This window comes from Syngnathus acus, chromosome 6 (assembly GCF_901709675.1).
Source record: "Syngnathus acus chromosome 6, fSynAcu1.2, whole genome shotgun sequence".
NCBI classification, from domain to species: Eukaryota; Metazoa; Chordata; class Actinopteri; order Syngnathiformes; family Syngnathidae; genus Syngnathus; species Syngnathus acus.
In genome coordinates, this window is record NC_051092.1 from 7,028,276 (window position 1) to 7,165,900 (window position 137,625).

A 137,625-nucleotide genomic window follows, 5' to 3' on the forward strand; every position below is an offset into this window, starting at 1 on the left:
ACCCCAACTTTGTTGAACATGTAATGCTAGAAAATTCTGTGTAGTGCATCTGAACTGAGAACAAAAGTGTTTGTTTTCCATGAGGAAACACCCCCCCCCCCCCCCCCCCCCCCCTGCCACCCAATCTGACTATAATGTGACAATATTTCTGATTCTCAGCCAGACAGGAGCAACTGTTCCCGGCAGCCATTTAGAATAACAAACATTTCAGCAGGCCTGCAGGCTCAAACTACACTTCCCGGAGCATGAAATACACTTGGCTTATGATCGGCTGCAGTGCTGTCAGAAGCACATATTGGTCCCATAATGTAAGGCTTCTGTGCAGGATGCCAAAGAGGATCCCTGGAGTACCCCAGACCTGGGTAAGAACCAATTAAATAAAAACAGCTCAAGCACACTCTCACTTCACAGTGACTTGAGCTCTAAAAGTTGTAGTATGTTATAACTCTTTTATAGGAAACTGTTGTGTCATCCTAGCAAATAATCAATAGTTGTTCACCTAAATCTCCTTGTTTAAACGAGGTATGCGTAAATGTTCTTTGCAAATTAGTCCAAGAAAGGGAAATGATTCACTCCAGCAATGCATTTAACGAACTTTTGTGTTCACTTTCTTAGTCATTAAATATGCTCATACTGTGTGGGTGGCACAGTGAAATAGTGATTAGCAATGCTGCCTAGCAATTCTAAGGTTCCGGGTTCAAATCTCAACTCTGGCCTTGCTGTGTTGAGTTGATATGTTCTCTTCGCACTTGTTTGGATTTTCTCGAGGTAGTCTGACTTTCTCCCACATTACCTGTTAGGATCAATCAATTTAAATCAGCCAAGTATGTGCGCCCTATGATCGACAAGTGTGCAGTCCATAGTGTAGCGCACCTCTCAACACAACCGGGATAGGCTACTGCTAGTTAGTCACAAGCCACATATAAACAACCTTTTGCACCCACATTCACTCAGTGAGAACTGAACCTTCCCTGCCTTCAACGAAGTCAGACCAATGTACCAGTACACCACCTATAAACCTCATAAAGACTTTTAAAATCATTTTTAAAGAGAATTTGTATTTACAGAAGAGAGTAAGCAACATAGTACATAGAGAACAAATTACCTCTAGCTTTAAATCAACACTTTTAGTCACAACAAGTTGATAGAGCATCATAACATCAGTTGACTGCATGTATTTTTGAGTGAGATCAAATGTGTGTGACCGCTTTAAATTCCAGGGGGATCTGATGCGATCAATCCAGTACTTTCATGCGATGGCTCATAAATGGGTCTGACTTATCAAGCATGGAGTCTCTGGAGAACAGTGACACTTTGTGGCTGTAGAGGAACACTCATCTCCACCTCGTCTGTATATGATAAGGGCTGTGTATGAAGGAAAAAACCTTGCAGTGTAATGAAGGTATATCATGCTTTTTGTACTTAATACTGAAACATGCACCTTGAAGTCAAGATAAGCTGTACACTCTACACGCAGTGAAAATGCTTGCAGTTAGTCTTGAAAAATGTTCATGTAAAAGCTTGCAATATAAAAGCAAAAGTCTTGACATCCACTGTTTTTGATTTACTTGAATAGGGCATTGGATACGGGTCGTTGCTCTGTCCTTTTGACAAACCTTATGAGACAAATGATTTTGAGTTTAAAGACTGTTGTAGTGGCTGCTTTTTTCTTTTTTCAACTCCACAATTGAAGCTCACAGTTGAATCTGTAAAAAATAGGATCGATGAAATTCAGCAAGAAAGCATGCATTCCTCTCTTTTGGTGTTTTGGAAAAGGCGGGCGGTGAGAAAAGTTGGAGGTGAAATTGTACAAAGTTCAGACTGTATTTACATGAGTCCCATTGTGTTGAGACGATTCTGTTCAAAACAGCAACAGCAGAGAAGACAGAAGTATGACAAGGTAGTTGGAGTCAGCCAAACGACTGACTCGTGCTCTTAGAGCATCTTGGTTGAGCTCTCCTTGGATGCGGGAGCCACGCGCGGACGCTGTTGTTAATGTGTGACTGTCGCGGTCCGAGCACATGTCGTAGAGGTTTCCTGAAAACTGCATCTTCTTGGATTCTTGGCGCAGGGACTCCCAGACAGTCGCTGCTTCCTCCGGACAGCCGGCCATTGCCAAGTTGGCGCAGGCATGAAACTCATCCCATGACCTGAGGACAAAAAGAACACAGCATCTTGTTCAGTACGTCTGCCATTATTGGCATTTATTGTTGATAGTTTTATATCAATTTTGGGTTGGATTTAGTTTTATTCCATGCTAGTCTTGTTAACTCTTTAGGTTGTCATTCCCACTCATTTCCTTCAGACCCTATATTGAACCAATCAGCTTCCTCCAGCTACTTGTTTCTTGTCCAGATGTTCCTCATGGTCTTGTAAGTTTGCTTGTTTTCAGTTCGATATTTTTTGTTCGTTTGTGGGATCAGTGTCGTCATCACCAGTCTTATTATTTGGATTTAAGGCACTTGTTCCTGGAGCTCCTGCTCATGCCTGCTTTCATCTTTTTCTCTAGTTCTTAGATTTAGTTTGAAGTGTATTGATAACACACTTTGGCAAGTTTGTCAAGGTGAAAATGAGTCACAGAACTATTTACAAAAAAACTCATCCAAAACCTTTCAAACTGCAGAATTGATTGATTTGATATCATCAAGATCGTTAATATCCATCCATTTTCTATTAAAAAAAAAACCAGCAATGGACATGCACAGTTACCCCTATGGGCATTATATTTTTTTCAGTTAACCTGATTTTGGGGGCGAATGTGCGTATGGAGTTCCATTTGTACCAAAAGTATGTTGTTGACTATGCATGATGACATGACGTTATGTCTATTGAATGTTGAACGTGCCGTCATGATGTGTCATTTCACAAAGTGCTGTTACTAAGCTTTAACATGGGAAGTTATAACACAGAAAAAAGACACTACAACATTCAAGGCGCTAAACTTGCTGCTCTGTGAGATACAGGCTCTAGCAACAGCAATTTATCAAATGACACGTCATAACGCCACGGTCAATGTTCAACAGAAATACCCAAATGTCATATGCGCAGACGAGATGACACGTCCAAAAAAAAAAGAGACTGTGTTCATACTCGTAGGAGTTTATTGAGAAATCCATCAAGGAATGTTTAGACCTGTTGTTTGTACAAGCTGCCAGGCTATAGGGTACTTCAAAAACTCCCTAGACTGATTTGAAACAGGGTCATTTTGAATGCATCATCTGGAGTATTTACCATTGTGGCATTACTTGACAAACACATGTAAAGTGATTACAAGATTTAATTTGTGCTGTTGTTTTGCTATGCAATCAACAATCTCACCGCAGCAAGGGATTAACTCATAGGTCCTCCAGGGTAAAGCAAAAAAATAGCTACAATTTAGACATGTAATGTGGTTTAAAAAAAGAAGAGACTGACAGAGATTAGAAAATGTATCCTATTGTCATCTTATTTTCGTAGTATTCCTTTTTATTCAAATAACCTTCCATCTGGATCTTGGGAGCGCAGCCTGCCTGACTACAAATGGCCACTAATGCGTCCTAACACAATGTTGGCTATCTTTTCCCAGTGGAAAGACTGGCAAAGTGATGACAGAAGAGAGAAAATGGGGGGAGTTGAGGAAAACTGAAGCAGATGGTTCTGATGAAAAAAAAAAATACTGACACAAAACACTCCAAACCTAAAGGCATTTAAGGACCCTCCGAAGAGATTAGCGCCAATGAAAAATCGCATTTTCAGATAATTAACATGACAGACTGATGTTCACTTGGTAAAACACAAGTAAGGCCCAAATTAAGCAGTCAAAAGCATCATTAATCATTTAGTGTACCTACTCTTTTCAAATATTATTTATCTAATGTGGAGATGGAGGTTGTGTGTGTATTAAATAAAAATGTATATAAGAAATTTTGTGGAATGCACACCACATCACAAGTGATAAAACACATTTGTCTGCTTGTTCCACGTAGGCGTGTGACGTGATGATTGGCTATCGGCGAAATAGACAAAGAGGCAAAATATTTGTTTCAATCATTTAAAATGTACCGCCTGGTGCACAACTGCACCTGACCACGGGAACTGCATTGACTATTTGGATTAGATTGACTCAGCACGTATTCCATCTAACTGCGGCGTTAGACAACACTCCGCACCGGGCATGACTATAGTCTACAAAACGAAGTGAATGAAATTATCTTAAAAAGTGCACCTATAGCCTACCGTATTTTCCGCACTATAAGGCGCACCTAAAAACCTCCAGTTTTCTCTAAAGCCGACTGTGCGCCTTATAATCCGGTGCGCCTTATATATGGACCAATATGGATTCGTGGATGAGGACTAATTTATTAAAGTAAGCTTTACGTGTTTATTTTGTGTGTTGTGTGATATTAACGTTTAAGCAACGTTGAGTTATTGATATATTGTTATTGTTTTCACTATTTTGAGTGTTACTATATTGTGATTACATTGATGTTTGAGCAACGTTGAGTTATTTATTTTATGCGCCTTATATATGAACAAAGTTTTAAAATGGGCCATTCTTTGAAGGTGCGCCTTATAATCCGATGCGACTTATAGTGCGGAAAATACGGTATATAACAATAAAAAGTGATGTTTGAAAACTCTTCAAATATCATATTTGCTTCTTGTCATCTTTACACACTACCTATGACTTCAAGATAACACACAACCCCACACACATTTGGAACACATCCAGGACGTAAACATTTCAGCAGCGTGCCGTTGGTTCAGGGAGAATGGTGTTCTTCTTCTTATGGTAGGCATAACAGATGTCTGCATTCAGTTGAAAGGTGTTGATTTTTGCATTGGCCCATTCTGTATGTTTCCTTGTGTGTGTATGTGTGTTGTCTCTAAGTCACAGGTGGTGTGCAAACAGCAGAAGCAGTGAGGACACTTAACAGACAAGCAGCTGCTTCCAACAAGTCTAAAATCTCAAGAGAGTTCTGCTCTACTGATGCTAACATCCTACTCCTGTCATTCTCAAACTTCCAAGGCCCTGTTCTGAGTTTTGTTCTTCCAGTTACTTTCTTCAATTGGAAGAAATACTGTCACTAGAAGGTTATTGTGGAGCTTAAATTAACAGCACTATTTGAGATATTAAGTGGCAAAAGTTGTATCGGTAGATTTGAGGAGTTTAAAATACTGTACTGTACTTCAGAACTATTTATTTGATTTTAATGGTAGTTACAGACGATGTATTATTTTACGTGCCTAACTCTTGTGCTGGTCATGCGGGTACTTTGTGATTAACTGGCAACCTTTCCAGGTGGTCATCCGACTTTTGCCAGCTGGAAAAAGCGCCAACTCACCTGCAGCCATGAACTGCATGAGCAGCATACAGAATAAATGGATGAGTGTGTTTCAATGTTCCACTTCAATTGGCGATTTTTCATTTTCTGAGGAGTATAATTTCCAATTGCAGTAACCGAGACTAGACAAGAAGACAATAAACAGCGAAATGCTGGAAAGAAGTAAGACGCAGCAAAAACAAAACACAAATGAACAGTGGATACCCTATTTTTTTCTTATTCTTATAGAAAAATAATGATTCAAAAAATTAAAAATATTCTGTCTAAAATCATTTGAGAACAGATTGTGCTCAGCCATAGAAACAATTGTGCCCAAGCCATTAAAATATTTGATTCAGCCACTCAAAGTGGGCGTGAATTATGAGGTCATTGTTTAATGGATCATAATTTAATTCTCTATTTTATTTTGTACATTTTACTACTACTACTACTTTTTACTACTACCATTCCAGTGGGCGAGTAACCTTTAAGCTATATAATTTTGCCTTGTTGAAACACAGCAACTATTTTTCATCAATGCCTCATCCGTTCTTTCTTAAGCACAGTAAAAGGTCACTGTTTAATTCTATTGCGCATCCTTAGCCCCAAATATTTTCCTTCACCTCTCCTGATGTGCAGCCACTGAGATTACAACGGCACAATGCCAATTGTGAAGAATAAAAGAAGGGTTGCATTCGTGAGATGCCTCTGGCAATACTGCAGCCTTGGCTTAGATGCAAAATAATTTTTCAGTGAATGTACAAATATTGTTGCTTTCCATTTGTGCTAAATAACATGTTATCAGAAGGAAGGATGGAACTGCGCGGTAAAGATGTAATAGGAAGAGAGAACAACTAAGTACACGAGAGTGAAGAGAGTGAGAGAGAATGAAAATTTATAGTAGGAACCTTAGGAGGACAGCTTGGGGCAAAGTGTGTATGTGGACAAGCGGGTTGTGTGAGTGTTTTAACACCTCTGTCATTACGTTAGGCCCACTCCCGCTAAGGTGGCTGGGTTTCAGGATAAGTGCTTTAATTGGTACCTCAAGGAATAGAAGCAAGTGAACAATAGTGAAGTGGTGCAATTTGGGTGGGCTGTACAGTCAGAGTATAACAAGTAAATACTCTGTAAAACCTGGGTTTTGAAAATATTTTTGCTTAGAAGGAAGCATTGTGAACCTTTCCCTTAATCATCCTTTCGTGACTTGACAGTTCACAATGAACAGCAGTAGAACTTCAGCTTGGTTTTAAACCCTTTTGTCCTTGTATTAGCTGCCTTAAGTAGGTCATGTTAAGTACTAAGAATAAAAATAGCAGGATATGTTTAGTTAACTAACAGCAAGTGAGATGCATTACTATCTTAACTTCTGAAGTCAAATGCCCCTTAATTCGTACAATTTGGAAGTCTGACAAAATGTATCTATCCGTCCGTCCGTCCATCCATCCATCCATCCATCCATCCATCCATCCATCCATCCATCCATCCAATGCATCATGCGCTCAAGTTCAAAACATGGCATTGCAACATTGCTCAATTTTATGCTGGAGGGTAACATGATATTGTGTTTTCACCTTATTGATTGCTACATGCTTTTAAATGATTGTTGAAATGATATTAGAAGTGAAGAATTCCAGGTTAGTTTCAACAGAAAATGCAAGCTCCAACAGTCTCGCCTGCTGCAAGTCAGTGAAAATAGACTTAAAACACTTTAGCAAAGGGTTAGGATTTATGCACATTGTTTGCTAATTGTGTATTTTCATGCAATTTATATACAATTTGGACTATTGGGCTCCTGGGAAATTCTAGACCTCAACAGGAAATTTAAAAATCAAAGATTTTAACCATCTGCTTATTTTTATCCATTACTCAAAACCATATCTTGCTTGCTATTTAGCTGTAGTCACATATGCTGAATTATATTAAGAAAATGATGTTGTTGTTGAGCAATGCGGTGGACGAACCGGGTTCGTCAAAAAAAAAAAAACATTGATCCCAGGTGCCGAAAAACCCAGTTCTGAACAACCAAATTAAGGATGAGAACACTTCATTGAAACACCCAACACCACGTGAAGGTGGTTCTCGTAGTCAGGCTGAACTGGCAGATGAAGTGTGCTTGGATGTAAAACCCTCCTTCATTATGTATTGTGGAAAGAGTGCAACTCCTCGTCCCTGCTGCTATCAGTCAGCTTTACAGTACAGGCAATTTTGACTGACATCTGCTGTGCTATCCACTGAGATGATTCCATTTGCTTCTTTTAGCTCTACAATTTTTTTTGACAGGAACACTGCACTTAAATCGGTGAGCTTTTCCTAAGACTCTCAGCCTGAAGATCTTTAACTTAGTCGGTAGCATATGTATTCACGAGAAAAAAAGGGGTACTGTATGTATAAATAGAACAGTGAATACAGATGACAGAGTGAGAGCGAGGAGTGATGGATAGGTACAGGATATGGAGGATGGTAGTGGTACATGAAAGGAGAATGGGAAAATAACGGACGAGAGATGTAAATCTTTAAACAGCGGCAACTAGCACAAATAAAGAGAGTTTAAAAGGGGAGTGAGAATATGTTGCGGAAAGAAATACGCTATTTCAATTTCCATTTGTGAAGCTATACGTATAGTATATAGAACTTCATAAATATGTTAAACTGAATCACCCGCACTGGGACGCTCAATTAATTCACAATCTGTGGTTTACTGACCTTTTGCCTGACTCAGAATTTTATGATGTAAAATTAAATTAAATCAGAAAGATACACTGTGTAGGGAGAAAAGCAATTACGATCCAAAACTCGTGTTTGATACAGTATGTTGATTGTTGTTAAGTGGTCAATGTCCACATTTTGTTTGAGACTTTTTGTCTGCAGACCTGCACAAAGAGATTGTTTATGATAGATAGATAGATAGATAGATAGATAGATAGATAGATAGATAGATAGATAGATAGATAGATAGATAGATAGATAGATAGATAGATAGATAGATAGATAGATAGATAGATAGATAGATAGGTCGGTCGATCGATCGATCGATCGATCGCGCCTGCGATTGAGCACAATCGATCGATCGTAGGTATTGATGAGTCATATGTGTAGTTCAGAACAGGATAAGCAGTATTAAAAATGGATGGATGGCACCAATCTTGCCATCCTGTGAGCCAAACCAAACTGCAATGGTAGGATGACAAAAGTGGTATGCACAGCAGGTTTGTTTTTCTCAGCAACTCAGCATGTGGGTGTTTCAACAGGACCTTCGTGTCACTTATCTACCGACAAGACAAGTAGTGTGCAGTTATTGTTGACACCCTGGGAAAAGAAACAACAATCACAACAGCTTGCAAGCCAGCAGATCTCTGCTTGGATTGTATCCAAAAACTCCAAGTGCAAACAATCAATTTCATCCGCTTCTGTTATCATCCTCCCTTTTGGATGGATTGATGGATGAATAGATTTGAACTTGTGCGCATGATACATTGATGTTGAAAAAAAGTTCAGATACAAATCAATATTCAGATTCTGAAAAATAAATACATTTGTAATGGATGGATGGATGGATGTCAAAGTCAAAGTCAAAGTCAGCTTTATTGTCAATCCCTTCATATGTCAAGACACACAAAGAAACCGAAATTCCGTTTCCTCCATCCCACGGTGACGAGACATACAAGTAGGCGACTCAAAACAAAAACAAGAAGGCACAAACCATAAATAATAAATAATAAATAAAATGAGCGATGAATAAATAACAGACCAATAACCCATTAAATATGAGGGGCAAAACCGAGCCAGTGTGCATACAGCAAGAACAGGACGCTACGCTGAAAGGGGGAGCGAGTTCAGGATCCTAACAGCCTGGAGTACGAAGCTGTTGGAAAGTCTGGTGGTGCGGGAGCGCAGGCTCCTGTACCGCCTCCCAGAGGGCAGAAGTTCAAACAAAGAGTGAGCGTATGGATGTATGGATCAATGGATCAATGGATGGATGGATCAATGGATCAATAAATGGACTAATGGATGCCCCAATTGATGGATGGATGTAATAATCATAATGTGCATTTGATGGAGTTGATGGAGTTGCCAGTAGATTTACCTAAAGTGCGGTACAGCTAAAGTAGTCTAGTACTAGCTGTAAAATTTGTTGACCTTGCTACAAGTCTGTGCTGATGTCCAGGGTCAGGATTGCAAAGATAAATATGTCCCGAGGTTTTTAAAATTATTTATGGAAAAACACCTTTTAGAACACATGACAACTGACCCTTTTACCTGTTCCATCAGAGCATGCACAAATACTGTATGTATGCAAGGAATTACATAGTGTCCAGCAAAAATGTATTACAGTACATGAATAATGGTTGACCTTTATTTTAAAATGAAGAGATAAAAGATAAAAAAACGATAAAAAGGATAATGAATACTACATGATGAATCTACCCAGGGCATGGTGACCCATGTCGTTTACAGATTTGCCTCAAAGAAACTGGTTCTGGTTTTGAATCTCAACATGGACGTTTCTGTGTGGCGTTTAATTGCATATACGACTCTTGCTTGCATTCTTTTTTTTTCCCCCCCAGGTGCTTCCTCCCAATACACAAAAACACCTTTACAAAAGGCCTGAGCGCACACTGAAAGTTACTATGGCAAAAACGCTCCTATTTCACACCACTAAGAACTGAATTCAGTTTAAGATTCAAATATTTTGTTAAGTTTTCGGTGAACAAAGTGAAGTGTAATCCAAAAAACAACATCCCAAATGTTTTCTCACCTGAAAATCAATGACTTATTTGCGCTCTCCCATCTGTTGACAGTAGTAAAACAGAATCATACTGTCTGTGTTGGGTGCTCATCAAATACACCCTACAATATAAAGTCTTAAAGGTGAAGGCAAAGTAAGTAAATGTCTTGAGATGAGCCTTCAGGAGAATAGACTGCACTTTTCATGGTGAGTTGGAACTTGTAGTGATAGGCAATAACAAGTACTATAATCGCATACTGAAGCACAATAGCTGAGCTATAAATGCAAAATAAGACAAAAACATCTAAGTAACCAGGCTGCAGAATTTCCATTACAGAGTTACGGGGGTTGTGGAAAGCTCTTGAAGCCCAATAACAAAATATTAGCAGCTCAATAAGAGTAACATTTATGACATTGATTGCAAATAAAGAAGATACACTGGCAAAGACACGTTTACGACGGCACAACTGAAAATTAGCCAAAGGTATTAAAGTCCATAATTAAATGAAAAATCCGTATGCGCTGACCATCAAAGAAGCTTAAATTGGTGATTAAGTATCTCATTTAAAGTGACAAATAACAACAAATAACACAGTCACAATGTAAACTTGAAATCTTTACGAGAGAGAGAGCGAGAGAGAGAGAGAGAGAGAGACAGAGAGAGAGAGGAGGGGGCACCAAAGCATGTAACATAACGCTGGAAATATATCTGCATAACACTAAACAGTGTGTTTTTAACTTTAACCAAAGGATTATCTTTGTGAATAAATTCTTTTTTAAGGTTTTGTGTTGGATTAACTCTTTTATGTACCGTAATTTTCGGACTATAAGTCGCACCGGAGTATAAGTCGCACCAGCCATAAAATGCCCAAAAAAGTGAAAAAACCCCATATATATGTATATAAATCGCTCCTGAGTATAAGTCGCCCCCCCACCCAAACTATGAAAAAAACCCGCGACTTATAGTCCGAAAATTACGGTAATTGGTCCCTTCTCATGTCAGTGACACCGGTGCTACCAAAAGAGATGACACTGACCTGCAGATTGAGTGTATCTCATGTGTGTCTTCATCCTTGCGTGCGGTGTCCGTCAGACTGTCACCCAGAGCCATAAGACACCGAGCAAAGCCCTTGTAAATGGAATGACACCTTCTTGTCGAAACTGTGGCAATAGAGCAAGGGCTCAGCACTGGAAGTACACACAAGGAATCAAAAGCACAATATTCAATTGGAATTGAAGGCAACGCATATAGTATACAAGATGATGTTCATTTTTGTTCAGCATATCTGAAAACATAAACTGGTTCTAATTATTTTCGTCGCATATTGAATTTGAAGTTGATGTGAGCGTAATGATAATAATCAAATAATCAAATGATACACAAATAATACAAATAAATAAATGATAAATTGAGCTTAATCTTGAGCTATGACAGAACTGAAATGTTGCAAAGGTCGTAACTCGAACATACTCTGCTTAGTCTGCTAAGGTTTTATCACTTGATGTGAACACCCCCGCACGACTAGAAAAACAAAAAAGGTTAGTATTATATTTTCTCTTGGGTATGATGATCCCCGTTAATACTTATCACTTGCTCAAAAGAGATTTGTTTTAGAAAAAGCTCCCTGCTCCCTTTGACCAGCTAATAATTCGCGTGTGGCTTTGAAGTTTCTGAATTCTTGCTGTAGAAACTTCATGAAGCAACCACACCAGTCTGCATGTTATCTGTCAGTGTGAATTGTCACGGCTGCTCGCGACCGTGGCGACTGTCAGCTTTAAAAGCATCTCTCCAAAACTCCTATAAAGTGCATTCAACGCTTACACACGAACACCCAGCACAAAGGAGTCTCACCCTTTTCGAAATGTGGGAGGAAGCCAGGATGCCTTGATGCAAACATGCAAACACCAAAGTGGAAGACTGAAGTCGAGAATCCAGCCCCCAACTTCAAAACTGTGAGGGAGATGTGCAAACTACCCACTGTGTTTTTAAACCGATGTAATTAATTTCTGTGTTCTGAGATTAGCAGTTCTCTACTGGGAGAAAAACAATGTTGTTTGATTAAGATGAAGAAGGCCTCTGAGGACTCTAGGCAACAATGGTCAAATGACTAAATAAAAAGATGTTATCATCACACAATTTTGTCATCCTTTCATTAAACTCATAATATATTCCTCATCCTCCCTTCAATGAAGAAACATATTTAGTCAAGTAGTTTCTCAAATGCGCATGATGTTGCTCAAGTCCGGAGCTTGGACAAAAAGAAAGCATATTGATGCATTGACAAAACACATTCAATTAACAGTGAAAATAAGATCATTCTTAAGCAATCACCGCATGTGCAAGACTGCTAAAGAGGTGCGGAAAAACTGTGTTTATTCGTGTCACAATTCATCTACAAATTCATTCATCTGACAGGCAGCACACAACAATGACTTGTTGAGTTGCAAGGTCTGAAGTGTGCCCATCAGAGTGGGATCAGGTGAAAGAATAAAGAATGATGACGATTAAGACCACATCGTTTTATGAATATCATGCAAATGATACATAATGGCCTAGCGCGCACAAAAGCCATTCAATTCATGAGATTGAATTGAATTAATGGAGCTGACGTGCTGCAAAAAGCATTTGGTAAGTGCTTAATTATGCAGCCTGCGACTGAAGGATTTCACATTCAGTTCTCCCAACAAACATGGGAAAGAGGGAAGGGGGTAGCAGCGGCTCGCTTCTACCAACCAACACATCCCACAATGCCCCTGGATAAGGTACCATCGACCAAGGCACCAAACTCCTTCAAATCAGAAGTGGTCTTTTGTGTCCATGCTAAAATTCGTCTGTGTAAATGTCAATTACTGTAAGGATATTGAGTCTTGCCTCTGGCGGATATAAGACAGCTCCTTAAATAACATAATTCTACCTTCTGGGGCTCATCAGTACTACGCAAATAAGAAACTACTGATTCCCTCATAGCTTTTTAGACTTTTTAGATTGTCTCATAGACCAGACTGTGTGGCAGATCCCCGCCGCAAAAAAAGATTTACACAAAAGCATACTGCCACCAACAGGACTAGATCTGCTGTGTACTAAGCGCCATTCTTGTTAAGGGTTATTTGTTTTTGTCAAGCTGTGAACTCTGTGAAGCCCTCTAGCATGCGCCCAATGGAGGCACACTTCACACAGGCTATTCCTGACCCCTCACTGGTTGTGGCATTTGAATTGCAGTGCAGCTTCATTAAGTCACTACCAAACAGTTGCAGGCAAGAATGTATGAAAACAGTCAACAACTCTAGTGAGTGAGATAAATCCATTGAAAGTTTGAATTGGCTTACAACTAAAGGGGTGAAATTTGGGGGGAAAGTCTAGATCTTCCTGAACGGCCAGTCTGTGTCTGGGCCAGTGTGTGTCTGGACCATTCAAGCCTCTGTATGACTCTGAATCTTTTCACTGAAAATATGTCATGAGCTTCCATGCATACAGTCTGTAAAATGCCATGAAACGAAAAAGAAATGCATGTCATAATGCCAAGAGTGTGTTCTTTCAATACACATTAAATATTTCCAGGTTACTATCAGTCCAGAGGTACGTCTTACGGGTTACAGGCTTGGAATCCCGGACAACAAAATGATTTTGGTAATGGTGCCTGAATGCCTGAAAAACACAGGTATGATGAAGTGAAGACAGGAGGGTGTAGTGAGTTCCAATACTTAACTTGGAAATTGGGTACAACAACACTTAAAACAATGGTTTCATTTATTTTTTTTTCATGACCAATGTTTATTAAAAATGAATTTGAATGATACTTTTTCACTCACATGTGGTAAATTAAATGATTCTTTGTTTGTGGCCTGCGATCATCCAGAGGGTTACTACTGTACATTGAATTTAAAACAACAATCCAGGTATGTTTCCATAGAAGATAGTATGGCACATAGAGAAGAACATTTAATTTGCATAAAACATGTTATTTAATAAGACAAGCAATTTAAAATAGCATAATATTTTTTAACCTAAAAGTACTTGATTTTGGTATTGGTATCAGAGATACCGGCGCCAGTATTTACTTGGTGTCAATCGATCTTAAAATCTCAGTTATTGCACAGCTCTATGACTGTATTTTGGTAAGACTGTTAGAGGCGAAGCATCATTAAGATGTTTTAGTATGGGACAGAGCATTTTTACATCATTGCAAACAAGCTGCTACTTCATCTGAATGATTCGATCAAAACCGAGCATTAGTGTAACTTTTATATTTATGGTGCACTGCGATTAGTCATATATAAAGTCAGCATTTATCAGCTCTTTCAATTATGGGTCTGCAATTTTCAGCCTGGATTAGAGTGCTTACGTTCATCACATGAGGAGTGGAATACTTCAAACAAGGCCAGTGAGATCAGATATCGAGGGAAAATTGTTCCTTCGAATTCAAATCACTTTTGTTCTGTACAGAGCCAAGCTGTTGATTATCTGCCATGATGGGTGGGATGACACGATGTGCAGTCCATTATACTGCGAGCTATATCAATCAATAGTCAGCTTCCATGATGGCCTCATTTATATTATTCCCTCCTTCCTCTGCATGAATTGTATGATTTGGTCCGACCACCCACAGTCAACCTGATTCAGCCACTTCAGTGTACAGTTTGGAAATCAAGGTAAGAACTGCTATGCCTGCTTAAAGATAAATAAGACTGTGTCCACCTTCTTTTAACGCAACCGACTTAATTAGTGTGTTGGAATTGATATGCCCCTGAGCTTTTGAGATTCATTACGTCTGAAGTGACAGGATGGTTAGACGGGATTGTAACTTGTTGCTTTTGACGCTTTTTTTTTGGGGGTTGTCCTTCTACTTCACTTGATGGTATAGACCACAGGGGTCAAACTCAAGGCCCGGGGGCCAGATACGGCCCGCCACATCATTTTCTGTGGCCCGCAAAGACAAATTGTGCATCAAATTCGTGTGTCATTACTAGAATTGCAAATTGTCTTCACTTTTAATAATATCTTCTTTTTTTAAAATATTTGACCAGTTCACTTATTTGTTGTTGTTGTTTTTCGTCCATTTCTTTTCTTGTTTTTATCCAACGTAACAAACGTGGAGGAATAGGTCAGAATAGAATGCAGTTATGTAATGTAAACAGATATATAAAAAATTACTTCCAACAAATGAGCATCCTGGCAGACCGATTGTAGGACTGCTGATCAATTGTTTGCTTGTCTGCTTGTATTAATATTTGATATCTAACACCCAGGTAGCAGGAAAGCAAGTAGAATCTTCACGGCTTAATTCAGCAAGCCATTGTTTTCACAAAGAGTGGATTAGGCGATTTAAAAAGAAGATGAAGATGTAGAGGAGTAATTGTAAATGATGACCAGCATGTCTAATTATTTTACGGAATTGTTTAAGTCTATTGATGTTAGCAAACATTGATCTCACTGCAGATTGCAGTGTGGTAAAAGGAAACCATCAATTCATTTTCAACACCGTTGAGCATCCACATCGTCACCGAGTAGGTACCACTCCCATGCTGCGAACCTTTTTGTTTGTTTGTTTGTTTGTTTGTTTGTTTGTTTGTTTGTTTGTTTGTTTGTTTGTTTGTTTGTTTGAAGAGCAGGGTTCATAGTAAGAACCGCCTCCAAAGACAAACTGCTCTCATAGTGCCAAGGAAATTTTTAATCATACACAAGGTGACTTATATGACTGTAGATTTCATAAAAAGAAAATGCATACAGTATTGTGTACATGTAAGAAATATAAACAAACAAAACACTGAAAATATTTCGTGCTGTAAACAAAATTTCACAACTACAGCAACACTTTCAGTGGTTGTTATCACCACCCTCCCCACCATCCTCATTCTCCTGACCATACACATGCTTCTGTCAGTTTGGCCATACATCTTCATCCACGTCACTTTCTTTTGCAATTCAGCAAGGGAAGATACACCGCAAATGTCTCAATGCTTCCTACAGTGATGTCATCAATTTTCCAAAATACTATGAATAAAATAGAATATGCTAACTTTATTCATTTTCTTGACAAAAAAATACATAAACTGGGCTCGTCGTGAAAAATCTTCACTTTTGTGTCCCTTTAAAATGCCATAATGTTTAAAATGCCATAATGTTGTCCATGATGTTGCGACAAGTTCTCGTCCTCTTCATACACCAGTTAGAGTAAGTGAGGTTTGATCTATAGCCAGTTTGCTCGACATTCAGATTGCTTTTGATTGATGCACTTCATAAGATAGAGACATAGCCACACCTGTAGGGGGAGGGAAATTCATCTCTCTCCTTGACTTTATTGTGTGAAATAAGGCTCAAATTCTGCAGTGTGGAGGGATACACCAACACTAATGGGGTAAAGAGCCCAATTTTATATCCGCTTCTAAACTTCAAAATTGACAAGGCAAAACCCAGAGGCACACTGCATAACGGTGCTGAATGCTGCATGGTGATCCTTTATAAAGCTATGCAGCAAGGTCAGTGGTACTATTTGAGGAGAGAAGAGAAATATGCTCCCAGTGCTCGTCTGAAATGTTCCATTTAACCTCCACAAAATGCCACATGGTTTGGTTAAAATAATTTCTGACATAAACTGAAAAGTGATTGGAGAAATGTTTTGTCATACAGTCAAACCTCTACATACGATTGCTTAAACATATGAATATGTGTCGTATGAATATGAGCGTGTGAGTGATCTTGCGAAACAACATGACTAGAACATGTCAACAATCAAGCGACAACGATGAGAGTGAGGGAAGCCCTCGAAGCGGTCAAGCAATCCAAGGGGATCACCATCATCTTTAAACGTTGCAGCACTACCCAGGAAGAGATGGAACACCTTTCTTTAAAAAAAATCTGCAAAGCGGTCTACTGATGGTGAGGAGGAAAGTAAATGAACTGAGTGGAAGTGAAGCGGGTGAAGATAAAAGTTAAAACAAAATAATATACCCATCCATCCATTTTCTATATTGCTTGTATAAAAAATAAAGAAGCTAAGTTAGTTTGAAGTTCACATACTGTAAGTTACAGTAAGTTACGGAACGTATATATCTCTATGTTTCTCTAAGGTACAGTGACAATAAAAGCTCCTTTTTATTGATTATTTCTTTGTAATTTATTTCTTTTTACACCTCTCTGATATAATGCATTTGTATTTTGCTAAAAAGCTCCATCCATTCTCAACACCGCTTATCCTGTTCAGGGTCACGGGAGGTGCTGGAGCCTATCCCAGCTGACATTAGGCGGAAGCCAGACTATTCCCTGTACGGGTCACCATCCAGTCGCAGGGCACAACCACCCACATGCACACTACCACTGAGCGGTAATCGATCAGCGACTTTGTTGCAAACATAAGCTATGCCAACTCTTGCTTGTAATTTGACCTGCATTTTTCATGGAGACATGAACATCCGCTACAGTTTAACTTACTCTACTAGTGGTTTCACTTTAAAATATGTAAAGGCGTCGCCAACATCACAGCTGTTATTTCCGTTTTTTGTACAGATGGCATCTTGATACATGCTTGCACACTAACACCCACGGTACTGATCTATTCATGAGTTCACTTGTGCAGAGGCTGGCAAGATCACTGCTGACTGGACTAAAATGCTGCTGATGCCTGCTGCTCTCCTCACCTGACGAACACATATACATCCAGAACAGATTCAAATTGATTAGACCTGCAGCTATTTTTCTTCCACTGTCAATCCATCCCTAAATGATACACATAGCTAGCTCCATGTTAACACCGCATCTCCGATATCCTGGGCACACATACAAAAAACACAAGCAATGTGAAAATATGGCAACCTTTGTTATGGCGACCTTAGTGTGTGACGTAGCTCCTCATGAAAACATATTTAGAAGTTAATGATGGTGCTCAGGGTGACTGAGCTCATTGCGTGAGAAACAGAATACCTTTGAGAGTACATGCTGTTTACATGGATGCATGTGTGTGTGTGTGTGTGCCTGCGTGAGTGTGTGTGTGTTGCCTTGGCAGCCTGTGCAATTGTGGCACGGAGGGTGAACAACATAATTAGTTTGGCCCATGTCAGATGACTCGCTTGAAAACTTGCCAAATCGTACTTTTTTCCATTAACACCTATGCATGACTTTTGCAAGACAGAAATGAATTATGTGTCCAATCAGCAGGTGCTTCACAGTTTTTAGAGTCTCCATGGGCTAATTCACTATATTTGGATTTCTTTATAAACTATTTTTTTAGGCATGTGAAGCCGGATTCAGAGGAAGTCCCTCCCACGCAGGACTACTTTCATCCCCCTCGGATGACAAGTCTTTAAATTGCTGCTCATGTTTTATCTACACAGGACCATTTCACAGTCATGGTTAAAGTGTAATTCATGTAATTTTTATGAGGTATGCTGATGCCAGACGACCAGGATGAAACAGTCTGCAGAGGAGCTGTATAAATTGGGAATTTTTATGCACTTTGCTTGTAAAGCAAGGCGTGTTCTTGTACGTTTAACATGGTACTTGAAAGTAACCAAATGGAAAGAAAAAAACATTTCGAGTGCTTTGATATTTATGTTATGTCTACTCATTGTAATCTATCTTCTCACATGTATTGAGTGGACTGTCTAAAAGTTGCAAATGTCGAAAAGCAACACACATTTTTGGAAGCAACACAATCATTTGTGACACCGCAGTGCATCCGGTTGTTTCGACAAAATTCACAGAGCTATCTGAAGCCAATCCAAAGCTCGATTTTTAATAAGCACGATGAGCTAAACATGCAAATACGTAGGTTTGTTCTGATAAGAAAAGGTTCTTCCAGTTTCTTGTATTGCTTCGACAAACATTTTAACCATTCAACCATGCTTAGTTTTCACATTTTCAAAATCTAAACTTTGACAAATAAGAACACATTATGTATGGTAGTCAGGTCCCACAATCGTCAGTGTTGTCTTGCATTTTCGGCCACAGGTAATAAGCACGAGAAGCTACGGGACCCAACCAAAGATTCAGCTCGGGACCTACAGTGATAATAAAGGTGCATTAAATTGTTGTCAGGAGAGAAACTCCAATACCAGCGCAGCAAAGCAGAGATGAAATGCATCTCAGAGTTTACTCAGGGCTTTTTAGTCCAAGCCTTGAGACAGATGATTAAATTGGTTTTAATAGCAGGGTGTGTGTTTTCTATGTTTAAAATGGTGGTATGATGCAAATTGCTCAAATTGGAGCAACGTACTTCTAGTCCCTCAATGCTTTGCTGGGCATATACTCAAAAAGAAAAAGGGACAAAAAGGGCAGATATGTACTGAAATGGCAACAATTTGGCCCCTGCTGACTAAAGCGTCTTGCAATGGATGAGTGTGAATATTCATCAGCACATCTCACATGAGGTCGCAGTTGGAGTCTACCCGAGAACACCCAGGCTACATTCACCCTGCGGTGAAGTATGGCGGTGTCCGCTCGTCTTCCTCGCGGGACACACAAATCCTTAGCACATGTTAATGAGCACAGAAACAATCTATTCTATCTACAGAAGTGCTGATTCAAGACCTCACTGCAGGCTGCATTAGGGTCAGACAGTATTTGTGTGATGACAATCAAAGTCACTCATGCAGAGTATGTCAACCAAAAAGTCCAAGAATCTATGAAGATCAAGACATGTCAAATACGTTTGCTGTGTTTGGAGTGTATATTGTGGGAATACAATGAAGGAACAATGTCAGCAGAACAGGCTCTTTCACTTTGTATTCTGTTTTCGTACCTTCATGCACCATACAAACAGCCTTTGACAAAATCAATTTCACTCTGCACAGGTTGTCTGTGTTTCACTCTAACCAGCTTGTTAAACTCATAACTACTGTACAAACACTCCCCTGAAATAAAAACTCTGCTAATTTGTATTTTTCACCACTTTGCTCAAAGATGTGCTCCCACTTGGCCCTAATAGCATTTAACTATCAAGAGGAGATACTTTGACAAGCTACAATATAGTGATGATATGTGGCAGCCCGTCACATTATGCAGTTACACAATGGTTGTTTGCTGCTGTATACTCTTCTGGGAAAATAAGGGCACTTAGCTCTTTTCTTTACTTTGAATCTTTGTTCAAGATGACAGGCCCTATTCACGTGACTGACATGGCAAATGTCAGGCAGTATCTTATTGAACACATGAATATAGTCATTACTAGTATTTATTATTATTATTATTGCTATTATTATTTTTACTGTTTTATTAGTAGTATTATTGCATAAAAATATGATTATAATTATAAATACTTCTTATTAACATATACTATAGTCAAATAAAGTACAATAACAATGTAATTCACAATGCAATATGCAGTACCTTCTGGTATAGAGTGGCCATTTTTTCACTTATGGTATATTTTTCTTGCTTTGTACAGAATATTATAATACACAATGTCCATCCATCCATCCATCCATCCATCCATCCATCCATCCATCCATCCATCCATCCATCCATCCATCCATCCATCCATCCATCCATCAATGCATCCTTTCACCCACCCAGAAATAAATGGTACAATGGTACAAACTACTGGATCTGGTGGGACATTGCCTTAATTAAAAACTATTGCTAGAGCTTTGTCATGATTGGCAAGCCAGTATTGTTCTGTTATTTTTGTCATTTTGCATGTGAAGTGTGATTTGCATTATCAGATTGTAATAGCTACTAGCAATAAATGTCTTGTGTTAACCAGCAAGTAAGATAAGTAAGCAAGATTTATAACTATTAAAGCTATGCAAAAATAAAAAGTGTAGGATTTTTAAGATTACAAGACGCAATACCACAGTTAGCACACCAGTCCATTAACATTGGTGTGGAGCCTGAGGATTCTTTCGAACAAACATTAAAGGCCAATTGAAATTCTGTTCTCCACCTACTAGATACCAGTGGACCATCACAAGTTTCATTTCAAATTTTTTTTCCCCAGTATCTCGCCACTAATCCTGTTTTTAACACTTAAAAACAACTCCGTCAGCAATGTAGGCTATGCGAGTGTTACATTTACGCTGTAGAAATTGTTGAAATCTTGCAAACCAAAATAGCGTCTTGAATGCAAGCAGGCTGGGGTTGGTTCTGATCCGCATGGTCTAAAATGTCCATTAGTGTGATTGTGAATATTGACAGTCCGAAGGACAGACACTAAAGAGAATATAAAAGTTGCTTCTTCAATCACAGCCAATGCCTTACGCCTGCTTGGCATGCTGTGTGATTAATAATTATTTGGTCACGAAAGAAACTATACAACAGCTTCATCTCAGTCCATTTCACACAAAAAGGCATTTACAAATACAGGTCTTGCAGCCATTAACTGGTTTCTTCAGTACAGTAGAACAGGGTTTAAGAGAAACATAGTGCTGTCAAGATGAGTGGACAGTCATTAGTCATCAAGTAACTGCATGTTGCTAATGGGTATACCGTGTCTCCACCAGGTGATACACTATACATCTGTAGCAGGCCGATCAATACGAGGACTGAACTGCAGAAACAAGAGCTTGTTGGAAAATCCTCCTACACTCTTTTCTGCACATCCAAACTCCTGTTAGAGTGTTCGCGTAAACCAAATTAAATCAAAGAGCTTCTGGTATAGTCAACAAGAGAATCTTATTCTGTGTGCCGCTAACTAACCCCACATGAAGTTAATTTCAGTGCAGGATTTACTGAAGAAAAACAGTGTAATAAGACTGTGTTGAAGTCAAGAAAGTTGTTGGTGCATAGCCAATTACGCTGACTGACTGCTAAGTCTATACTGGTCACCGACAAACAAACACGAAGAAGGCTATTAAAGTGTGACCAGTACAGTCAGATGGAATGTGAACATAATTAATAAAAGTGGACTTGTTTTCATTTTTATGAATCCATCCATCCAGCCATAATTCACCTACCATTGTGGTATTAATACATTCAATCCTTCGTATATAATGACAAATAAATGCATTCTAATCATTGGTAAGATGTGTGGTATTTGCAGACCTTCCTGTGGTTGTTGCAATTACCATGTGGTAAAAAAAAAACATAATAATAATGGTCAGTTGTTATCTATAGTGGTTAGTACATCGGCCTAACAGTTCGGAGTGCTGTTTTTATTTGGATAACAACTACTTCCACTTCTGGACAGTAAAAAAAAATAAACACATTTTCCATTTGTTGTTGTTACAAATGTTTTCATTTCCTCAATATTCCCGACACAATATATAGTATTTATAAATGGATAGAAATGTGGTGGAAAAAATGCTGATTTACACAAATGTATACTGTATATCCACACCCTATATGTTATGAGCCGTCTTTGGCAGGAATTACAATCCGAGTCTATTTGAGTAGCACAAACTCAGCACACCTTTTTATATGCCGTGTCTTTTATCCTTCTTTGTAGATTCTCCGAACTCTATCAGGTTCTGTAGGAAGCGTTGCTGCGCAGCCAATTTTAAAATCTCTCTGGGGATTTTCAGCCAGGTTCAAGTCTTGGCTCCTCGTTCCGCTGCCAGTGTGCTTAGGACCGATGTCCTGTTTGAAGTCTGAGGTTGACACGAGCAGGTTTGCATCAAAGATTTTTCTTTGTTTTGCTGCACTCATCTTTCCCTCGGTCTCAGAGAGTCTCAGAGAGCAATTCCTCCTATTGAAAAACATCCCCCAAGCTGCCACCACCATGCATGCTTCACTGGTCACTGATCAGGAAATTGTTGGTGAATGTTATTTCTCAAGGCCTTTTGAGATAAAACAGTATATTTGATAATATTTGAAGACGTGCTTGCCCAAAGCCACCCTTGTGTGAATGAAAATGTGTGTCGTCGTTAAAGAATAGACAAGTTGGATCTATGGACGAAAACCTAATCTGAATCTGTCTACAACGAAGAGAAAATGGGTAGTAATTCCTGAAGTGCAGGGGTCCTGGCCTCAATCAGAACCGTCTAAACACTGAGGAAATGCTTGCGTTGACAAAAAGTCATTTCAGCGCTTAAATATACCCAACTTTAACGAAGGACATAGAGTCGTGTCATATCAATCACATTCGCTTGGAATCATTGTCAAGATAATTGTGAGGATAATTGTGAATTCTTTATACTGTTTGATCTCCAATGGACCTTTAGAAGCATTTTGGAAAACTCCAAGCCATCATATGACGTCGACTGAAGAGCAGTTTCTGCCTGATTTGTCCTTCTGAAAGGCTCTTCTATCCAATCATTCCTGGAGTTCCGTTAGAAATATCGCTCAGTTCTTAGTCACCAAAGTTGTGTCATCTTGGGATCATATGCAGGTGTGTCGCATGTTGATGGATCATGTTCAATAAGTTGACTAACTATAACATACACTACCGTTCAAAAGTTTGGGGTCACAAAATTGTTTGGGTGACCCCAAACTTTTGAACGGTAGTGTATATATTTATTTAGATAATTATTTATAGATTATATATATAATCTTCTGTGTAAAAAGTCTTATAATATATATGTATACTTATATTCATAGATTATATATATAATCTTATACAAATATAAGATATAATTTATAATATTTAATTCATAATATTTTATTATAATAATATTTACACTACCGTTCAAAAGTTTGGGGTCACCCAAACAATTTTGTGACCCCAAACTTTTGAACGGTAGTGTAGATTTCCAGTCAAAGCCGAACAATTGCAACAGGATACACCTGAGCTCAGTTAGAGACAATTGTGAGTGCACAATTTTTCCTGTAGAAAAATTACCAAAAACAGTCATCCATTACATCTCTTGTGCTGTTTAGGATCATCCAGCAATGCCAATAAATGCCAGAGTTGTGTTCTGTGGTTTTGTTGATGCTGTTTTGATTGGATTTAGTTTTATTATGTTCTCTCTGTGTCTCATTAGGTTTTTTTGTCTACCTGTTCGTGTCTCCTGTTCTTCTCTCAGCCACTTGTGTGTTGTGCAGGTGTCGCCCGTGTCTCATCACTTTACCTATATTTAGTTCTCCGATTTATTTCCATCTTTGTTGGTTCATTGTGGTTTCTATCGCAGTCCTTGTCCAAGTCAAGTCAAGCCACACCACGTCAAGACATGTTGAATATTGTTCTAGTGTTTGTTAGTTACTTTGATTCTTCTTTTTGGATTTTCTCAGTTTAATTTTTGGATTCCTCGCTGTACCTTGAATGTGATTTTCTTATTTTGTAATTAAATAATTATTTTAAAAGCACCACTGCCTTAAATAATTATTTTTAAAAGCACCCCTGCCTTGCCTCCCTACTTTCTCAGTTTAGTTTTTGGATTTCTCACTGTACCTTGAATGTGATTTTCTTATTTTGTAATTAATTATTTTTAAAAGCACCACTGCCTTGCCTCCCTACTTCTCTGCAACTGTGTCCCAACCACGCAAAACCATAACAGACCTGAATAAACGATGTTGGAAAGGAGCAAATGAAATGTTTTATCAACACTTGTTTTAGTATATGTCCCTATATTGGACTGTTTCCAACATATGCGGTGGGCCATCAACCAACATAAATAACTGATGCACTTCAGAGAAAGAGAAGTGAAGATAGAAAAAAGTTAATAAGTCAGCGGCGAATGTGCGAGGGAATTTGGTTAGACTGTGAAGAGAAGAATTCCAGGAAGGTTGCTGTGTAGAAAAAGGAAAGACCAGCGGAGTCGTAATAACAAGGTGACCTTGGCAAGTACTTTGTAGAAAAGGGGAAGTCTATTACACACGGTAAAGCCAGTGTGTGATGGGAGTAAAGCAGCTTTGGTGTATTGTTTTAAACTAGTGTACTGAAAAACGTGTGGGAAAAAAAAGATGGGCGAAAAGTAATGAAGGAAAGAGCAGCGATGAAATGGATCCATAATTGCATATTCTGATGTGATGATCTGTCACTCATTTCCTTTACGACAAAGAAGCCATTGATGTGTGGCCGTGATTGTTCTTCATGATTTCCCCATTGGTGCATGAACACCCATACAACATACGCACATGTGCACACTCCGGTGAATTTGACTACACACACTGCAGTCAGTCCCATCATCACAACACTGAGTGATTAAAAAGACCTTTGAACAAATGGTGTTAGTTCACCAATGTCTATTTAACTTTCAAAGCGTATGTGTGTGTGTGGGTGTCCGCGTGTGTGTGTCCGTGTGAGCGCACACATGCACAAAGTGGTTGGGGATCCTCACTGGCATTGAAAAGTTGAATGCAACACACGCACCTCCCACACACACAAAGTCGTCAGTGAGTGGTGCACCTCAGGAGGTAGACGATCTAATCATTTTGGCAGAAAGCTTTTAAGGTCCATGCCAGTGTTTTATTCAACACACTGAGTTGCTCTCATCGTCCCAGAGCGTGTCACCAACAAATTAGAGGGAACTTTGTCACTAGTTCATTTTAGTGTTAAGGTGCTTAACTATCAAATACCTTATGTTCTTAAGTTTCAGGACTGGTGTCACAAAAGATATATTTCAAACTACTACGTTTTCACCATTAATGAGGGCTAGATGATCAACCAGCATGTATAAATAGATCCTGCAGCAGGACATGTTGCTGCTTCACTGTGGCAATGCACCTGCACCTTCCTGAGCATCTGACAGTTCCTGGCTAAAAAGAACATCACGCTACTGGAGCAACCTTCCTTCTCACCAACCAGGTTCCACGTGATTTTTCTTTGCACGTTCCTGAGGTCAAGGGCGAAAACTTGTCGTTTGTGGTTGGAAATTCAGATTTAGCTTTTGTGATGATAGTCGTAATTTTTTTCTGCCATATCTTGTGTGTTTCCATGTGCGTTCCAGTCCTGCAAAGTTCATTTGGTGCAATGTAATCCAAAGACATCTAAATTTGGGAATTGCGTTAACCTTGAAAGCACGTTATATAAAAGTCTTGTTTTTTTATGTTTTTGGGCAGCCGAAGGGGTCCTCTGTTACGTTAATTTACGTCAGGCATGTTGTTGTGCAGCCGAAGGGGTTCGTTTGCTGGCCAAAAAAATATGACCAAACCACGTTAGAATAGAAGTCGCGTGAATCAAAGCGTGTCAAATCAAAGCGTGTCAAATCAAGTGTACAACTTTTCTGCCTTGATTGAGGATTTTGTTGCCAAACCCTGAAAGAATTATCGTGCATATACTAATCCTCTTTCTTTTCTGATTCCTTATACAGCTTATGCAAATCTAGTCATGCTCTAAACTTAATGATCTCGCTTTCTGTCGTAATTATTCACAGTTAAAACATATGCTCCATTCATCAGCAGCCATGCAGCATTAGCAGTAGTGCCGTGCGGCAGGATGCACATTATATAAGAGCCAATCAGAGAGCACTGAGATGGCACAAATAAGGCTCCTGACTATTGCGAACACAGTGGAAGCCTCATCTGTCCTGACAGAAATTGTAGATTTAGTTAACACGCCAGCTGCTCCTAAAATGCAGTTTATCCATCTATCTCTAATCCATCCATCCATCCATCCATCCATCCATCCATCCATCTGCAGGCACCCGTCGATTGCATTCCGCAGTAAAGTCCAATTGAGTTTTTTTTTTTTTTTTTTTTATGTACACCCCAAAAAGAACTGCAATGTTTTCAACTTTGCCCAGCCATTGAAAATCAACATTTCACAAGGCAAAATCAACACTCAACAATCAATGTTGTTGGATGCTTAAATTCAGCCCAATGAGCTGCATGTTTGTACTCTGCTTAAACTTTGTTAGGAATTCCAATTAATTGTACTTTCTGTAACTATAGCTTGTCAAAAACATTTCCATGATGGACTCTACCTGCCTGTAGATGTGACCTTTCTATATCATCTCTGAGTAATTAAAGCCATCATCCACCTGTTTGACCTTTACCTATGACGCACAAGTTTATATGAATAATATTGACATATATTGGGACGTATATAGCCTGGTGAGTAGAATACCCTGGCAGAGTCCACTAATAATGAAAATGAAGTTTCATTAGTATTCAAACCTTTATTTCTCAGTTCCATTTCACGAGCAATTTTTTATCAGAGCATGTTATCACAGTGAGTGGACACTTATCTATAGGGAGTGAAAATGGAAGAACATATCTCTGCATTTGTAACAGCTTCCGCTGTTCTGGGGGGAAATAACTTTTTGAAGCCTGGATAAACACATTGCGCTCATTAAGATGCTAGTCAGTTTTTAAACTGTGATTTAAAAAAAAAGATGGTGGGGGGGAAAGCAGCAAGTGTTTGCTTACTGCTATAGATGTTGATGACCTCGAGAGGATCAATGCAGCACATCACACACGTAGCGATAACTTCCAGAGGAAATTGCAAATCTAATCGACCACATCAAAGGACTGTCATAGTACTGAGACTGACTTGTGAAAGGCAGTCAGTTTTTATTTGGGTGGACGACTTAGATTATACACTCAGCACAACCAGTTGTTACTCTAAGTGAGGTGACAACACTGTTGCTCTGTCAAACTCTGTGTTGATTACCCACAGACACACACACGAGATAAAAACTATCATATCATAAAAGTCAAGTTTTCAAGTCAAGTTCACTTGACTTGACTTGACTTGACTTGATATCATAAAAACTACTGAACATCGGTTGTCTTGACTCTTTTTCTCTGAAAATTGGAGAGGAAAATATCACTTTTAACACATCGCGCCCTGCAGAATAATGAGTCCTTATAATCTTTTTTAATAGAGAGCTGTGCTATGATTGGAATGCTGGAAATATAATCAAATTCAGACAGGGTGTGTGGAGTCTGCTTAAACTGAACAAATTAAGTATACCTAACATTTTGTGGGAATGTTTGTCCACTCATCCTGTAATAGTTCCAGGATTAAGTGTTCCGTCACATATTCACAATCTGCTACTCGTGAATGAATTCATTTATTTGCAGATTTTGTTCTTCTTTTTTTTCTTGGAGCCTATACTCTTTTATCACTTAGTATTTGCTGCTTTTGTTCTCAGGCCAGAGGCATGTCTAATATAAAAGCGCTGCTTTGGCATCTTGGCGCCAAGGAATTATGTGGACATTATGGAAAAAGTTTCATTCACACACGGCATAGTCTGACTTCCAATTTTAATAAGTAGTGCTTTGCCGCAATCTATAGACATTTACTATAAGCCTTTGAGGGAGGCATCAATTACTCGCTCAGTTTCAGTCGCAAACACTGTAATGGAGAATTGTCTTAGTAAGATAAAGAATTAATATTCAGGGGGGAACTAAAGGGTCTAGCTCAACCCCAGATTAATTAATTCATGAAGTGATAGAGAGTGATGTCCCAAGAGCTTTTTTCCATGCACTGCATATTTTTAATGAAGGGCAACCGCAGAACTGTCCATAGAGGACGCACATGTGTTGTGGGAATGCGTTTCACAAATTGGATACCTGCAACTTCTCTCCGCCTCCTGTGTTCTACCCACGTAACCTTCCAAAATCTACTGAAGGCCACATTCCTGTGGGAAGATGCTACGCTCTGCCATAAATCGGATCGATGATCAGCAAGGAGCTGCTGGCCACTATTTGGAACATTATGCAGCCTAAAAGCTTGTTGAGAGGAGTCGACAGTGTTGCCATAATGAAAGATTGATGTGTAAAAAAGAAAAAAAACCTGTCTGGTTGGGTAAAGCAATAACACACTAAACAAGGGGGTAACAGCTGAATTTGTAATCTCTTTGTGTTCACCCCTATAAGACAATTTTTTAGGCAAGAATATTCTCAGTACAGACACAAGTCTCAATTTAAAGTTGCGGAGCACAATTCAGTGGAGCACCATATTGTAGCACTACTGGAAAAAATTAAGCAAGAAGCAGAAGCAGAGAAAGCCTCCACTAAGCACTGAGGATATGTTGTAATTAAAATACATGTGGTTTGATTCAATGTTGTTGTTTTTTATTGTTTATCATTTAATTCTATTTTCTTTGACGAGTCTCTAACAGTTGACTTCAACTGGGAGTGACAAATAAAAAGCTGGAATCAAACATGCTTTTATCTTTTTGTAGAACTGTGAGCGAGGGAGTGGGAAACAGGCGAGAAGAAAGGATTTTAAAGTTTGTAAAGCTGAAAGGTGTTTCTTGGGGGCTCAATAAAGTACAGTTTCTACCTTGCTAGCCCAAGATACTGCAAAGCTGTACCAAAATTAAGGTAGAGGATAAGCTCAAGCCTGTCCCAGCTGACTTTGGGCGAGAGGCAGGGTACACCTCCGGACTGGTCGCCAGGTCAGCGACTATTCACGCTCACATTCTCGTGTACCATACGCTAGATATTAGTCTTTAATGAACGTCACATACTTATTTTTTAAATATGGAGGGAAATCAGAGTACCTGCAATAAAACCACATACACCAAGTATTAAAACACACCAAGCCGGATTCAAACAGGATTCGAATCCAGAAACTCACAACTGCGAGGCAGATGTACCAAACACTATCATAAGTAGTTGCAGCATTCCAATGTATTAGAATTATTTATTTGGACCCTGTGCACATGAAAACATTTTGGAGCGTATCTAACCTGAACTGCAACTACAATAAATGTCTGGCTACGTTTCAGTGTTTTTGTGTGGACACCATAGCTCATATTTACACCCAAAATCCACATTTCACTGTTTACTATTTAAGCCAGTCACTAATCAACTCGAACAGGTTACTAATTGTACTTTTGCAGCTCATCATAGTCTAAAAAAATGAAAAATCCAATTTGGCCATGATGGTAAATGCAGTGCACTTACTGTGTATAGGACTTTATCTACACCATATGTTAACCAAAACATTTTACCCAAGCCTCATATTCACGATTACACCGATACGCTAAGGTTTTCCGTTTTTTTTGTTAAATAGATTACTTACATCTCCAAGATCCCTTTGCAGGTCAATGGCAGAACCCAAATTTTTTTTCCCCTCCACTTTTGGTAGTTTTATATCCATATATACCAGTTAGCTCGCGCTAGGAAGGGTACGTTCCTCAAGTTGCTGTTATCCAAGTTCGCAAACTACATTCGTGCAAGGACGGCTTCAGAGGCCACTGGAGGCCGAAAGCGAAGTACAGGCATTGATAATGAATAATTGCTGAACAGTTGAATTTAATGTGCATTCGCTCAACATTCCCATACACGCACAAACACTTGGGTGTTGCACTTAAACCGTGCACTTCAAATGACAGTGCACCCTGCCCTACACACACACACAGACACACACACACACGCACACATGTACAGCGTGGATACATTACATACGATTCCATTCAAATATTACTGTGACACGAGTACATGAAAGCATATGCTACGATTTGTGCTCACTTGAATCCATTTTCTGAACCGCTTTATTCTCACGAGGGTCGCGGGCGTGCTCGTGGTACACCCTGAAATGGTAGCCAGCAATCTGAAAATGCTTCTCGACATTCATAATGGCTAATTTGCACGGCCAATTTATGACAACCCCTCGGCTCACCCAAAAGTGTCACAACATAAGGTTTATTGCAGAGAGAATATGTTCATTGTGTCATTCTGTATTAAAATGAATGGAGGGTAAAAGGTCCCTGAAGGCGGGGAAATGAGCAATAATTTGAAAAGATTGGTATTAGTGTAAAGTATTATAACAACCTTTGTCGCATTGACTGCTTTCATTTATCATATTCTTGTTCCAGTTTTTTTTTATTTGTTCCTTTCTCTTCCCCACACTCCCCCCCCATCAGAAGAAATGAACCATGCTCCCATTGATCCAGCGACTCACACATGAATGCATACGCAGGGGAAAGTGCAGCCGCACTCATGTGCACCTTACCTCCCTGCAAGAAAGACAAAGTGGGACGTGGATCTTGTTGGACGGAGCCACCGACCCGCTTGTTGAGTTAATGAGCTTTTATTGACTTCAGCACCTGAAGTGGCTGCTGTAACTTATCACAGTTAGCACCTGGCTCCCCAGACACACATGCACACACAGATGTACTGTTTGTGTGCAAATCTCCATGGACACACACACGCACACACATTTCAATTCAGAGAAGTTACAAACAACTGATTTGTCCTTATATTGTCATTTTTGTTCTTGGTAAGGGAACACTTTGGAGGAGCCCCATTTTAACCCTGAAGTGTAAAAAGCAAGGTACATAAAGGCATAGTTGGATGTGTTTGGTGACATAACCTACTGCATGAATCCTAACCTAACATTTGTGAATTATGTCACAAATGTTCTTTTGGGTAATGAATTCCAATAGAAACACTCGATCAACAACAACGAGGTTTGGATCCAGGTACAGGCAGGCAGAATCTGAGCCCCGCGCACGTGCATGGTGGATGTCATTGCATTTCATTCATAAATATGACAACATTGATACCTCTGGATAATTGTAGAAATTAACTCATTTCATTCATTATTATCATCATCATCTAACGTACAGTATATTTTAAAAGCACCCCCCCCCATGCCATGTTTGCAGTGCAACTATGGCTAAGGGCTGGCGTTGACACACACAGACACATTATCAGGGATAGAGCTAGGAAGGTCTCCAGGTGCCACTTTACAGTGGTTGTCTTTACATCATCTGCAAGCGGAGATGTTCTTGCATTTCCTTTGAAATATACTTTGTACACGTCAACCTCTTTTTGTTTTTGCAAAGTCCATAATCCCTTATTTAAATATTATATGTTAGGAAAGTGGTGCGAAAGGAAGGACACCGCAATGGACGTTGCGGAGCCAGCATTGAACATGCAAATTGAGACTAACATCATTTAAATCACTTGCAGGTTTCCTTACTTTTTTATCCAATTTGTGCAAACAACAGCTTATTTTCTCCAAGTTATGGGCCACAAGCAAAACTTCATGAATTTATGGCATCCCCATCACAAGTGCACTGAATATTGAGTGCAAGGACACCACTCATTGTTATGCCTACTGGCACTTTAACCTTCCAAAATGTTGTCTTCACTTCAAGGTATAGGCAATAAAAACTAGAGTTGTTCAAATGAGGGCTCCCTGTAGCACACACAGTTGCATCAGGATTTTTTATTAAAGATACTTTAAAAGACAACATAACTAATGAATAAAACAATGATCATACTGTAATATAGAACATATTGCATCTCTCTGGAATCATTAACAAGTACTGACAAACTTGTTCGAGGCAAAGCAACCCTGGAAGCTGAATGCTATTTTTTGATAAGGAAATCCGAAACCTATTGATAGACATGTTACACTGAAAGTATTAAATGACACTAGGTGAGAGTCGTAGGACAGAAAAACTGAAAACACTTCACTGGGATTTACTCTTCCTGTTTTTCACATGAACAACAAATGTTGGGCACATGCCAGAATAACTTCCTGATGTCTCCAATTTCTCATTTCCATTCAATTATTATACATAATGCATATTTCAATCTGAGAGCGGGGATAAAATATAGAGACTCTTAAAGAGTTCAAAAGTGAGTAAGACATTTTTTTTTTAAATTCCATCTTTAAAATGTCGGCCTGTCAAGACTTTGCACCACAATAGGTCGTTGTCTTTTTGGGGTTTATTGTGATATTGCTCGTAGCCACAAAGCTAGACTTTGTCCAGGTCAAATTTCTTTCCATCGCAGAGAGGCACACAAGCGATGAGGCATGCAAACACAGCATATGTGTACATGCACTGGGACAGGCGCATCTTTTTTTTATGGTAACGTCACTTCAAATTGTTGCAACTAGTGCAGTGTCTTTAAACTACATCCTCTCTCACTCTCTCATCTGTGGTGGGATTCAGAGAAAGAGCGAAACAAAACAACTCTTAACAACTCTGATTATAAATTATCTTAAAATGAGTTAAACTGAGTCAATATCTCATCTGGCACATGCACAGCTTGAGTGATGCTCAAGCATTTGCCCTGGTTGAGAAAATTGTCCTTTCTACTGGAGCTCAATTTGTTTTGTCATTCACCAAAATTATAAGTCAAAAAAAAAAAAAAAAGCTTTTGATATCTGACATGCATTTATTTGAGTTCTTGTGAGGATCGTGCTTTGTGCCTTGCCCCTCCATCCACCTCCCATGCTATGTTGAGTGCCAGCTGCCAGGGCAAAAAGAACTCTGATCTGAAGTTTATTGTTTTCTAGAACCCCATTAACTTTTGTTGCATGATTAGAGAAAATAGCCATACATTCTGTGTCAAACACATTCATTGCATTTTCCCTTCTGCATTATTCTAGGCATTTTCTCATTCCACACACAATTTGGATTGTGTTTGTGTAATCCCAGCTGTTGTTTGATGCAAATGTAACTACAATACTTAACATAACAACATTACAGTGCTGGTGAGGTATATCTTCCTATACACAGAGTTCGAGAGTGCAAATAGTGAGTGAACTTACAATTTAAAGTTAGAGTCTGATGAGTAAACTGATTGGCATATAGACTTCCTGGCGCCTTGCAAGGAGAGAAGACAAAGAATTGCATGTCATCACCCAGTCTGTAGTTCCTTGAAGGTGTTATCGGTTCCTGGGTGGAGATGAAGGTAGTAATTGGCCCCTATGGTGACCATTCGCCTCAAGGGGAACAGAGCCCACAGAGGCCTTTGCAAGTAGTTAATTTGCATAGCTAGGCCGGACCCAAAAGGAGAGGGTGTCATGGATCGGATGGAGCAGGGCAACCAAATGGCGCTTGGACCAGGGTTTATTGGAGAAAACAAACTAACAGACTCGGCAAACTGACAAGACTTTAACAAAACACCAAGAGGACTGACCGACAGGGACGTGACGACATTACGACAACAATGATCCGACCGGAAGTGAGGGCCAGACAGGACTTAAATACACGACAGGTAACAAGAGGCAGGTGAGAATGATCACATGATTATGGGCACACAGGAGGGGAAGGGCGAGCACACAGGAGGGGAGGGGCGAGCACACAGGCACACGGACAGAAACTATGACAATACGCACATAACAAAACAACCGGGGACGAGACGTGACAGAGGGTCGCGGGAGCAGAGAAAAGAGAGACACGAGGAAAGACGCTCACGCGGACAGAGGCGCGCGGACGTAAGGTATCCAAGACATGAGCAAGAATAAACTCATTTTCCAATGAGGACCTAATCTTTATCAGAAGGCTTTCCCCCCAGTACAGCCCCCCTGTGTGTGCAGTTGTGTGCACATGTGTTTGTGTGTGTAGTGCTTAGACTTTGTACTAGTTCTGTATACAAAGACCATTAACAAAAGATCAGCAGAGCATGACTCCCGTCTCCTTTTCCCTTAATAATACTGAGCATGAATATTCATTCACACGCAAGTTACTTGGTACAAATGCTGTATTTCTCTTTCTCGCTCTCTCTCTCACACACACACACACACGCTAGCATGCACATGCACACACACTCGAGTGTGAGAAATTAATGCAATTAGAGTGATTATGAAAGTGGACAGCTATTCCACTTTGTGTCCTTGCTGCAATTCTAAAATACTGTGACGCATAGGCACATTGTACAGCCACATTATTTGCCACATTGACCTATAGGGCGGCTTGGCTCAGCAGTAGAGTGAAAGCCTCCCAACACAGAGGTTGGGGCTTCGCTCCTCAACCATTGTCCTTGTGTCCTTGAACAAGTCACTTGCTCCTGATGGTATGTCGTCAGTGGGTGAATAAGGAAGCCGTGTGAAGCTCTTTGAATACCGAAGGTAAAAAGCGTGATAGTACATCCCTTTTACTGTTCAGCATATGCTAAATCTTAGACGATATAATATGTCTTGACCAAAGTGTACTCAAACTTTCATCCAAAGTTTGCTGGGATACACGACCCTGATGACAGGCATTAGAAAATGGACGGTTGAATATAATCGAATAATCTAGTGTCCATTACTACAGTGAATGCAGCTTTCATTCCGGATCTCATTGTAGTGCACTGGTTTCTTTCGTGAGTCACAATGACGCACCCACCATGTTTAAAAAGATTACATGTAAGGCTATTAATGGTAAAAACAGTGGTCGGTCAAGGTCAATGCTGTCATTATTTATGTGCCGTGCACACAAAGATTGAAAAGGTGTACCATTTTGTCCTGGAGGCCCTGAACACAAGTGGTGTAATGTGGCAGAGACTGAGCCAAAGGACAGGTGAAGAAAGCAGACATAAGAGAAAATGCATTGGACGATAGGATGCAGCCGCAAAGATCATAACCTGAATTTATGAAGCCGGTCCGTAAAAAGCCAGGACATCATGGGTCACTCATTTGTCACATCCACAGTAATGTGATTTGAAGCTAAAGAAGAAGTTGCAGTAAAGCTCTTAATCGTTGAGAATGAAATGAACAGAAGAAGCGGTGAAAGAGAAAGGCTGTTATGGAGGGAGAGGGTGCATAGAAAATCTGCAATTCTCTGAAGGTCGAATGAAAAAGAGCTATACCTACAACAGTTTCGAGGAAAGAATTTTCACAAGAGTTGTGAACAAAAAACGAGCCAAGAAGGCTTTCAAACACTTCAGTAGGTAGAAAAATGTTAAAAAGTAGCAAAATATTGCACTTAGTCTTCAGCAAATTCAAAACCTGCACAGTGCTGTACTGAGAAAGCTATTATATATTATTACAACACATGTAGTGTTTTTATATTTAATTCAATGTCGTTTGATGGTGGCACGTCTGCCTCACAGCTCGGAGGGTGCAGGTTTGATTCCACCTCCGGCCCTCCCTGTGTGGAGTTTGCGTGTTCTCCCATGCCTGCGTGGGTTTTCTCCGGGCACTTCGGTTTCCTCCCACATCCCAAAAAATATGCTTGGTAGGCTGATCGAGCACTCCAAATTGCCCGTAGGTGCGAGTGCGGATGGTTGTTCGTCTCTGTGCGCCCTGCGATTAGCTGGAAACCGGCTCAGGGTGTCCCCCGCCTACTGCCCGATGACGGCTGGGATAGGCTCCAGCCTGCAGGCGACCCCCGTGGGGACAAGTGGTACGGATGGATGGATGGATGGATGGATGGATGGATGGATGGATGGATGGATGGATGGATGGATGGATGGATGGATAAATGTAAATTGTCTCAAAGGTACAGCGTGTAAAATTCAAATGCAATCTCGCGGTTAACTAATAGAATGGAACAACTTAAATTTTGAAGTACGTGCACTACTGTGCATTAGAGTGACCACAATTAGCAAGCCAACCACCATTCTTCAGCAGAGATGCAAGCAAAATCTCATCATAATGACCTCTAGTATCCGTGAAGTGGTGAACTAAGTGCATTGAATTTGTTACCACTGTTGGCAATAATATCGTTTAAACTGTCAGGTCTTTAGTTTTTTTTTCTTAGTAATTGACCTAATTAATTTTCCTGCAGTTAATCACCGCAATGCATTACAATTAATTTATTGGTTTGACTACTACATACCCCCAACGCACACTGGCTCCACAAACATTAATTGTGATCAGTAGGTTGTTCTCACACCGCCAGGAGCCTCCCAATTGTCTTTAACGCATATTGAGGTTGCAAGGAGTCACGGGCTAACATAATAACAAACCAAATAAAATGATTAATTAATATTTAGGAGCTGAAGTTCATTGTTTTAAAGCACTGCATATTGTTTAACTGTTTATGTTTGAAATCCAAGTTGCTGTGTGGAGTTTACATGTTCTCTCCGTGCCTGTGTGGGATTCCTCCGGGTGCTCGTGTTTCCTACCACATTCCAAAACATGCACAGTCGGCCAATTGTACGCTCCAAAAGGTCCATAGGTGTGAGTGTGAATGGTTCTTTGTCTGTGTGCCCTTCGATTGGCTGGTGACCAGTTCAGGGTGTACCCCAACTACCGCCCAAAGACTACTGGGATGGGCTCCAGCACGCCCGTGACCCTCGTAAGGATAAGCACTTCAGAAAATGGATGGATGTATGGGTGGATAATTTTATTATGGCTAGAGTGTACATGATATTGTAGTTTATCACTTTTATTAAACCATAAAAGAAAGAAGGAAGAGGAAAAAGGCCAGAAGAGTGTGGAAAGTCAAGCCTTGTCAGATGGGAAATCTTGCACTTCCATTCACTTCTATGAGCCTGCAGTATGTATTTTGCTCATATAGGTTTTGGCAACGGAGACTGAAACCTTTACTATTTTATCAACATCAGGTATATGAATTTATAAAAACAGTTAAGTATTGTTGTAGAACACAATATATATGGATACATATCAGCTAGGTCTCATTAGCTTGAAACGCAAAAATATATTTTTGTCAGCGGTCCTCCAAACTCTAAGGGAGGGACCCCAAATGTAATGAGACAAAAATCAGAGGTCTAACAGTTTCGAACGTGCAGTGTGTGCTGGGCAGCCTAACGGCAAGAGCAACACGTCACACTTGAATCGATTTTATTCATGAATATTCCCACGTTGGACGGGAAATCTTGCAAAATTGCACAAGATTAAATGTGACTTTGTGTTGCGCAATGACTGTTTAGGACTTGGATTTGCCACCCTGCTTCTTCGCTACCCACCTCACTTCGCTTTCCGTTGGCTGCACGTCACGATCAACCGGCTGAATGCACCTTTGCCCTTGTCAGACCAAAAAGTCCAAAATATTAATATCCCTGATCTGAGGTCGGAGTGGCCCGAGTGGTCAAGATCAGACATGAGCCCACCACACACGGCAAGAATATCTAATAAAATTATCTTTGGAGCCTTCACGAGAGGGAAGATTCAGGGCTACGTTTGGTCCGATTATCCTGCTATGTGAACCGGGATTAAATCGGAGAAAAAACAGCTGCTGAGCGATTGGCCACTCATGAAATGTATCTGCCAAACCCCAGCAATGCGCAAGAGTTCAGTCGCTTGGTGTACAGCAGACCCAACTTTCAAATACCCTGAAAACTGTGTGCTGATCATTGAGTTGGGAGGAGGTGATAAAAGGGTTGAAAACAGTAAGGGGAAAAATCACAGGGACAGCAAGGTAAACACCGGGGAAAATGTGGGAGGAAGCAAAATACTATAAGTGTTCTCGAGGGAGAACAATTAAAATACAATACCCTGCTCACCAGTGGACAGCTATTAATGTGATTTTGGGGTCTCTGATGATAGGGAAGACTGCAAGGAGCACACTCTCGCTCCCTCTCTCTCTCTCTCTCTCTCTCCCTCTCACTCCCGCTCTCTCTAATAAAATCTGTACCATCAGATCAGGTCGCACTATACAGTATTTTTAATATGACTGCTTTCTGCACAAGTTAATGGAGCACAAGTTACAAAGTCTTGAGCAGTGTTCCCCAACACCCGGTCTGCGGACCGGTCTGCGGACCAGTCTGCGACCGGTCCATGGATCATTTGGTACCGGGCCGCACAAGAAAGAATAAATAACTTGAATTTTTTCTGTTTTATTTATATATGGGTCTGAACAATCTTTTATTTCGTAAAATGGACCGGATTCTCTACTACACCTTGGTGATGTGTTACGAGGGCGCTGCGAGTAAAGTTGCATAGGAGAACACAGTGGATCCATGGTTATTATTATATCATACTGTGGTGTTCGCATTCAGAATTCCCACATGGAAATAAAGGTTGAAGGATGTGTTGCAAACATGGTGTATATGTGGTAACGCACTTCCGTTGTTGTTCTTTCTATTTCTTGTTTTACAAGTAAGTCTTTTGCGACACACCTCCTGCATCTACTTTCCTTCAGCACCACAATACCATTGTTTTTATGCCGGTCGTATCATTTTATTTTGTTGTATTTATCAGCCACACCTTAAAAGCCGGTCTGTGAAAATACTGTCTGAAGATGATCCGGTCTGTGGTGTTAAAAAGATTGGGGACCACTGGTCTAGGTTACATTTTAAGCGACAAAAGTCTCACTAATGTATTTTGTATCACTGCTAATAGTTTCCAGTGGTAAATAATTTCTTGTTCTGTTTGTATTTGACCAGTGATGGGTGATATATTGCTCTCTCACTTTATTTTTATTTGATGTTAACACGTTTTTCAGAATAACTTAGTTCCCCCCACTCATTCTATTTTCAATACTCAGTTTCAGTATTTGCCAGTGAATTGATCCAAGAAGTCTACCACATTTTCTGAAAGGATCCCAGCTGTAGCATAGCGCCTGGGTGCTTATAGCAATTCAAACACACCTTGAATAGAAATGTATTTTGCTGCTGCTGCTGCTTGATTTAGTTTACAGTGTGCTTTGTTTCACCTTCTTCTTCATGGTTGCTCGTGAACTACAACTTAGCTGAGCTAAACACCAACATATTCACATATACAGTATTAGCCAGTGATCCAATGTGTCGGGGCACATTTGATAGTCATAAAAGATCATCAGGTGTGCCATGGAAAATTATCCAATGTCAGTTATTTTGGCAAAAACAAATCTATGGTATGTACGTGTTGTATTGTACAGTAATAGGCAAAAACAATGAAATGGCCAGCTCTTTCACTAATTGACTAAAGGTAACCTGTACACCCACTTTCTGTGTATCACTTTGCTAAGTGGTGTGCTAAGATTTTTTTTCCCCCATATGGAATATGTGAGAAACACGGGTATAGAAAATGTTGCGTCTTTAATAACCTACATGCGTTTGGAACGTGGGGGAAACCGACACAAGCAAAGGGCGATCATGCAAACTCCACACAAAAAGGCCAAAGTCGATATTTGAGGCTACAATGCTGCCTGTCATTTAATCAAAAGCCAGGCTACAATGAATTTGTGACTTAAGCCAACTGAGAGAGAAAGATAACTCAAACATGAATTTTCTTCCATACAGCAATGCGTTAGTGCTGCTTTATCACTGACGCACTCGTGTCTCAATAGAACATCTTATTATTACATTGTATCCTTCACCATGCATAAACTCCCTCATTCCTTCTCTTATGGGTTGAAGTATGCACACACTGTATTTCTGAATGAAGCATGAATCACCCTTGCTTTTATCCGCCTTCTCTTTTAGAGACCTTACAATTTTGTATTTCTACAAAAGTCAACATAATCAAAGAACACTGAGCAAGAAATTCCATACATCCATTTTCAAAAACACGTCCTTATCCAAGCTGACTTTAGGTAAGAGGCTGGGTATAACCTGGAGTGGTCGCCAAGTAATTAGGGCAAATAGAAACAATTAGACCCATGGAAAATCCACTCAAGGGAAGGGACAACATGCAAAGTCCACACAGGAAAGCCAATGCAAGGTTCAAACCCTAAAGCTCATAACCACGGTGGTGTGTCATAAATACAAAATTAAAACGGATTAAATAAGTTCAATATGCAAACCTCTGTCTCTCTCGCAAAGTCTGCGTGACAAGGATTGAGTGACATTAATTAATGTCTTAAGTTAACTGTCAGAGGCTGTTTTGCATGGAAAGAGCTGAAAAATGTCTCATGGGACTGAGGGAGAGGGATGAAGCGGAGGAGTGGGACAGATGCTATTCATTTATCTCCATCGTGGAACTTGAATGTGTTGTTTGTTCCCTCTCACTCTGACGGTGTCTGGCTCCCGTGGGACGCTTTTAGCCCACCTTCATTCCACCGACAGCAGCATGACAAGATGATAACGATGGCAACGACAACGAGAGCAGCTGATGAGAATTTAATGCACATGATCCGACTTGGACAATGGAATACATTTTGTGATACCGTTAGTTTGACTCAAGTTTAGCGGTGAAAGACGCATGCGGAAACTTGCGTGCGGTTGATGGAGCAAGTGTGACAATCCGGAGAAAAATGATCTAAAATTCCACCTAAGTTATGAGTCAGCATCAATATATGCAGAGAGACGCAGACAAGTGTATCCATCAAGATCCAAGCATGCACACGTAATCTTTAATTTCTTTAAAAATACAGTAGATTGAGCAGAGAGACCCGAGTGATCATTTTGCCAGCAGCAGAGTGCTGGTGAGGGTGAACGCAAGGGCAGCTCGTACCCAAACTAAGGAAGTTATCAAACTTATAAAAGGTTATTTGGAGGACAGTACTTACGCAGAAGGAAAGCAACAGGCACGAAGAAACACGAAGAGTTCATGATGTTGAAACGTGTCCCGCAAGCACGCAGAAGAGTCCCGACGCTTTATTAAAGATCAAATAAAACCAGTTGCTGGTGTAAAACGGCTTCTCTCCTATGTTTAGTGCAGTGTTACTGTCCGGAGTGAGCGAGAGGATGCACCGTGCGCTCCTCTGATGGGGAGGGCGAGTCCGTACACTGGAGTGGGAGGAGAGGAGCCGAAAGGAAGGACCAAGCGCCACCACATCTGCCCCAAACGGACGACGTTATCTGACGGAGGCGTTCCGATTCTTGAACCAGTTTCAGTGCAGCCACAAAAAGAGAACTGCAGAAGCGATCGTTTACTGAGATTTCGCTTAAGATGCTTATCAGCGCAAGAAGCTCAAATCAAACTTAGAATTGCGCTTGTAAATAATTCAGTAAATGAAATTAGTCTGCAAATCTATAATCAAGAATGGGCGAAGAGTGAATGTTTTGACTATCCTGCTCAAAAATCATTTTTCTACCTGGTTTGCCCTAATCGTGGTCATGCAGTGACATACACCTTGACCTTGCACTCCAAACAAAATAAGGTCAAAAAGGGACGTCACATTAAATGCTAGTGTATTAAAATTCACCTTTAGTAGCTCTCTCTGAGCTTTGTGTGAAATGCTCCACTAAGTATTCCCGACTTCAAAGGGAGCTTCAAGAGAAGTTGAACCAACGTAACACACCACAATATATCAATTCAACAGTTTGTTTTTTTTAAATTCCAAACGTTTAAAATAAAATAAACTGTAAAATATCCAAACAGCAAAGGGAACAATTGAAAGAATACAACACAAAATCTTCACTTGTGTTCCCACCCAGGGAGAAGGAGTTAATCTATTTTCTCTTGACATGTGTAACTGAAGAGATCAAGATGATAGTACTTCTTTCTTCCAAGCATCCAAAATAAGTGACAACATGGATTTTAAATGTTGAAAGTACAGGTTCATTTCTGATGTGCTGTTTGAGTCGGACTTTATACGCCACCACAAACTGCCTGGCTAATGACATAACTGCTGAGACAAGACTTAAGGGGGCAATGCTTCATCTCTAGAGCTTCCTGAAGGCCTAAACAGGATTAAAGAACCATGTAAAACAAGATAAAATACAGTAAGGCACTTTTTAGGCAACTCCCAATTTAAATTCTGAGCAGAAATGTCAAAAAAACAGGACTTTGACAGTCAGCAAAACAGTGGCCAGCCAGCAATTTTGTTTGTGCAGAAAAACGGTCAGAGGAACACGAGCTAACAGTGCTTGTAGTTCCAAAACAGACTCAATGGGCAACGAATTGGGAATGCGCTTCAATTAGGTGCTGCCTCCCAAAGCCCACAAGAAGTAACTACACATCCAGTTTTCAAACAGATATACTCTGATAAAAGGTGAATGTCAGTAACGTATGTCAAAACACTTGTTTCATACTTTTGGAAATGTGTACACTATTGAATACAGAAACAAAACAAATGGGACTGTAGAGTGAGACCACTTTGTAGTTTCTCTGGACGGGAGCCAGCATTAAAGCTGCACACATTTCAGATTGTGAAGGATGATCTTTAAGCATTCTGTTCAAATGTGGGGGGGGTTCTTTCTTCCTATAGGAAGCCTTAGTGGAATGGTTTGTTGGAAAAGGCCAGTTTTAATAAAGCATTTTATCTTTTTCAATATTGTTACAAAAGATGAAAGTAAAATCTTCAAGGAAACAACCTGGCTCAGTTGAGTCTACACCGGGAAAAAAGTCAAATTGTTTGACATGAGCTTAGTAAAAAAAAAAAATAATAATAATAATAAACACTAAAGATGTCAACTCCTGAACTATTCCAGACTGTTTGGCTTGAGGAACCTAAAAGTGAAAAAAACTCAACGGTTTGGCGACATCAGGCCACAGAGATGAACATTCTTTAGGTCTTATGCACGCTTGCATGAAGGAGTTACAAAACACTCTGTCTTCAATGGCAACCTGGGAGAAGATCTGGAAAACTAAAAAAATAAATCTTTTTAGAAAGTGATCCTTCACAATCATTCAAACGAGCCTATTGATTTGCACTGGATGGGGGGGGATTTGTTCCCACATTTGATACATGGCTTCGACGAGGGTTGAAAGAATGGGAAGACAAATAGTGGTAGTAACCTTCCTAAACTCAAAAGTCATCAGTCCCAGCGACTAGTAGTACCTCTGTGTTACTTCTACGCTCCACCGTTGTCAGCCTCTATCTCCCAGGCGCAGCGGTAACACTATCAACTGCCTTCTCACCAAGAAAATAAAAAGTTAGTGGACTGAAGTTGTCCTTGAATATTACAAAGAATCAAGTTCTCTATACTCATCCAAAAACTGACTCGACATCATTTGTTTAAAAAAAAAAAAAAATCTTCAAAATGAGATTTGAAATAAACTAGTGGTTGACAAGTCCTTGGAGCATCATCATGAGGCGTCGCGCTCTCTTGGTAAGAGGGTTGTGGGGGTCCTGCTGGATGAATGCGAAGAGCTTTGGTCTGACTTGGGTCAGCACGGAGGCCATGTGATCTCGTGTTCGAGGATCACCGTGGTCCAGGTTCATCAATGCGTCCTCCAAATAGCTGCACACGGGACGGGACCCAGAGGAAGATTTGAATTAGAATGACAGTCACTGACAAAAGATATATTCTGGCACAGAAAGACATTTACAAGTAAAACACAAGAGAGGGACAAGGTTTTTCTTATTGGTCGAGTCACTTAAGCTTCAAAGTCAAGCACTGTCCTCTATGGCCTTGCTGGCTACCAGCTCACTTGCGTTAGTGTATTTGGTATGGGATGGACTCATCATCTCCAGCTGCACCCTCTCCTCCTGCCACACTGCATCTCTCTTTGCAATTCATTGTTTCAGTCAGACATCTGGTGACCTGAGTGTCCACCAGCTTTACTGTCTCAGCAGTTTAAGTGAGCATTCATCTATATAGGCGCACCCTACGCTTTCCCGATCTATAGTGCCAGCTGGCCCCATATTCAGGCCAACGCAGAAGGTCACCACCGTCCACAACAACTGTAGGTACCCAACCCCCATTTTACAGACTCACCTCCTTTCTGGGTATTTAATCAAATTGGAAGGTTATTGCAAATTTTAAGCGACTACAGGATATGGATGTCCACTATTCAATTTCTCTGGAGACTTTCAGCAATGATCTAGTTGCTAAGCTCAACAGGACAAATTTGTACTTGACTGAGCCAATAAAAGTTCATAATGAACCACACCCTCTTTCTCTACGGGGCCATAGCCCAGCTGCAAACTCTACTGTCTCAACTCTACACCAGACTGTAAAAAGACCTTGCTTTGCTAAGGGAATCATTTGACTGCTAGAACACGAGAAAGGATGCACACACAGAGAGCAGAAGGGGACATAAAGACACTCTCTGAAGAGACATTAAGTATCTGAAGGAGGGGGGAGTACATTCAGCCAACCTGTACAAGACAACCAAGGAAAAGATTCAAGAGCAATACTGATCAGCCCAATCCAAAGTTAAAACAGCAAAATATTTGTTCTTCATTAAATTATTTCTATATTCCAGATTGTCACAGAGCGAAACATAAAAAGCTGGCAAGGTGCAGCGTTTTAACACCTCAGTTGGGGTCAGCAGTTTTAAATTCTGCTGTATCACATTGCGTAGTTGATCCCAATCTTTTCCAAGCTGGGGTAGGATGCATTTGTGTTCTCAATAACACCTCATTTGAAGATTACAGACGTGGATTTGTATTGAATTGAACAAATCAAATATACACTTAAACTACATTTGAAATCTGACACCGTCCCACACCAGGACTTACAGTATGTGTGACTTGGCAACATGATGGGATTCTGTGACAGGAGCAGGCATGTTGCAAGAGCGCTGGCAATTCTAAATGGGTGCGAATGGAGAAATTACTTTTGATATCCAGCAGATAATGATGTGGTGACGCAGGGCTTATTGACAAAAATTGTTTCCTTACCAATCGCCGCAAGCTTAGTGTGCTCTATTTAGCTCAGTTTGATTTGGGATGTCAATGACATTTGTATTTTTCCCTTTTTCTCCCACTTTGAATTGAACGAGTGTCCAATTAGTGAATTTTGGTAAAGAATGGCTCTGTGTCATACCTGATTTTGAGCTCTGAGCGAGTGTTGAGGTTGGATGAGAGCTGCTGTATGAGTGACAGCAGCACAGGCTGGCTAAGAGGGCACGGCTGTTGTCCAAACACCTGCTGGGAGTCGATGGTCTCGCACACGTACAAGACCAAGTTCAGATCTGTTGCTGACAGAGCCTAAACAGGGAGTAAGAATGATATAGTGTTCAGATGAAAACAATTTCAGAAAATCTTTCATCCCAGTCCTGTTCATGTTCATGCAATACACAAATGGCCCCGGAAAAGGGAATGCATAAGAATGACATTTCTGCATAAATTGGTCATAAGATTTGATTCTATCATTTAAGTTACAGCAAGGGATGAACATTTTTTAAGCTTATAGCACAAAAAACAAATGAATTTCCACATTTTTATTGGCCAATATGTAAACCTCACAGTGGCAGCAAATAACCTCAACTGCAATTGGCACATCATACCTACACAATGATCTGAAAGAATTTCTAAAACAAAAACATGAAAATAATGTTTGGGTGTTACTACTTGAAGAAAATGTATTCTAGTCCCTCAAAAGATTACCTCCTGTTATTTTATGCAGAAATTAGTTCACATACTTTTTCCTTCAACTGTAAATACTGTACAGGTTGCTTTTAATGTTGCAATTTTCCCGCAGGAAAGCAAAAATTGCATTACGTTAATTGTCCTGTTGTTCACTGAAATAAAAAAGGATAAAAGCTCACAAATGACAACACAAACTTGTTCCTTGTGTATAAGAGTTAAGAAAATCACAATGTTGACATTTTGCTGCTGTGGATGTCAATATGTCGTGCGTTACCTGCTGGAAAGCCTGGTTGAGTTGTCCCTGCTGAAGAAGCTGTAGGATGTTAGCTTGCTGCGTCTGGTAGTCTAGATGTGCAGTAGGGACGGGGGTCCCTGCTGCAGACCTCATTGCTTGCACTATGCTGGAGGTGACCACTGCCTGCTGCTCCTTCATTGCCAGGCTCACCTCTCCTTTGATAATGCGCTGTACATGACTAAGAATTGACTCCTGCAAACTGAACAAGAAAAGAAGAGTTGAGGGGTGGGGTGCATAATGCAGCATACACTTTGTAGCTGGACATCAGATAATTGGGTTTATTTGGAAACTGAATGCTACAAATCTCATTCCCTAGAGTCTAAGTACTTTGTTTTATTAGTGGTTTATTGTGTCTGGGTTGGAATAAAACAGACATTAAATGTCTTGAACAAAATACTAAAATTAACACAGAAATCAATGTAAGAAACAGACAACTGTGTTCTAACTGTAATTATGACATGAATGTCAAAGAAACAGATGGCACAGATGATGCATAACGTCGAGCAGATTGACGGTTTGCATGGGCAACTCAATTATAAGATCAACATGTTCAATAAGTGAGATTTATAAAGATGAGGGTATTGAGCCAGCACTTTTCAAGATGTAGTATCTCAGCTTTCCAAACAAAGAAACTCACACATACTGGTGATGGATGACTTGGACACTTACTTTCCCACCATCATCTGGATCTGATGTTGGATCTCAGCCCGGATGTTAGCTGTCACGCTATTGGCCAGTTGATCGGTGGAACTTTGGAAGGTGTCTATCATATGTTGCAGTTGGTCAATCGTGGGGTCTCGTGTTTCCTGCTCTCTCTGCTTTTTGTTCTTTGCATGGACCTCGAGCTGCTGTATGTCTACAGAGAAAAACGAACAACTCCAATCTCATCCTCACACAAGCAAATAAGACAAGAGCAGAATACAATGTCTAACTGATCCAAGCATTATACAAGACAGACTGCAATGCCTGGTAGACTGAGACAAGTCCCGATTGCTCGTAATAGTACTTGGGCTATCTTCACAAATAGTCTTGTAGATTGAAGCCTTTAAGCACATCAGAGGCAAAACTTGAAGACAACTTGACATCTCATATTAATTCATACTTGGTCGAATAAACTCAATGGTCTTCGATCTGCAGAAACTCAAACACAGCTTTTCTTTACCTATATGATCTTTTGCAGGTTTTCACTACAACACTCACTTGTTTCATGCCTTCACTGGTTGAAAGTCTGGTTCTTGTGGGTTGAATACAATAGAGAAGTTCTTTTTGAACTGGCTAAGTTTGCAAAAGTAGGTTTCTAGTCGGAAGGCAATTTTGAACACATCTTGCAACAAGAAAAAATGGCGGCCATCAAAACTGCAGCCGGACATCTTTGCAACCTTAATCAAATCCTGATGAAAAATCAATATCTGCTACCTTTGTATTTTCTATATCAAAACATTGTGGCAGTGGTTGGTGTGCCTGAGTTCGGCTTACACCTGCTCATGTGACCAAAAATCAGGATTAGTTGTTACAAGGACCAAAGAGTTACTAGCACTGCCAAGGCCCTCTGCCTGCTAACACATCACCTCCCCAAAATGGTGAGCATGCCTTCTCATATGCACAGCACTGTTTCTGCGCTTTGTGCGAGTCTGAACCACGGATGACATGCGTAAAACGGCATTTCACCTGAAGGGACAAATAAAGATGTTTCTTAATTGAACAGGAACATAAATAACCACCCAATAAATAAAAAATAAAATCCATGCCAACAAAACAGTCCTTGGCTCAAATAGAGTAGCAATGATGTTACAGCTGCGCACACAGTTATTGTCAAGTTTACGGGCTAGATTGTAAAACCTCAATTTTGTTAAGGGTTATCTATTAAATTTTAAAACTCCCTATTTATGGCCAAGGAGCTGAACCTGTCCCTCTGCAGAGAGAATTGCAACTTAGCTGAAGTTTTAATGAAGTTGCTGGTGTGAAAAGCACAACCTCAGAACTACTGGACACCATCTCAAAACTGCAGTGAGCTGGTAAAATGATCAGGAAAAACTGTCTGAGCCTGTTCCAAATAATTATTTTTGATAGCTATCAGCATCCGACATGAAGCCTTTTTGAACGGTGGCCCGGTCAAAATTGCTTTGGGCCATGAAGATTTGAAACATGATTATTTAATATTTTGCATCTTTATACTGTACAATTGGAATTCATGGCAATTATTTTTTATTTAATGTATGCGAAAGAAAAATAGGTTCTATCACATGAACATACATATTTACAAAGACATATATACACATGCATATATACATACATATATATATAAATACACACACACGCGCACACACACATACGTAGGTCTAGTAATCACTAATTATATTTCAATGGGCGCGCCTCACCTTCCAAGAGGCTAATATGTTTCATCATCATCTTTCTGCTACGGATACCCAAAGTAGTATGTACTCATTGTAGAATGAGATTTCCAGACAATCACAATGGACTTACATTCATGTGTTCCTTGCTTGAAACTTTCATTAATTTGCTGAAACATGGTCTGGCAGCCTCTCTCAAAAACAGGCAGCACAATGCCCTGGAAGGCATCTTTGTAGGCAGCCTGGATAGGACCCTGCATTGCCTCTGCTGCGGCTCGGCCAATTGCATCTGTTGTGTTCTAGCGACAAAGAAATAGCTATTGTGAGCAAAGACCTAAGTACGAAGAGAGTTTACATGGCAATAAAGATCGTAGACCATACAGATGCAAACAAGTCATTTTAGAAGTGGTAGTGAAGGTCAGACACCTACCTTGGATTTGACCATCTTGATAACATTGTCCTTCAGGGTAACCTCTACCGAGGTCAGTTTCGAAGAAATGGTGTTGCTTAGATGAGATGTCACTGGCTCCAGACTCTTTGAAATTGCTAAACAGATCAGAAAAACATTGGCCTTCAATAACCTTATTGTGTTGGCAAGGTTTCCCTACCAAGCACAACTTGAATAGTGGTTATGCTAAACTTGCATTGAGTTAGGGTTATGATTTGAATGTGGCTTGTGGAGTTAAATTTGGGAGAGAAAAAAAAATAAGGACCAATATCAATAAGCGATAATTGTCCGTGCTAGAAGAAAATACTTGAAATGAGATTCAGACAGAAAAAAAAAAAAGAAGAACCAACTTCTAAGAACTGTCATGTTTACAGACAAGCTCATTTGTCAAGTGCACATTGGTGATCATCAACTTTTTGTGTTTTTCTTTACTTGGAGGAACAGTTTTCTTCATCTCCTCTCGAAGCACTTTGTCCATTCTGGTTGTTAGGGAATTGCAAAGGGTGTGGCTCAGCTGCTGGCTGAGTTGTTCCTGATGGTGTTGCTGAGTCCGAGTCTCTGCTAGAACCCGCTCTAGTCTGCACTCTGAAGTAATTGAAAGTTAAAGTTCACAAGAAAATGATGTTGTATACAGTAGTGATTTTTCGCACGGGCAACATAGGCGGGCTGCATTTTTTTTATTGGGGGGGGGGGGGGGGGGGCGCCACAGTGCAAACTGCATTTGTTGTGTCAAACCAGTGACTGGTTCAAACGTGGGGTTACTCCTCAGAATTATTACATGACAAGAACTGACAACTGGCTCCAATCTCACTAGATCTGAAGGATACGTTCTTGTTCCTGATGGCTGGTCAGCGCACGTTCTACTCGGGCTATGATGGAGCTCTGCATGGCTTCAATTTGTCCACGTAGTTCAGTTAACTCTCTTTGTTGTCCTCGGAGAAACATTACTAACTCTTGCTGCACATCTGTATTCATCTGCGGAGGGCATGAACAAAACGAATGAGATGGGGAAACATACTACTTAAAGACTAAATTGTGATGAAGAATGTTTAAAGAGGATACCAAGGTATTTTGCTCTGACTCTGTTAAACTAAATAAAAAACAGGGCACATAGTCAACATGATCTATTCCAATCTGGTGTTTAATTATTCCACCAAATTTATTCAAAACATCCGTTTGACAGATGTGTGATGAGCGCAAATCTATAGCCCCTTTACCATTGCACCGGTTCGACCAGGAAATAGCCTGGTTTTGCGTAGTGGTTTTTCGTTACACTTTTTCAGGGCTGTGCAGTGACAATGGAATTGTCTCTCAGAAACCCTTGCAACGTGGTTCCAGAGCATGGGCTAAGGAGGTGCGTGATATCATTGCTATCTGATTAATCAACAGATGTAGCAGTTTCTTAGTAAAATAAAGCTTGAAATCTGCTTCATGAACCATTTGTTGTCATTTCTGACTCTGGATGACTTTTCTTGAACACTTTTGCTTTTTGTGAGTACTTTACCTGACTAGAGTCCAACTGTCTCAACTGAGGTGAGTCACTATTGGAATAAAAGAAAAACAAAATTAAAAGAAAGAACACAGGTTCATGAAGTGTGCCAATTCAATGACCATTCCTCGAGTTCTACATTGACATGAAACATCGACACACACCTCTCATCTTTTTTGGTCTTTTTCTTCAGCTTTGGTGAGCTTCTGGGTGAGGTTTTCCAGTCTTTAACAGGTATTCTGTGAGAGGAACGTGTGGCACAATTTGCAGAAGATGATGCTGAACCAGCAACTTCATCCTCATGGTCACTAAAGCCAAACAGTGAGACAGTGTGTGTTAAAAAAAAAGCCAAATGCCCTTGCGTACCGGAATTAACATAACACGTGTGTTACCTCTGCTCAGCACCAGGATCCTGACTGTCGTTCTGTGAGAGGCAATAGGACCGACATGCATAGGGTGAACTCAGGAGTCTGTCGTTTGAATCATCCCTTGAGCTGTGACAGAGGTGTAAATCCACAGAAGTATTGAGACCACTAAACAAAGGTACAAAGTACTAACAGGCATCTTAGTCATGCTGTTTCATGCCATATATTATTTGGATTTGATATGGGAAATCCAATGCAACTTGTCACAAAAAGGCTTTAAGTACCAAACCCAATTTCCACATATTCCTATACTGTTATCACAGTGCAATAAAGCATGAAGTCTATCAATGGTGGAAGTTATGAGGATTCAAATCATTTAAATATCCAAAACAAAATGTATTTACAGTACAGTGCACAGTTCAACAACAAGGCTGAACTATGAATAAACGTGAAAACATCTTGTATTTGGATTTTTATATTTGTTAGTAATCATCTTAATATACCAAATGTAAATAAAATGGATTATGTTCAATGGGGAAAGAAATGCAGTCCGAATTTAATACTGGCCCATGCCTACAGATGAATGGTATTTTAAAGATTATTACCAGTCTCCAAGACTATTTTCTCTATTCCTTGTTTCCCTGGTGATGTCTGGAGCAGCTGGCCAAGAGGTGTGGCTAATGCTGTTCTCTGTAGACCCTCCTGCTAACCCAGGATTATCCTGAGATAAAGCGTTCTCCAGGAGAGATGGTGTTTGGCTAAGTCTGGGCTCCAACTCTAGAGACCCTCCAACAGGCCCATCGACACATCCAAGCTCAAGGGGCAATAGGCTGGGAAAAAATAAAGAGAAGAATATGCATGTCTCAGTCACGTAAAAGGATCATGAACGCAATTAGCCAACGAGAACTAGAGTGGGACAACAATTTCTCGCAATTATTTAGTTTAATTAATGGCTGCATACGTCAAATCTATCCTTCATGAACAATGGTAATATTCAATTATATTACCATGCAGATGCTCTGGCACACAACCTACAGTACTAGCGTACGCACTTTCTGAGTCATCTTTTAGTCCCTAAACCTCACTTTCTGGGACATTTTTGCAGGAGACCCTGGCTGAATGGGTCGCAATTATCCTGGACCAGGGAGTTAACTCAGTTGTTGCACTGATAATTCAGGAAAAGATTGCAATAATGGACTAGATACGTATAAATGTGGAAACTAAACCCTTTAGACCAGTGCTCATCTGAAAAATATGCATTCTTTTTAAGAACTTCAGACATTTGACTTCATTGTGGTACCTGTTGTTGGCTGATCGTGGTGAAGTGAGCAAGTGAAGGGCAGAAGCAGCAGAGGCCATACTATCAGTTTGAAGAGCAGACAGAGGTAAAGAATCCAAAGTGGACACAAGACCACGCTGGAGCTGCAGGGTCTGGGATGCAATCTCTGGAATGTCCTGGGACATGACTGTAGACGCTGAGGAGATAACATCAGGGGAGCGGGCCCTTGTTGGGGAGGCAAGGGGTGCCATGAGTGGAGAATCAAGAAGCTGAGGGCTGTCAAGCGCAATTGGAGCACTAGGGGATGCCAGTGTCTGCAAAGAGACATGGAGAGAAAAAGTGAGAAAGAACATTGGTAATATTTGACAAAGTCTTAAGCTGGCAGATGTGTCAGGTCATACCTGAATGCCTTCCAGTCCTCGCAGGACAGTTGAAGCAGTAGAAGCAGGTCTTGGACTGCTACTAGAAACCGGAAGTGACAAACTGTTATCTGCACGGTTGGGGCTCTGACTAATGTCATCAGAAGTTCTGTCAAAATAAAAACATACCATTTTTTTCTCATGTGTTATATTGTATTCATACATATTACATTGGAAGGATGTTGAAAATGCTTTGACACGACAAACACAAGTTGGGGAAAGAACTTGCTGATTTTGGGAAGATGGCGAAAGTTTGACTAATGATGCTGGTATTATGGTCCAATGATAGGCCACCTTTGTCTTGTTACATTTCAACTCAACAATATATCGACATTTCATCAAGTGGTTAATTATTCTGGAACACAATAACTATATTTAATGACTCTCCAACCTCTCTAAAGATTATGTGATTGCTTGCTTCAGCCAATGGCAAATGCCTTACAGACAGACCCATATTAAATCCCATCAGCATTTATCATCCATCCATTATGCACAAAAAAACATACCTATTGGTTGAGTCGCTGATTGCTGTCACAATTGTCAGACTGCTGGCACTACTGCCAGGAGATGTAGGCACCTGAAGAGTATAATAATATAAAACATGATCGTCCATGTTTGTGCAATAGGTACAATCAGAGCATTTTTAAGTCCGTAAACATTGACCATTATCAGAACAATGTTGTGCTTTCATAAATAATATAGTGAAAAGAACTGGAAATTTCAGTTTGCAAGAGAACACAGTAGTGCTCTGATTGATCAGCCACCGATCGTGATCGTCACTGATTGTGCTCAGCTGATTTTCATGGAAAAGTGCATATGTTGTTCAATACCTCACATTGTATTTGCCAATTTTATGCTACAAATGCATGAAGCGTTTCAGATTTTAAAATTTCATACCGAAGTGTTTAGTGTCATGAAGGCATCAGGAGTCATCAATTTTGGCATTTGCTCATTGCCATTGGTTGTGTTTGACAGGAAGTCAGTAGGTGCAGGAAGTGATGAGATGTTCCTTAGGTCTGTCTGGGATCCACTCCCTGAGTCCTTGTCAGAATTCTGGTCTGTGAGATGGGCTGAAAACCCTATTGGGAACATGAAATAATTCATCAGAAAAAAACAAAAATCACCTTCATTCACATGGTCGGCCACTTAACATAATTGCCTTAGTGATATTTGAATATTTTTGGAAAACAAAAAAACGTTTTGTTATAACACCCACCCGGTATTTTTATTGGGTCTTTTTCCTTCCGTTCCGTTTTTCTTGTATTCCAAAAAATATTGAAATGACTTAGGCAATTATACTATGTGGCCAATATATATCATTTTTATATTGAAAACTTGCTCTGATATTTCAGGGTCAACATGAAAGGAAGCGGTAACCATTTTGAGAGACCTGTTGTAATTGTGCAAACAAATAGAATAACATGTAACCCACCGAAACCATCTGGAGGATTCGAAAGGGGCAGACTAGTAGCGTTGGAATCCACATTAGGTTGGAACCAGATCTGGACATCCTGTAAACTCCTAAAACCACAAGGTATCCAAGTAAATGATAAATGAAAACAGACATGCAGTTTTAGCTTATCTACTTAAGTGTAACATTTAGCTTTTAATATTTAACCGTACAACAGGAAAACAAAGTATTTCCGATCAAATCTAATGGCGTAGAAGGAATGAAGCCCCCAAAAAAACCTTTACAGACCAAACCACCATCCAAGGAGCACCCTATGTATGTCCCCTGTGCCCACATATGAACCCTTGAGTAAGGCACTGACTAACACTTTATAAAAACTTGCGCTATTGAATGCTGAATACAAACTTTAAACTGGTACTTTGTTGAACAAAATACTGATTTGATCAGTGTACAAGAACTCACTTGGTATGAACACAGAACAGTTTAATCTGGATGCCAGATTTGGACTCTGTGGGCCCTTGAGTGCCCTCTGAAAGAAATCACATACAGAGGGAAAAATATCAATCAATCATGTCCACTGCGTTGTGTAAAAATGATTATTAAATTGCTCCAGATGAAAATGGGACCTCCAGTTTGCCCCCAACCCACCACCACCATAAAAGCCTTCATGGACTCACCTGTTGTTGTGCTCTCACTCTCCTCCTCTGCAGGAAGAACTTCAGTGTGTCGCAAACGGCTTTGGGCAACATCTTGAACTCCAAAGCTAAGCACAGGATGGGTCAGCAGAAACTCAGACACGGCAGTGAAAGATGCCTTGCCTCTTCCCAGATCTTGTCTCAGTTCCATCACATAAAGAACCTGCCAAGGAGCCACAGCAAGTTTATATTTAAAGAGTAGAAGTAGGCAATAATGTTGGTGGTCAAATAAAGAGCTCATTTTTTTTACCCCCGATGAAAACAAGCACACTCCAAGTCAAGTCAAGTGTGTTTTTGCTCCTTAATCGGACATTGTACGTATTTGTTTACCCACCAGCAACCACAGCAAAATTACCCACAGTGCAATGAATAAATCCACAACTTAAATATATCTTTTGACAATGACAAATGACAGTGATCCTTGCATCTGAATTATTAGGAATTGAAACATGCTAGAGTGCACGTCTCAATCTCTCAAGAGGAGTAGAAGTGCAGACAATCCACAATGACAAAATCTGATTGGCAATTTTAATAAGTGACACATACAGAATGAAAGACTATCTTTCAAAAAATATTGGCTTGCTTCAGAAATTGCCTATGGTAATATTGCTTTCATGTCTCCTATTTACTCTGCCAGCATGTCACTAGTTAGAAACCCATCTTGTCCTAAACACAGTCATGACTACTATGATGATTGTTTGCATCTTATTGTGCTAACAGTTTACAAGTTAGCACATCTAACACATCTTGCAATCATTCACGTCAGGACTTTTGCATTCCAGAATATAAATCAGAGCCAAGTATTTATCAATGTCTTAACACCTGAATTGGAATAATAATTATAAGAAAGTTATGTAAATGGGGGAATTTGTTGTCTTTAAATCACACCAAACAATACAGTACATGAATTAAAGTTGCATCAATAATCGTTTTATAATCGGACACAAGCCCCTGAATCATAATTGGATCGTGAGGGGCCCAAAGATTTCCATACAAAGTGAGCATTATATAAACATACTGACAATATTGCACTAACCTTCCTCTGTACGTCAGAAAGGACAAGATACTCAGCAGACAGGTCCAAACTTGCCTTAAGACTAGGCAGAATTGTCATGTTCAGTGGATCTGGAGAGAATCTACAAAAGAGGACTAATGAATAAAGGCTCCAACAAAGTTGGGGTGCTCTTACAACAAAAGGGCAAACATTTAATTAATGATTTTAGTGAATGTGTTTGTTTTGTTTTTCCCCAGATTGTATAAGAGCAGGGATTCAGACACTGGCAGAGCTAGAGGGGGCTTTGTAGGGGCACTGGCCGCACATGAAATGCAATTGGACCCCCCATGTGCCAGAGGGGTAGTTACTGAGATAACACCTAGAGTGCAACTGAAAGGCTGAAGTAAAAACCTGATAGTCTGCAAACACGTCCATGAAACAGTGCACCACATCTTTAATTCTTGGTTCTGATCTGCTCCAGTTATAAGAAACCTCCAGAATGGAACACTATATAGAGAAACAGAGGAGTGACTCTGTAAATTAAACAGCGATAGATTCATATGTGTGGCTATCATGCTATTTGCTCATCGCAATCTGGACTTCTCTACTTACTCAGGGTCCTGCCTTTTGTGGTTGTCACAGAAGAGTAAACAGGAAAGGGGATGTCCACCATGAGGACGCAATTCATGTAGACATCTAATTAGGAAAAGAATTGAAAATAAAAAAAGACAAAGAGGACATTCTCCGACTCTGGTAGAAAAGTACCAGGGAGGACTTCAACTTTCGAAATTAAAGGTTCATTGTTCTGGCATACCTTGGCTTGTCCTGGCCCCCTTCTATATATATCTGCCAGAACTTTATGTATCCATCATGACTGGCTGTGGCTAACACTGTTCCATCTGGAGATAGGGCGCCTTCACTGACACGCTGGTAGGACAGTAAAATAACCACAATATTCGATTATATTAAATTAAATTACAATTATATTAAATCTACAACCTAGCAAAATGAGTAAAATACACAGACGTGTTTGGAAAGTTTCTTTGCAATGGTGGAAAGGCCCAGTGAGGATTTAACACAAGAAAAAACAAGAAAGGTACATTTCACAGAATATGGATTTGCGGTGACAGGTGATTCCCACGGGGCGAATGAAGCTTCTCTGCACAATATGCAGCTAGTGGGTTCCCAATAAGTCAATGATGCCTTGAAAACTGATTTGTCAACATAGCTTATTTCGACTCGTGGGGGCATGTAGAAGATTACTATGAAGAAAGGTTTTTGACTTGACTCCCCCTTTAAAAGTTGTTTTTCTATATAGTCAAGTATATATCAAGTCCTACCTGGTTATATCCATCCACTGTGATGAGGCCTTCTTTCAAATCTGTGATATTAACAGGCCAACTTGCATTATTGGCCCTCAAGATTTCAAGGTCCCACACTTCAGCCTAGAAGAGCAAATAATACAAGATATGTTAAATGCACACACTCTATCGCCTGCTAAACAGCTCAGTCAAAGGCGAGGGCTTTAAGTTTATGATTAATACGCTAGACCCGAGGTAAGTTATACCCTCGCGCAGCTTTTTCAGCGATAAAGCAGTTTCAAAACGTTCCGACAAATAAAAAAAATAATAAGTGGGAGATGCTCTGGGGAAAAAAGCCACTCGAAGCACCTATGTGTGACCTCAAGCTTTACCGAGTCTATTGTGACATTTACAGCACACTTCATTATTATTCATGACTGCCATATGAAGTCGTGGGTTTTGCAACAAAAATTTCTGAATCGAAAATTGTTTCTGAATCAAAAATTGTTTCTGAATCAAAAATCGTTTCTCTACATTTAGAGATTCGCACCCTTAGCCACTCAGCTAAACATGCCGAGTAGTATGCAAAGTAGCACAGAAATGTTCATCTTCTGAAGAACTGTTTAGGGTTCTGACCTACTTTTACTAAAGATTTAGAAGAGTGGATTAGTTGTGCTTGAATACTTTTTTGACAAATACTTTATGAAACCCAGACACACCCAGACTATCTCCCACAAAAGCTAACTCTGAGACCCCTGCCTTACGCTGACTCCATTGTGCCTAGTTTTAGTGCAAGATGCAATACGAACAGAAGACTGGTATTTGCTTCAGGTCACGTTACATTTTTTAACATTAGACAGATACCCTATCTTCATGCAGAAGAGCCAAAGTCTGGCTGGTGTCATCTTGGTTGTCATCATTTTCATCTGGAATGAAAGGACACCAGATGAGACGCCGATGCAAGTTCAGTGGAGTGTCCTGTGGCCTTTGGATGTGAACAACTATTTGATCTCTTAGGGCCATGGATTAAGGAAAGCAAGATGAAGCAAACGTTATTTGTGCATGTCTGCATATTACAGGGTACAATTACAGCTCAAAAGTATTTGGATGACAAGACTGATTCTACAAAAAATAATGGGAAGTAGGTATGTAAATTGGATGTAACAAAAATGGTAGAGCATTTCTTAAGCTGAACTTCGAGTCAGGATACAGTATTGTACTGCTGGTGCAGGTGAGTTCCCAAACCATCAGGTTGCCAGCTTCATCGACACAACCCAAGAGAGGCGAGTCAAGGTGGGCGAAAGCCAGATCGGTGACGGCACCAGTGAAGCCTTTCAGTAAGCATCGCTCTGCAGAGCCCACACTCAAAACGCGTATCATAGCCTGGTTGTTGGCTCCTGAGGGAAGGTATGATAGAAAAGACATTGAGCGCAGAAAACACAAGAAATGCAAAACACACAAATGCGGAAATGCATGTTCATTCAGTTTCATTATGTATAGACAAAGCATATTACTGACGTGACGAAAAGCGTAAATCATTTCAAACGGCAACTTCTCTGGCTTTGAGAAACAAGAAATTCAAGAAAAAAACATGGCTGTCAGTTGCTTTAACAGAGGGGGGGGGTATGGAATCACTCAATTCTGAGGAAAACAATATTGAAAAATACAAATAACAAAAAACAAACGTTGTATATAGCGAACGTTGTCTCATTGTCTTGGGGAATTATAAGTGGCTAAGAATGCATACCGATTGCTTATTTTGGCACATTAAAATATTTAATTCTTTCATTTGATAAAATGTTATTTCTTTGGGTACATGTTAAATATTGCAATATCATTATCACTATATTCAACAATATCAGGTTTTTCCAATATCTACAACCCTCACGACAATAAAGAGTAAAGTGTGGATATTTTGAAAGGTGGGGCTGATTCCCAATCATTGAATGGACCTGGTAGGGTGGGCACCGCTCATTCATATGTTTTTACAAGCGTCACTTTTTCCATCCACAGCTACATGAAATTATAAAAATATGGTGACCGGTTAGTATTTTTGCAAAACAAATTGACTGCATACACTGCATTTCCATTACTTGACAGCAGGTGGCTATCTTGCTTGCTTAAAAATCAGAATTGTTTTGCTTTACTCTATGAAAGCTTCTGTGCATTTTGATTGGCTGTGATTTGCGATGTCATCACAATCGCTGCAAAACCAGTGGCCAAGACCGGCCATTAGTGAAATCTTGTGGCAGAACTTTGCACACTCCCCAACAGGGCAGTGGAGTTCCAAGTTATCACTTAGTGCGCAGCAGCCCTGAGATAAAACTAACACAATACCCATGTTTGTCTTCACTGGTTAATATATAGTATTTCATATTTAGTTTAATCCCAGACTCTTACCTCTAATTGCATATGCCATGAAGGAATTTGACACAGCAATAAGTCTGCCATAATGATACTTGTGCTCCCAGTCGTACTTGGCAACAGGCTGAATCTTCACCTAACAGAAAAAGAAATTCACCATTTGAAATTATCTACAATACAGAGCGGTCTTATTAGTATGTGATCTGTGGGTAGGCACTTGGATTATTTGGGTGGGCAAAACCAAAATGTTGCTTTTCCTAAGTAGGTTACATAAACAAGATGTGGTTTAATTTTGAGAACGGAGTGGGAGCGAACACAATCACAGCATCCAATTTCTGTAGGGGGATCTGGAGTCGTTACCTCATGAAAAATAAATAAAATACTAATCATGTTAGCCTTCGGTAAAATTATTTTATACCCAACAAGCCAACTCCAGTGACTCGCAACAAATCTGCTAGAATTAGCCTGAAGCTGGCTAACTGCCAACGTTAAATGACCCAGTGAGCTGGTAATTTAAAAGAAACACGCAGCCTTCAAAATGTAAAAACTTAAGTTGTTGTGGTTTGCTGATGTACAGGAGCATCACTAAGAACGCCAATACGTCAAAATGGCCAATTAGTGTGTTTTTTCATGTCTAATGACAGAAAGCTATGAACACTCCCCCCCAAAAAATTTATACAACTGTTTTTTCGACAGTTTTCACTGCATGGGGAAATGATTCTTCTGGGTGGACACGGCTTATGTCGGGGTGGGCAATGTCCACCCCAGCCCACCCGAAGACACGCCCCAATTACGAATTACAAGACTGGATTTGTAAAGGTCAGATCAACTGAAAACGAGGTCTGCCAGAACTAAGGCCAATTCTTTGCCAACTCAATCGCGGACAGAAAAATGTTATGAAGGGAAAAGCTTCTGTACAGTTTTGAGAGTTTTTCTTTGCCCTACTGGGAGATAAGATCAGGGGATGTAGAGAATAATTATCAACTGTGGCCATGTGAAGCCCTTTGAGACATGTTTGTGATTGTGGGCTATATAAATAAGATTGACTTGACTTACAGATTGAAGAATATAGAGCTGCGGAATGTTCGTGTGGTGCAGGGATTTCTACATTCACTAATTTCATTTTATGTTCGCTGTTACTAGAGTAAAAAAAAAAAAAGGAATATCCAGAATCTTACCATGTTACTACCTCGAGCCTTGCTGTTAATGCTCGATTCCTGACTCGCCACAATCTCCACACTGTCCGAGATGATGGGGATGCAGGTAGACTGATCATCTCCAGAAAGGCGACTGAAATTGGAGCAGCCATTGAAATAAAATTACCTCATCTGAAACTCAAGACAACAAAAACTTTGACATTTTTAGTGGTAAAAATTTCAGAATGAAAGCAAATGAAAATGTTCAAGTGACAAAAGAAACAATTGATAAACAGACATTATCTGGATATCCTGAGCAATGCTGTTGACTGCGGAAATAGGTCTGGTCGAGTCCGATGTCATATCACCACCTCCGAGAAGACCTGCTGTTCCCAATAGCCCGTTGAGTTCTCCATTAAAGGACAACCGTCTTTGACCATCACTTGCTTCTGTATCTAAGGAATGAAATACATTTCTCTCAGGCGCTTTCATTATAACAAAAATGGTCAACATATATCTACTACCACAAAATGACAATTATTCCAACTCAAAAATTTATGGTTGACCACATTGCATCATAACGGTGTACCAAAAGTTACTATATAGTCTCCAATCCAAACGTTTCAGGAAAAGTTCTGAGGGTTCAGATAACCTTAAATATAATGGATATTAAATGTTTAACTCATTTTACTGAATCTGTTCTTATGTTTGTTTTTATTTGCTGGTTTGAGTAACTTTTTGTTTTTTATCAATTCATTTGAGCTATTTTGTCATTATTTAAGCTTTCTTTTGGGGGGGGGCAATTGTAAATCGATTGTATATGTGGATTGATCTGTCTGTGCCACAAATTGTCCCATTGCACAATAAAGAACTCTTGCAACTTGAATATTTAATACCCCCCCACACACACACACACAATTTAAAACGCACTTAGGCAAACAAATATTTCATGCACTTCAACAATCTTTATGTTTGATTTATGTCAACCTTAAACTACACATTTGTAGTATCTTGCTAATTGCTAAGTTTCGTTTAAGTTGAAAAATAGCCACATACGCTCCAATCTAGCTTTTAACACGAGTGCAGCAGCACACACAAAACATTCACTCCGTCGACATATTCGAATATATATTATCCAAAGTTAAAAAGTCACATTTCCTTGCAAAGCAATTTGAGAAAAGAAAAGCAGGACCGACGCCTTTCGATTTATCTTACGCCAGAAACACAAACGCTTACAGCGCAGTTAGTCGAGTATTGTGAAGTACATTCAGTCATGAAATTGACCCCAAATCAAAAATTGACAACCATGAGGAATTGTGTCAATCTGAAATGTTGTTAATTCGACAATTAAGTTGTTATTGGTAGATACTAAGCGACCGTGGCCATAGTAAAATCTGCATCAATGCGTGTGGCTAGGGTTGCATTAGCTTCTGCGGCCTAGACGAGCGCCCCCACTTTGCATTGACGGTCAAACTCACCAGTATTGTTACCAGGACGGTCGAGCTTCAGGATATCCCGGAGATGCTGTGTGGCACCTTCAACGTCGATACTAGCGCTGAACGCCATGGCTGAGGGACTGGGGGGAACTAACGGGGGTGAGGAATAATTTTGGTCTGAAGTGACGCCGTCAATATTCACTTCGTTCACCAGGAGCAACGGCTTAAACTTCCGGTCCGCTGGATAAATGGCTCCGGATGGTATCTGTGCATGGCTGGTTAGGGTTAGTTCCTACCTATACGTACTACTCGTACGTACTAATAATAATAAGTGGCCCTCAAAGACTGGAGTTACAGGAAGTCACAACAATCAACATTTTTTAAACACCACAATTGTTTCCATATATTTATGGAACACATGTAAACAGTCTCAAGTGGGTAAAGAATGTGAATTTCTGATTGAATGAACAGTTAAATCAAACATTTCCTGTGTAGTTGCACAACAGACAAGATAAATTTTGCACCATTCCACTTACCAAAACCTTGTGTTCAGCAATATTCTAAGGATATCTGGGGTGAACTGCGCTCCTGAGGCCATGCCACAGAATCTCAACTGACTTTAGGTCGGAAGTTAGACAACGCAACTTTAGAAGGCGTATTTTCTTTCGTTGTAGCGTTTTAGTTGGTTTATTTCTGTCCTGTATCGCTGTTGTGGAATGTGGCCCACTTTCTGATGCGCTTCAATAGGAAGACAGGTGGTTTTCAATTTAATTCACTTGCAAAACATCTTGGTAAATTTGACAATACCAATGTGTCTACGCCCAGAGCTAAGGCTGTCCCAAACTAAGATGCTGCTCTGTCATGCTTCACAGTTGGGTTGAGGTTTTGATGAGAGTGGTGTGCTTAGCATTGCACGCTCCTTTGAAAGAACTCAACTTTGGTTTAATCTGTCCATACGAGCTTTCCAATATTGGTGAGGAACATCCAGCTTGAGCAATCCTTGCACTCCTCTGCAAACTACAAACGTGCAGCAATGGTTTTAGCCGCTCGTAGAGAAAAGTACCAACAGTGCTGAACTCTCTCCATTCATATTCAATCTACAAACCATATGCATTCAAAACTTTGCTTGTATTTGAAAGAGTTGTTGTTAAGCCTTGAGGCTGATATGCAAAGACAAGTCACACCATTATGAAAAAAAATGTCTGGGTTTATTGTGAATTTTGGCTTCTGTCCATGTAAATTGCCAAACATTTCTGTGTAATAAAACAAGACGGATGGAGGGGGGAAATGTAGAATAACACAGCAAACTCGGACATTGTCTTAAATGAGTCTTTGGTGGCATGACAATGAGAACCTGGCAGAGAGCATTGTATGAATTGTAAAAACGTAACCCATCCTAAAGAATAGAGTGACTCCAGTAGCATCTAAACCTGACATGACGCTGAACTGATCTGAGCCAAGTTTGATCTAAAACTAGATGAAAGAAGTCAAACGGAAACTGAGGACAATGAATTAGAGGTGAGGAGCAGAGTTTCTTGGATGGTGTTTGGTCTGATGGGCTGGCCGATGTCAGCAGAGGAGGAAAAAAAAGAGTTTCATTTGTACTGTCTGGGATGGATTGGGGTCAGTGATCGAGAATTTAGATTCCGGTGTTCACATGCTTGTCAAACAAACAAAAGCAGACGGCAGAAGGGAAGCATGAGCTTTGTCCCATCTCTCCATGGCCAACCCTCCCCTCCACCACTTCGACTTGCCCGTGCCCACCAGAGTCGAAGAATCGTTCAGGCAAAGTTGTGAAGAGCCAGCCGGAACATCTCGTTGGTGCACACCCAAGCACTATTGATTTCCTTCAAGAGGAAAATCTGATGAAAACCCATGATTTGATCGTTGTCAGCCTGCAAACAAAAATAGCTACTGTTGAGATAGCCACCAGCATGTCCGTTGCAGCAAACATGATTTCACTCATAGTTGCAAACAAAATCAGAATAAAAATGTCCACAGTCAATTTGTTTTGTGCCAAACCTATTTTCGTCACAAGTACATTTTTAATTTGGCATTTGTAGCTCTACTTACTTTGAGCTGTCCTACAACCATACTCAGGACGCAGCTGTCTGTAGTTGGCTGGTGGTCATGTGCTGTAATAGTATGCCCTATTTTTTTGATGCCCAGATTCTGTCTCACATACACACACACACACACACACACACACACACACACACACACACACACACACACACACACACACACACACAAACACACACACACACACACAAACGTGAGGAAAGTTCAAACATAATATAGTTGAGATTTAAGGTAAGGTACCTTTGCTTTGATAGTCTGATCGACATGGGAATTTTTGCAGACTCATGAGCTGATGGCAAATGGCTCATTATTAATTTAGTTATGTCCACAATTTGCAATGAGGAGTTGTCGGTATTGAAATTAATAATGGCCGATCTCAATCTGTTCAACTGTAGATGTAGGTAAGTTTAGGAAATGATTAGGGCAAAAAATAGTGTGTCAAAAACCAAGGCTATTATTTTAGCAATGCTGCTATAGCTTGGGTCGGTGTGAGCAATCATAACGTCAGCAGCCATGCAAGCGACATCGTCAATGTAAACATTTCGAGAAGAAAAACTTACAAGGAGTTTCTTGGTAATTGCATCCTTGCCGCAGATTTTTTCCCCTTCCCAGGTTAGTAACGACTCTGCAATCTGTGTGACAGACAGATAGATGCATTGATGTGAGAGTTTATGAACTAAAATCACATACATTGATAATTTGTGAGTTGGTTTGAATATTGGTTTGAATGTTTTTAAATTGAAAAAATAGATCACTGACCAATTCAACTGAATGAATTGAATTTCTTCCAACTTTTGATTTTATCGCAGTACTAGTTTTTGAGTCTTGAGTCTTCCTTACACATCTTTGAAAAATGTTCAAGTCAATCCAAAAAAAAAAAAAAAAAATCATTATGGCTCAACGTTATACGTTGAAAGTTCTAGATCATAGGTGTCAAACTCAAGGCCCGGGGGCCAGATATGGCCCGCCACATCATGTTATGCGGCCCACGAAGGCAAATTTTGCATAGACTTTGTATCATCATCATAGTCTCTGATTTCAAAACTCGTTATTCATCAGTTTGTTTTGTAGCCTGCACCGTATATAGAAGACGTTGACAATCATAACAGCCCTCCAAGGGAAACTATGATTATGATGCGGCCCGCGACAAAAAAATGAGATTGACACCCCTGTGAGCCAAAGTTGCACTTACATACAGATCAGCCAGTTTTCCTCTGTCACTTTGAAACAACTGGTAGTAGTGTCGCACAAAGCCAGTGCCTATCTGCTCCCACAAAGGCGGGTCCTGCATCCTGAATAACGCTGCAAGGGATACAAACAAAAAGGATCACAAAGACGTCATGTGAAATGGCCAAGGGCCTGCACAAAGAGCTGTGTTCAACCTCAGCTGCGGTAAGATTTCAACTGACACCTTTCATTCAGCCATCCTTTGTACACTAGTCAGAAAAATTCCCTGGCCTGTACCACAGAGATTTGAATACATGACCAATAACTTATGTTATAAGGGTTAGACACGTGACTGTCGCCCGATGGCCAGCATACGCTTGACTAAAATGGGTATGCATTTGGGGTGAGCTTCATGTCGCAAGTCTGTTCGCCACGAGCCTTAATAGTTCCATACCAGCGGCTACGGGACCATATAATGGAGGTGAGGCAGCAATGCAAAGTGACATTTCATCACCAGATTAGTATGTCCAATAATGTATAGACGACAATTAACAACTGTGTGCAGACAAAATCTGTCTGCTAATGGGATTTTTTTTTTTTATTGTGCTTATTTTTATTCATAATGAAAAATGTAGAGCAACACGCACCAACACCTTGTGGCAATGTCTCGTCCCTATAAGAACAACTATTGGAAGTTGAAGTGTAGCTAATGGTGAGTAATCATTTCTTTTCATTTGTCAATCATTCCAAATATTTGTTAACATAAAAGTGTGTTAGTGCATTGCTGGGCGTGTTAAGTAAATGTTTTTACAAAAATGTAATTGATTTATTGTTTGAGGCACTGATTAGTGGTCTCTGCAAATTTGTAATAGTTTGATTTTACTGAGATTAGTACACAGTCATAACTATTGTACAGTGTCAAGATACTGAATATGAAATAACCACAAAAATCTAACAACAAACACTTGCATTAAGCGTATCTTATATGACTGATGCAATTAAATTAATGATTGAATGAGGTAGCTTGTAATACGTATATGTATTCATTTGGGTCAAAGCTACATTAAAAAAATACGTATCTACTTAGCTACAGAAAACAAAACGTACGGTACTATATCTAGCATGGAGAAGATGAGTACTAACGATCTGCTGTGTTCTTCTGCAAAATAAAACAAGCGCATAAACTGTTTATTAACAAAGGTTACCTGGATTAAAGCTGTTTTAGTTGACTCTGTAAGAGCTATAATCATATATTGCGTTTGTTTGTTTTTCTTTCTTTCTTTATTCCGGCGTGTAAATTGTGAGACAGACGGGCTTAAACATGTTTTACAACGCCCAAGTGTGTATGAGCAGGATAAACGAGTGTGTGACACAGCAGGGCGTTTCGTTAGCACGCGGGACATCCAGCCATCGAGTTGTGTACTTCCACTTCGCCTCTTTCGACCACAGCATATTGTTATGGAATACGTTTGATGACATCATAGTTGAACAGGGGACTCAATAAAACGCACTTTCGCGAGGTCTTCTCCCGTCGCTTAATATGCAAGTGAGGGTGAAGAATGGCTAGGTTATTTTTAACGTTCATAGCAGACATGCCTGCATACGGACAAGTTAGCTATAGCTTCCTCGGATTTAGCCGATGAGCCACCTAGCCAATGGCGGTACGCGCTATTAAAGCAATAACATAGTGAGTTTCATCTCTTCCGACGCCTGTAGACGCCTGGCATGGTGGTGTCTTCGTGTGATATTTAACTGTGTAGGTTTACTGATCCATAGAAATACTCTGTCCCAAAGTGTAGATGTCTTCACCGTTAAGAGCATACAGCACTGGCTAGCTAACGGACATAGGGAAGCCCAACTCGACTAGGAAACTATCACAATTCAGCAATATCAAACAAAGGCTCCTATAAATATATATATATTTGAACAAGATTAAGTTCGAATGTTTACAAAAGTTTTTGGTTTAAATAAACAATCCTCACCTCGTAAACCCGGGCCGGGTAGAGATGACACAGTGCGACTTTTACGTACGCGGTACGCACCAGAAGGAATCCGTCTTTTGGCCCGGTGTATTGTGGGCGTTGTAGTATTTAAAACGAAAACCGTTTTCTACGTAGTTCCAGGCTAGTTGTCATTGTAAAACGCCGGCAAAACAACACATAATATCTAATGTTATGTCAGTCCGGGGCCACATAACATCACTTATGTCCCTTGGCTTTTCATTCTTTATTTTGGACAGACGGGTGGGCAATTTAAATTCCATTGAACCTGTTAGAGTAAATGATCACCTACATACAGCCTGCAGGTATGTGCAATTCCTGAACAAAGTCATTGTACAGCACCGCGGGCATTTGCACCCTCGTTTGAGTCCTTCTCTAGCGAAATCGTCAAAGTCTTCTATGTGGGCTCGTCCAGCGGGGATGCAGCTCGCAAACTCTTTAAGATTTGTCAAGGGAACCGCGCCTTGGCTCTGGACTTCCGGACCATTGCCCGACAAAGCTTGTGGGACACCCAGGTTGTAATAGACACATTCTATCACAGCTTGGAGGACTGTTAGAAGGATGAAATGAACTCCCGACCACCCTCGGCGAGGCTATTGACCTGCGCAAATTGACTGTCGAATCCAGGTGCAGAGAAAGGAACTGAGCAGGTCAGCGCCCCCCCCTTTGTGAGCCCAAAACTGTGGATGGACCACCCGATCCGCGGCCTTGTCGCATGGCGGTTGGGCATGACCCCAGAGGAATGCCAGCACCGCCTTCACTCGAACCTTTGCCTGTACTGTGGGGGGCCATGGGCAATAAGCGGCTACATAGCCGGTCAAAGGACTAAGTTCACACGGCGTCAGCGAGTCTGCGTGAGCTCAGGTATCGTATCCCCTCCCACCTGCCAAAAGACCTTGCTTCCGGCCTGCCTGTTGCTCACTAATGACGCTCACGCCGACTGTCCTCGTTGATTCCGGAGCAGAGGTGAACATTATGGATGAGGAATTGGTCTGAAGAATGAAAGTGGGCAGCCTTCGTCTGCCTGATCCCGTACCCATACGCGCCATGGATGGGCGCTCCCTGGGCATGGTCACATGTCACAACCCCTATAACCATACTGCTATCTGGAAATCAACAAGTGCTCATACAGTTCCATCTTTTGTGTCCCAGGCCAATCCCTAATTCTGGGCCATCCATGGCTATGTCAACACAACTCCAATATAGACTTTGAGACTGATGTAATGCGGGAGTGAGCGACAATTGCCACCAGAATTGCTTTAATAGAATTGCTGTTGTCCCTGTCCACCGTCATTCAGCCAGCCTGCCTCCCGACGTCTCATGTGTCCTCCTCCTACTACGAGCTTCAGGAGTTATTCCGCAAGGCCAAGGCCACCTAGTTACTACCCAATCGTCCTTACGACTGTGACTACTCAGCCTGAGAGCTCCTCCACGGGGCCATCATCTTCACAAAGTTGGACATGAGTGACACAACACAAGCATATATGACTGACGTCATAGCACAGTAATTTCATGTATCGGATATTGTTCTTAAGAGCAGAAAAAAGCACCTCGGTTTTAATCAGAACATTTTGTATTAAAAACACAATGGCACTTTAAGTCCATATTCCAGTCAATTGCATTGGCTTTTCAGTTGGTATCAGATGTGGAAGATTTATATATTTGCGTGATGTCATATCAAATTTAAAAAAAATTAGAGATTTAATGGCGATTTTTGAAGTTCTTGATCATTCCCAGTGATCCGGATTGTTCTGCAGTGTGCACGATGGCCACTGGTTGCCAAAGCAACAACAAAAAGACCCATATATAATAGGCCACAGCACGCCTGATCATTTTTCCAGTCGCTCGTTTTGTCTCGCTCACAGAACACCGCACAAAACAACACAAACTTAAAAATGTCCTCAAGAAAATCAAGTGACTATTATACAACAATAACCCCCATTAAAGATTTCATACAACGCCATTATTTGTGTAAATTTAAAACCTAACAACACACGAGTCAACTAATTCACTTGCTACCCGATCACTTTAAAACCATGGCATGTTTTCAATGGGATCTACTCGCCATATTTGCCTTTTACTTACTCTTATCCGTTATTATATCAACACATGAGCCCATTTCATTAGGAAAACTACATTTTCCAGCTGCCTTGGTTCGTAAAGGACCCCTGAGGGGTGCGGTAGCAAAGCAGTGTAGTCTTTTCTGGAAGCGTTAGCATGAAAGAGCGTAATTAAAAACTACAATACCCACAAAGCACTGGTCCAGCCTAGAGTGACTCCTGCTGCTTATCCGGGGATGTCACACCGCTGCTATTTTCTCCTCACAGTCCCCTCTCACTTTCAGCGTACAGTTCCAGTGAAGTGACACGGGATAGCTATAGAAAGGCGAACATTAAGAAACGAGACAAAAATGGCAGAGCTTGGTGCGGGCAGCTTGTCGTTGGGGGATCCTGTATTTAATTACCAAGAACATGAGCTGAATGAGCGACTCAAGCGGCTTTACCCGGCCGTGAACGAGGAAGAGACCCCTTTACCTCGATCTTGGAGTCCCAAGGATAAATACAGCTACATTGGACTGTCACAGAACAACCTGAGGGTCCATTACAAAGGTTAGAGATTTGTCTCAGTAACGTTAGCCATATGGACGGTACGTTAGTTCTTATTTGTTACGATGGTTATCTTACACTCTATAATCATGTTGACGGTGTGAGTGGTGAATCCAGTAATAGCTGCCTTTTTGGCCCTAGCCTTGCTTTGTTTCTCAGACGAGCAAATCTAACTGCCCAAACGGTGAACTCACTGGACTCGACAAGTCATCCAATAACAATACTGAAAATTCACCCTTCATCAACAGTTTCCTTTCCTCATTTGTCACTAATGGCGTTGTTGTTTTGTAGTGACATGACATTGTGTTTGACGCACTCTATAGTTCAAATTTCTGGGTCGAAAAGACCATTTGTGATTAGTGGCTCTGATGGTATTTAGGAGCTAGCTAACAGCTATGCAAGCACGGTATTTAGCCGGATGGCTAGTCAACGTTTCCGAATCTAGTTTTGACTTGTGACTAGAATGCTAGTGGGGAGCGAGGATGACAGGATAAACAGGCCACAACTTGGATACGAAACATACAGTACGTGTTAACCTTTAACACGACAGCACTGGATAGAACTGATGGGGGGAGGGGGCACGAAATAACACCCAAAATAAAGTATCTCGTACTTTACAGCGATCGGGTTCTAAAAAAAAATACGCATGTTAGCTTAACGGTGTGCCTCATGAGACAAACGGCCCAGTTTAGTTGAATCCGAATTTGTCTCGAGCTCAGTCTGATGCCTCTTAACAGGCAACCAGCTCGTTTTCACCAGCTGCTGGAGGCCTCTGCGCATACATAAGGCCAAATGCACCGATCCTGTTGTCAATCTTATCGTCGACATTTGCCTAATCCACAAAGTATTTGTCCTGCAATAGAATCAGTCGCCCATCCTGATGACAAGAATATCTATTGTTTTCATTTCATGCAGATAACAAGTGTCATCTCTATCAAACCATTGTTTTTTTTGTTACTTTTGATAAGGTCAAATTGTCAAGAAAGCAAGCTTCTATATAGCTCACATAGTCATTGAAATCGGTTTAAATCACTTAAAACATGATGCACATAAGATGCCGCACTGCATGTTATTACTCAGTTTTAGAATTTGCATACCTGCTCAGTTTCCTTCTGTGCAGAAATGCTAAAGGCCTTATTTTGATGAAATCTAGGATGACATGCAGAGATGGATATAATCCACTGATTATATTTTGCAGTATTTATCTGTTTCCTTTGACAGAAGCGTGGTCTGGTTTGATGTAGCTCACTATTTTTTTATTTTTTTATATGTTGATGTGCTGTTAATGCTCTTGTTATAAATATTTTCCATTTATTCTAGTGTTTACTTAACTCTACTCTGTGGGATTTTGTCCCAAAATATCTTTACAATAGCCTTTTCATTTGACCATTTATGACTCACACGTCTTATAAATAGCAGATTAATACTTTAGCTGTTCACAATGGGTATTCTTCCAAGCTTCTGAAACATAATTTTCAGACTGGAATTGATTTTACCTGATGTCAAGCGCACCGTTTGCTCATTCTCTCATGGTCGCAACCGGAAGCTATTGTTTTGCTGAAATAGATTCTACATCCGGCGGCATGGTGGAGCACTGGTTAGCGCATCCATCTCACAATTCAAAGATGTGGGGTTCAATTCCGGCTTCGGCCTTTTTGTGTGGAGTTTGCTTGTTCTCCCCGCCTACCTGCGTGAGTTTCCTCCAGGTCTTCTGGTTTCCTCCCACATAGCAAAAACATGCATGGTAGGCCATTTGACCACTCCAAAATGTCAGTAGGTGTGTGTGTGAATGGTTGTTTGTCTACGTGCCCTGCGATTGGGTGGTGACCACTTCAGGGTGTCCCCCGCCTACCCCCCTAAGACTGCTGGGATAGGCTTCAGTGTGCCCGCAGCCCTCGTGAGAATAAGGACACTCAGATAATGGCTGGATGGATGGATTCTACATCTGCTTCGAAGAGACCTCCCCAGACACCAACAGTTTCTCTGAGGAAGATTATAAAAAAGGAAAACCATGCATTAAAAGAAAGAGGTTCAGTTTCATTTTTCTAATGCCAAAGCAGCTGCGATGGGCTCCAGCTCTGTCGTGACCCTTATGAGGCCCTTAACTCATGCAAACATACTTGTGACCAAATACTTCAGTATTCGTCTCACCTGACCATAAAACATTTGTCTAGAAGGCATTTGGCTTGTCCATATGGGCCGGTGCAAATTTCAGTCAAGCTTGAATGTGTTGATTTTGGAGCAGGGGCTTCTTTCTTGGTCGGCACCCACACAGTCAATAGCGCTTCACTGTAGACAATGACACTGTTATTTCAGCATTTTCCAGTTCTGGGCTGGCTTAAATATTGGTGGTTCCTGGGATGTTACTGAATGTCTTTAAAAAAAACTGAAAATTCTTCAAATTTACCTCAAATCAACACTTAAACACCTGAAACTGGATGTTCCACCTGGACAATGATCCCAAACACACATCAGAATTATGGGGGTGTTTTACTGTTTAGATATGTAATATTAATACCTCAAAGACCAAACACATAACATGGGCACCATTTTAAAATAAATTCAGGACCCCAAACATTTTAGACTTAATGGACATTTTCATGTGAGGACATTTTCAAGGACCAAAAAAAACAAAACATGAATCTGACTCTCAATAATAAACAAGCAGATGCCCTAACTTAGAAAATGTGTGAATGTACTCCAGATCATATAAATCCTGAAATAAATTGATGTGACCTTTTTCCTCATGGGCATAATTGTTTTTCACTTGCAGGACATGGCAAAAATCACAAGGATGCCGCATCTGTACGAGCCACACATCCAATCCCAGCAGCTTGTGGTATCTACTATTTTGAAGTCAAAATTGTCAGTAAAGGTCGAGATGGGTAAGTACACTCTTAAATATGAGCTTTTTTGCATTTCCCTACTTGTCATTTATATAGACCAGCGTTCTCAAAGTTGCAGCACTGCGGCCATTTGTGGCCCGCAGGATGGTATTTTGCGGCCTTCTATTTGACATCACATTAATGGTAGTGTGGCCCCAGCCTTTTTTTTTTTTAATATACATTTCTGAGGCGGGACAAACCTGAGCAAACAGACAGAAGGTACAATAAAGTTGTGTATCCATCCACCTGTTGCTATTCATACAAAAGAAAAAGTCATGGCTTTCTGCAAGTATAATTGCTTTTTGTTTGATTATATTGGCCCAGATTTCATACCGAGTTACTCAGTAAATTTACTTGGTAAATTGAGACTGGATCATCATTATTCAAGCTAGCTTGTTTGGTGATCTGTCATAACAATTTTATTATGTAAAATGGGTGTCTCTATTCAAAGGTTGGGTAACTCTTCAACAGACTGCACACCTGCTTTGCGTGGTGTGTTTGACATTCTAAATTTCCCATATTTGTAGTAAGATCTTAAATACTGACACCCAAACTGCGTGTTTACTCACTCTAGCAAATTCCACTTGAATCCAAGTTTCGTTACAAATACAGCACATGCAAAAAAAAAACAATTTGAAAGAAGCTTAGTCTGACGATAATTACATTTATGCAAAAGAAAACAGATGAATGCCAAGCAACATGTTCTCCTTTTATATTTTATGCATCCAGCTACATGGGAATCGGCTTGTCTGCACAAGGGGTCAACATGAATCGACTGCCTGGTGAGTAGCAAGTGACTGATATTGCATTATAAGACCGGGTGGACGTATAATAAAAAGGTTTGAAATTTGTGAGTATTTTTCAGTTTCACACCGATTCAGTTTATGCCTTAGCACAGCCTGAATATTGCCTTTTTAAATAATGCTCCATTTGTAAGGAGTGTAGGAAGGAAGAGGAGCTGCAATGATGTGTCAGTGCTTTCAAAATGTGCCCCTGTCTTCGCTGTCTATGCCTAAAAAGCTTCTTCTGCTTTCACCATTGACTCTTTTTGGGTGGTCTTTAAGGGACTGGGTCATAACTGAAGCATTTCAAAGAAATTAAATGTAGAATTTATTTCGAATATTATTTTACTTTGCACTGAAGGAGGATAGACCTATACAGGGTATTTATTTGCATCTGTATGTCTATTTTGGGAATCTCAGCTACATTTGACATAAATCGGATGGGTAAATGATGAACAAAATTAGCTGGAAAATAAATCAAGCCTAAATAATTAATTTGATTTAAAAAAAAAAAAATAATAATAAAAAAAAATAAATACAATTATTTTCCATTTCCAATTTCGTGGACCATCAGCAATATCACCATGGACCACTAGAGGGCCGCGGACGACAAGTTGACAATCCCTGCTTTAACCTCAGTCATACAATGCCTCTTGTATGGCATTCCACTTGTCAAGCAGGACTTTTCGAAAGTCGACTGATAACAGATATTTCCTGGAAAATAAATAAAAATGCCCTAAATAGTAACCGCAGAACACTTTTTTTTTTTAAATGGCTTACCTTAAGTAGAATCTTTGAAACGGTAGAATCTCAATCTGGTTATTGCACATGTTGCTGTTGCAAAATAGTGATTAAATATAGTCCTCGCATCAAACGCAGGATGGGTGCGCTTGCATGCTTCTTGGGCGCTAGCTGTCGAGACTATGGATATTCAACTGCTAGTGTTTGCGTTTGATTCCGTTCATTATAACTCATTGATTTCTTCAACGATTTTGACACAGATTGAGTTGTTACCGACATTAAACATGCAGCTATATTACAGTACACGCCAAGTGTCATTTTATAATCAGAGCTTTAACAAAAATACCATCGCAGAACATCCATCTTAACGTCAACATTGCACTAAAAGCGAGATCAATGTATTGATATCTATGCCAGCGGCCGGCTGCCTGAATCGTACATCTTAGTTTTAGGTTGAAATAACATACTTTAATCTCTGTGATCCCTTGCATGAACTGGTTAATGTTTTGGTCTAGGTCTATTTGAAACCGTTTGACCTGCTTATTGAGCACTCAAATTATAGTTTGTTAGTTGGGGTTTGTCAAATGCAGTGGACACAAGGGCAGTGAGTTTATCTGACTTTAGATGCACTCACCATCAAAGATCATTCTTCTTGATTCCAATGTGTCATAGGGTGGAACAGGGTAGAAAACGGTTTCATGGACGACCGTGTTTACTAATTCTGTCCAAACATTCGTCATGAAAATATTGTTGGTTGCTAGGATTCCGATGGACAGTAGCCCTGCTAGACAGATTCTTGTTGATTGCGTTAAGTTTGAATTAATACTGTTCACTTGGTTGTGCTTATTTGTGAATCTGTCTGGACCCGTTGGCTGTTTGTGAGGAAACTTTGCTACTGTTTTTTATCACTGGATTTACTTGTTGATTAGCTGTTTACACACATTTAGTTATGTACCCATGCAAGAAAGGTAAGTCATGCATCTTTGCGTTTGCATGTGTGTCCCTTAATAGTACAATGTTCTCTACTGCTGACCTCTATGTCTGATCCCGCTGTGGAGGCCTGCCCATTTCATTAGCATGTTGGAGTAGTGAGCCTGGCTTTAGAGGCAATATCCCTGTCAGCTGATTAATCTAATACTGCACCATACAGAGACCACACAAACACAAAACACACAAATATACAAATTATACAAAAAGTATAGATAGCACTGTGCACATTTAACGACACACATTTAATGAAACAGTACAGTAGATCCTTGCCATATCACAGTTCATCTTTTATGCCCCGGCTATATTGTAGAATGTTTTAAAACTGGTTATAACAGTTTTTCAGGCAAGTTTGAATTTAGATTTCTATGCCATAAGTGTTGCAATGTGCCACAGCACTGAGCTCTCTGGAATATATGGAGATGCAGCGTGTTTATCATGCTCCTCAGTCTGTGTTAAAGTAGCAGTTGTTTGCAAATTTATAATTACTGTAACATCTACTGTAGCTATGCTAAAATCACTGGAGTGGCAATGGTATTTCTCACTATGGTAGCATTAATCTAGTAGACATTTGTTATTTTATGGCTTCGGTGTACATTTTGATGTTTAAATCTGCATTGTTTGATTTTCTTAAAAGTAAACTCAAATTGGGAGTGGCAAACAACTTGAAGTAATTATGCTTATTTGGAGACCTCTTTTTCCTTCCCTCAAAGAAATGTTGAATATCTTCACAGTACTTAAATAAGTGCGTTTATTAAGTATGTTTAACGCATGTGGAAAGGGCATCATTATACTTTATGGTCTCTCTCTCTATTAGGGCTGCAACTCATGATTATTTTTATAATTTACAGTGACTTTCTGACTGTAGAATCAAGGTCAGCTATCGCACACGTTGGGGTTGCAAAATAGTGCTAAATAGTTCACAGTCCACACAGCAAAAGCTGGGATGTCTTTGCTTGCGTCTCATTTTTATATCATAATAGGACAAAAATTAAGATAGTATTCCCCCCCATGAATCTAATTACACTATTTTCTGCACTATAAGGCGCACTGGATTATAAGGCGCACCTTCATTGAATTTTTTATTTTAGAAATGTTTTCATATATAGGGCGCACCGGATTAAAAGGCGCATAGAATAAAAGCTACTGCATCAAACTGGGGTTGACTACGGTTGCATTATGCATCCGCTAGATGGAGCTGTGCTAAAGGGAATGTCAACCCAGTCAATGAGGTACAAAAAGTCCAACTCCCATTCCGTATGAAAGTGATACGGTTTGGCTTATTACTTGGTTCAGCAACCCCACTCATTTTTGATGGTCATAAACTTTCTTTAGTTTAAAAGAAAAAAGTGAGTGCGTGCGTTGATGTGTAATGCGTTGATTAGCTTGTTAGCTTGGGCACCGGGTTTTTTTTGGAGTAAATTATAAGCCTTTAAGTGCGCCCTATAGTGCGGAAAATACGGTAGTCAATTTTCCCCCAAAAAAGAATTGACAGATTAATGAATTAAAATAATAAAATTAATAACAAATGAAATTAAAATAATAATGAAATAACTGTCAGTTAGCTGCTCTAAAATAAATAATGTGCATTTTATCCAGATGATTGGAATAGATATAGACCAGTCTCCTTCATGATCTGTATAGAAATCGGCAACATAACACCCTGATTAGAACAACCCCAATTGCCATATTTCACATAAATTATTGAACTTTAAAAACATTGCTTCTCTGTGGTGTTGTGTTCGGTCAAGTGGGAACAGTATGACACTAGAAATTACATTTGCTTTGTTAACTGCAACATGTGACACGTATCTCTCTGGGGAACCAAAATAGATCGCTCATTCAGTGACAAACACCTTTCGGTAAAAATGTAATTAGCAAGTGGAATGCAGGGAGTAAAATTTCATTTGACTGTCTCCCTTTAGTTCAGAATGCTGCCGCAAGGCTTTTGTCTCAATCCCATAGGTTCAGCCACATCAATTCCTTTCTGTCGTCCTTGCAGTGGCTCCCTGTAATTTTAGAATTCAGTACAAAATGTTAACAGCCACTTAAAGATCCCACAATGCTCAGGCGCCTACATACAGTACATACTTGGTAGATCTGGTGACATTTTATTTTCCTGTTATGTCACTATGGTCTGATGACTGCCTTTTACGCACTGTCTCTCATACAAGATTCAAAACTAAAAAGCTATGCGGTCAGTTGCCCCCAATTTGTGAAATGCGATTCCATTTGAGCTAAGAACCGCCTCTTCTGATGACTTTTTTAAAAACGCAAACAATACATGTTTAGGTAGGGATTTCAATCGGACTTGATTGCCCGCTAGTATTAACGTTTAGCCATAAGTGTATGTTGGTGCTTCTGTACTTTCACTTTTTCATCCTCTCAATGAAAAGTGCTTTAAGCCCCTATTTTACTAAACAGCAAACATTAGCTACAACCTTGCACGAACCGTGACATGAACCTGCATTTGCTACCTTCAGATGTCCGTAGCATTAAGGGGAACAACACCGCCACATAGATGGTTGGTGTTTTGCATTGCAAAAACTCTATTGGTATGCTAATTAGTAAAATTTTCAAAAGTCTAAATGTCTACATTTTCGTTTCTTAAACTGCACTCTTTTCAATGGAAATATGTATGTAATGGCTAAAGTTACACAATTCATGTCTTGGTTTTTGGATACAGCTAATTAGCTGGCGATCACTTTCGGGTGACAATAAGCGATATAGAGTATAGGTCGATGGGTCTACGTGGCTAAATTCTGGTTTAGATATGATTTAACATTGTGGATGAACAAACCAGTTGCTTAGAGAAAAAGGAGCAAAAATGGTCACGGTTAAAAACCCAAACTCATGACCGGTTGGTTTGGGTTCTGTGTGCTGCTTTACCTGCTGACTGTCTCACCAGTTTCTTCTCTCAAGAGAGCCCCCAGCTGGCCATCTATTTCACTTCGCCGTTAACACAAAAAGTGCATGCCTCAGAAAGCCCATCAATGCAAATGCTTGCTGGAAAATTGGTAATGAATCTGACATAAATAAGTGGCTTAGCAAATGAACATGATTCACTAATTTAGTTGAAAATGATATTTCACATTCTCAATTTCCCTGTGACAGACATTTTTTCACAAGGGTTCAAAGTATAAAGTAAAAACTAATCCTAATCCTCGCCCTATTTCAGGATGGGACAAGCACTCATATGGTTACCATGGAGATGATGGCCACTCCTTCTGCTCCTCTGGAACTGGCCAACCATACGGTCCAACTTTCACGACGGGTGATGTGATTGGCTGCTGTGTTAACCTCATCAACAACACTTGCTTTTACACCAAAAATGGCATCAGTTTAGGTAAGTGGAATTAGGTCTGTGTACCTCGATTTCTCGAGAATAACACACACTCCCGCATTTTACGTATATATGCGTGCGTATAGAAATATATATGTGTGTGTGCGTGCGCTTACATGTGATATAGTAGCTCCAACCATACAGGAGCTTTTTTTCTTTGTAAACAAAGGTAAATGACTTATCTCCCATGATCCTTAGAAGACCTAATATGCTTTGTGACTCACAGTGAGTAGCAAAAATTGTCACTATATATACATGAGTAACATTAGAATATCATATTGGAGTGAAACTTTTTCACAAGCCCTAGGAACCGGTAAGCATCCACATAAAATGCCAGATATTTTTTTGTACTTGTGTATTATGCCCCACCCCGATTTGTAATTGTGGTACATTTGCAGTCAATATAAATTAATTAAAACAATGTTATTCATTGGTCATATTAATTGGCTGGAATCATATATTACAAAGGCAATTTTCTTTTACCTTACAGGTGTGGCTTTCACGGATCTTCCTGTAAGTACCTTGTAACATTTACCTTCAAGATGTCACCTACTCAACTTTGAGGCTAAATTGAGCTTTCCCTGCTCTTTGATTGACTTACAGTGGATAGAAAAAGTCTTAAAACATTTGTACAAATTCAGGTTTTTGTGATTTCAAGAAATGAGACCAAGATAAAGCATCTGCTGCCGTTTGAAGTGCCAAAGATTAACCCCAAATAAAGTTCGTTGACCGTAGGGAACAGTTTCTAATTTCTAAAACAGCCACATCAAGTTATGAAAGTATAGCACAATAATGACATTACCACCTTCCCAGCAAAGTTGATGGACTAAAGTACAAGAAAACTGGTCAGCTTCATATGTCTGGCCTATAGGCTTGGGTGTCAAGACTGATGGAAGTCTTGCGAATATAAATATCCAAGCCGACTGCATTTTGCAAAAACCCACTGTCCCACATACCCCGAGATACACTGATTGTCCTATGGGTAGGATAAAGCACAGCGTTTATCCACTTTTGCATAGTTGAAAACCACATTTTACAAAATAGTAGAAGCTCAGTGTCCGGCTGTGTCAACGCGCAGAGGCGCTGCAGGCGATGAGAAGTCCTGTCAGTTATCTGTTGTAAGTAGCTGATTCTGAAGAAAAGATGAATTTATTCTAGCACGTGTTTTTTTCAGTAAAGTGCATAGAGAGCAGTACATACTCACCACTTTTTTCCCCCCTGGAGGCAGCGGGGCTTTTAGAGGACACTGAGCTTCCCTTGCAGTCTCTGAGCAATCACCACTGCTGCATGTGTAGAGAAGGTGTTACGGTCCGATGAGAGCTAGCTTTAACTTTGTGGTTAACATTCCAGATGCACACTGCTCAAAACAAAAATAATGTGAAATGATCTAAAGCAGTATGTGCACCGGAAATAACCTACAACACAATCTGACTGATTTGGAGAGGTCACGGATTTTGCACGTTTTGCAACATCAATAATGTTTCACATAGATTTTTTATTTATTTTTTTACATCACAAAATCCTGGCATTTGATCAGTGCTATGAAGGCTTTTTATATCCACTGCACTTGTCCTCAACATCCCTCCTTTCTGTTAATTCACTGCTGTTCCACTTACCAGAATGTGTTTTCACAGGGCAGTTTTGTCCAGTAAGAGGACAGTATGTAATGTTCTTTGATTTCCAATGTTGGCAATTGAAATGTTTCCTTAGTTTGATTGGATTTCACAAAACGGATCACATTTGATCCGTTTAATGTTTTGTTGGGACTAACGAGAAAGGTTTACTGTTACTGAACACAACAGTGCTGCAAGAGTGACATGACACATCGTAGGTATGTACTAGGTATAATCTTGTTTCCAACATTTCTACCCTCCTATTAACCCAGCCTAACCTGTACCCCACTGTGGGACTTCAAACCCCGGGCGAGATTGTCGATGCAAACTTTGGACAGCAGCCATTTGTCTTTGACATTGAGGACTACATGAGCGAATGGAGGGCTAAGATCCACGGAATGATCGCTCGATTCCCAATAGGAGAAAGGCTGGGTGACTGGCAAGCTGTCCTGCAGAAGTAAGTTATTCTGTTTACGTCTTTCAGTCACTCAATGTATCTTTTTATCCTTTAAATGCAATAGGTGTGTTGAACTTAAGTAACGACAAGATGACCGCTATATGTGCTCAATCAAGTTTCAATTTTGTTCTTTGTTTTTAAAAGGCATTTCCCGTCGTCCAAGTCTTTACATGCTAAAACAACCCCAACAATGCCTTCAGAACTGAGAAACCAGCAATACATAACTCACTTAGCACACATAATAAAGAGGATTCACACAAAACAATAACAAAAGCAAACCGTGCATTATTTATCTCATTAGTCACATTTACTCTAAAGAAATAAAGCTCCACAAATTTTTTCAACAGAAAAAGATGTCTTGTCGTCTGGGCCGAACTCCCGCCTTGTTCTCAAAGTGCAGCACCTCTTCTGGCTAATACAAACCCAATTGCAGTGAAGTTGGGACATTGTGTTCAATTAATAAAAATAAAATTATTTGCAAATTATGTTCAGCCTATATTTAATTGTATACTCCACAAAGGCAGGATGCATGTAATGCTCAAGCTGATCAGATTGGTTTTAGCTCATAATTATTAACTTTGAATTTTATTGGTGGAGCAAAAAAGCAACAACAAAAAAAGTGTCATGCTAACCACTGTGTTAGAAGAAATGTTCGGAACCTGAGGACACTAATTGTTGAAGCTTTGTAGGTGGAATTCTTTCTCATTCTTACTAGCTGTGCTGCTTCAGCTCTTCAAAAGTCAGCGATCTCCATTGTCGTATTTTATGCTTTATTATGTGCCACATATTTTCAATGGGAGACGGGTCTGTTCTGCATGCAGGCCATTGTAATGCCCGCAACACTCTTTTACTACAAAGTCACACTGTTGTAACGTGTGCAGAATGTGGCTTGGTATTATTGTCCAGCTGAAATAAACTGGGGCATCCATGAAAAAGATGTTACTTGGATGGCAGCATACGTTTCTCCAGTACTTTTGAGCATTAATGCTGCCTTCCAGATGTGTAAGTCACCCATTCCTTTGGCACAAATTAACTTTGTACTCACAATAACCTGGATGTTCCTTTTCCTCTTTGGCTCGCAGAACACAAAGTATTATTTTCAAAAACAATTTGGAGCGTGGACTTGTCAGACCACAGAACACTTTCCCAGTCTACATCAGTCCATCTTAGATGAGCTCAGACTCAGAGAAGTCGGCTGTCCGTGTGTCTGGGTGTTGTTGATGAATGGCTTTTGCTTTACATGATAGCGTTTGAGCATTCAACGTTGATTTTTGGCCTTGGAATGTGTTGCAGCCACAAAATTCAAAGTTAATAAAACAATAAAATCAATTAAACAACAATAAAGTTGATCAATTAACATTAAATATGTTTTCATTGTAGAATTTTCCATTAAATATAGGTTGAACATGATTTGAAAATCATTGTATTGTGGTTTTAGTTAACACAAAGTCCCATTCATTGGAATCGGATTTGTAAGTATCAATTAACCGTGTTACTGAACAACTGTGTATATTTGGCGAACAAAATATGAGTGTTTTAAACCAAAATAAATTACTTGAAAATTCTAACTTAACATTTTAACAAGAAATAATGTCTTATTATAATTTGGAATCAAATTAAAACTATGAAATAAATGACGCAAATCAACGAGATGCCTTTGACAGCATCTACAAGAGGTACAAATTGTATTTGATGTTTTAAATAAATGTCCTTACTCCCCAGTATGGTATCTAGCTACCTGGTCCACCATGGATACTATGCCACTGCCACTGCATTTGCCAGAGTCACAGAGACCATGATACAAGAGGACCAAACATCTATAAAGAACAGACAGAGTAAGTAAATAACCCGCACATACAAATTAATTTCTTTGTCTTAACTAGCAACTACACTGTCAATCTGCGGGTGTTAATATAACACCAAGGGCAGTGATCAGCAACTGACGGCCCGCGGGTTCATTTTTTTTTTTTTTTTTTAACAGTGTACCTTAGATACACATGACTCATTTGTTCAGTCATGACCTCAGGAACCCCCAAATGACCTTTTTAAGAGTACTGCTGTGTTGATTTTTGACAAGACCACCCAATGTTTTTTATATGACTCTTGACCTGTGGACCAGAAAAGGTTGCATAGTGTAAACTAGATCCAATTTGCTGAACAGGAATACAGAAGCTGGTGCTGGAGGGACGTGTGGGTGAAGCCATCGAAGCCACACAGCAACTTTATCCAGGCCTGTTAGAACACAATCCAAACCTTCTGTTTATGTTGAAGTAAGTTAGCAAGCTTGGGATTTATCGTCAAATTCAGCAACACTAATACGCATGTTTTGTAGGTGTCGTCAATTTGTGGAAATGGTGAACGGTACAGACAGCGAGGTTCGCTGCTTGACAATTCGCTCCCCCAAGTCCCAGGGAAGTTACCCTGGTTCTCCCAACCTTAGCCCTCGCCAGGGGACTGGAAATTCACACGTGCACGCTGGAGGTGTGTTTTTGCTTTTCAAACCTTTTTCAGAATCCTCACAGCTAGTCAATAAATTGTGCTCCTTCCTCCAGGTGTAGACAGCCCAACATGCAGTAATGGGGTGACCCCCTCCAAAAAATCAAAGAGCCACAGCAGCGTTGTTAGCAGCAACATAAAATACCCCAGCACGTCCTCCTCAGCCTCCTCATCCACTTCCTCTTCACCTTCATCCATCAACTATTCTGAGTCTAATTCTTCTGACTCCACCAAGAGCCAGCCACACAGCAACAACAGCAATCAAGAAACCAGGTAGAAAGAGCATGGCTTCATCTGCTTTTCAAATAAGTCTTGGTCTTGAAACATAATCTCATATATCTTTGAGACCCTTCTAAATTCAATCACTGTAGTTAAGTAGGAGCTTGACTCTTGAGTGGCACCTGCATCTTACCAAGATATTTTTTTTTAATAACAATTATTTGCTTTTAATTTTGTGTGTTGTGGCGTGGCGACATAGAAAACAGGCTGGACAGTAGCCCCTGAGGACCGTAGCTGGACACCCCTAACCTAGCATAAGATGGGTTCCTCTACCTCTTCAAGGGTTTAGTACACACTTTACTGGAATACAGCCTTTACAACGTACACTGAAAAAAATACTGAGTGTATATGATTAAAATGTGGTAGACTCCTATGTTATCGTAACACATTTTTATCATGTGCAACCAATGTACATGTTCAAATTTAGTAAATGCAAAGGACTTTTTTCCCGGGACACGCGCGCACACACACACAAACCGCATGCACACACACACACACACACACACACACACACACACACACCATATGTGGGCCATGGAAGAGCTCAAAGCAATCAAGAGGCGGAAGTGACATTCTATTCGCACAGACTGAAAGTACTGAATGTCACAACACATAATGTTACATCAAAAAAATAAAAAAAATCGATCCCACGCTTTGGCCTCATGTTCCAGTTCATTATTCTATGTCGTGATATTTGCATCTTGAGTCGTAATGAATTGTTATGCCTCAATTGAATGTTATACCCTTCCTTGAATGGTGGTACACGGTGCCGGTGATCTACCCACCTGACGTGTTTGTTTATGTGTGCATAGTGACAGTGAGATGGAGATTGAAGCAGAACACTACACCAATGGGGTTGTTGAGGGGTCATCCGCTCGGATCATGAATGGCACATATAAACACGAAGAGATACTTCAGCCAGATGACAACAGTATTGGTAATGGTGTCACAGGTATGCACACACTAATGTAGAGCGTAATGAAATTTTGCCAAGTTACTTTCACTCTTTTCCCCTGTTGTTTTTTTCTTTCTTGTAACGATTTAGCTTCATGTGTAGTGTTACTTTTAAATTTCTAATTATTGTGCCTGTTTGTCTGTTGCTAGGAGAAGAGAGTTATAGAAATGGCAGGCAACTTTGCGGAGGGAATCAAGCCGCCACAGAGAGGATGATACAATTTGGACGGGAACTTCAGTCACTGAATGAAAAGCTGTGCCGCGAGTATGGCAAGAACACAACACACAAGAAGATGTTACAGGTATATATACGCATGAGCATGCATAGACACGCACGCACGCACGCACGCACACACACGCACGCACACACACACACGCTCACCTGCACACCCTCACATGCCAGTTTTTTGTAAAGCTCAAAAAATGGTGACATGTTCACATTTTTTGTTTCTGCTGCCCCCAAGTGGTCAAAATATGAATGATTCAGGCTGTGAATGTTTACCTTTGGCAATATGAAATGTGTGATATTTCCAATGTTGTTGAGGATACATTTGTGTGTGCAGGATGCATTCAGCCTGTTAGCGTACTCCGATCCGTGGAACTGCCCCGTGGGCCAGCAGTTAGACCCCACACAGAGAGAATCGCTTTGCTCCGCACTCAACAGCGCCATACTGGGTAGAAAAGAAAGCACACTCTTGCATGTATTGTACGCTATTACAGCATTGAGCCCAACTTGGTCGTTTGTATTTTAAAATGGGATACCTTAGCAGAACAAAGTAAAGTGGTGGCCAAGTTACCAAATCATTGATGTGAAACATTTTTGCTGAATTTATACTTATTAGTGATACATTTTACTCTGTTTTGTGTTTCTCATATATAGAGTCCCAAAATCTGCCTAAGCAGCCTCCTTTGGTGTTAGCACTGGGTCAGGCCACAGAGTGTGTACAGCTTATGGCCCGGGTCAGATCTGGTTCCTGCTCTTTCGCCAGAGTCGACAACTTTTTGCTCTAGCCCGTGTGTGGGTATGTACTAGACAGAGAACAAATACGTGAATATGGTTATTCTCTTAGCAAGTACGTGTATATAAAAAAAAAAATATATACGTATATATACGTATATATATATATATCCACCTTATTCCTACGTGTCATGATCCTTGCCGCAATATATGGGCGCAACTTCCGTTACAGTGAAACTGGTGTTTTAAGTGAGTCCACTTTCTATGAGAGTCAATATGGGAACACCAGTTGATGCAGTTATTATAATCACGCTTCCTGCTAATGTAGCCTGGTAGGAAGATGACAAAAATAGACCAGAGTCAAGGTACGGTCACATTTCTTTCCAAACTCTATTGCTTCAGGCATTGAGCAATCTGAAAAAACACACCAAGCCCGAACAGACCCCAGCATCCCTGTTAGTTCCTACAGTGTATGACGATGATGAAGAATTATTATTGCAAGCAAACTGACATGACAGATTTGTCTTACATGTCACAGTTTCTAAAACAGGGATCACTACACCACCGGTTTTGTACATGGGTAATGAGAAAGAAATAACTGCTTTTTAAGGTTGATTGGGGGGGGGGGGGTCGTTTTATGCATGGAGGTGTATTATACACAGATGTGCATTATACACAGGATTTTATGGTACTCGTTTCTCCATGACAGTGCTCAGGAATAAGGTGGATATGGACTGACATACAAGTGACCAAAACAATAATCTTGTAAATACTTCAAATTGTTGCTATCACAATCACATTTAGTGTCATGCCGAGAGAGCATTTAATAGAGATAATACACAGAATACCAATTTGTTGTACTTAGACTACTGTCTGTCTCCCTACAGGGTTTATGTTAAGTTGCACTGAGAGAGAGGGCATGTCCAGCAGGTGGTTGTCATGGCTACAGAAAAGGAAGCATGTGTGTGATTGGTGTGTTTGGCTGACTATCAACGCCGGAGCCTGCGGCTCAGACAGAAAAAGCAGAGAGAAGATTTGAGAGAAAAGCTTCCTTTTTAATTTAGTATTATCAAACAAACGTGTGACTCTATTTAAATATTAATTATATTTCTGTTGATCTATACAATTTTTTTGTCAGATTGTAGTGCTCATCACCGACAGGCATTCTCCTCTTTTGCTTTTCATTAGTGGACTTTGACTCCCTATAATAGGTTTTATACAGATTTCACATTTGATCTTCACCATATCTTGTGCCACACTGTCCATAACTCTTTACCACGGTGACACGTGCATTTCATTACATTATTACAATAGTTAGAATAAGTTACCAATCCCCCTGTAACACACACAAACAAATATTCTTTAAGCAATGCATTGCAAAGCAGAGCACTGTTACTTTGTCAGAAGAGCAAAACAAAAAGCATTTACAAGTTATTTGAGCACCCAGTGTTTTCGATGTGCAAAAGACCTAGCTGAGGTACATTATTCCGGGATGGGAAAACAAAGAGTCAAACACAAAGTGTAAGATTATCTCAAATCCTAGCAACAATTTTATGAGGACCAGTGTTATTTGAAACAATTTCATCGCAGTTACGCCATTTTCTCCTCTCCCATTTAAACTAATTAAAAGCCCCAATTTAAAAAATATAAGCATAAATTGATTTAATGTTAGACTGACAGAATTTAGGACATTCTATTAATCATAACCATCCTTGGTCCAAAACAAAAATGGGTGACAAAAATTACATCAATATTCTGTATGCTGTCAGAATGTAGCATAAAATTGATGAAACCACACCTAATAATAACTCTTTTTGTTTGCCATTTCCTTGCTCCCTAAATTGTAACTAACAGCTGATTTAATATTTTACATGCTTTGTTGCAGATATGGTATTCAATTGGAGCATGACAAATTTTCACACATTTCGTTACACTTGACAAATCAAGTAGAGTTTGGGAGGCAGTTGAAATAATGAGATTCTATATTTACTATAGCATAAATAAGATGTTTTATTCCCTTGCACCCCGTGTTTTTTCTTGTCTTGAAATTAATCATCCATAATAATCAAATAAACTTCTGTCCTGTGGGACATATCTTACAAGTGCATTCCAACAAGGTGTTTTTTTTGTTCTGTTTTTCAAAATAAACAGAATTGGGGGAAGGGGTTTCTTTCCAATAGCAGTGGATATTTTGTTTAGAAAATGGGAATGGAACTAAATTTCATGCTTGTAATAGGACTGCCAATCAACAACAAAAATCATCTTCCTGGGTCATTGTATCCAAGCATGATGTTTTTACACTGGCAAGTGACAGGAAATCACTCAACAAAGATTCAAGATCCATAGAGACCCCACAATACAATTAAACAGTATGTGACCAAATTTGTTTTTTTTAAGGAGAAAAAAAAAGGGTTAAACATGTCCTTGACCAACTTGTATCAAATAATAGCAACCACAAGAGCATCTGATTTTCTGCTTTAAACGACGCTTGTTACACCGACAGAACTTCCTGTTATCATCCCAAAAGGGAGCACTCTTAGCTGGTTACACCGACCGAACTTCCTGTTATCATCATCCCTAAAGGGAGCATTCTTGGCTGATGTTTTAACCCAAGTCTCCCTCGATCCCTGCATAGACATGACCAACTGGTCTGATCAGTGACTCATAGGACGGTCCAAGACCTATTTCACAGAGAACATCTTGAGCCTTTGCAGACGAGCAGTGTACAACTGACTCCTATTGTGATTTTAATTTCTTTTATGTTTTAGCACAACAGTAATAATGGATTTCTTTTCTTTTTTTTTTGTTGTTTTTAAGTTTAAAGAATTACCGTCTCCTTAGCATGACTTTGAAAATCTACAAAAGGTAAAAAAATATATATAATTGGAAAAAATATGTACTGGATATGTGTTAAAATAAAGAAATATTGTATTCTGTTTTAACAGAATTATTTTTATTAAAATATATCCATGAGCATATGACTGATCTTGTGTGTTTTATTTTCGTATGAATCGGGTCTCATGTTAATGGAGGACTGTGCAGTGTAATACCAAAGAAAATAAATGGTCACTCATGCGTCAGTACTCCCATTCACATAGGTCGTTAAATTGACCTCAACTGGACTGTTGACGTGTTTTTAAGAGAACGACGTGTTAGTGTTTGCTGACGAGGCCTAAAATTTCATAAGAGGCACAGATAATCTAGCGAATCCTCAAACAAAACAAAATCCTAAATCTTGGGGAAAAAAAGTATTTCAAACAGTCTGTATACTGCATATATATATATATATATATAAACTGTTCATGACAGCAAACCAACATATTGAAAGGTTTCAATGTTGGACACAAGAGGGCATCGCCGAGTTTATTAAGACGTTACAGTACTCATGCCAATTGGGATTTGCCATGACGTTTAACCCTATAATGCCTTAACCCAGAAAAAATGGACAAAAAATTCACATTTTTTGAAACTGAAACCTTGATTTGGGTCTTGAACAAAAAAAATTAAACAAAAAATATATATCTTCCTATACTTTTATATATATTTATATACATTTATATATTATATATCATATATATATATATATATGTATACATGTTTTCCCATTTGTATCAGAAATGATACTTCAAACATTACATGTTACATTCAAATCATATAACATCAACATTTTCAGTTTTGCAAACTGCTACCTTTAACAGTAACTTTTTCATCATGAAATGTCGTAAGCATGAAAGAAGTTTGTGTCACCTCTCCGCTCCCCGGTCGCGCGATCGACCCACGTATGTTCATTTTTGCCCCTCAGTCCCACCTGCTAGCCTCGTGTGCGTCGTATTCAGTGTTTTGTTGTCAGGGTATCCATTCGTGTCTCTGTCCCACGTTTAAGCTCTTTCCCCTCCCTGCCTGTGTGTCCTCCGTGTTGTGCAATCAGCCCAATCACTGTCACCTATTTGTCTTGTTAGCACCGTGTATTTAAACCCTGCCCGCTTGTCGTTCCCAGCTGGTACATGCTGTTCTGTTCAGTCACGCTCCCGATTGTTCCCCTCGTTTGTCTTCCTGATCCTTCCGTGTTTCCTGACCTTCCCACTCGTGCTACCTTCACTTGTTCATCCCATCTGGTAAGCTGGAAAGCAGTTCCTGTCCTTGTTTTGGCAGAGACAGACATTGTATTTTCCACTGTGCAAATGGAAATGTTCTTTTTTTTCCCAGGATGGGAAGTGGTGCATTATATCTTTTCTGACCTATGGAGGCAGAAGTGGTCGATCGCTCACCTTTCCTGCGCTAACCAGGGAAGAGCAAACTGAGGCCTCCTCAGGGGTGTACTGTTTTTCTCGAAGTCCAATGCTTACAGGTCTTGTCGATGCGGGGACCAAGAATTGATGAGTGCAACTATGCCACCAAACATACAAGTACCATCTTCTGGTTTTGAAGCTGTAGTTGTACAGGGAGGACAACATATCCAGAAGATCCACGCCACCCATGTATCTGTTGTATGTTTCCACAATGGCCGGGCTGGAAACCATGATGTGTTTTTGTCTTCCGATCCCAGCGTCTCACATGGTCTAGGGCAGTAATTCCAACAAAAGAGGACACCAAGTTGATAACTTTGTCACACCACCGTACAATGATTACATTGTTTTGGTTGAATCCAAGGACCTTCTTCCCAGTTTCAGTTCTTTTTCATCCGTTATGCTACCCTGTTCATCCTGAAGATGCCAAGGAAGTATATCCCCCCCCCCCCCCCCCTCTAGCAGGTGGAACAGTGGAAGTGATGTAAAATAGTTCTCCGCGAACACTTTATGATTCTTTCCTACAGGAAGGGTCGCAACCTCAGATCTTTCCTTGTCTGGATCAGCTTCCCCTTGACAAACATCAAAGTCATTCAGGAAATCACTTTGTCCTGCATGTCCCCACATTCTGAAACCCCATTTATGAGGTTTTGCTGGCATGAAGACTTTCAGATGAGATTTTTGAGCCATGATTTCATCTACTGCATAATGTTCTTCAGGAGGTACACAAAGAGCCTCGCTTTCCATAATTTATCCTTCTTTGTATTTTCAGACACACTGAGGTTATCTTGAAAATGCAGCAATGTCAATCGATTTTTTTTTTTTTTTTATATTACATCATCAACATTTGGGATACACTTGGTTTCCATTTCCAAATAGGCTCTAACATTTGGTTTAAATCTCACATTTTAATCATTAATTGGTGGTCTAATGTATACTGCACTATGAAAAAAGTGATATTTGAAATTGGGCATTTATCACCAAATTCAGCTGTTTACAGCATTCAAGTGTTCAACGTCATATTTGTGACAGCGGCCACTTGTTTGGATACGTACCGTTGAGCTTCACTTGTATGCGGCGTCTCCCCACAGACCGAGAAGCGTTTCCTCCTCTATCCAGGGACTGCTGTTGTCATGTTTTTGTATGTTCTCCATTCTTTACCGCTCCGCTCTTTGATTAAAAGCTTGGGTCACATGGAGGGGCAAAACTGATGTGTGTTTGAAGCAATTCAGACTGAGACGCATCGAAATTGGATATCAAACTACCTGCTTTCAGTCCATCTGCTAAAAATCGGATTTTGTGTGCTGTGCTTTGTGATTGTTGAGACTACACAAGAGCCTTTGAATTTTCATCGGGATGGGCGAAAAATTGGATCTTGGCTGGCTGTTGGAATGGAAGGCCAACTTCACAATATCCCAATATATATTCTTGGATGTTTTTAGCTATGTGTTTTGGGGTCCCCAATAGGTTTTCTGACACTGGGCATCACGTATCTCACTAGAATACTTTTGAGATAGGGGGCGCATTCAGAATTTAATTTTGCTCCCTTGCATCGCTCTGAGCGTGGGTGTGTTTGAAGATGTAGCGTGCTCCGCTCCCATTCATTCCCTGTGCCAGATGGAGCATAGCAGCTGAAGAACATAGTAACAGAGCCTCTTCCATGTTTCACAGTAATGTGTTCTCTTTGTGGTATGCTTATTTTTGTATCTGTGATCGTAGAGCTGATGTTCCTTGCCAGAAGTTCCAGTTTGTCTCATCTGTCCCGGAGGCTTTTTGGATTGGCGACATGCAGTTAGTGAAATTCCAGTCTCGCTTTTTTTCATGATTAAGTTTCTGCAATAGTATTCTCCTTGGTTGTTTGCCTTTAAGTTCATTTTGGCTCAAATGTCAACCAATGTTGTCATGTCACCCTGACCTTGGAGTTCTGAAATCTATTATTTCCATTGATATTAACCATCTTATCAATTTGTCAAGGATTTTCCTCCTGTGGCCACGTTGAGGGAGGTTGGCATGGATTTTAAATCACCAGTTTTCTGAAGCTGAGTCGGATCACTAGTGTGGTACAGTACATAATGGAAACGTCTAAGCAATATATTCAAAATATGTGTCCCATAATGGTCTGTGTGTCATTTATTTTTGGTAATTGACAAAAGCGACCACACCAATCGGCCACTTCAATAATAAAAATGTGGGACATGGTCCACTTGGATTCAATGTTCCCCGCTAACAAAAACACGTAATTTATAAATAAATGATTCATCGGGCCTGAGGACAATGTGCTATTTCACTCCCACACACAGCGGTGGTTAAATCCTTTTCAAGACTCCCTGAAATTTGCTGGCTGGCCAAAGGTTAGTGGCTCGGACTCAGGCTAGAAATTTCACTTTGAGTGTTGTTGAACTTATTTTCTTGTGCAGTCAAAGAGCCGAGCCTGTAATTATTCTCAAGGTGAGCGCAGCGGGCTTCGAACGACTTTCAAACGTGTGTTATAGCCTTTAAAGCTGTCGACATCCTCAGTGCACCACAAGACCTCCGGCCTTCAGAATTGGGAAGAACATTTAGCGTGGTTGCTATGGGACACAGAAATCACCATGACAACAAGCCACTTCGTTCTCAAAGGGGGGGAGGGATGGGGTTGTGAAATACACAACGTCCACTTTTCCAATCATTTCAATGCATGTTCATAGTCACGCACAAGTCATTGGAGACATGTTTTCGAACTTCAGTCGCACTTTTCTCCATCTCGCCATACAGCTATGTATCCTTCTTTTGGCCTGGCTGAATAATAATTACAGTGAGGCCAGTTGAAGGATGCCCCCCCCCCCCCCCCCCCACTCTCAGCTAGATTGTAATGGGCTCATGAGCGCTGTTGATTGAATTGATTGCCGCAGTTGGAGTCTGTACAGTGTACGATTCAGGGATATGTTGGAACATTAATCAACTCACACCAAAAGACTTCTGCGTGTCACTTTATTTCAAGTACAGTAGATCGTGTATATACAGAAGGCACCAGCACAATACAGGTTTTGTTTATTTTTACGTGCACAAATTTACCTCTCGGATGAAGGTAGAACAAACATTGTTTAGTACTTACCTTTATTTGCAGTTTTAAATCCAAGGCCTTTCGAAACTCAAATTAGGTCAATTAAAGACAAACAAATTAAGACTTTGGAAGGACAATACACAATTATTTGGGGGATGATGAATGGTTGGACGGACAGACTGACGGACGGATGGATGGATGTCCGACTGGAGTCGTCATCAGCCTTCCGCCCAGAGGCGGAACGATTTGCATTTGCTAGCAAAGAACCAATCAGAGTGATTCACATTTTCCATACTAATGAATTTCAATACAGCAGTTTTTTTTCTTTTCCTGCAAGCAGTAGCGTCATAACTTGTAGGGCATTAGAAAGAATTTAAAATGCAGTCTTTCTGGATGTCGCACATTTGAATGAATGGATGGACGAATGAGGCTCCCTGAGGTAGACAGTGACTTGTTGTCAAGTCAGCAAAGGAACAACAACAAAATCACTAGTCTTCCAAAGTGTGCCACACATGATCACAGATTTCAGTGCCTATGTTCATGTTTTGTTTGGCAGTTGAACATGACCACTCGTCTCTGGTTCACAATGTGATGTCCTCATTATAGGTCAACAAAAAAGCTGTGCAAAAAAACAGAGAAAGAGAAAAGTATTATTTGCTCTACAGTATATTGTCAAAAGAAAAAAATCCCTGTTTAAGAGATTAAATAGGTGGAATTTGCAAACCACAAAACGATAGTCTTATTTGTTTGCATATTCTTAATGTACCCGCGACCCTGACCAGGATAAGCAGTGTTGAAAAGGAATTAATGGGTTCTAACTTTTAAAATGGAGGCACACATTTGTGTATATTTACATCCAAACAAGATGCAATGCATAAATCAAATATCATGAGAGGTAATCATTAAACAACTGCTAATAGGACCGGGATAAGTGCAGTTTTAGTGGATAGTTTAAAAAGTATACACACCCCTTTTCAATAGCCTGAATTAAAAATGAGACCAAGAGAAATAATGTCAAACCTCATTCCACCACTCGTGACCAATAACCTTTAAGAAGAAGTAAGGAGAAGTACAAATGAACATATGACAAAATATTGTTGCACAAATGTGCACACATTTTTTAAACTGGAGATGCGATTGTGTTCAGTTTTTTTCACATAGAATTGTACTGGTCACTTTAATGGTGGAAAAGGTTGAATGATTTATCTAAGACCCCAGATTTGCCTATTGTGTGCGTGTGTGTGTCGACTTTTTCTATCCACTGCGTATGCAAGCACCACACACTGCACAAACCTTAGTCTTACCTTGAATCAAATTCAAATCCAACAAGATGGGCTACAGCATGGTGAGAGGTCCGTACACAAAAACACACTTTAGTATATTATACACTACCGTTCAAAAGTTTGGGGTCACCGAGAGATTTTCCATGAGAATTCACATAATTGGAGGGGTGGGATGGTTGCTGGAAATGAGCCTTTATACACCTATGTAGATGTATTGCTTTCAAAAAACTGACGTTTGCCACTAGAATAGTCATTAACCACATTGACAATGTATAGAGTATTTTCCTGATGAGTTGAATGTTATCCTCGTTGAAAAATTTGCAATTTAATTCTGAGAGAAGCTAGGAAAACTAAGCATGATGAAATGAAGACTTGATAGAATCCAAACTGAATGAATCAAAGCATATGAAGCATGGAGGAAAAGCAAGTAAAAGGCAAAGTAGGAATGATGGGAATCCTGCAGTGAGGTAACTGCTTTCCTGTTGTTTGCCATTCAGGACAACCATCACCCCAATTTTGCAGTTGAGGCTGTGTTGTGAATGCCAAATCTCCTGTCAATGAATGCTAATAGCTAGTTATGGATGAACATGTCAGCTCCTTCCTATTTCCTGTTAATAACGCCGGCTTCCGCCTGGCTGGCTGACCTCTCGGCCGGTTTTCTATTTCTCTTCATCGTAAATAGCGCCGATAACTGCCTCGCACCAAACATTTGGCCCAACTACCTTATTACTTTTCATGCGGGGGGGGGCGACACTTTTTTCCGTGAAATGAATTGGAGCAGTGGGCATTTTCAATCATGTTTGTTATGTCTAATGTCTGTGACTTTTTTTGCATTCTTGTCACAGCCAGTGTTTGCCGTCAGACACTCCACACACACTTTGTAAATCTGAGACATGCCACCCCATGCTGTTCAAGGTTTCTTCCTTTTTTCCTGGCCTCCATCGCCAAAGTGCTTGCTCGTGCGGGGATCCGTTGCCTTTTAGTGCAGTCCTGAACCTGCTCCATATTGAAAGTGCCTTGAAGAAGCACAAAGTAAATACAACTTAGCTGAACTAGAGGAAGGAAATCATTACAATTCATATTTGAGGAATTTGTAGTCATTTATGTTCGTCTGTCTGTCGCTCGCTTAAAATCTCCCTTAAAATCTCTGAGAATTATTCGTGGTCTGAAATCAGAGTATTTTCTTACCCGGCTTTGAAAACACAACATAACCTCTTCATTCTAAATGATGCTCATGGGTTACAAAGTAAACTACATTTTTTTCCTCACACATTTTGCTGAAAATACTCAGTGTATTTTGTTTAGAATGTAACTGCACATCTTTCCACTTCCTACCACTCGAAAAATATTGTTCTCAACCCATAAAAAAAGGAATATTAGCTTTTTGTGTGATTTACACAATTCGAAAAATTATTGGTGTATGAGAAATAGAACTCTGGCCCCAATTTCTTTCATTAAAAAAATCACAAATAAGATTTGATACTAAAAATTGCTGTTGTTAATGTTACTAATGTCTCATAAAGAGAGCGAGCGATGAAAAGGTCACATTGTTGACACTTTTTGAGTCAAACAATATAATCAGACATCATCAGAAATAGAATTCCAACTGAAAATGAAAAGACTATTCTCCGTGTTTCTTCAAAGTCAAACAGACCGCATATCAATCTGCCATTCTGCGAGTCAGAACGTGTAAAATATTCTCGTAGCACCCGCAGCTTTACAACCAAATTTTCACCACAGTGGTAAACACGAGCAGCCTACGCATTGCGCCATGTCGCGTTCCGAGTCTGTCTCTGTACAATGCCCTCATCAGAGGTGCTGTCAGAGCCAACAATACTCGGAGTGACAGCTTGTGCCGGCACCAAGTTTAAGTTACTGCAGCCATTGATGCTCTACGGGGCGCTGGCTGCCTGAGTTAGCTCGCACAATGCCGGGCCGACAATGTGCTCACATTGTCCACGGAGGAGGAGAGTGACAGCCCGCGGCTCGCCATAGTTCATTAGACCAATGCTCAGCTCCTATTCTTTTTTTCCTTGTTGCCTTGTGCGCTACTTAAACTCTCCTCTTGTTCCCGCTCTCCTTCTGCCTGCTGAGGTGCTCCCTGCTTTTCATTATTATGAGCCAGTGACTTAAGTTGAAGGTCCTTTCTGGTTAAAGCCACACACACGCTCGCAAAAATGTCACATTGAAATTGAGCTCCAAATCCAGTCTGCTTCTAATTTTCACATTTAAAAATAAAAAAGAGGGGTGTTGTGGTCACCCCGATGGTTGAAATAACTAACTGAGTCTTGGTTTGCCAGAGAGGACTTGGATCACTGCATGTACTCTGAAATGAGTATGAAGAAAAGCTTGAAGGGTGAGAGTTTCTGACTATTATTTTTCCAGCCTGGGTCGAACAATTATTTGTCTGCCTGCTGAATAGTTGTGTGTCATTAGAGCTGACTAAATGATGCTCTTCACTTTTTGAGGAAGGCCCTTTCACTCCAAAGAGCCAAATAACTGGGAGAAGGCAGGATTCTATTCACAATGAAGCTTACAGAGTGTTCAAGGACACTGGCCTTCCATTTCTCTTCTGGTAATGTTCCATATTTGACTAATGTTCAATTAGCTTGGCAAGGCTAGTTAGTGAAATGTAATTCTTATATGGAGAGCTTGAGGAGGCGGGGGAGGGGGCTCCTTTATCACAGTCCATCTTGTGCTTTGTAAGTCATTCTCCTTATGTGTCTCATGCAAATCATCTCATTAGCTATTTGTTCATGATCAGGAATTCTAATAGCTTATACAGGGAAAATGGGATATTCGGAACGACAGAACATCTCTCTCTCTCTCTCTCTCTCTCTCGCTCTCTCTCTCTCGCTCTGTTTGTCTGTCCGTCCGTCTGTCCATCTATCTGGCTAGGTTTTTAGCTGGAAGCCTGTCTTTTATGTAAAAAGGGAGCAATGATAGTTAGCTTTCTAAAGCAAAAAAAATCCAATTTGGAGAAGGGAATATATAGTTCTTTTAATTAAACTACAAGTCAGGTTATTCCATTTTGCGGGGATCTCTTAATATTGGTTTACTAAACCTAATAAAACAACGGCCTCAAAGTTGACCCTCCAAATACGTTTTCCTATTACCAGTTCAAGATTGACTCTGGCATTCAAAGAGAACATCAAGTGACTGCGGGTCGAAGTGTTTATCAGGAGGGCTGACCACCGGCTTACGGGACTCGTAAACAGAAATGCCAGAAGGTCAGACGTGGCAGCAGCCTGGAATAGTGAGGATGGAGCGAGCGCGTTACACTTGTGTGGCTGTTTAAACAACACTGTAAATGGATAGAATCACTGTTGCGTTAAATGATTTATTTAGCAAGCCTATATGTACATTGAAAATGGTAGCCCTTGAAAAACGTGCATTAAGACTACAGCCTGACAAAACAAATTCTACTGCAAATTCCACATTATAATCTAATGTGCAATTTCGTAATTGCTCAGTCTGAATATTACTTGGTCATATTGTCATGCTAAGTCCCACACTGACAAGAAACATAAAGTCCATCCCTGCCGTGCATCTTTTTATACACACCTGCTCCTGCAATTTTTGGCAACAAAAAAGGTAAAGCCCTTTTATCCACAGCATCCCCCTTTTTTCCTTTAACTACTTAGTATTTTTTGCTTTCGCTCATTTGTCTCTCCTCCCCCCTTCAATTTTCACACCCTGCTCTCCCCCTAAGGAGCCTTCATCCCCCCTTTGTTCACCTCTCACCTCACCCACAGTTCCGGCGCCGCAACCTCCTGCTCCGATGCATTCTCCAGTGTTGAATTAGGAGCAGCGGGAGGTATAATGACCACTGAGCGGAAGTGAGCAGAGTTGTACCAAAGTACTTCCTGCGCAGCGTGCTGGTCACTTCATCACCTGGGTCGTTAGTGTAACATCATTGGCCCCGCATCCTTTCTTCCCTTCCCGGCTTAGTCTCCTCATGTCCTGCCTCCCCCCACCCCCTTTTTTTTTCTCCTCATTATACATCGTCTGGCTCATCTTCGCTTAAGATTCAGGTGCTCTCTAAATACCACTGTGCACAGCGGACAGAAAGATGACGCTGTAGGCTGATCATTAGCAGCGCCCTGTGGTTGACTTCAATTAACCTGCAGAGACATTGTGCCGCACTGAGAACATCAAGTCAGCACGGCTCTGCACCTTTCACATGTACAGTTACATTCAGAGGATAGCTTTGGAAAATACCGTTCCCTACGGATTAGCAATTCATCTTTAGACGGTGAGATGCAATAGAAAGAAACTATGATCTATGACTCGAGTAAATCAATATTTTAAAGCGTGTTTGAATACACTTGTCAGGCAAATGTGTGGGTGAGTATGTGATGTGCCCTCACTGAAGAGAAAAACGGTGGTAACAGTCATAAGCAGTTTATTCTTGCAATTTAATTTTTTCAACTGGTCTAATATTCCTTTATTGTTGTGACGTCACATCAGCACAATGATTTTCAATGTTTAGTTACTGATGTGATCTTAAAAGATGTCATGACATTATTGGTTTTCTCTCCATCACAAGAAAAAGTCCAACTAGTATGTATGCATTTAAAATGTGAAAATACCTCATGTACTTCATATGTTGAGAAGTGGAAATGCAATTCCACGTTGCAATTAAGTGTTTCTGAACTAGTGATTCCACATGAACAAAAAGACAGTTACAGCTCCAAAATTACAGGTGCATCCATGTATAAAAAAAATAAATAAAAAAAAGTACACCAAGCGAAATAAAGCTTGAATGATGATTATGATAAAAAATAAAGTGGTTCTATGCATTCAGTGTGTGTGGGTGTGCGTGTGTGGGTGTGTGTGTGCGGGTGTGTGTGTGTGTGTCAAGAGCAGGACAATTATGTATGTCTCCTCTTGTGTGGCTACACTCTCCTCTCTCTCGACCCCCCTACGGCAGCCTGATGGGAAACAGCCTTTCATTTGCTCATTGTGGTAATTGGTGCGTGTGAGGGAGAGGTACATGTGTTCTGCTCCCCCTCTGCGTCTGTCAGAGAATTAGAAAATGAAATTCTCTGAAGAGCGTCTGCCTTCCTCATCCAATCTGACACGTTTTTATTATTCACTTGGCGACAGAACACATTTCTCTTTCTTCCATTCCTTCCATACCACCATTAAAATCAATTCGGTAATGATTCATTCAAACAATTCAATTTAAACAATTCAATGTTCAATTCAAGTTCTGCAACTAAATATTTTTGTATATATCTGTGTTTTAAACTGGCTGGCAAATAAATTATCTTCATAATTAAGTACAAAGAAACCACCCCCTGTAGAATGATTAATTAGCCGTAGCCTATTATATCAAATCCCATTTTAAACTCTTTTATTATAGTGTCTGCCAGTTGGTGGTTAAACTCTACATCTTGCATTATTAGGGATGCCAAACATGCGGTGGGCCAATAATTAAGATTGTGAGCAACAGTGTTATCTACGACCTTGATTTTTATTTTTATTGAAGTCCAGTCTCATTCAGATTCTAATTTGGTTGCGGCATACAACAAAACATAACAAAAACAAAACAGGCAGTAAGGGGGTGGGGGGGTCAAACCTAGCCCCCTAGCACCCCCCCCCCCCCCACACACACACACACACTTTGAAAATTAAGTGCCAGAAATGTTATGAAAATATAACTAGGGAGTATTTCACTAGCGTAATTCTATATTGCGCACTTCACTTATTGGCAAGGCGGTCTGGAGTGTAAGCGGCGCTATGGAGGTGGAATTATTTTCATACTTTTTCTTTTTAAACAAATAGATCAATCAGCGCATACTGAACCACAAATGTGCTAGGGTCCACTGTAACATGGTCACACAAATCAATGTAGTATCAATCCTTACATTCTCATAAAACCAACCAATGAGGTGTGACACAGCACACAGGATATCTTGTCACATTCTCTTGAGAAATTAGGACACAAAATTAATAATAAAAAAAAATGGCAAAGTGGACCCTCACTATTCAACAAGGACCAGCCCTAACCATGAATAGCAAAAATCAACAAATAATTGTAGTGCAATAATTGCTCATTGTAATTGCCATGTCGAAAAAAAGCAATTAAGTGGACGATCGATAATTAGTGAATAAGCAGCGGGAATATGAATCTGTGAATGCCGAAGCGTGAATATGTGGCAGTTTGCTGTATCTACCATTATACCTTCACTTTGTGCCACATGCAGTGTTTAGCGTCAAAGACAACAGGCTCCTACTCTGATATTTTTCATCGAAAAGACAATATTGTCCGAAACAGGGGTCTCTACGTTCCGTAAAATGTATTACCTTTCAAATTATGTATAGTGCACTGGTTTTTGATGTGCATCATTTTTCTGAGAGTTGAAACAAGAAAATACACTTCTATCTTTAACCCTATCTTTTCAAAAGGTGAAAGAAAAGCTCTGTGATCTCTGCTCATCTTGGCTAATCAGTGAGTGGAAGAAGAGAGAAAACAAGTGGACCTTCCACCTTTCGCGATAGGAGCATCGTGTGCACGGCAGCGTGAGGTGAGGGCTCGCCACGGGGGAAGGAGGGATGGGAGTTGAGCATAGTCAAACACAGCGGCGAGAGTGCAGAATGGCCTCGCATTGCTTGAGGCGAACAAAGATGAGACGGGGCGACGGGCAGAGCTCCCGAGAGGCCACGTTAAGAACGGGACCGAAAATAAAAATAATGCCGGGAGGCGAAGAGAAGCAAGAGAGGAGGCTTTCTTTTCAAGGGTGGTGGAATTAGCGAGACATGCGAGAAATGGGGGAGTGTTGGTGAGAGAAAAGAAAGGTGCTACATGAGGACTGCAGCTGAGACATCTGGAGATGGTGAAAGCATGGCAGAGAGGAAAAGGAATTGGGAAAGGACGCCAAGCAAGAATGACAGAACAGTCTCACAGGCTCCTCTGGGATGTGCTCAGGGTTGCACTCGATAAGACACCAACTGGCTCTTGTCAATATGCATTTACGAGGCTACTTGTACACTGAACACCTGACTGAACACGATGAGGGGCCTTGTGTCAATATTCATTTTCTTGTAAATACTGCAAGGGGAAATAAGACGAGAAAGGCGTTTTATTTTCACGTGCTTGACTGAATTCACCGCACTTGTGTGCCATCCAGCCTCAGAGATTTTGTGCACTGCATCTCTCAAATGAGCTAATCCTCAAAGTTACAGAATTTGAATATTGTAAATGTCAAACTTTGTATGTTGTTACTGTGACAGCACTGTTTTACGTCAGCTCTTTTGGCCATTTGCAAAGTAAATGTACAGAGAAAATGCATGGCCCAATCACATACATTGAAACTCACTTTGCTACTGGAATTATGCTTTGAAAAAGGAAAGTGGGGAAGAAACAGCTGTTAAAACTGTTTACTTTTTAATATAGTCAGCCTCTTAAAAAAAATATATGAATGTATTTATTTATTTTTGAGGTTTTTGGATTTTTTTTTCAAATAATGGGAATAATTATTTTAAGGGTGATGAAATTACAAAATATTTTTTAAAATAACGCAGAACACTTTCTCTGTCTTTTTTCATTCATTTATTGTTTTATTTTTCCACTTTCTGCAACTTTCAAATGCACTGCTAAAATACATTTAGCTTTATTTCATTTATTTGAGACTTTTTTTCCCCTCAAAAACGAAATTAAGATGTTTAAATCTACTATTGATAGTTTTACCTAATGCTCCGGTTGGTTAGTGAAAACTTATTTAAAAAAGTGCTTGCTCATCTGTCATGTGTAATTGACAAAATTATACATAAATAGCCCCACCAAAAAACCCTAAAGGTTTGCTTATAAAGCAAATGTGCATTAATAAATAGAGGTAATTTTGCATACAGTACATTTTTTACCTTCAGGTGAATAAGAAGCATCCTGCATTTTGGATGAGAATTATTTTGCTCATAGAATACATACATTTCCGACAAAACAAATAGAAAAATGTGGCATTAGCGAAAAACAAGTTGCCTGCATCCCTGAGTGCAAACTATGAAGGAGATCAAGACAATAATTTTTGCATGCCTGCTGCCTTTCACCAATGATTTGCCACAAAGGTTCCTAGCAACGGTTGTTGAGGAAAGACATCATGGAGATGAACACCTGTTTGATCTGGTGTGACCCTCTATGATAAGCGACACCAGTAACCATGCCGACCACAATATGGGACAGATGCATAGGGCGCTATTGACAAGGACTGGAGTATCAAACACACACTGACATACTGACTACACACACACCAACACTCACGTACACACAATCCGGGATCACAAAACAAATGCAAGACACGTTTCAAACCTGCAGGCGCATGAATAAGATTGCACACAAAAAAAAGTCTCACATTGATCGAAAATAAAACTGCATTGCATTCACAATGGCAAACTCCAATCGAGTTGGAGAAAGAACGCAACGCCGTGTGGAGGAGAATGAGGCACCAGATGGCGAACATGCTGAGAGTTACTCACAGCGAGAAGGTGGACAAGGAAGTCGCAATGGAAGTCAGCCTTGACCTGTGAGTGCCAAAGTAAGAGTTGTGGTTACTCATAAATCAAACTTGTCTCAAGAAATTGCTATTTCTGTCTGTAGCTACTACATAATTAGGGTAAAAATTATTTTCAATTCAGAGCAATCTTTGCACAACAATCTTTGTACGACATTCATACACCATGTTATCTATTAATTATTTAATTTTTTTATAGGTGTGAAGGTACGTAGTAAAAATCTTTTTTAGAAATTGCAAGCGATCAAAAAAATAGAAACTGCTCTTGGTATGATGCGATGCAGTTTTACACTACAGTAATAAACATTGTTGTTGAGACGGAAATGTTGATATGGACAGATTTTCTAGATACTGGATTGAATTGAATGAGACATTACTCACACATCAAGAATTAAGAATAAAGTCGTCAGAACAGGATTGCTGAAGAGACTGTGATTTTTTTTTCATCGAGATTAAACAGACAGAGCTTGACATGTAATTCCCATAAGGATGCTTGTTGCTACCCACCCCCTTCTTCTTCAATTCCTCCTTTCTTCTCTCTCCATCCAAGGGTCCCTACCAACCCTCCCGAGCCTTCCCATCTACTTTCAATAAGGCCTCATCAAACATTGGGTTAAGGTTGCACTTCGGGCAAGCAAGGGAAAGGGAAGCGACGTGAAAAACGAGCAAGAATAAAGTGAGGGGAACAAAGGTGAAGGTGCGGCGGATGGGTGGGTGGCGAAAAAGAGGGGAGGTCACGAGGAACGGGAAGTCAATGCCGGGGGGGATGCCAAGAAATATTACATATATTCCTCAGAGTCATACAGCAAAGGTTAAGTTGCATTACATTAAAATGTGCACATTGGTCTCTGGAGACTTTGCATTGGGGCAGACGCCAGTGTCAATACTTTTAATATCGTATACAGCAGTGACGGCAATATTATTACGTTAATAAACTTGGATCAGTGTGGAGAGTCTCAGTCAGGGAAATGCATGAATTCAGTCAGTATAAGGTGTCAATAACATTTCAAAAATTCTCACTCGCACTTTATTCTGCCTGCTTCCTTGCTTTGTATAACACTATACTATATACGTAGCTAGAGGAGCCTGAGAAATCGGCTTTATCCTTGACAATCATGTCATGTTGTTTCCATCAATAAAACAATAGAGCGATTTGAATAGCTTTAAGAATGGTACAATTACAGCCTTATACACTACTCTGCCTATCAGAGCAAAAAAATGTGGCAAAGAAAAAATAATCCAGTCTAGATTCATTTATCTGCAAGTCAGTGGCTCAACATTTTTCCGATGATTTATACCCCTTGTGATTTTTTTTGGGGGGGGGGGGGGGCAGTACCACTAAACTAGTCCAAAAAGGATGAAAAAAAAGACAAGATAAAATATAACCAAAAAAAGAAACAAATTATTAATTAATTATGAAGAAATATTTGTGCACAGATATACATATGTGTATGTATATGTATAGGGTCTGTCATCCTTGGTGGAAATATATTGAAATATTTAGAATATATTTATATTTCGAATCTCACGTACGTACGGGTAGGATATTTTTTCTGATACTATTTTGCTTCTATTAATAAATAGAATAAATACAAATTTGCTTCTATCTATTAATATATTTGTATGTAGCCTAGGTTGTTGATGCCCAAATATGTTTTTATACCTAAGCTCTTTGTACTTGGACAAATACATGTGGAAAGCTTAGATTGAAAACCCATATTTGACAAAATGTATGATTACACTGGTCAAAAGCACAGAGATGAAATTATCTGTCCCTCTATTTATGATGATGATTATTATTATTATTATTATTATTGTATCGAAAAAAACAGGGGCAGTTGGGAATCTGCGCAAACAAAAATCACCTTGAAAAGTTAACTCTCATCCCTGATTTAAAAAAATTGTTGGAATGTTGACCAATGTTATTTTGTGCTACTTTTTCCTCTTAATTGTTGTCTGAATACTTGTTTTGTACACAGTGCCAAGCTTATCTGAGAGAAACGGCCGCACAAGAACAAAAGAGCAAAGAGGGACGCAAATAACTTTGCTGGGATGGTGAAGTAGAAGAGTTTCCATCCTGTTCCTGCCTTAGCTGCGGTGAACGTTAGTAGCTGAAGGAGCAATGGCGGTGGCAACACCAGGTTAGAGAGGAAGACGATAGAAGTGGTGCAGGGAGTGTATGTGTGTGTGTGTGTGTGGGAGGGGGGGTAGTGGCGGTGATGGCATCATCCCCCACCAGCACTGTCACAACCACACGCTCGGCTTCTTCTTCTGCGGCTGATTGTGATTGTTGTTCAAACAAGGCCGACAGCTGCCACAAACATTTCGTCCTCGGCATGGCACAAATCTCGCATGCTCACTTCTTGTGCGCGTGCGTACACACAAACGCAAGCGACGAAGCTGACGTGTCACTCTCCCCTGTCACACTTTATGGCACCCTGTTATCTTTTTGTTCTGCTTCTCGGTCCCTGATAAGACGGCCGCCGCGATGATTGCCCTCCGCTCTCCAGTAAGTGTGACAGCTCAATCATTCGTCAAATCAACATGTTCCCTCATCACGATTGAATAAGAAAATGTCTATGTGTTTTCTACACTGGTCAAACCGCTTCCACCATCAACAGACGAACTGGCCTCAAACGCACGATGGTTTCTCATTTTTAAACATGCATGCACTTTTACCCGACTGCAACCACAATAGTAAACATTTTGCTCAATTACTTGATTCCAATTAATTGACAACACCTATAATGGCTTTCAATTGTCAAATCAGGAATTTTACTTGTGTGTGCGGAGAAAAAAAAAAGGGTTAAATGTGGATTTCATTAAAGTAAAATTAAAATCATGTCACCGTAAGCCAAATACATTCGAGCCCGATTGTGATGTATGTGTTTTTTCTCGACGCCTCACCGAGCAATCAATTAATCAGGAAAATAATCTGCAGATTAATCTGTAATAACCATCACCTGCAGCGTTAATCGCTTTTTCATTCTAGCGTTCACATTTGCTCTCTCCACTGTGCTGTCTTTAAAGGCTGCACCCTTTCTAATCAGTATGCCATGCATCTGCAAGCACAAAAACAACCATTTAACTAGAATGCACCAATTGCTCCAGCGTTCCCATGGAGGGGGTTTGATAAAAAAACACCTTTTTTTTTCCGGGAAAGAAAAGAAAATCCATTACTGTTGAACTTTAAAAAAGAAAAGTACCTTCAACCCGCTCCTCCAAAGCTGATAATGTCTCAGGACAAGAAGTGGAGCAGGTATGAAATTTAGCTTGAACTGGCATGATTTTTTTTCTTTGAGCTTGTCAAAAATGAAGACTTTTGCTACCTCTCTTTTGCTCTCGCTCTCCTGCTGTTTTTTTCTCTACTATTCCTGTCCATCAAAGCAGTTGCACATTTTGGAATGGTAACCAGGTAATTGCAATAATTGGGAGAATGTACGACATGGCCTGTTTGAACACCTGTTGGCACAGAATGTCTCTCAGGGAGGCACATTGTAGGTGCTGCATGTGTGTTTGTGTGTGCCGTATATAAGCAGGATGCGTGTTTTGGATGTGGCCTACTTAAGCCTCACAATGTGCTCATGCACATGTTGAGGAGGTTTGGGGGTTATTATTATGTAAATAGGAACAAGTGTCACAGCACAAGCTTCCATTCTAACACCTCTGACCCTTCCAGAAGGTGACAGCCGGTCACTGATAAGTCCCCAGTTGCTATTCACGCCCACTGATTTGGGTCTTTGACAAAATAAATAATATGCATGGTACATCTTCACACCTCTCAAGCTGTCATCACTAGCCTGCAATCACTTCAAGTCTTTCTTTCTACCCAATGAACATGTATGAATGAGTTGTTTTGGCATTATAAGCTGTCTATGTGTTGAAAATCAAGTGTATTTTGTTTACATTCACTCTTATTGCTGTGAGACATCTGGCCAGCTGTGAGGAGCTGTCCCACCTCCGTGGTTCTGAAATGTCAATTCACACTCTCCTGTCTACTGGGTAAACATGCGCCGCCGCCGCCGCGTCTGACTTTCAGAAAAGCTGTAATTTCATCAGGACTAAAATAGACATTCATTTCAGTATTTGCAGCAGGGGTCAATCACAGCCATTGCACCCTTATGTGAGATTCTCTGCAGTTATCTTCACGCAGCATGTTCCTCCTCTCGCAGGAGTAGATCTGAACCATTTATTTGAAAGCAGGGCTGCAATGTTATTATTTCAAAAAGAGTGGTGGTGGTGAGGGGTAATAATATATCGAGCGGGTGTCATTTGACCCCAGGGTGCCCAAAGAGGCTGCTGCTAATCCATTACAGGTCACCAGCAGGTTGCACTCTGCTTGGGTCTGCAGGAGAGCTTTTCTCAATTTAATCACTATGTTGCCATTATTGCTAATTGAGGTGCCCACCGTTAGTAAGATCAATACAGCCTGTAAGTACCATTGCCACCTAAGTGTCACGCGCATGCATGTGTTTGCAGTGCGCCATCTATTTTGAGTTGCTCCAAATACCTGTTGATATCTTGTTAGGTGGAGCGCCTCCTCGTCTTCATCACGTCTAAAGCGAGGGAGACAAAAAGAAACTGCAGTCAAGGAAAGACAAATTATTACAACGTATATTATCCATAGCTGTACATGTCATGTTTTATTTCTGTTCCAACTAGCGCCCCTTTGGATTAAACCTCTTTTCTATTTCTACGCGTTCATTTCCCGAGGCGCTTGCATGTCAAATCCGCATTAAGTCTCACCTCATGATTGACAGTCCGAAAGCCGCCGCAAAGCGAGGAGAGCCGTCAGAAGTAGAACCTGCGAAACATGCCCGCTCCTTTAAAAAGCTTCCCCCGACCCAATGGGAGGTCTGTCAGCTTTAGCGGGACATGACGTCACTGCCAATGTCACGTCCAGCCCCCACATCCCACCACCAACACGCACCTTACTTGGTTTGAAATATCAAAGAAATTATCATGGCATTATTAGCTCAACAAAAAGGGCGACGAGGGAGTGAAAGAGCGCAGCAAAACAAAAAAAAAATCTGTTAGGCAGGGTGAGCTTTAAAGGACTTATTTTCTTCCCCTTTTTGAGATGCACTAACAAAAATGAAATAATTTGGGGACTAAAACAACACAATTTGTTTTTTCACATCACATTCACCACCTTTTCATCGAAATCAGTTTTCATCCAAGCTTTATTGGAATTACATTAGAAAAACTTCACCTCACATCATGAAACGAAATAAAGACAATAATGATTTCATAATCAGATTGTCTCAATTTCAAATTCATTTGAAATTTTGCCACCATAACTGAATGCAAAGCTATAATTTAGTTGTGTGAATGGCAATAGGTGGATATTTTGCACAGGTAATTTCTACCTTCTGCCATCGAGTGGAAGAACATTCAATTATTCTTCTCTGCCCTCCATAATTGCCACCCTTTAAGATGTGTTTTTTAGCTTCTAACGAATTCATTTATCCTCAAATATTATAGGACCAAATTTAACAAAAAAAAAAGAAAAATCCCACCTTGAATATAGTATGTGCATAAAGAATCCATTCATTATCCGAACGACTTCTCCTTACGAGGGTCGCGGGTGCGCTGGAGCCTGTCCCAGTTGTCTTTGAGCGCGAGGCGAGGGACACCCTGAACCGGTTACCAGCCAATCGCAGGGCACACATAGACAAGCAAACATTCATACTCACAGTCACACCTAAGGATAATTCAGAGTGCCCAATTCACCTTAGCTTGTTTTAGAAGGAAACCCACGCAGGCACGGTGAGAACTTGCAACAGGGAGAGTCGAACCCCATACCTGTGACCTGTGAGGCAACGTGCTAATCAGTACCCCACCGTGCTGCCCACATTAAAAGTCTCAAATTAAAAAAAAAAATTACATCAAATGAATTAGCCCCCCTGATGTTAACACGTACTACCTTTTCCCACAGAACAGCGCCTAATCTTCTGCTACAATGTTTTAACAAGATGTAAGAAAAGAGAAAGAGATGTTCAACCATTCCTCTCCTCTTCCACCTCTCCACAGGTTTTTGATTGTGTTGAGGTCTAGGGACTGAAATAGCAATGGAACGAGCTTGATTCTGATGAAATGTCTGGTGAACCATTTCTACTGGGCAATTTTCATATATAAAAAATGTTTTTGCAAAATGAGTTAATTTCAGGGCTTTTAACACATCTGAATCAGGAGTGCCAATAATTATGGAGGGCATTGTAGATCCCACTTCAGTCTTGATAATTGCTCATAGTTGCCATAGTGTGGTGGTTGGAATCAATGATGAATGTACATGTATCTGTCAGAACATGAACAGCAGATTACTCATGACACACACCCTTACTTCTTTCAGAGAAGTCGGCGTCCATGCCCCGAGCCTCGGCAGGGGGTAGCAGACGGACAAAATTATCACTTTTACACCATACTAGCAAAAATATAACAGCTCAATTTTTAATGTGCAGCTCTCCATCATGATTTCTTAAAGTCGAATGCATTCGTGTCCAGAATGTTGCTCAACGCATTCATGGTGGAGGTGGGAGAAAATCTAAACTAAAGGCAGGTTTTAATTAATAAATGTAACAAATGCAAATCAGTGCATGAGATTTTAAGTTAATTGCAAAGAAAAAGTTTCGTACACTGAGTTCAGCAAAATCTTGCTTTTTACTCGAAAATGGTCCTATCTGTTGTGGATGTGTTGTGTGTTGGTTGTGCATGTGTGTGTAAATTCATTTTTATGTAACCATGTGTCACATGGAGAACAATGACTTCGTAGTTAGGAAGACCTCAAGAACCTAAAGCATACATGATTAAGTGTACATGCGAAATTAATCCAACGGAACTTGCTTGTGGTTGAGTGAACATGTTATTTTCACACAGCTATGCGAGAATGTTGGTCGCTAATTTGAGGACCAGCCGGATACATGAACAAAGTATGTACCCTAGCAACAGGCGTAGAGTAACCTGCACATACTGTTCAGCAGTATGAAGTATATTCTTCCATGTCTCGCAGCTCACCGATGACAAAGATTGTCAAGTATGTGTGCATGGAGCAAATATTATTTTTCCCACATGGTTCGTTCATTTGGCAACAATCTTACTGGTTTCAAACAGCCGTTTCTTGTCGCAAAGAAATGTTGAACGTGTTCAAAATTTGATGGTGAAAAGAAAAACTGTTTGCAACCATTTAAATCTAATGGGAATGTCAGGTGAACTAAAAACATTCACGACATGCGCACATACTTATGATCAGTTCACATTGACTACGAAAAAGATACAAAAGGAGCTCCGTAAAGACGGCGCAAGAAAAAGAAAATTGGAGTCCGCGTGTCAATTCACACCAACCGCGGTGCTCTGCGTATCAGCAAGGTTTCTATTTTCTCTGGATTCCGCATGCTGATTTTCATAAAGCTGAAGTAATCACGCGAAGTTTAGCACTGATTTAAAAAACAGATGCAAACATATTTATAGAGATGGAACAAATAATTATTAAAAACGGCCTTCTCTTGGGAAGCTATATAACTACATGAGTTAGAGTCTAACTCAAGTTTGGAATAAACATGACAAAATAACACTATTTAAATACAAAACCTACTTTGGCTCATGGTAGAAGAGCCAAAGTACCAGAAATAATGTCCAGAAAGCGTACAGCAAACCACCAGTAGAAGTCTTGGTCTCGCAGCCATAACCAGCCAAACATGGAAGCAGTTAGCTCATTCACTGCCATTGACAACTGTAGACATCAAACATCGATTATAACTGGGCTGGCACTGTATGAGTTAATTGGCTATATGAATAAAACTGACTTGACTTGAATCGAAATGTGCAATATATTGCTTCACCTTCCCTCGTCCTTAAAAAAAGCCTCCCGAGTGAGCAAGGGGAAAGATGCTTGCATTTCTGGGATGGATGGATGGATGGATGGATAGATAGATAGATAGATAGATAGATAGATAGATAGATAGATAGATAGATAGATAGATAGATAGATAGATAGATAGATAGATAGATAGATAGATAGATAGATAGATAGATAGATAGATAGATAGATCCAGTTCATATGTATATGTATGCAGTGACATTATTGCTTGAGCTGTAATCAAATGCACAAAACTATTTTAATTGTTATGTAAACTCTTCCCAGTTAGCAAATAGCATAAACTGCCACTGTATTTCCTGTGAAACGAAAATACTGACGTGAAAATACTCTTCATTTTCCTAAGTAGGTGTGCAATTTGAAGGCTCTTTGTGCACCATTGTACGAAGCAAACTAGGAAACCATTGTGGGAAATGCTATTGCGCTGCTGAATGTTTTGTTGTTGTCTACCCCACTTTTGAAATGAGCATGCTTTGCATACAACTGCCGAGAGGTTTGATTTACTTGAACTATTGCAACATGTATTCCTTTCACATACATGTAGGTCAAGGTCAATAATGGATTTTAAGAGCGAGCCATGAACAGTAGTGGCACATTTCATTTTTGTGTGTCTTGATCGACCCTCAGTAGGGCTGCTCAGTTATATTGGCAGCTACCGAAGAAAGATCTTGTTCCTGAATCCCAATCTTCCAATGATCATCACACCTACATCGCCCCTGTGCAGGACTCAAGCTAGGAGCCTCCTGTCACATCCTTGACCTGCCCCTGTCGCTTTATCCTGTCGCCAGAGGACTTTACAGAAGAAGCTGATGCTTGCGCAAAGAGTGGACTTGTGTAAGGGATGGGGCGCACAGTTCCTTCCCCCACAATCATGACCACACCCACCATATTCCAGTGGCACGAGAAGCTCGAGACGACCTTCAGGTGGGTGCAGTTGCAGGGGACTGCCAGAGATCCGGTCTTTCGGAAACCTGCCTATATGTGTATCCCCGAAGCACTGCATTGCTCTTTGTCTGGCCTCTACCCTTCGACCTGTTTGGCTTGGGTAACCCTGTCGGGAGTACGAGACTCCCGCCGACATATAGCTCTTGGGGTCATGGAGACGCGCAAAGTGCCCCACCACGATAAGGTGGCGATCCATCGGGGCACTGTAAGTACATATACATACAGTATACAAACACACACATGATTTTGCGCTAACTTGCTCAGAAAACTATCACAGCCTGTTCCACCAGTTGTATTTTTTTTTTGTTTACTACTACTTTTTTTTCTGCCTGTGACACCATGAAAGTCTTGGTACTACAACACTACTACGATTTGAAAGAGGAGACTCGCAATCTTTATGCACAAAGTGTGCTGTCCTGCAGTATCCGCCCCTCAATTGATTAATAGTGCTGTTGTGGTGAATTGGCACAGGAATGAAATGATCAAATACTAGAATTTGCCCCAAAAATTAGCTATTGTTCTTTTGGCTCATGCAGCATGCCATGTGTTAGATTTTGAGTTATTGTTCAGTCAAGTGTAATGATGATTTGAACTGAACTCAAATATGTGTGACTATCTAGTGTATAGATGTCATCATCATCATCATCGGTTCAAAGTCCGCTTTCCAGGCGCCGCTGGGTTGGACTGGATTCTCGATATGGCTTTCTTCCACCGGGGACGGTCCATGGCCCTCTCGTGGTTGAGAGTGCCTATACTGAGAAAATTTTGGAGCAAAACCTTTTACAGTCGGATGCCCTTCCTGACACCAACCCGAGGGGAAATAGATTTTCTGTAGGGGTTGACTCCCTTAGCCCATTCCTCTCCCGAGGAGCCCACTGGGCAGTGGTACTATTTAACCCATAGTTGGGGGCTGGCAGGGAGAGACTTACGCACTCGGCTCTCCCGTTCGCATACTGCTAGCCAGCGGTGAGGGTTGACAGAAGTGACATGCACTGGGCACTCCACCAACACTCCACCAACACTCACACTAGACGCATCATAACAACCCGACTTGGTCTTATGAAGTCAGACACACTGTGTATAGATGTATAATTTAAATATTGCACTAATTGTAATGAGTGACAAAATAAGTCAGACATAACGTGTCTCTAATTGGAAAACGAGGCTATGTTTTATTTAATTTGTTTAGCCTGCTCTTTTGATAAAATTTGCCAAAAACAAAGCAGTGTTAATTGAATGGGAAATAGAATCAGATATGAAATATTTCAATCAGTGGTTTCCCAGGAGCTACAAACACAGCAAGCTTTTGCTAATGCCTGCCAGCAGAGTGATGTTTCACATTTTTACCTTTTAAATTGTTCATGTTTAATATGGCTGTGCTGTTGTGAAACAGCAAGCTGACAATGCAGGGGAAATTATTGTGCCAAGTGACTGTGTTAGTCTGTGTGTGTTAGTCGACTTCTGATCCAGCTTGACATAAAGCCACCAAAACTGAGGTTGAATAAAGATGACACATAGTGGAAAGTGCACAAAGGAAGCCAATGAATGATAAATCCATACATTTACTGTTCTGTCTACCTGCACGGACTTCATCAGAAAACTTAAACAGTTTTTATTATATACACTTAAACAGGTTTTATGCATTCAAAATCATAAAGGAATTTATCTGAGGTACAGTTAATACATTCTGTTGCAAGTCTCATCTTTGCATTCCTTTTTTGTTTTTGCTCTTTATTTTTACCTCACCACATCTCCTGAGGTAAAAACCTGGCTTGTTAGCTGTTAAATGCTCCATTATGTTCATCAGCTAGTTGCTAGCTGATTGGTAATTATTTTGTTTTTGTCTGCAACAGCTGCCTGCTGCTGATGAAAATCACCATTGACCTAGGGTGCAAATGAATGAAGGTTTCTACACATTTGCCTTTGAGGTGGATGATCTCAGAAAGGTGTCAACTATGGAACTGCATAATCCAAGTCAAACTGAGTTTAAAAGCGGCCTTTAGGTGCACACCTGCACATGCACACACATGCATGTACACACAAAAGCACCGAGTTAATTGATGGAGTCCTGATGTTTTTAATCAGCAATGGGGCCCCACCCAAGCAGATAAGAGTCTGGTTACGTAACATTAAAGAGCAATGGGTCACCTGGGCAGATGGTCCTATCAGCCTTAGGTAAACCAGCAGCCAGTGCAGCCATGTTTGGCTTAACGGCTTTTAGGTAATTCATTATGTTCACCGAGAGAGAGCAGCTGTCCAACGTCGCAGCCTTGGACACACACGCACGCACATGCACGCACACACACACACTTGCATGCACACGCACGCATAGGATACAGTGGTGCGTATATAAACATACTTAGGTGAACAGATGCCAAACACGCAGATCCATGCTGCAGCCGATCAGATAACTAGCAGTGATTTAAATTAGTGCTCACATAGAACTCATTCGCCTTTAAACCTATGGGCTGGTCTGAGAAAAAAAAGGAGGGAGGGATTGAAAGTAAGAGACGTCAAGAAAAAAAATGATGATGGGTGTTCTAGCTCCACAAAACAAAAAATAGTCCAAATACTAGATATATGTTTTTACCCCAAGAGCTCAGTCATCCACTTAGTCTTTATTGACTAGACTCTTGTACAATCACGTCTCTCTTTCATATTATTTATTTTCTGTCTGTAAACAAGTTTATCCATCAACATGAACTATTATAGTATTAATAGGCACAGGCTTTGCCTATTCCATTGGATGTCTTTATTCATAAGCATGACTGAAACGTCTGCACCATGGAGAGTTGTTTTCAAAGACATCTTTTAGTAATGCCATAGTAATTTCATAAAATCATTTCAATAGGGGGTGAAAGCCTGGGCGTTTGCTTGTCTTGGAACAGAAAGTAAAAAGACAGACACAAAAGTCACATTCATTCATCTTACAAACGATTGTATTATCCAAAACATTGCTTCGTCCCAGAGACCAAAAACCAAAATCCATGGTGGCTAGATGGCTTCTCTGTTGCAAAAGCGGTAAGCACAATTGGTTACCTTTAAATGGTGCCCAATTTGTTAGCGTTGCGAATATTTTGTCTTTTTTATCCAATGAGCAGCACAATGGGATATTTGTAACGTCTTTGTCCAGCTTTTGTTATTGACTCCTGTATGCTGTTTTTGATAGAACGGATGACTGAAATGCTGTTAGTAACAAAGACAAAACAAACAATTTGTTCTTTCAACAAATGGTCAGAAGCTTTGTTAATGTGCTGTTAGTTTATCAATGAGCGTTCCCTATTATGGATGAGCATTTAGTAGCTAGCAGCCTTTAAAGCAACGCTATGTAGTAGTTGATTTGAATACGCAAGATGTCATTTTCTTTTACTTTGACGGTAAAGGCATTAAAAAGCTTGAAAGACAAATGGTTTGCAATTTGCAGAAGTGCGGCTTCTTCTGAAGTGAGTTGAGTTCATTACCACCATACAGCGCTCGTGTCTTAAATGTTTACTCACAAGTCAAAGTAAAAAGAAAACAAAATAGTAAGGCTAGTCAAGCAAATGATGACTTAAATTTTCAAAAACTTGTATTTTGTGTCACACCTATCTCAGGGCACCCCCGTTTCTTAAAAAAAAAATTGACTTGTGTTAAAAAGGAAATACATAATGGATAATAATTCTATCTACCGAATGAATGAATGAATGAATGAATGATTAATAATAATAATAGTAATATAATTCATGATTAAAAAAACATGTTTATCTTTCATATAGAAATAATTGGATCTCTGAATCCTGTGTACCCATCAGATGTGTACCCATCAGATGCGAAATTAAACAAGTATATCTTTTATGAGCTCATTGGAAAAAATAATCCATTCGCTCAATCATTTGCTAGTGGCACAATAATGAAATCTGTGTTCGCCATTGCTGAGGTGAGATGAAGGCTGGCTCACAAACAGGCTGCTTTCAGCAAGATAAGAGAATCATAGTATAAATTGTGCTGTAATTCTTGATCCTCGGGGTATATTTTCCAAAGTAGGCTATGTCACAGACATATGTGACGCCTAGAAACTGTTTCAAAATGTGTGGAAAATGCTTATCTCCTTTAATGAATGAAGAGCTGATAACTTTGGATGATAAATGTTGTATTTTGAGAAGGATGTCTGGTTGATGTATGTCATCTATGAATATGGTTGATTGTCTTGTTGATTTCCTTGTCAAATTCCTTGTTTGGCACGCTCAAACATGGCGAATAAAAACTCTTGAATCTTGAATTTGAAGTCAATTCCAAAAAATTCAATGGAGGAGTTACCAAAGCAACACCCTGAAAGGAATTTACAGTATTTTACAGTGTGAGCGATGGTTAGCCAGGACAGGCTACACCGGGATGGAAGGAGGACAGGTGCAAGATGTCATTTTTTCCTTCCTTAACATGCAATTCTGTGCTTGCTTTTCAATGTTGCAAACTGTACATGACAGCATAACAAATATAATTTCTGAACGCTTGCAGCAACTGATGGACATGTTCCGAATGCTGCTTGTTTCCTACAGCCAGCACTCTGCAAAAGGAATAATAATAGAAAAGTGCCCATCACTCAGATTTTCAGCTCACATTCTGAAATGGCAGAAATTACAGGCCTTCTTTGACTTTCGCTGCTGAGTCTTGGCTGTAATGTGTACAGCCGCTCAGTCCCCCGCCAAGGCCATTTAACTCTGTCAGAATTGGGGGACGTGAAAGTGGAGCAAAACAAGCTTGCATGCCCTCTTTTTAAGCACTCCCTTTGAGCTTGGCCTCCCTTACTGTGGCTAAATACTGAATTCTCTGACCTCGCTTCTTTTATTTCCAACCTAAGTGAGAGGACGGCTGACCTTGGGTGACAAGAAAGCTCAAAATTTATTCCATCTTTTTCGATTCTGAAAAACTGATTCATAAAGTAGCATAAAGGACCAAATACAATGAGTGCGGCCTTTTCAGAGGTTTAATAAACTACTTTAGTAATACTATATACCGTTTCTTGAATAACGAGCAACAGAATGAGCAACACAAATTGCTCCTAAATGTTTCTGATTGGCATAAAATTTGATTTCTAACTAGTTTTCAAATCAGTTACCACAAAATAAAAACAATTGCTTGCTAATATTTCAGTTCATCATATAATATTTTGTTCAATTGCACGTTACAAGGAAAGGTGTCTCCAGCTCTCACTGGAGCAGTTCACGGCCGAGTGTGAAGCGGTTGGGAGGAAAATCAGCACCTCCATATCTGAGACCATGGTCTTCAGTCGTAAAAGGGTGGAATGCACTCCTCATGTCAGGGATGAGATCCTGCTCTAAGTATCTTGGAGTTCGAGTACCTTGGGGTCTTGTTCACAAGTGAGGGCAGAATGGTGAAGAGGGAGCTGAGCTGAAGTTCTCGATTTACTGTCGATCTACTTTTCTACCCTCATCTATGGTCACAAACTGTGTGTCATGACCAAAAGAACGAGATCCAGGGTAAAAACGTTTCCTCCGTAGGCTAGGGTGAGAAGCTCGGTCGTCCAGGAGGAGATCAGAGTCGAGCCACTGCTCCTCCGTGTTCAAAGGAGACAGATGAGGTGGGTCGGGCATGTGGTTAGGATGCCACCTGGACGGTTCCCTGGTGAGATGTTCCGGGAATGCCGCCCTGGGAAGAGGCCTTGAGGATGGCCCAGGAGACGCTGGAGAGATTTTATTTTGTTTTTTGCAAATTTTATTTGCATCTCTGGCTTACATTCAAAGAAAAAAAGTGAATAGCTGTGATTATCGCTAGTGATTTACCAAACTTAAGTTTAGTCAAAAGTATACAGATAATATACAAATAAATGTCATAATATGAAAGACTTCTCACGCATCTATTAGGGACGATATACCGTTCAACCACTTTCAATCGTCATTGAGCTTGTGGCACCAACCAGAGTTGGTGACAGGCTACATCAACGAGATGTTGTCGTTGACCGCAAGTGACAGAGTCCGGAAATAATATGAACATAAATCTGTTCATTGTCACTGGCCATTTTGATGTCCTACTCACAACATCATCAGGAAGCGGGATTTCTTTGTAAGACGCAGGTTTTTGCCTCAACTGCCATTTCCCCCACAAGCTGGTCTGTAACAGAAGACTACAGCTAACGACAAAAGTCTGTGATTGTCAGGTCTAAATCCAATCAGACATTAAACCACACGTTGGAAAGAAGAGGAGGAAAGAACCAGAACAGGTTTACTCGCGAGGAGAACGATAGAGAGCGAACTCAGTTACAATCTCCATCAATTCTGAGTTCTCACTTCACGTGCTCCTCTATTTAATGTTTTGGTTGCCCTGGTTACAAAGGCGTTGCTACACTAAAGGGAGGGGAGATAGTGTCTGTAGCAACGCTTATCAGCTAAGGAATGTAGTGTGGTGTGAATTAGCACTTCATTGTCGGCCCGTGACCCCCGCAGACTTTGTCCTTCTTCATCAACCAACTGTTCTTCTCATGGTTGGCTGATTTGTCCTAGAGTGGAATCAGATAACTTGAATTGCCGCTTTCCTGTGGAACAATGCAACTAACCCTTGGCTAACTTTATCTACTTGGTAAAGTAACACACAATAATAATAAGTAACTTGTCCTAAGCACTTCAACACACATTAAGTAAAATGTAAGGTAACTGGTATGCAGTTCCTTAAACGAACATTGAGTAAATATGGGATAACTTGTATGCAACTACTTCAAACTGTATATAACACTTAACAAAGAAAAACAGTTCTGACCAACAACAATCTATGAACCAAACCTACAGTTAGATAAAAGGAATGAAGTTCCTCTGAACCAAATAAGAACATTTCGCCTATGCAAATAAGCTCGGCTCATTGTTAGTGAAGGCCTCCTACAGGAACAAAAACACACAGATAGCATAAGGACAGGAAGGAGACATATGGCTGACAGGGATCAAAAGACATCCCTGTCACTAAAAAGGAAAAACCTAGATGAAAGGAAAGTCATAAACATGTAAAGACGAGGCCTCCAGGTCTGGCAGGCCAGGGCTTCACTTAAATTATCCTAACATTTCCCCCTTTTTATCACATATTTGCTCAATTTTCACTTCACCAAAAACAACCACTTCTCTCGATTGTCAGTTGTCGGATCACAAGTATTAGCACAAATAAGTTTACACCAAAAAGATAAATGTTGCGACATTATCATTCGGAAACACACAGATCTGGGAAGAAGTCTGTAAACTCAAGTGCAAAAATTGCATCATCATCATCATCGTTATCATCAACATGCTGGCGTTCAGACATTAGGCATACCCGGCCCATCTTGTCGTCCATGGGCGATATTGCTGTAGTGATGAGACGATTAAACAGAGCACGGAGACATGGAATATAACAACATCCACACAAGGTGAGTATAGCAGTAATTGAGGACACAAGGGCTTTATACTTCCCAAAAGCAGTCATCCACTTGTAGTGCTCTTTCATCCTCGTGTTGAGGGATTGCAAGCTTGCAATCGCCTTCGTCAGGCTCCCATCAGGGGCGGTGTCGTTCTGGATGAAGGTGCAGCATTGTTCCCTGAACATTGCGCAGACCCTTCCTTTCTCAGACACCAACATAACAAGAGCATTGCGGTTCTGGATTGACATTAGGGAAGGCGTGGCTAGCCGTCCATGCACTGCCTCAAGTCCCGCTTGTGTCCGTTTGCCCAATTTCTGCATGTTGCAATGGATGTAATTTATCCTGTCAACGTTCTTGTTCATCGTACACCAGCAGCAAATGGAGGACTCCCATCGCGCTGCAATTTGGTCAATTGATTCTTATTAATCAGGAACTCCTCTGGGGACTCTAATTGCATCAATTTCAGTCAGATCATCGTCGCCTCTCAAATTTAAAGACATTTTGGTTTTGGTTTTTTAATTTCCACCTTTTTTCCCAGATCTTGGCATGTCGATACATGTACAATTTTGGTTGACTACATTCTCTAAAAGCAATGGTTTCTTTTCTTTCTTTCTTTTTTTTTTCTTCTTTTCGGATATTATATAGAACACTGTCGCACATTTCACAATCAGCAGACGTGACAGATTTCACACAATCTTTTGTCAATGGCAACGGTACAACATAAAGAATCGGTCGTAGACCCATACATATGGCATTCGTTATTTATTTATTTTTCTTTGCAGCTTGTTTTGCCATTAGCAATCAATTGTTTCTTTTACCAGTTACTCTTATAGTCACCTGAAACAAACTATCCACATTCATTTTAGATATATATTAATTCCATTCTTTAACATCTACAGCGGTTGTTGACAAAATATTATTTCTTTACATAACGTTTTTGCCACTGTTAAGGCATTCAGTATTTATTTTGAAGCCAATTCAATCCATTTTGAGAATGCATCTATTATGACCAGGCATTATAACCCTGTGGATTGAGTTTAACACATGTTAAACAAGCTCTACAAAATCTTCTTTTTTTTTTTTTTTTTTTTTTATAAATGTTTTGAATATGAATCAAATCCATATGTTGTATAAAGCTGACTGACCTGCCCCATTATCCCTCCTCTTGAGCCATGCGACACACACCATGGCTCAATATTGCTGCCCACTTGTATATGGTTTTTGTAGGATAGGTCAGTCTTCTGGTCATTTATAGATGTCATTCTCCACTCTTGCCCCTCTTTTCGTCCATAATCGAATTTCAGTCTATGGACTTTGTCGCTGCACATCTTTAAAAACGTTTCAGTAATTTAATCTGCTTCTTGTGTGTATAAAATTTGAAGCATCTTTTACACTACAGCTATGCGGTTCCGTCTGCAAGCTTGTTACCTCTTGACACCTTATCAGTCTCGTGTGTGTGCCCTGCACACGTGCATCTAGCTATTTTTCGTGGCAATTAGACTGCTTCCACAACTAGCTTAGTTGTAGTTTCTTGTAGTTTCTTTAGTTACTTTTCAATCATTTTCTCATCGTTTATCACAAGCATCTTAGCAATTTGAATAAAAATCAATATGTATGTTTTATTTTACTCAATTGTATGATATAGAGAATCCATATGTAGTAAAATGTTGTATTACTACATATGATTTCATCTTCATTTAATTTGACACACCTTTCAAAATGCTTCTTAGTGTCCCAGTGCACACGTTTTGCGTGTGTAACTGGTTGTCTCAACCCGTGTTCCTCATCCTAATTTTTCCTTCCTCAAGGTGTCAAACCAATCAAGATAGAAAGATAAAAACCAACAAAATAACCGCCAGTAAATTAACATAATAGTTAATTGTTGTTGTTACTAAACTTCAACTCAATCGCTCTCATTCTCAAATGTAAAGACTTGTATAGTCTTGACACAACCAATCGACTATTCACTTTAAATTTAGCTTCGAAATGTCGTTATTTCATAATTTTTCTTCATCCAATTCCAGAAAGCAAGTTCTTTCCATCTCTCAAATTTTGTTTCATCAAGGCTAGGCCTTAATGCAGTGTGGACCAGTTTCTGCCCATAAACAAATTGCTTGCTTTTTTTACTTCCAATTTTTACAAAATCGTTTTTGTTTTGCGGTGCAAATCAGATAGACTACAGTCTAAGAAATTCTTTTGTGCACCCATATTAGCCAATTTCATCCTTTTAACACATAACACTTACAGCACACAGACAACACAAAAACAGCAGAGACACAGCTCACAAACAATACCAACAAACAACGCTGCGCAAACGTCATCCTCTCTTTTGACGTTTTGGTTATACTTTTTTTCATTTATTTTTTTTTTTTTCATCAGTGCCTTTTATCCTTCATGCAAATACTGTCACATCTTCCTTAAGCATCACCCTGCTTCAAATATTCAAACATTCTCTGAGAAACTCACACTTTCCCTGCTTCGCCCGCAGCCATAGCACCCCCGTGCGAGGGGGGGGCGCGGCATCAGTGTTGATTGGTCACAGGCTGGCCATTTCCTGCAACAACCATGATGCCGGCCCACCGCCCACACGAGCATAGCAAAGGCCCAAGCGCACAGCCCCGCCCCGCGACTACGCGCGAGCGCAGGCACGCTTATCAGTCCCACCTTCTCAAAGGGCAGGCCAACTTTGCTGTTGCCCCCTTCATCATGTTCACATTCGACATCTTTCACTGTCTTCTACACAACATTTGCTGTCTCTTATTCTCATCCTATCAAACCACCGTTCTAGTCACTTTCTGCCACACACGTCTTATTTTCTCTACTTCCACACACTGCTCATCTTAGTTTCTCCAACCAACTTAAACACATCATCGTCTACTTCTCAATTTCCCTATTATCGCTCCACCAGCCTCTTGAACATTCTCCATTACTGATTTCTTCCATAGGACACACATCTCACTCACCCTCATACACACAACATTCATGAGGATCCTCTGCGCGCACACGCACACACACACCAGCACAAAAGGATGACGCACAACATATAGAACACACATCGATCCCATTAACACACCTTTTTTGTTCGTCTTACTTTTCTGATCTATTCTCTATTCTCTATTTCACTTTTAGAAGCTATTTGTAATTCTTTTCCATCTATTTAGCAAATTTTAACTTCAGTGTTTCTTTATCTTACTTTATCCTAAATATCTCCTGTATACTTAAGCTACTTTCTCTTTGATTTTTTTGCAGCCAGGTTCCCACTTCATTACATGGAAATCTGATTTGATTTGATTTCGGCCTAGTCATAACTGTCTTTGTTCATTTGTGCAGTCACGTGCCATGTGACCGTTTTCCCCGCAACTCCAGCATTCTATTGGAGGTTGCACAACTCCTCTTCCTCGGCCTCTAAAGCCTTCTCTGTTGGACATTGCTCGCCCTCTCTGGCCTTTCTGTCCTCTGCCTGCATTTTGGTAAAAAGTGTCACTATCCTGGTCTACCAGAAAAGTGTCTTTTGAAGCTTTCATTTGTTTTCGTTTTTGTTTGTCTATTACTACTTTTTCCGCATGGAGGGCGTGATTTATGTATTCCTCCAAAGTTCCGGTGTTCATTCCTATATAATTATTGATCACCCTAATTTGTATTGCAGGCTTGGACCCTACATGGATGGCATTTTTTAATTGTTGCTGATAAGCACCTTGGGGTGCATTATCTTCTACCAGTCCATTGTGTAATTTAAACACTTCTGTCATGCGCCCTCGATATTCATCAAAGGTTTCATTATCATTTTGCTTTGTTCTCCCTATTTCTGTATAATTTGCTCTCATTTCCTTTGACCAATCCATTTTAAGCGGGCTTTTCTGCCTAGTGGCTCTGTCCGTCAACCCATAAGGAGGAGGTGATTCCTCAATTTTGTGTGTATCATGTATTTGCGGATACAACTTTGCTATGATCTTTAGTTTTGAATTTGTAGCATGTGTTTTCTCTTCCCGCTCTTGTACTTCTTCTAGTTCTCCCTCAAATTTATATTTTTTAACCCATTTATCGAAATCTTTTTTAAGTCGGTCGGGATCCTGCCTTTCAATTATTTTCCAATCTTTACATTTTAGAGTATCTCGGATATTAGTTTTACTCTTCCCGTTCCCCATTTTAATCAATTTGGTCCCAACTGTAAAACCATAGGGGTTTCTAAAGTCGGGTGTTTCCAGTGGGATAACGAAAAGATCCTGTGGTGATTCTCACTTCTACCAGCATTCTGGTGGAGAATCCTTGCCTATTGCATCCACAGAACCACGTTATGTGTTCCCCACTGCTTTAATATGGAATACTATATCTAGTGATACGTATTCTCATTCACACTCTCAATCACACAGTATTGCGTAACTTTCGGTTTCCCGCGGACTTCGCTAACCCGTTTGAACGGATTTCTCCGTTGGACACCTCTGTCCTTTTATTTCTTCTATTTAAACGGACCTTTCCGTTTGGTTACTTCTCCGTTGAGTAACTCTTATTTAAACGGACCTTTCCGTTTTGGTACCTTTAGAACGGACCTTTCCGTTCTGTCCTAGGACTTTTATAGGGCACGACGAGCCCTCGGCCGCTCATTCTTTAAAAAACAAAACAAACTCACCCTCTGGTTCTCTTCACCTCTGCACCTCGGATTGCCTTCAACCTTCAGATCCCAGCTGACGAGCAGACAACCAGCCCTTGAAAAGGATTCTAGGACCCCACCTAGGGAGGTCCTGCCGCGCGCAGTCTTTCTGGATCTCCGCTGCCGCCCGCTGGAATCCTCAGGTGTATTGGCATCCGGCTCGAAGGACCAAATGTCAGGTCTAAATCCAATCAGACATTAAACCACACGTTGGAAAGAAGAGGAGGAAAGAACCAGAACAGGTTTACTCGCGAGGAGAACGATAGAGAGCGAACTCAGTTACAATCTCCATCAATTCTGAGTTCTCACTTCACGTGCTCCTCTATTTAATGTTTTGGTTGCCCTGGTTACAAAGGCGTTGCTACACTAAAGGGAGGGGAGATAGTGTCTGTAGCAACGCTTATCAGCTAAGGAATGTAGTGTGGTGTGAATTAGCACTTCATTGTCGGCCCGTGACCCCCGCAGACTTTGTCCTTCTTCATCAACCAACTGTTCTTCTCATGGTTGGCTGATTTGTCCTAGAGTGGAATCAGATAACTTGAATTGCCGCTTTCCTGTGGAACAATGCAACTAACCCTTGGCTAACTTTATCTACTTGGTAAAGTAACACACAATAATAATAAGTAACTTGTCCTAAGCACTTCAACACACATTAAGTAAAATGTAAGGTAACTGGTATGCAGTTCCTTAAACGAACATTGAGTAAATATGGGATAACTTGTATGCAACTACTTCAAACTGTATATAACACTTAACAAAGAAAAACAGTTCTGACCAACAACAATCTATGAACCAAACCTACAGTTAGATAAAAGGAATGAAGTTCCTCTGAACCAAATAAGAACATTTCGCCTATGCAAATAAGCTCGGCTCATTGTTAGTGAAGGCCTCCTACAGGAACAAAAACACACAGATAGCATAAGGACAGGAAGGAGACATATGGCTGACAGGGATCAAAAGACATCCCTGTCACTAAAAAGGAAAAACCTAGATGAAAGGAAAGTCATAAACATGTAAAGACGAGGCCTCCAGGTCTGGCAGGCCAGGGCTTCACTTAAATTATCCTAACAGTGATTAACCAAATACACATTTTTGGGGCAGTGGGATGAAATTCTGGAGTATGCAGAAAAAAATGGCAAACATGAAGAGAACATTCAAACTCCGCAAAGGACAGAAAGGTGCAGCTTTTTCTCGTCCCTCACACTCATCGCAGCCCAGTAGTGCACTCAAGACGGCCCCAAACTGGTTTGCTGTAATGCATTTATGATCACTGTAATCTTGCAGGGGAAAAATGATTGCTAAAATGTCCCACTGTGCTCTGAAATTAGGCATTATAGAAAAGTTAAAAGCTTTTGTTAAATGCCAGGCACAACTATATTACATGGTGAAAAGAAAATATGCAGGAAATGATGAAACAAAATACTTTGTATTTGTTCCAATGCATTGAATAATGTTTATAAAGTGCCTTTTATATTGGAGTTCTTGTAGTTATAGTAGTCAGTAAATGTGTTCCTTATTTTACATGCAGTGTTCAGATGTCTTCTTGAAAAAATAATTTGAACAAATGAAGGCAATAAGGGCACTATGCTTATTTTTAACATTTATTTTTTCACCAACACCTCTGCGCGCACATACAGATGAAAGTCTTGCAATTTTACCAAACCTACAATATTTCTGAACAGTTTCTGCATTTAAAAAGTTTAGCAACAATCAATGACAACTGTAAAATTAATAGGAAGAGAAGTAATGTCACATAGAAAATAGAGCTTGAATTCATGGTGGTTCCTTGTCTACTTCACAAGTTGATGCTAAAAGCTGAAGTGGGGCGTTTCTATGGTCAGTAAAATAACAAATCAAAAGATTAGCAGTTACTCTGTTTTGAATTAATCTCCTTTTGCTTATTGTTGCAAAAGTACAACCACGGACCCATTTTGGCACTCAGGTGCAATTTTGAGACACAAGACGACAAAATTGTAAACACATTTTCTACAAGATACATTTGCAAGGTGAAACACTTTCAAGTGGATAATTCCACATTTTTCTCTCCATTCACATTTCCATGGTTCTTTTCACGCTTGTCATTCATGCACATTATAAGCACGCTATTATGGAAATTGAAAATTATGTGGAAAATTGCAACATTTAAAAGAGACCCTTTGGTCAAGGATAATTGCTCAAAGGACCATTAGCAGTCTTTCAAGACCACTGTAATGTTCACATTATTCTTTGTGTCGACGTGTCGTTCTCAATCCATAGGAACTTGCCTCGTATGAATGTGAGTCGATATAAAATAGCTTCAAATTACACTATCTCGTCATAAAAGAACATATGACAAAGGTCAAAGGACATGAAGCAATTACTGTAATTTCTGTAAAATAAACCGCTACTTTTTGCATAAATTTTGAACCCTATGGCTTATAGTCCGGTGCGGCTATTCTAAGGATTTCTTATGATTTTTATGATATTGTAAGAGGATTTGTTTCGGTGATACAGTAAATAGAAAGAAGGAAATTAAATTTAAAACACTTGCATTTTATAGTCCGGTGCGGCTTATATATGAACAAAACAGGATTTACCTCAAATTTTACCTGATCTTTGTAACTTTCAATGAGACTTCCACACATCTCAGCAGGTATTATGGCCCACTCTTCATGAGCAAACTGCTCCACTTGTCTCTGGTTTGACTGGTTGTTTGAAGACATGCCGTCTCCAGGCGGCTGGTTTCGGCTCCTTCTGCAGATGTTCATCAGGGTTTAGATCAGAGCTCATAGATGAATAGTTAATAATCCAATGATTTTTTTCTTCGCCATGGTTGTTTTTAAATGTATTTTGGTCATAATCTTGCTGCAAGACCCATGACCTACAACTGAGACCATCTCTCATACACTGGGAAGCACATTTCTCTCTAGAAAAACTAGTTAGTCTTGAGACTTTTCACTTTCGGGGTAAAGTAATACAAAACTGTCAATTTTTGTTTTTAATTATTTGTGAGGAACGGCAGTGAGCAGACAGAAGGTAAGGCAGCTTTATTTATAGGGCGCATTTCAGACAGAAGGTAACTTTGCTTAGTTACAAAACATTATAGGGCAAAATACAACATTTCAAGGATTTATGGCATTTAAAAACAGAAAAACCTAAGACATTTTAAAATAAGTAAAAAATGAAAATTAGTCACTAAAATCACGAAAAGATTCATGATCACATGATTTTGGAAAATCATTTATGGAAATACTCTACAGACCATAATCATGGCCTGAGATGGAAGAAATTGTTTTAACATGAATTAAAATGCATTTACATTTGGAACTCACGTCAATTCTGATGGCATATTATTTCACTTCTATTCACCATAACAGCTAAATGCTGATGGACTATGTTTATGTTTGTAGTGATTTAACAGGACAAAATGACAAAAATAATCCGCCAAGTACAGGGGGGGTCACAGTTGTCAGGCTTGCTCAAGGATTTTCTATCATTAAAATAATTGATGAATTGATTGTCAAATACAAAATTAATGATACTAGCCCAACTACTGTATATACATTTAACATAAAATATTTGAATTTTATTTATTTATTTTATTTAATGTGAATAAATAGATTATTAATTATATAATTAAAAATGAGAATACACCATTGTTTTATTACAGTATTATAATAGTCATTGTTACAAATCAAATATATAGTTTGTTTTGAATTTTATTTGACTGAAACAAGCACAAGAATAAAAACAGCATAAAAAAGAAGCGGGCGGGGGCATAAAGGTGCAGGCGAGTGTACATCGACACCATCAGCGACTTCGGAAACAAATAAAGGCACATTAATATGCAGGGCTGCTGGGTGCAATACTTGTTTGGACCATCCAACCATGATGGCGCTGTCTAAAAAAGACGGAAGCCAATTTTCTTCTTCCGTTTCCTTTTGTTTCAAGCGTATCAACATAACAAACAGCGTTTCTCTACCTTCTCTGCAAAAAGTCCGATTCAGGAGGAATGCGCTCTAATGTGAGACTTTTGTGTTTTACTCCGTTATACTTTTATCACTGCAATGTTGAGTTTCCTCGGTGGCACGCTGGAAAGTGTTTGGTTCGTTAGCTAAACTTTGCAGTTCCCAACTGACTGAACTGCAGAAGATGCCAACAGGACAGTAAGTATGCGCTGCAGTTGCTTGACCTGCATTGATTCTTCTTCAGATGGAGTCATTCCTTCGTATTGTGTTCTGTCGTTTCTGTCTCACGGTACAAACCATTACCGACGCAGAAATAGGCTAAGTGGTGTTGAATTGTTTATTTGTGTTGGCTGTGTATTGGACATTTTTTCACATGGTTTTCGATCAGCAATAAGTATATACGTAAAACGCTTAATGGAAAAAAAAGTCAGAAAAGTACGACCAATGGCTGTCAAAATCCACACTCATCGCCACTTCATTCTCTGAAAATGTCAAAGTAATCGCTTTTTCCTCCCTATAGACGTTTACTTATGCATGTATGTTTATATATACATGTGTAAATATGTGTATATAAATATGTATGTATGTATGTATATGTGTTTTTGTTTATGTATTTAATTGTTCATTCATTCTGCTGGCAACTGAATTTCCCCCCGAGGGTCAATCGAGTACCTATCAATCCATCAAAAATTCCATATTCACAGTGCATCTCATTGTCCATCTCAACACATTCAGAAGCACACTATCGTCACAGTTAAATTCGGAAAGGATGGCATAAAAGCCTGTTCAATGCAAAGAAAGGTATTTTTCTTTCCACAATTTGTGCATGTGTCTAATTTAACAAGAAGATGGAAAAAGGACAATGTCTTTGATTAATGAAGTGGACAATTTCACATGCTTCCCTCCATTCAGCTCTTCAATGCATGTAGTTAAAACATTAACGCTACATTCTTCGGTTAAAGATAATTACGAATGAACCATTAGTCGTTATTTTAGTTTAATGTTCTTTGAGCCCTTTTGCTCTTTCTTATTAGGCAATTCTGAGCCCTCTTAACAGGAAAATTGAAGAAATCTGTGTCAGGAATTGCTACAGTTGTCTATGAACGCAAATTATCATTGAGTACTGTGTATGGGTGAAGTACATGACTAGATTTCTTGGTGTTTGATCAATATGAACTCACATGAAAATATGATGTAGAGTATTTGTGTAAATAATTTCATGTTGTTATGTAGTTATTATGTATTTTTTCATAATCTGACTTTGTTCCCACTTGTTTTGGATCTGGAGCTTCGGCAAGCCGAGCTTGTGGTTTTCAGCTCTGTTTTCAACAGCTGTTGACATAAATGAGCTTGGACGAGCTAAAATTTTCAAAGTTATTAGTTGTACTGGCTACGTTTCTTCCTCACCTCTGGTCGGTTTTGCATAGTTGAACATACCTAGGATTAACGGTGGCCCCAGTTTTGTTCACTGCAGTCAGATGACGGTCAATGCAAAAGGTGACATGTCTTGCAGTTGGAGGAGGCTTGCTGAATGCTTTGAATCTTGGTGATCTTATATATCATGGCTGTGTATGCAATGGTGGTTTGCTCAATTCCCGCAGTTTTTTTATTTCCCATAGTTTCTCTTGGACAAGGGTCATTCTCCTTCTCTATGCTGCAGCTATTTCTGCCAGGCATGCTCGGGTCGATGAAGGCTGGGTGGGGTGCCACACTATTGTCTCGTCGTTCCTTCGGGGAGCTCTGCGTCTTCGTCCTCGAGATGCGCTATAGTTCTCTATTTAATAAGATGGTTCTTTTTATGCATTAAAACATAAATCTAAAAACATACGTGTAAACCAACCCTCCATACCAAACCCCCCCCATGTGTAATAAATTAAGGGCCTGAAATGTGCTCCGCATAAAAGTTACTCAGTGCTAACTGTTCCCTTTTTCAGTTGTGGTTTAAAAGCAGCCTCTGATAACATTTCTTCATTTTCTCCTTTTCTGTTTTTCCCTAAACAAAGAGCTAGCTGGGCAATAATGTAGTGGTTCAGCTCCGCTACCTAATAGGCAGAGCTTTGAGGCAATACTGGTTGATGATGGATGAAGACATTCCCACCATTAAGCCCAGACGAATCCAGAATCAAAATGTGGTCTATCGGCTTGAGAAGCGTCGGATCTGTTCGGGCCGTTCGGGTGCTCACTGGTACGGAGTACGCTGCTTCCACCAGAACCTGTTTCCCAACTTTACGGTGGTCAACGTGGAAAAGCCGCCCTGTTTCCTGAGGAAGTTCTCACCTGATGGACGCTGTTTCATCGCCTTCTCATCTGACCAGACGTCTCTAGAGGTCAAATTCAATTTATTGTTTTCAATATGCTAGCCGTTGGTGTGGTCAATGAACTTGGCTTTCCCCAAAATTAAATTTTCACACAATTTTCAGGTGTAGTATTTTTTTTTTTTAAGTTAACTTTTTTTTTAGTCACTAAATCACCATTTAAAAAACACATTTTATGTTTACTAGGATTATTTTTGATAATTTACACTTTTCTTTTTTAATCGAATTCAATAAATTGATGACACTATGCAAACAAATAAGAATTTGAGAACAGGAAGAAACAACCAGAGACAGAGAAAAAGTTTTGAAATAATTTATCTTGATATCATCGATGACATCACAAAACCCTATCATTTTAAATGTTTGTATGTTTTTTTTGACTGATGTGAGCTGGTCAGAAGCTATTGACAACAATTACTAAGAACTCTTCATATATTGATTGATCCTTTTTAGATTTATGAATACCAAGGCTGCCAAGCTGCCCAGGACTTGCTGAGAGGCCAGGAGAGTGAAACTCTTTTAACAGCCAATGACCAGCGCTCCCTCAACATCCGAGGCCGCCTATTTGAACGTTTTTTCTCCTTGCTCCACGTGACCAATGTGGCGTCGAATGGAGAGCACCTCAACCGCGAATGTAGCCTCTTCACTGACGACTGCCGCTATGTCATTGTTGGCTCAGCTGTGTATGTCCCCGAGGAGCCACAACCGTACTTCTTTGAGGTACGGCATGGAAATCGTAACTGCCGTGCAAAATCAAAACCGCTAAATCCAGTCAGTCTCTTGTTGTTCAACATACTTTATGCTGTGCTCCGCAAACAGGTTTATCGCAACAACGAATCTGTGACTCCGAACCCTCGGTCCCCTTTGGAGGACTATTCCCTCCACATCATCGACCTCCATACGGGCAGACTGTGTGATACCAGGTCCTTTAAATTTGACAAGATCATCCTGTCCCACAATCAGGGCCTCTACCTCTACAGAAACATTCTGGCCGTGTTGTCGGTCCAGCAGCAGACCATACATGTTTTTCAGGTAGTCTGATTTTTCTGGCATGACACACTAAATTACACAAAGCTATCAACTGCTGCTACAGAGAGGTCATTTGGAAAGCATCCTCTAATCATCGCCTGGTCTTTGCAGGTGACGCCAGAGGGAACATTTCTGGATGTTAGGACCATAGGACGGTTTTGTTATGAAGATGACCTCCTGACTCTTTTGACTGTTTATTCTGAGTCTGAGAGCCAGCCGGGCATCCCGCGTCTCTACACAGACAAAACAATCAACTCTCTTAAGCACAGGCTACTGGTCTACCTGTGGAGAAGGGCTGAACAGGATGGCAGTGCTACGGCCAAGAGGAGGTAGACAGTCTGACATTTTGGCTTATTTTACCCCTGGATTGGTTTCTTTTCAGCTCTTCCTGATTTTCTGCAGATTTTACCTAGAATTTTGGTTTTGTGTCTTATATTTGTTATTCAAATGTACCGTTTTTTTCTGGGTTTCGGCACCAACACTTTGAAGCAAACATTTTAGAGCTGCTTCAGGATACTTCATGTAAAAGCAGGATCTGTGCTAATCCTAAAGAATAACAGTGGAACTACTTAGGTTGACAATCTTTTTTGTAACACAGGTCAACATCCAAATTGTTCATATTTTGAAAACCATAAGAAATGATGAAAATGTCTGACTGCCCCCATCAATGCAATAATAAAATACATGAAATTAGATAAAATACCAGAGGTTAACGACTAATATGAAACAATAATAAATGTGAATTCACTGTTCAGTTTTGTAACCCCACATTACACGGTACCGGTCCGTGGCCCAGTGGTTGGAGACTGCTGGATTAGAATGTATTCCTGACATTTATTTATGTTTATTTTTGGATTTATATCTATTTTTTGCAACAGTATCTGCTGTTCTCTTTCATAAATGAATTTGAATGTTCCTTTTAGATTTTTCCAGTTTTTCGATCAGCTAAGGAGACTGAGGATGTGGAAGATGCAGTTGCTGGATGAGCATCATCTCTTGATTAAATATACAAGTGAAGACGTGGTTACGCTCAGGGTCACAGACCCTTCACAGGTACAAACGCACGCACGCTCGCACACACGAACACACGCGGTCTTTGTTGGGTTTTTCCCTATTGCCCCGTGTCTTTTGTTGTCCGTGCTGTATGAAAAATATTCCTTTTTTCTCGTCTCCAAGGCCTATCTTTCTTTCTACACACTTGGTTCAGCCCTGCGACTCATTCAGAACATCAACAAATGAATTAAATTGTATTTCTATGCATTTTTCACAAACATAAGCAAGAATTTTCAAGTATCATGCAACATTTTGGTATTCCTGACCTCAGTATTGCTGTTTTTTTTCCACTCCTGTGTATTACAGTAAATATTTCCACCTTCTTTCTTGAATCCCTCAAAATACCTCATCTTTCTGCGGCAGCCGTCTTTCTTTGCCGTGTACAACATGGTATCGACAGAGGTTCTGGCCGTCTTTGAGAACACTTCCGATCAGCTGCTGGAGCTGTTTGAAAATTTCTGCGACTTATTCAGGAATGCCACGCTGCACAGCCAGGCTGTCCAATTCCCCTGTTCCGCTTCGTCCAATAACTACGCTCGCCAAGTCCAAAGAAGGTACAATGAAGAGAAACCACATTGCTAACTGTACTAGTTTTCTTTCATGTGCTCTTTGGCACGTTGGATTTATGGCGGCATTGTTGAAACCTCCGACAGTTGACTTTAGAGTGTCGACGTTGGCTTGCATCTGTCTGTGTGTGACTCAGATTCAAAGACACCATCGTGCATGCCAAACATGGCGGCCATACAGAGGCGGTCCGCCGGCTGTTGGGTCAGTTGCCCATTAGTGCGCAGTCCTACAGCAGTAGCCCTTACCTAGACCTGTCGCTATTCAGCTACGATGACAAGTGGGTGTCCGTGATGGAGAGGCCCAAGACCTGTGGAGACCACCCAATCAGGTAGAGAGCACATTGCATGAAATAACTAATGCCTTCAGTAATGCCCACTTTTAATGAGGAATATGGCCACGCGCCCTCCCTCCCTTCATGTCACTTGAGAAAGCGATCACAGTTAGTCCATTGGAAATCATTGTGTAGACATCGCTTCCAAAGTCAAAATTAACAGGGATCAACCAGCCTCACAATGTATGTATATGGACATCTCTACTTAATCCAAACTAGGAAAGGAAGTAAGCCGTGTTACAATCCTTGCCTGTCTGCCTATTGTGATATTGACAGACTGAGATGGGAAAAAAAGACAAAAACCAGGAATCTTGCTCCAATTTGTCTGAAATCTCATCCCCCAAAAAGCTCTTAAATCACTACAGATCTTTTTAGTGGTGGGAATTTTAGAACTGACATCATTCAATGTTCAGTCCAGTTCGGTGTCCCTTTAATAGTATTTTCATTGAATGCAATGAGGAAATTTGATCTAAGGTAAGAGCTTAGTAACAGTAAGAATTAAAGTCAAATGGCAATGTACTGCAAAGTCTCAGTAGTAATATTGAGACGAAATACTGCAACTGAGGTCAAAAATGTTCTTCAAATGCATCACAGTTTATTTATTTATTTATTTATTTATTTTTTGTCTCTGTGTGTGTGTGACACATATCAGGTTCTATGCACGTGACTCTGGCCTCCTGAAATTTAAGATCCAGGCGGGCTTGCTCGGACGGCCGGTCAACCACTCTGTGCGGCGTTTGGTCGCTTTCACCTTCCACCCTTTCGAACCTTTTGCCATTTCTGTCCAGCGCACGAATGCGGAGTATGTGGTCAACTTCCACATGAGGCATGTTTATGCGTGAAGAGCTTTTATTTGTGGGTACTGGAGACTCTTGGTAAGTTGGCGTTTTCTGAGCTCCTTTGCCTCCTCCACCCCAGCCAAGAGACACTTTTAAATGGGAAACGCTGACTACTGATGGATTTGTGCAAGAGAGTAGTTACCTGGATTTTCAAGGAGGAAACCAATGGTTGTTTACTCAGAAATTGCACACTAGGTTGTACCGCAATCACCTGTCATTTTCTAATATGGTTAAAAGGCATTTTAGACTTTTTTTTTTTTTATTTTGGTCTGTTTTAGTGAGCACATAATTTGTGTATATTTTACAATAAAATGAACAATTTGTTTGTTTACATTGTGTTAGTCTTTTGCTTATTTAAACCAAGAAGATGTGTGAGAGAAATAAATAGGAGACAGAAGTAGAAATAGGCAACCTATTTTTCTTAATTGCTGACCTTGGAACCAATCTCTCCAGTTCACCATGGTATTTTTATGTTTTCTTGTATGCTGTCTACCATTATGTTAGGAAAGCTTTGGTGAAAAAAGGAAAGTCTTTTAGGTTAAATGTCCTTTTTTTTTTCTGTCATTGACTCCTTCGTTGTTAAATGTACAAACTGGAGTCAACTGGTGTGTTTTTGCCATGATGATTAATAATGAATGACAAATGCTGTGTTCCTTGTGAGCACCATTTATTCTCCTTGGAGTCAGTTTTGCAGGATTTTAATGGGATTCATATATTTTCACAGCATTAGTATTAGCATGTGTTTTGATTTTGTTTTACTTATTTCCCTCAGTAAATTGCACAACCTAACTTTTTTTTTTTTCCTCCCCCGCACATTTTGATTGATTTTACATTACCCAAGTCATTCTCTTATATCTATGTATTTCTAACTGAGCAAACTTACATATTCATTGGATCAAATAACTACTTCCCCTTTGGTCACGGGCTGCATTGCTAAAGCACCAAATGGAAATGCAGCCTAAGAATTGAACTTACATGGCGGTCACGCGGCCTGCAAACAAACGCGCTGAATATTAAGCAACGTTAAGCACTCAACACATGGTCACAAATATGCAAATGGTCTGACACGCAACCTGTGACAACAGCACTGACATGACTGCAAAGTTGCTAATACGGAATAATAGGTGTGTAATAAACAGACGTGACGGCACATGTCCATCCAGGTGCAAGGCGACACAGTGGTATGAGGAGCAGGTGCTGAGGGATTAAGTGTTCTCTTGTCTAGCCTCTGGTTACACACCACAGTGAACCTGTGAGGTGTGTGTGTGCGAATCCGAAAGACTGTCCAGTGGCGCTTTGAGCTACGCCAAAGAGGCAGTCAGATGAAAAGAGGAAAGGAGATGGGGAGCAACTGAAAAGTGGGGGGACAAGTGGAAACCAGTAGGCAGCAATATGAGGACAGATAGCCATTCTGACTCGATCTGGTCAAGATGTGACACAAGCAAGATAGTGCATTTCCTGCGATTAGGGGGACATCGTTACATCATTATCATTATATTTGTTTATGTAAGCTGATGTTTAACAACATGCTGTGATAATCATCTAATTACAGGAAGTGCACGCAGCAGGCCCACGTTCAGAAGGACACATCATCTGTTGTTAAGTCCGCGGAGAAAAACTGAGTACATCTTTTGTGTTTTACTCCAGTGCTCAATCTGCTGTTTAACACAATGAATTTTGAATGAGTATGTCCGAACCATTAAAGATGCAGTTATCAGAATTGCAATCAAATGGCTCGATTAAATGAAATATATCAGATGGGTTGCGCACCCTGTTTTGTTTCTATTGGACCAGTAGCTTTCTAAGAAACAGGTAAAGCCAGCGCTTTCGCTTTCACCTTGGTTGGTCGCTATGGTTGCCTGGTAACCTAGTCTTTTCTAATTGCTGTCGTCTTGGCAACAGCACAAGCAATGTCATCCGGAAAAGGCCACAATCCTAACTGTTTCTTCTTGGTCCCCTTCTCCAAGTACATTGAGGCTCATTAAGCATTGGTAACCTTCAAATAAATTTGACCCATACAAGATGTTGTACAGTGTGAGCTGCAGCGTAACATTTTTGTCCACCAGCAATTACTGTACAAAACATGGCTAAGACCCTTAGGAAGGTTTTCATTTTGGAACCTTTACATTAACTTTTTAAATGGATGCTTTTAAGCATGTCATGACCTGACACAAAGGTGGTCATGGATATTCAATTTCTGAACAGTTGCAATACGTGAGGAGGTTGTTAGAACATAGGGTAGCAGTGGATAAAAATGCTGGTTGCGCCACATCAATGTCCGATCAACATCAGATTAATTGGGGGGGGGGGGGGGTGATTTCTACATGCTTTCCTTGTCAAGGACTGAAAGGCTGAGAATTTGCACGAGAGCCTCGCTGCAAAGCAACGCATTTGCTTCGAATGTGTGCAAAGGGAGGTGCACAGTCCATGCTGAGACAAGAGCAATTAATGATATGGATTCAAGGTAGGCACTGAAATAAAGGTCAGAGCAGATTTACCAGGGTGGATTTTATTATCACTCCCTACCATGCACACACACACACACACACCCCTACCTTTTGCCCCCCTCCAACTCCCACCCTTCCCCCTCTTTTATATAGGAAGCCAAGTCCCTTGATAGCTGAAAAGCCACAGTTTTATTGTCAATAGATAGCAGCTGTGTTTCCTTTCCTCTCTGAATCATTCCTTCTTCACATTAGCTCTCTATTGATGTTTGGTTTGTTATAATACGGGACAGCAGCGAATCATCTCGACGAGCACAAAACAAATACCTCTATGTAGGTATTCCTATGAGAACCTTGTCACCATATACAAAGTATACACCTGTATAAAAGCAAAATTGGTTAAAAATGCGACTCTTATGGCAGTTGTACAGATTTTTTTGAGAGAGGTTTTGAATTATTTGTCCCCATTGAATGGGGTTCATAATTTGTGCCTCACCTAGACTAGACCAGTGTCGGTAAATCTGTATCATCTAGTAATATTGCCGTACAAGAGCTGTATATTGTTTTAAAGTGCAGCAAGTAATTTTCCATTCTCATTGACACTATTAGAGAAGTATTATTTTCTTAATGTATTGTGTTTGTAGTTTGCAGTGGTGTAGAGCTGGAAGACATCATAATACAGAATCCCTCCCTCCCCCCTCCAAAACTTGACATTTTGTAGTCTTATACAAAAGATAATCCACAGCGCCCTCGATTTTGCTATCGATCAAACCCAAGTAAATACCGAAGCCATACCAAATACCTTTAGTTTCATAAAATATTACGGTATTTTAAATCATATTAGATTAGATGTTTTTGCAAATTAAACTTTCTTGTTGGGTTATCTTAACCATGCCATAATATAATATCCTCAATGGAAACATACCTGGACTGTTGCTTCAAACTTTTGAAGCACGTCGTAGTAATCTTCATAATCAGTCCCTGTCTCTCTTCTCCACTCAAAGAAACGTCGGCCACCGAACTTCTAGTCTCGACAGCTTCTAGCTTATTTTGATTTGATTTGTGAAGGCCCTATTCCAATGAACTACAAACAACTGCTTCAAAAATCACACTCAACCAAAAATACAGGTGTATTTTGCATGAGTCACTTTTAACCATTGCTTTTGTCTGCTTTTGTTTGCACGAGTAGGATACAAATTTCCGAAACTTGAAATAGAATGGTGATGTTTGTTTTTATTTTGCTACCTCTATGATGTTTACGCAGTATTGTTGCGTACTGCTCTGGCCGCACAACAGGGCTACAGATTTCAGACACTACTGTGCCTCTTCCGTTTATATTTCATAATATTATATGTCAGCACTAGTGGATGCATTTCCATTTGGCACAGGTCTGTTTAATGTCACTTCAAAATAGAGAAAAGGTAAGCGAGTTGTATTTTGTTTTATAGAATGCCGGAATATGGTATGGTACACCATTACCGTGATATAAAAATGGCCTATATCATGATAACATCTTTTTTCCCCCCCCCATATCGCCCAGTATAATGTCAAATGATGACCATTTTAGGGTGGGGGACACCTTCTAAGAGCTGTTTGTCATATTTGTCCTCGAGTGTGGCGAGATTTGGAAAATTAGAAATGAATAATAAACACACCACATAAGGTGTTGCTCATAGCTTCAGGATACACATGCTGTCTCCGAAGCTCATTTAGGGAAAACATTAAGGGTTCTTTTTTCCAAAAAAAATCAACCTGGAGGTCAACCTTACTTATCCTTCGACAGAAGTGGTAAGAATGTATCCGAGCCAAAAATCCCATCGCTGTGTCTTTTTGTTCGGCTATGATTGAGAAACAGACTGAAAGAAAGCCCCCCTTTGATAGATCAGATGAGTTTATTTTTTTTCTCATTTGCCCCTTGTGGTTTGCAGCCATGCAGGAAGGATTCCGTGTTTTGCTCACATTTCAACATGTTTGTATTAAAGGTAAAATAAATGTTGTTTGTACTCCACAAAGCTTAGCTGTACCATAGTGTCTGGATAAATGTTTTGTGTGTGAAGGCACAAAAACTCAAGTCTGTCAAATATCTACAATGTGTTCATATGTATGTCAGGCTTGTGATTGACAGGTGATCAGTTCAGAATGTACGCTGCTCCTCGACCTGAACGAACTGGGATAGACTCATGAGCCAAAAGAAATCTGACAAAGTTCACAACAGAGAGAGCTAATTCATTATCACCATTCAAAAGTAAATA

At 40.1% G+C, this 137,625-nt stretch overlaps 5 protein-coding genes and 1 long non-coding RNA gene across 10 annotated transcripts; 2 read left to right on the plus strand and 4 right to left on the minus strand.

Annotated features, from left to right (window-relative positions):
* Nucleotides 1-832: 832 nt before the first annotated feature.
* On the minus strand, nucleotides 833-41,369 carry nrn1la (neuritin 1-like a). The gene is made up of 3 exons (XM_037254425.1): nucleotides 40,855-41,369; nucleotides 11,067-11,217; nucleotides 833-2,150 (listed from the first exon to the last, which is right to left on the minus strand). The coding sequence occupies exons 1-3, from the start codon at nucleotides 40,895-40,897 to the stop codon at nucleotides 1,862-1,864; spliced, it is 483 nt and encodes a 160-aa protein (XP_037110320.1). The 5' UTR covers nucleotides 40,898-41,369; the 3' UTR covers nucleotides 833-1,861.
* A 229-nt stretch (nucleotides 41,370-41,598) lies between these two features.
* Nucleotides 41,599-61,773, minus strand: edc4 (enhancer of mRNA decapping 4). Of its 3 annotated transcripts, none has more exons than XM_037254424.1 (30): nucleotides 61,575-61,773; nucleotides 60,395-60,551; nucleotides 60,139-60,250; nucleotides 58,997-59,096; nucleotides 57,807-57,993; nucleotides 57,461-57,608; nucleotides 56,636-56,740; nucleotides 56,110-56,222; nucleotides 55,908-55,991; nucleotides 55,707-55,802; nucleotides 55,338-55,437; nucleotides 54,284-54,464; nucleotides 54,069-54,135; nucleotides 53,628-53,716; nucleotides 53,093-53,274; nucleotides 52,702-52,772; nucleotides 52,178-52,235; nucleotides 51,798-52,090; nucleotides 51,103-51,327; nucleotides 50,525-50,626; nucleotides 50,297-50,440; nucleotides 50,148-50,184; nucleotides 49,471-49,618; nucleotides 49,076-49,228; nucleotides 48,626-48,741; nucleotides 48,329-48,494; nucleotides 46,514-46,700; nucleotides 45,824-46,043; nucleotides 45,005-45,168; nucleotides 41,599-43,474 (listed from the first exon to the last, which is right to left on the minus strand). In XM_037254424.1, exons 1-30 carry the CDS (start codon nucleotides 61,660-61,662, stop codon nucleotides 43,291-43,293), a joined length of 4,077 nt encoding a protein of 1,358 aa, XP_037110319.1. In that variant the 5' UTR covers nucleotides 61,663-61,773; the 3' UTR covers nucleotides 41,599-43,290. The 3 variants fall into 3 exon arrangements, with proteins under 3 accessions (XP_037110319.1, XP_037110318.1, XP_037110317.1); XM_037254423.1 differs by having other exon boundaries at nucleotides 52,178-52,238; XM_037254422.1 differs by having other exon boundaries at nucleotides 52,178-52,304.
* Nucleotides 61,774-62,724: 951 nt separating this feature from the next.
* Nucleotides 62,725-66,893, minus strand: nutf2 (nuclear transport factor 2). Its single transcript, XM_037254972.1, has 5 exons — nucleotides 66,764-66,893; nucleotides 64,807-64,916; nucleotides 64,175-64,246; nucleotides 63,606-63,704; nucleotides 62,725-63,427 (listed from the first exon to the last, which is right to left on the minus strand). The coding sequence occupies exons 2-5, from the start codon at nucleotides 64,903-64,905 to the stop codon at nucleotides 63,314-63,316; spliced, it is 384 nt and encodes a 127-aa protein (XP_037110867.1). The 5' UTR covers nucleotides 64,906-64,916; nucleotides 66,764-66,893; the 3' UTR covers nucleotides 62,725-63,313.
* Nucleotides 66,894-69,071: 2,178 nt separating this feature from the next.
* ranbp10 (RAN binding protein 10) lies at nucleotides 69,072-87,657 on the plus strand. Its single transcript, XM_037254539.1, has 15 exons — nucleotides 69,072-69,390; nucleotides 72,161-72,272; nucleotides 73,002-73,054; nucleotides 77,961-78,128; nucleotides 78,616-78,638; nucleotides 80,011-80,195; nucleotides 81,918-82,030; nucleotides 82,357-82,465; nucleotides 82,528-82,676; nucleotides 82,748-82,964; nucleotides 83,783-83,922; nucleotides 84,075-84,226; nucleotides 84,488-84,599; nucleotides 84,805-84,946; nucleotides 85,770-87,657. The coding sequence occupies exons 1-14, from the start codon at nucleotides 69,192-69,194 to the stop codon at nucleotides 84,933-84,935; spliced, it is 1,863 nt and encodes a 620-aa protein (XP_037110434.1). The 5' UTR covers nucleotides 69,072-69,191; the 3' UTR covers nucleotides 84,936-84,946; nucleotides 85,770-87,657.
* A 13,346-nt stretch (nucleotides 87,658-101,003) lies between these two features.
* Nucleotides 101,004-106,827, minus strand: LOC119124925. Its single transcript, XR_005098365.1, has 3 exons — nucleotides 106,754-106,827; nucleotides 106,518-106,563; nucleotides 101,004-102,017 (listed from the first exon to the last, which is right to left on the minus strand). It is a non-coding gene; the product is annotated as an uncharacterized LOC119124925 (long non-coding RNA).
* Nucleotides 106,828-126,753: 19,926 nt separating this feature from the next.
* On the plus strand, nucleotides 126,754-133,260 carry det1 (DET1 partner of COP1 E3 ubiquitin ligase). 3 transcript variants are annotated; one of them, XM_037255001.1, is made up of 9 exons: nucleotides 126,754-126,993; nucleotides 128,799-129,122; nucleotides 129,564-129,830; nucleotides 129,930-130,142; nucleotides 130,251-130,468; nucleotides 131,063-131,192; nucleotides 131,556-131,746; nucleotides 131,896-132,087; nucleotides 132,743-133,260. In XM_037255001.1, the coding sequence occupies exons 2-9, from the start codon at nucleotides 128,871-128,873 to the stop codon at nucleotides 132,930-132,932; spliced, it is 1,653 nt and encodes a 550-aa protein (XP_037110896.1). In that variant the 5' UTR covers nucleotides 126,754-126,993; nucleotides 128,799-128,870; the 3' UTR covers nucleotides 132,933-133,260. The 3 variants fall into 3 exon arrangements, with proteins under 3 accessions (XP_037110896.1, XP_037110895.1, XP_037110897.1); XM_037255000.1 differs by having other exon boundaries at nucleotides 128,845-129,122; XM_037255002.1 differs by having other exon boundaries at nucleotides 126,759-126,851.
* The last annotated feature ends 4,365 nt before the right edge of the window (nucleotides 133,261-137,625 follow it).

What these genes read in the sequence shown, in the direction of transcription:
- nrn1la (XM_037254425.1), bottom strand. Translation starts at nt 40,897, where the DNA reads ATGAACTCTTCGTGTTTCTTCGTGCCTGTTGCTTTCCTTCTGC. An exon ending in GCCTGTTGCTTTCCTTCTGC is followed by an intron (nt 11,218 to 40,854) that starts GTAAGTACTGTC and finishes GTGTACTTCCAG; the next exon opens with TGCTGAGCCCTTGCTCTATT. An exon ending in GAGATACACTCAATCTGCAG is followed by an intron (nt 2,151 to 11,066) that starts GTCAGTGTCATC and finishes TTTTGTCCTCAG; the next exon opens with GTCATGGGATGAGTTTCATG.
- ranbp10 (XM_037254539.1), top strand. Translation starts at nt 69,192, where the DNA reads ATGGCAGAGCTTGGTGCGGGCAGCTTGTCGTTGGGGGATCCTGTATTT. An exon ending in CAAAAATGGCATCAGTTTAG is followed by an intron (nt 78,129 to 78,615) that starts GTAAGTGGAATT and finishes TTTACCTTACAG; the next exon opens with GTGTGGCTTTCACGGATCTT. An exon ending in AACAGCAATCAAGAAACCAG is followed by an intron (nt 82,965 to 83,782) that starts GTAGAAAGAGCA and finishes ATGTGTGCATAG; the next exon opens with TGACAGTGAGATGGAGATTG.
- edc4 (XM_037254422.1), bottom strand. Translation starts at nt 61,662, where the DNA reads ATGGCGTTCAGCGCTAGTATCGACGTTGAAGGTGCCACACAGCATCTC. An exon ending in CTCTTCTGCATGAAGATAGG is followed by an intron (nt 56,741 to 57,460) that starts GTATCTGTCTAA and finishes TTGCTCTTCTAG; the next exon opens with GCTGAAGTGTGGGACCTTGA. An exon ending in TCAACCAGGCTTTCCAGCAG is followed by an intron (nt 45,169 to 45,823) that starts GTAACGCACGAC and finishes CTCCCTGTTTAG; the next exon opens with GCTCTGTCAGCAACAGATCT.
- nutf2 (XM_037254972.1), bottom strand. Translation starts at nt 64,905, where the DNA reads ATGCAGGACCCGCCTTTGTGGGAGCAGATAGGCACTGGCTTTGTGCGA. An exon ending in GAAAACTGGCTGATCTGTAT is followed by an intron (nt 64,247 to 64,806) that starts GTAAGTGCAACT and finishes TCTGTCACACAG; the next exon opens with ATTGCAGAGTCGTTACTAAC. An exon ending in CAATTACCAAGAAACTCCTT is followed by an intron (nt 63,705 to 64,174) that starts GTAAGTTTTTCT and finishes TATGTGAGACAG; the next exon opens with AATCTGGGCATCAAAAAAAT.
- det1 (XM_037255001.1), top strand. Translation starts at nt 128,871, where the DNA reads ATGATGGATGAAGACATTCCCACCATTAAGCCCAGACGAATCCAGAAT. An exon ending in CTGACCAGACGTCTCTAGAG is followed by an intron (nt 129,123 to 129,563) that starts GTCAAATTCAAT and finishes GATCCTTTTTAG; the next exon opens with ATTTATGAATACCAAGGCTG. An exon ending in AGACCATACATGTTTTTCAG is followed by an intron (nt 130,143 to 130,250) that starts GTAGTCTGATTT and finishes TGGTCTTTGCAG; the next exon opens with GTGACGCCAGAGGGAACATT.